Source organism: Leptidea sinapis, chromosome 18 (assembly GCF_905404315.1).
Source record: "Leptidea sinapis chromosome 18, ilLepSina1.1, whole genome shotgun sequence".
NCBI lineage: Eukaryota > Metazoa > Arthropoda > Insecta > Lepidoptera > Pieridae > Leptidea > Leptidea sinapis.
The window spans coordinates 3,560,232-3,704,410 of record NC_066282.1 but is presented as its reverse complement, the minus strand read 5'-3'; the positions used below and the strand labels follow the sequence as shown (position 1 = coordinate 3,704,410).

At 35.5% G+C, this 144,179-nt stretch overlaps 6 protein-coding genes across 25 annotated transcripts in view; 4 read left to right on the top strand and 2 right to left on the bottom strand.

Annotated features, from left to right (window-relative positions):
- LOC126969465 (ribonuclease Z, mitochondrial) overlaps window positions 1–25,780 on the top strand; it is a 52,557-nt gene extending 26,777 nt beyond the window's left edge. For 3 of the 19 annotated variants that reach the window (XM_050814903.1, XM_050814896.1, XM_050814893.1), the window contains 16 exons: window positions 685–771; window positions 1,180–1,284; window positions 4,743–4,799; window positions 5,648–5,743; window positions 7,536–7,661; window positions 9,624–9,719; window positions 11,909–11,974; window positions 12,142–12,207; window positions 13,838–13,903; window positions 14,819–15,055; window positions 15,660–15,734; window positions 16,391–16,477; window positions 20,357–20,461; window positions 21,553–21,663; window positions 25,280–25,393; window positions 25,654–25,780. In XM_050814903.1, coding sequence (XP_050670860.1) covers window positions 685–771; window positions 1,180–1,284; window positions 4,743–4,799; window positions 5,648–5,743; window positions 7,536–7,661; window positions 9,624–9,719; window positions 11,909–11,974; window positions 12,142–12,207; window positions 13,838–13,903; window positions 14,819–15,055; window positions 15,660–15,734; window positions 16,391–16,477; window positions 20,357–20,461; window positions 21,553–21,663; window positions 25,280–25,393; window positions 25,654–25,697 — 1,538 coding nt within the window. In that variant the 3' untranslated portion in view covers window positions 25,698–25,780. Of the gene's footprint in view, window positions 1–684; window positions 772–1,179; window positions 1,285–4,742; window positions 4,800–5,647; window positions 5,744–7,535; window positions 7,662–9,623; window positions 9,720–11,908; window positions 11,975–12,141; window positions 12,208–13,837; window positions 13,904–14,818; window positions 15,056–15,659; window positions 15,735–16,390; window positions 16,478–20,356; window positions 20,462–21,552; window positions 21,664–22,752; window positions 22,862–25,279; window positions 25,398–25,653 lie in introns of those variants that run through there. The other 16 variants (XR_007730400.1, XR_007730401.1, XM_050814895.1 and 13 more) reach the window with 16 other exon arrangements.
- LOC126969492 (26S proteasome non-ATPase regulatory subunit 4) lies at window positions 25,603–27,007 on the bottom strand. The gene has a single exon (XM_050814958.1). It carries the CDS (start codon window positions 26,851–26,853, stop codon window positions 25,783–25,785), a length of 1,071 nt encoding a protein of 356 aa, XP_050670915.1. The 5' UTR covers window positions 26,854–27,007; the 3' UTR covers window positions 25,603–25,782.
- A 1,631-nt stretch (window positions 27,008–28,638) lies between these two features.
- On the top strand, window positions 28,639–29,579 carry LOC126969512 (putative ATP synthase subunit f, mitochondrial). Its single transcript, XM_050814981.1, has 4 exons — window positions 28,639–28,817; window positions 28,892–28,990; window positions 29,105–29,221; window positions 29,436–29,579. The coding sequence occupies exons 1-4, from the start codon at window positions 28,739–28,741 to the stop codon at window positions 29,462–29,464; spliced, it is 324 nt and encodes a 107-aa protein (XP_050670938.1). The 5' UTR covers window positions 28,639–28,738; the 3' UTR covers window positions 29,465–29,579.
- A 3,147-nt stretch (window positions 29,580–32,726) lies between these two features.
- On the bottom strand, window positions 32,727–34,916 carry LOC126969510 (mesencephalic astrocyte-derived neurotrophic factor homolog). The gene is made up of 2 exons (XM_050814978.1): window positions 34,222–34,916; window positions 32,727–32,905 (listed from the first exon to the last, which is right to left on the bottom strand). The coding sequence occupies exon 1, from the start codon at window positions 34,761–34,763 to the stop codon at window positions 34,242–34,244; it is 522 nt and encodes a 173-aa protein (XP_050670935.1). The 5' UTR covers window positions 34,764–34,916; the 3' UTR covers window positions 32,727–32,905; window positions 34,222–34,241.
- Window positions 34,917–36,239: 1,323 nt separating this feature from the next.
- Window positions 36,240–52,249, top strand: LOC126969472 (dynein axonemal assembly factor 5). The gene is made up of 12 exons (XM_050814918.1): window positions 36,240–37,036; window positions 37,645–37,828; window positions 38,428–38,645; window positions 39,651–39,808; window positions 41,805–42,008; window positions 42,408–42,558; window positions 43,380–43,541; window positions 44,260–44,451; window positions 45,855–46,006; window positions 47,727–47,919; window positions 50,893–51,084; window positions 51,892–52,249. Exons 1-12 carry the CDS (start codon window positions 36,400–36,402, stop codon window positions 52,020–52,022), a joined length of 2,574 nt encoding a protein of 857 aa, XP_050670875.1. The 5' UTR covers window positions 36,240–36,399; the 3' UTR covers window positions 52,023–52,249.
- Window positions 52,250–54,250: 2,001 nt separating this feature from the next.
- Window positions 54,251–137,924, top strand: LOC126969475 (poly(A)-specific ribonuclease PARN-like). 2 transcript variants are annotated; one of them, XM_050814925.1, is made up of 14 exons: window positions 54,251–54,410; window positions 54,487–54,837; window positions 55,498–55,630; window positions 57,583–57,738; window positions 61,642–61,774; window positions 64,092–64,213; window positions 68,222–68,340; window positions 69,275–69,514; window positions 71,383–71,469; window positions 74,562–74,707; window positions 76,601–76,680; window positions 135,483–135,514; window positions 136,452–136,552; window positions 137,666–137,924. In XM_050814925.1, exons 1-14 carry the CDS (start codon window positions 54,392–54,394, stop codon window positions 137,903–137,905), a joined length of 1,959 nt encoding a protein of 652 aa, XP_050670882.1. In that variant the 5' UTR covers window positions 54,251–54,391; the 3' UTR covers window positions 137,906–137,924. The 2 variants fall into 2 exon arrangements, with proteins under 2 accessions (XP_050670882.1, XP_050670881.1); XM_050814924.1 differs by having other exon boundaries at window positions 136,452–136,564.
- The last annotated feature ends 6,255 nt before the right edge of the window (window positions 137,925–144,179 follow it).

The following is a 144,179-nucleotide window of genomic DNA, read 5'->3' as shown; positions in this document are numbered from 1 at the left end:
TGCCAATTGAGTTTTTATTTTAACTGAGACTAGATTATGTGGGGGTCCGTCTGCGTGTTCTACCACATATATCAAAAGGCATTTATTTTCTCAAAATTGATTTCTTTAGAATTATTTTTGATGTCATTTCACCTATACCACCGCTTCGGAAAGAAATGGCGCTCTGATCATTATATTGGGGACTTACTGTTCAGAGCAATTATTCAGATGAATACCAGCAGTCGCACTTAAAAACGGGACCTCTTTAGATTTTTGTGTCTTGCACATCCACTTTGTGGAATCATCAACCGACTGCTGTTTTCCTGAACCGATACGACTTAGGGACTTCAAGTTTAGAACATAGTCTCACCCAAAAGGCCGGTAACGCATCTCTTGACCTCTGGTATTGCGGATGTCACCAGGCTCACACATCTTACGCCTTGCAGAAGATTCACCATCCTTCTTTTTTTAATAGTCTCACCCAAAAGGCCGGTAACGCATCTCTTGACCTCTGGTATTGCGGATGTCACCAGGCTCACACATCTTACGCCTTGCAGAAGATTCACCATCCTTCTTTTTTTAATTAAATCATCGTGTTATTCATTAATCAAGTTGATCCGTAGATCTTTATTACTTCTCTCCTGCAGTTTTTTAGTAAATTTGCGCCTGCTCCAATTTTAATAGAAATAATAAGTTTATTTTCAGAGGTAACTTACAAAAGAGAACCTAAAGTTCGAAGAGCAATGTCGTTGTCAACTCCTAAAGCAAAATACAGAGAAAGCAATGCTTCGAGTGAGTATATAATGTTATAAAATATTCGGACTAATGAACTTCGAAGTTATCAAACTAATTACTTCAAAATTTGGCATACTTGCTCAAAATCATGTCACAATAATACTTATCTACCTCTAACTAAAATTTGCGCGGACAACCAAGTAGATTGTCCATCAGCAACTTGCTTTTTTCAACACTCAAAGTAGTTACTGCTGAGAAACTGGCAAACGAAAGGTCTTCAATCTCATTCACTCGCCGCCCCACACATAGATACTGTTTCTCTTTCCCTCCATAGCTTTTTTCGCCGAATTCGTTATAAGTGGAACAAACATAAAACGTTTCGTCAAATTGTATGGCCATTAGTTTTGACTTTATTAAAGTTGTTAAGATTTGCAATAAATTAATAGGATATATAATTTTTGATAGTGCTACGACAAGAGTCCAAGGGTATGTCCATTAACGGCGTAGTGAAGCCCGGATTCCGCAGCAAATCTTCATCACCTGCGAAGCTGTCTGAAAACTCTGCAAACAGTTAGTTACCTAATACTTCTAATTATTTTCATGAGTATTCATCTTTATTATTTCTTCCATAATACTGGAACGTCGAGTTCGCGAAAATTCAATAGGTACTTACTGGCGTAAAGGAACTTTGACCTTGACATACCTGCTGTTTCTGTAAACAGTTGTTTACAAAAACGCGTTTTTCTTGTTACTATCTATACTCTGTTCGACTTGATTCTAGAATGATTATTACCGGTGTATATATAAGACCGTGCATTATTCATTGATTCATTCAGTAACTGAGCGTGAGCGATAAGGTAAACAGTCTGAGCGATAACTTTTCAAGCTATACTAGAGGATTACCTATATTACTGACTGCTTCGGCGTAAAAAAAATACTGGCTTTTACCTAACCTTTTTTTATGGAATAGCAGGACAAACGAGCGTACGGGTCACCTGGTGTTAAGTGATCTTCGCCGCCCACATTCTCTTGCAACACCAGAGGAATCACAAGAGCGTTGCCGGCCTTTAAGGAAGGCGTACGCGCTTTTTTTGAAGGAACCCATGTCGTATCGTCCCGCAAAAGGAAGCTCATTCCACAGCTTTGTAGTACGAGGAAGAAAGCTCCTTGAAAACCGCACTGTGGAGGACCGCCACACATCCAGATGGTGGGGATGATATCCTAACTTGTGGCGTGTCGTGCGAAGGTGGATTTTTTTTTTTATGGAATAGGAGGACAAACGAGCGTACGGGCTACCTGGTGTTAAGTGATCACCGCCGCCCACACTCTCCTGCAACACCAGAGGAATCACAAGAGCGTTGCCGGCCTTTAAGGAAGGTGTACGCGCTTTTCTTGAAGGTACCCATGTCGTATCGTCCCGGAAACACCGCACAAGGAAGCTCATTCCACAGCTTCGTGGTACGAGGAAGAAAGCTCCTTGAAAACCGCACTGTGGAGGACCGCCACACATCCAGATGGTGGGGATGATATCGTAACTTGTGGCGTGTCGTGCGAAGGTGAAATTCGGCGGCAGGAATCAGGTTAAACAGCTTCGGAACACTCCCCGTGATAAATGCGGTAGAAGACACACAATGAAGCGACTTCTCTACGCAACGCCAATTGATCAAGCCGTTCACAGAGTACTGGGTCCCCGACAATTCGAGCTGCTCTGCGTTGCACGCGGTCAAATGGATCGAGCTGATACTGGGGTGCGCCAGACCAGAGATGACAGCAATACTCCATGTGTGGCCGGACCTGCGCTTTGTAGAGCGCTAGAATGTGGGCCGGCTTGAAGTATTGCCGTGCTCTATTTATGACGCCCAGTTTCTTCGAAGCCAGTTTGGCTTTGCCCTCCAGATGGCCACGGAATTGGCAATCGCTCCAGATTTCGAGACCCAGTATTCCGATAAGGGAAGTGTTGTCGAAGAGCGGTGATGGAAAAATGGCAAATGGGGTATTTTAAGTGGTAAACGCGCAAACCCATATCGCAACCTTCTCGAGAGAGGACTCGATAGAAGACACAACTTTCTCATCGCACTGGTCGACGATTTCCCGAGAGAGACCTGCATGGCCCGTGTATACGGCATCACCAGTGCTATCGTCTGCATAGCAATGTATGTTGGAGGTGTCCAACATATCATTCCCCCTTGCTTTCAATAGCCGCCGCCCATCTATGTGTTAGGTATACCAGAAGATCGCCAGTGGACCGACCATGGCGAAAGCCGTACTGCCGGTCGTTGATCAACTGGTGACCCTCAAGGTATACCAAGAACTGGCGGTTAATTATGCTCTCCATGATTTTGGAGAGTAGGGAGGTAATAGCAATAGGCGTGTAGTTTGCCGGATTCGAACTGTCTCCTTTTTTTTGGATCGGATGGACAAGGGCTGACTTCCATGAGTCAGGGACTACGCCTTTTGAATAAGAGTGCCGGAATAAACGCGTTAGCACCGGCGTCAACTCAGGGGCACACGTTCTAAGCACGATTGGAGATCCATCCAGCCCGCTCGACTTCCTGACGTCTAACGAAAACAGAGCTCGCAGAACAGTTTTCTGTCTGAACTGTACTTCAGGCATGGAGCTCTGACACCGCGGGATGGTTGGCGGTGTTTTTCCGTTGTCGTCAAGAGTCGGGTTGGAGGCAAAAAGAGTGCACAGGAGATCGGCTTTCTCTTTTGCCGTATGGGCCGGGGTGTCATTCCTCATGTGCAACGGCGGCATGGACGGCTGGTTAAAGTTACCAAGAGCAGCTTTCGACAACGACCAGAACTTGCGTGTTCCGGTCGGATAGCTGGAATGCTGCTCGCCAATTTTGACGACGTGCTTCGATTTCACACGGGCGATTTGCCCTTTAAAAAATCTGGAGACACGGTTATATTTCTTCTTCAGAACTTTGCAGTTCGGATCCTTTGAGCACAGCGCCGCTAGCCAAGTTCGATACGCCTGTTTTATGCAGTCAGATGCTGCTTTAACTGACGTATCGAACCAGGGCTGTGATCTGCCACCGATCGGTACTACAGAGCTTGGTATAAAAATATCCATGCCCTGCAGTATCACATCGGCTACTGCAACAGTGCTGGCACTAGGATCATCCGAAGGGAAACAAACCCTGCCCCAAGGGTAGGATGCAAAAAAGGAACGCATCCTATCCCAATCTGCTGACTTGTAGTGCCAAACGCGGCGGGTCGCTGGTGGTCTGCGACGTTGGCGTCGGATAGGCACTACACTCCTGACCAGGCAATGGTCGGACGTTCCGAGAGGGGCGTCGACAGAGACCTGGTAACTATCGGGATGTGTAGTCAGCAGAAGATCTAATAAGGACGGCATGTAGCTATCCACATCCGGGAACCGCGTTGGCTACTCAACCAATTGGGACAGACCATACGCCAATGCAAAACTATGCACAGATCGCCCTGCGTAGTCTGTAGTACGTGATCCAAGCCATTCCGCATTGTGCCCGTTGAAATCACCCAAGACTACGATTTCAGCGGAGGGGATCTGAGTAAGCACGTCATCAAATGCCGCTTGAACGCAGCCCATGAGGTGATCCGTTGCAGTAGTGATAAGTGATAATACATTGTATGCAACTTATGTAGGCACAATGTTTTCGGTTTGGCTCCAGAGCAACAGTCATCTGATAATAAGTGACTGCCGCCCGTACTCTCAAAATACATCACATGTGTAGTCGGTACGCTCATGGGGTACAATTTCTTTTAGGACCGCTAAAATCATATTGACACTTTACTATGCGAAACATGCAGGTTTTGCCATGCCGGCTTAAGGCTTAGCGCTGCGAAACGAAAAGTATACTTATAATATTTTTGAATTCATTAATTTCGCATGTTATTTATTCACCCCAACGGTAAAGTACTGTTGTTATAAGTTAATCTGTGTACCTATGTGAAGATTTATCTGTTTTAAAGCTGACGCAAAAGGTCGAGGTTTTTAAAATCGTATGTTGCTATATTGACATTCTTCATTTTATTATTAGGTACCCGAAGCAATAGTGTATCACATTCTCCAAACAGGAATGTTGACCTCAAAGCACGTAAGTTGACCGTTTTGGTTTCATAAGTCATTACCACAGAGTAGGTAAGTATATTTTATACAGAGATCCGTCTATGCTGGCCAATCGATAATATTTCTTTTTAACCGACTTCAATCAAAGGAGGAGGTTATCAATCCGTCGAAGCAATACACCATCAGTAGATATAACATGGTTTACGAACAAAAAAACATCACAAAACTTTTAACATTTAATTAGAAAAATGAGTTAAAGAGCGTGGGGTAAGTACGGGGAGAGGATAATTTTCCCATTCTTTAGGTCACAGGGGACATGTTAAAGGGCTGTTGATTGCGCTCATGTAATTTTTATTATTAATTTAGTATGACTTGTTAATATATTACCTAACCATTTTAAATTATCGCTCAGGTTTTTTTTAAAAGTTGTATATTATATAAGAAGTAGAAGCCAAGAATTTATGAGTGGCGGTTTCGCTAATGTTTTCCAAAAAAATTCAACAACAATCAATGTTAACGTTATCGGCGTTCATGCCAAGATTGAAGGCGTCGATATATCCACCTTTATAATTTAATAGTAGTAAATGACACAATTCACTATGTATTGTCACCTGATGATCAGTCATAATCGCCATCCGTCATCAGGAATCACAGGCGTGGCTGGCTTCAAGTGGATTTACGAGCTTTTTTGGTAGATGCTCCTCGTATCGTTATGTTTGCAGATTAATTATTCATATATGAACTACTCTAAAAGCAATTGGTTTGATGCAATTACAATAAGTCTAAAGTAATTCAGTGTGCTTTGATCGACTCCTAGTACTCGGATAAACTAATTTATGATTTGATCACTGAAATTAGCCAATAATTATATTCTAGAAGTGACCAGTAAGCGGGAAACGTCACCAACTTCAAAAATATCCAAAGACAAGTGTAAAGCCGCTTTGACTCCAGTACAACAACACGTAGTCGACAGTAAGTCCTTAGAATGTCATCATTTGTTACATTATGCGGCCCTGGGTTCAAGTCATTTTCAGATTTTGGGAGTTGATTGACTAGACCAGGGGTGCTCAAGCTTGAACTGCTGGCGATCTACCTCAAAATTGTTAGACTACTATCGATCGGCTCTGAGAGGCTTCAAGTATGTGTGATGAAGCATTGTTGTCTAGGTAGAGTGTCACGATGACATAGATATTAGTTTTACGCAAAATATGCATTTTTTTAGTCAAGGTAAGTGTAGGTCTGTTCTTAAATGTCAATGAAAAAACTCATAATTATTATTCAAAATTGCGAGTTTAATGGTTCTTACAAAACAAACGCGTTCTAAAGTTCTAAGCTTAACTAAATAGTGACTTTGGATGTGGAAGCGTGACACTGCATGTCCTGAGCATAATTTTCATAAGATGGTACGTAATTACCGATTTTAGTTTATTATACCGGATTTTTTTCTCGAGATCGACGGTTTGAGCACCCCTGGACTCTAGTCGAACGACCTTTAAATTTATCACGTGTCTATAGGTTACGTCACGATGTTCTCATAATATAATATAATATTATTATTAATAAAGGTAAGTTTATTTATGGACGTACTGGGTATTTCTACTTTAGTAAAATATAGAGTTGTAGAGTTCGTATTACTTTAAATGTGTTGTTTTTCGCAATTTAATAAAAAGTTGTCTTAAATCATTATATCAAGGTACTGATTTTAGCGTAATATAATTAATAAATTGATGTAAAATAAGTTTTAGTAAAGCCCTTGGTGGTTGTGAATTTTGGCCTATCATAAAACAGGAGCTAAAGTGTGAGTACCTATCTATGTAAGAAATAAATGTGTGAGTGTGGCGACATCCGTTCTCTCTGAATAGCGACAACATGCTATCTCCACTGCTTTTCTTAATATGTAAATTAATTCAAAATACTAAGACTCGTTGGTATCTGAGTTTTGAGATCGAACCAGCACCTGATAAGAGCCAGAGGCTCTTGCTCCGGTTCAGTCATTACAACCTCAATATCTGTGTCCTAGCTCTGAAATGTAGATAACTTTATAATAATATCTGATGGGTCCGTCGGTGGAGAGGTAAGTATGATAGGATTCATGGTGTCGTTTATGGGATAGGTAATGATGAATTTATCACCGATGTTCATACACTAAACCACCAGAGGAATCACGCAAGCGCTGCCGTTGTATGAGACCGGCGGGCGTCTTGATTTAAAGGTCAACCCATGTTTTCGTCCCGGAAAAACCGCGATGGGAAGCTCATTCTTAAGTTTGACTGTGGTGTAAGATGGTGGTTTATCTTTGTGACTTGTGTTGCGATGGTGGAATTCCGTATTAGTGGAACATACAAACAAGTCGCACTTAACCTTCTTTTCACCTGAATGACCTCCAAATGTTTGCGGCACGCGGTAGTGTGTAGAACATCCTACTGGCGTTGATTTACACAGGCTTAGCGCGAACTGCGTGTAGGAATGTCGACATCGCATCTAGGAATAAACCTTCGATCGATCTTTTTTGTTTGTAGCTTAGCTGATCTCAAATCTACAAGACACGCGTAAACTTCTGTGACTTTCTAAAATATTTTTATTGAAAAGTTCTACCTATTAAATTTTTTGCCTTATTTAAAAAAAAAACAAAAATAAATATTCAAAATATCTAAAAGATTTACGTTTAATTTAGGAATAGTGCGATTAACGAATAATGTATTTCAATATAATATAGATATTAACAATGCTACCGAATTTTAGAATACTTATATTAATTTTGCAGCTCGCTCTAAAACTATTAACAACGCGACACTTGCGACGGCTCCCAATGAAGATCCCAATGAACATAAGAACAGCAAAACCATCAAGAGTCAAAAATCAAACGAACCACCTAGCTTGATTAGTACAGGTGAGTTCACTTGAAAAAAAATGTAACAGAATTAAGAAAACAAAAAAACTCAAAATTACGTTGAATCGTAGTCATCAAATGCTTAGGTACCTACTAATATTCTTTTTATTAAACTTACTGCATGGGAATTTTTGGGGACCAAAAACCGATTTAGCTTCATCTCTGGCAAAACGTATTTTACAAATTTCACACCCCTCATTTTCAAGGTTTCTTCTTCTCTTTCTTCGCGTGCATCATCGACTCGTTTACTGTTTTGTGTCAATATTTCTTATGTATTTCAAACCTATTAACCATTTACATATCCGCGCAGAGCTAGGTCACACACTACTAATAAACTTATCTCAGTTCCAAGTGATTCAAATTTAAATATATTTATTCAAAATAGGTTGTGACATCACTTACTGAAAGTCAAAAACTTTTTTTTCTTTTGAACATTTTCTGGGATCTTGTTGCAGAAGCATATATATCGCCCACAAAAGACTAACTAACTAGACTTAGCCGAGTAGTAGGCATCATAAGTTTGTCTATTCCTGGTGTTAACATTATGGTTATGACAGTTTCTGGCAAATTCACTTAAGTGCCTATGAACATACATTACATTATCAAGAATATATTGAGAAGCAACAGTCAAGATGTTAATTTCTTTGAATTTTGCTCTCAATGATTCTTTAGGACCTAGGTTATAAATAGCGTGAATTACCCTCTTCTGCAGTACAAATATTGTATTAATATCGGCAGCGTTGCCCCATAGCAATATACCATAGAACATAATACTATCGAAATAACTAAAGTATACTAGTCGCGCCGTATCTATGTCAGTTAATTGTCTAATCTTTTTGACCGCGTATGATGCAGAACTAAGTCTGTTCGCCAATCCAACAAAACATTTGCATTTACATTTTTGACATTTGGTACGGTAAATTTAATGTATTTAGTTTTCTTGCTATTTAACAATAGGTTATCAGCGCTAAACCAGTACACGATGTCAGATAGAATATCGTTCACTTCATCATACATAGCTTGGTTTCTTTTCACTTTGAAAATCAGTGAAGTGTCGTCCGCAAACAATACTACCTTATGTTTTTTCTCTATAAGATTAGGAAGATCATTTATATAAATAAGGAAGAGGAACGGTCCAAGAATAGACCCTTGTGGTACCCCCATACTGAGAGGAGTCCCAGGATTACAATGAAAAATAAATATTATATCATCAATCCATGCCTTTTCTTTGATCCCTAGCAAGAATATTCGATAATTCGTATTTTTGACATATTTTGTACCAGTTGACTTAACTGGACCTGTGTCAAGTTGTCCGGTGTAGTAGAGTCACTATTCCTAATTTTGGTGTAAAATAGAAGCATATATTTGCGCTACTGTTGTCGGTTTCAAAAGGGTGGGTGCCAGACATTATATCTGTCGAACACAGGCGTCGGCGTCGTATTGATTAACACGCATTAGGTACACGTTTTATGATGCGGTTCAGCTCAGTTTCGATATTACACTGTCATTGTTAATCAAGGCTTAGAGTGCCTGGAATGCTTTGGTTTAAGGGCCTGTAATGCCACTTAACATTACCTTCTGATGCTCCTGTCGCTTACTTCCATAAAAAATGTCGATATCCAACATTGTATGTAGGGGTTGCCAACTGCGCACTAAAATATATAGTTGCATTCTACTTCATATAGACTGTACGGTTATGTGATCTTTTAATGCGTAAAAGTAGCATCTCTTTGGGAAGACCAATTCTTCAACCACTTGAGATAAGTCAGATCACTGCAAAATATATTATAAGATTCATGAAAAGACTCAATCTTAGCAGTGAGCTATATCTAACAGTCGCTCTCAAAATTGATCTACTCTGAACTGTACTAAAACCATGTAGACTGTAGGTATGTTTCATAATTTATAACACTAATAGAGTACCCCTTGACATCAAACAATTTTTCTTTTTGATTTGTTCAGATGTGTCACAAGGTTACGGACGACCGTTAGTTACACCGATTAAACAAAAACTGACTATAAGAAGAGAACCCCGAACAACAGTTAACGTCGCTGCAGGTGAGAATATTTTTTACAGCACTTGATAATAAAGTGCATTTAATACATTGTGCCAAAATTAATCCACTACTTACCATACAACGGAACATGCTCTGAGCTGAAATAGGTTCCTACTTTAAAGCGCGATCTAACATTGTATGACACTCAATTGTAAAAACCAAGTTATCGAACTAGTATCGGACACCAGCTGTGCAAAGCCACGCTTTACCGTGGTTCATCATCATCACTATACTGTGACACATTATAAAGAAAATACATAATGTTAGAATTTTGTCATCTAGCTGTGAGATACGACAACGTAGAATAGAAATATTCTCCATTAATAATGATCTTTGACTTCAGCAAGTGAAAACAAGATTTAGCAATATTTTAATTTGTCTGCCTAGTATATCATAGTATCTATGGAATTACGCATTTTAATTATTGGAATTATGTTACCATGAGATATTCGATCATTTCTATAGAGATTTTTAGGCGACTCGATGTCGGCAGGACAAGGCCCGGCCTTCAGCTCTTATAATGTCCGAACTTCCAGCCAAGCTTGGGTATTTCAAGCCTTGTGACTAGGCGCAGGGCCTTGCTGGAAAGACCAATGCGCTTTTTTAAAAACTTTTGAACACAGATCTAAGACAGTCTCTTGATATACTTTCGCTGAAATCTTCATTCCTTTTTCACAAAAATTAAGCTTTGGGACTCCTTGAAATATACAAACGTTCATACATAGTTCGGATATTAAAATGCCAAAAGCAGGTTATTGATTAAAATATAACGCTCGACTCATGCTCAGCTTCTGAAGTACTTTTAACCGCAGTTTATCTATTCGATAGAGCTATTGGTTCGATAACTGACAAAAGTGTGTTTCTGTTAACTTAACTTAACTGTTAAGTTAACTTAACTGACCAATTTGTGCCGTTTAACTGTTCCATAACTTTATTCGACGTTTCATTTCAGTTTTAGGTTATAATATAAATAATAAAGTACCTACCTCTGTGTTTCAAATATATTAGCAGTATTGTTATTCGTGAAAGTTAAATATTTTTTTATTATTCGGATTACGGCATAATGGTTTTTCCGAGTAGTTCCTCAGAATCTGATTTGGAATTACTGGAGTTTATTTCTAATATATCTGTACCAAGAAACTTAAGACGTAGGAGGAATCCTTTTGAAATGCATACGGAACAAGAATTTAAATTAAGGTATCGCTATGATAAGAATACTGTGCTTCATATTAGTAATGTGATTAGCCCTGTTCTAGCTCCCGTTATGTACCGCCAATACACATTATCTGTTTTAGAACAAATATTCATCTTATTTCATCATCTGATTTTATGCTACAGGTACTTTCCAAGTAGTAATTGGTGATGATTTCATAAAGTAAGCAAGGAAATAGCTAAGCTGGGTAGGATTTATATAAGTATGCCAAATTATGAAGATACTAGGCATGTTAAACCACAATTTTTTAAAATTTCACGATTGGCCTCCACGGTAGTGCCGTCCGTCTTTTTGTTGTCAATAATGAATAGAAATTCTTTGGCTACTTCGATGAGAAGCACCTTCTATCTTTCGATGAAGTTTTTGCTACGTTTGATGGATTCCATCTTTTAATTACAGAAAAAAAAACAAGAAACAAAATATTATATTGAATGTTAAACGAAATGCCACACTACGAAGTTCGAAATACGAATAACGAAACGAAAACAATTGAATTTCGAAAACAATAGTTTCATATTGACATCTTTTTTTTAAATTAACACCCAACGCTATTGTACATACAGCCACTGATAAATAAAAAGTAAATGAATATTATTAATTTAAACTTACCATTTAAAACAGAGCCCTCTAGTGGCACAATAAGGAACCAGTTATCGATTGCATAACTATTGATCGATGCGATCGGTATTCAGAAACGAAGTGACAGTTAACCGACGCTTATCATATACATAACTTTAACGGACCAATAGCTAATAAAAGTTTATCAGAGAGCTTCAGAAACCGGACATCAGTCATTTGGGATTAGGCTTGAATATAGAAATTAACGATGGCTTGCGTGCGACAAAATTACAAAAACAACACTATTTTTTACTAAGTAGTCGAGTCACCTAGGAAGTTTTCATATCGTGCTGTTGCTTCTGGAGTCCTTCGGTTTGCAAGATAAATTTATTTATTATTATTTTTTCTGAAATTAACAGCTGCCATCGTCGAAAAATCCCAAAACCGAGTCGACAGATCCCGATCACCTTTAAAATCCTGGAAAGGTAAAGCTGTTTCTAAGGATTCTTAATTAGATTGTTATTTTGCGATGCGCAATTTTATATCCGAGTCTAAGAAATATTATTTTAATACTTACATTCTATATCTGTACATGTACAAATCTAGGCTTTGCAATTTTCATTTGATCTTTTATGATGTCACTCTGTAACAGCTGTCAACGAGGACATCTCGCCAAACCGCATCAACAGATCACGTTCACCCCTGAGATCCTGGAAAGGTAAAATTGTACATTGTTATTTTCTTTATGCCTGTGTTCATAGATAATTAATACGTCGAGATAAAGCGTTTTGCTTATGAGGCCAGGTTTATTACTTCAATGTGACCGATACGTCCTACGTCCTTGAGTGTGCGTGCGCTATGATACGAATTGATGAAAAATTTTAATAAAAATGGGGATATTGTCCCTTGAACTCTAGTATTATAAATTTTCTGGTCTGTTTGCATCCAGTTTCATCTTTTCATGCATTGGTGGAAATTAATTTTGATTAATTGGTATCATAACGCAATAAATATGCAACACGCATTTTGATTGCAAGATTCGTCCCGTGCAGTTGCAGCACATTTAATTTTTGCAGTATACGTCATCTAACATTGCAATGCTACTGCAAAACTCTGGCCTTAGCTGCGATTTGAGTCTATTTAACGTCTGAATAATATTACTTTTAAAAATATATGTTATTTACCTTACCTCTATATCCTCATCATAAAATTAGATTATATTTTGAGAACGGTTTCTTCGTCTTGAATATAAGAGAAAACGAGATGGTGGGTCACTTGATGGTATTGGTTGCCGCTGCAGGTGCTGTCTTGCAACACCAGACGAATTATAACTAAGTTGCTGGTCTTGAAAGGCTTCAACTTGAAGCAAGAAGTGTTACATTAACGCTCGTACACGAAGGATTTCATAATATCGCACAATATAATATAACACGTTGTACTTTTAAAATACTGTGTATGTAATCTTTTTTTGCTTCGCATCTTCACTGGAATTCACCATCTTGATTTTGTATTATTTTTTGGTGTTATAGCGGCATAATTATATGCCCACTGTAAAAAATTCAGCTGTTTTGCTATTTCGGTTTATGAGTGCCAACATCCTGACAGTTGGATTGCAGTCTTAGTAGTAGACTTCCCGCTGTGTACGGCACCGTAAAACGTCTTGGAAATCGCAGCTAAAAAGCCCATTATGCTCATGTAATTCCACTTATGTTCCTGTACCCCAAGGTGGGGTAGAGAACATCCGCAGTACATCGCCATCCCGGTGAGTCCGGAGCATCTCTTGATTTCACTCTCGGTCTTTCCGATTTCCTTAGCTTCGTCAGTGAAAGTTCACCGCTGCGTTTGGTTTGGACAGGTGCGTTTTCGTTTTCCTTGAGGATTCCAGTTTAAGCCTTGCCTTGGTGTATGGTTGGTATCCTTTCGGAATACCAGTCTAGATCTCGCCTCAGTATATGGCTGCAATCCCTTCGGAATGCCAGTCTTGGGCTGACCTCGCTATATGAATATAATCCCTTCGGAATATGTGGCCTGTCCTCCATTTGCGGGGCATAATATGACGTACGATCGGAAATGAGTATACTTCATGAAGGAGTTACCAAAGATGATCATTAAATTTATTTGGGCCAAAAATTACAATCATATTGAGAAGCCATCGGTTAATAGACCGTACAGTTGCTGTGAGTTGGACTAAGAAATTTGACTTAGGTCACCGAGTGATTCCTCTGGTGTTGCAAAGTCATGTGACTCACCAGGTGACCCAAAATACGATTTGTTGCTATAACTCAGAAGAAAATATATTTAGCACCACTACCATAATAAGAACTTTAATTAATATTATGTTCTTCAAGCGCAAAACAGACAGCCTCCTCCTTCATCTGCTGCAAACAAACAGGATTTAATTCGAAGCACATTATGTGAGTGGTTTTGTTTCTAACTTCTATTCTTAATACTCCCTGATAATCCGATAAGTTTATATTTTTTACAGTTTTCTAAGTGAAATTTTCAGGCGATTAGAGCTCATTTGTGGGTATTGAATGAAACAACTGTCGGTCTCTATGTAAAGCTTGTTCAGGTAAAGTGGGCTCGAGTCGACTGACGAAGCGCAATCAGTCAGACCAAAATTTATCAGAGACATTAATATACACAATTAAAATTATGCATACCATTCATGCTACTATACGAATATGAAAGAGATGTTGTATTCAGTATTACGAACCTTGCTGTGATGAAGTGTTCACCTTTGACGTGTGACTGTTGGCACGCACCATTGTATTTGGTTTCCACGAATTTTGTTAAATACGAATCGGTGGAAATTAATTTACTGTATTGTGACTGTCTGAATTTTTGTCTAAATCGTCTGAAATTTTATCTACGGTAGATAGTATGAAAAGACTGCTTCCATGTTTTATATGCGTTCACTGATAGAGAGGATGTTTGAAATCATATTAACTGCACTATTTATAATGCAAATGTGGATTGAAGTTTTGGTCGTTCAAACGAGGCGTAAGTAGATACATTTCGCATTCTGATCGGATTGTTCCGAAAAGAGCTGAAATACAAAAAGCACTAGAAGTCAGATATGTTTGTCGGCAGTTGGCATAGTGGCAAATAGTTGTCCGTTTCATTCTGTGGTTGGTTACCCTTCTGGAAAATAGTAGATGGATGTGTATCCACATTCGCTCCATAAATCTGCGAAGTCAAACTGCTCTCATGCGGCTCTACACGACCAATCCACATCAAACTTGTTAACAACGAAATCTTTCAACAGATACTACATGAGGCCAAGTATTAATTAAATACATGTTTAGCAAGACATATTTCTCTTTCAGTAATAGACATAGCGATTGGCATACTTCTTAATACTCTATTTTGGAAAGCACACTATCTGGTCTCGTGTGTGCCGCCCTTACAATGGCAGATTATGATGACAGTAATTGCAGTTACTTATTTGTTTTGGACAGCCAATAAGACAGGCGAGCCTAAATTTAAGACCCCTGGACTAGCTTTCAATACCAAAAAGGAACTAAGAAATATTGAGCAGAACGGCGGTGCTACTAATAATTATTGTAAGTTTCATAAAATCTATATTTTTATAAACATATTGCGGTGTGGAAGATCATTATGTAAGACATTAATGGCTGGGTATCTTGCCATTTCATAGTCAAATTTCGTGTTTTGTTTGAGTAGATACCGGAATGACTATGATTTACAGTTAGTCCTACAGGTAGCAGCGTCAGCTCAATGTGGCCTACCTGCATGGTAGGCGATATAACATAGGTCTATTTTTTATTATTATTATCATTTATTCCAATCTATCAATCTTAAAGATATACAGCAATATGTAAGATTTTATTTAATTAAAGGGCTTGCTCGAAAGCCGTACAGTGACTGCTCCTAAAGCATTGATCTATGGAACATAAGTTTTTATCTAAGAAGGAGTAGTTATTTATATTTTCGTTAGATTTAAATTTTATCAGAATAATAAAGGATTTTTTATTAATTCACATTCCATCATGGGTTTAGCGAGTCCACTAGTGTTTTACAAAAAAACTATCCAAACCTGTTTCACTGTGGATCAAGAATTCCGCTTTTACTTTGTTATTCAGATTAAACAAACTTAATATTTTTAAATTTCGGTGTAATAAGAGACTTATTTTAAATATCATTTAGTGTTCAAGCCCCAGCTGTCGACGAGGAGTGAATCGGTATCTAGGAGACAGGTCTCTGCAGATAGAAAAGCACACGGTGAATATCAATCATACTATAATAAATTATACAACAGACGAAAAGCGTTAGTGTCACATTATGTGTCTAAGCATGTACCTATTACTCTTTGACTCATAGTTGTCGAAGTAAGAAGACTGAAGTTTTAGACTCATGGTATCCTTTGGAGCGGGAAATTCATGCGGCCGTTGTCACGGGCACGGTCAAATACAATATATCCATTTTGTACTACTGAATCTTTCAACATTAGTTAAAACACGCCGAGTTACTAGTCCAACTTACTTTTGCGAGATTCTTTGCACAGATGAACTTAAGCTAGATGGGAAACACATCGGCGCGGCGGCTTTTTATGCCAGCAATAATGTGCGAGCTTAATTTGTGTTTCGATTTGAAGGCGCTGCAGCCAATGGAATTATAGAGCTACGGAGACAACATCTTATGTAAAAATGATAATGATGAGCGATATAGTGATGCCGTTAGAATTTTGGGTTTTATCAAGAATCCTGAGCGGCACTGCATTGTAATGAGCATGACCATTGACCAGGTGAACATCTTGCCCCTACCGACTCAATTGTTAAATGGCGTCAAGTGATAACTGTGTACATCTACTTACATCTTTTTAGTACTGTATGTTACATCATGTGCACATTGTTAAACGTTGTATTGATTTGTTAAAGGCAACAGTTTCTCCGCAACCAAAGTGCAGGCAAACGGCAGAACATCCTCAGCATTTAAACCCAACACTGCCAGCAAGCTAGTTAATCGTTAGTTTTTCTATTACCACTTATTATAAATTAAGTCTTTCACCATTATTTTGTCAAATTATTTATTATCTCCAAAATATAAGCGACGAAGGTTTCCACTCTTGTAAGCTTAAATGTAAAATCGTCGTCACATTTTATTGCTGTCGCCGCAGTTTTTTGAGCGATGGCCGATATGAAAAATTCATTACCGGCCTGCCAGGGCAATACAGTCCCCTTTTACGCCTATGCCTACATTTCGTAAAAATAATATTTATTTTTTCTGAATGATTTATATTTAATTTCAATGATGGCCAGATATATATATACTTCTTCGTGATCTCTTTATGTACTTTTGATTTGCATAGTTTATTTTTGGCTTTTTATTTTGTTAATTACTTTTTCAATACAAACTATACACGAAACACACCCACAACATATAACACAACACAAAACACTCACGCTACCTTCCAAACACCAACTGTTTTATCACATTTAAATATTCACTTCACCTGTTATATCTCTCATAAATACTTAACCGAACTAGTAAATTTAAGTAAATTACATATTATATATTATACTACATCTGGACTATCTTGGCAAACGTTCAGTATGGATATTTTTCCAAATCTTATGATTGATAACCATGACAATGGCTAATTCGGAAATTCTTAGAGAACTCGATACGCCCGATGACTTTTGCCATATTGCACATAGTCCTGACTGTTGTAGAACTCTTGTTAACACTAAATTTGATATTAAAATTCTGACCTTTAATATCAGAAGTATCCAACGTAATTTCGATAGCTTTTTGGTGACCCTGTCTAGATTTAGTATGCTCTTTAACGTTATAGTATTGACCGAATGCTGGATACATGAGGACTCTACCATACCCCAAATAGAGGGATACAATTTTTTTAGAACTAATAAATACATAAATACAGCAGGAGGCGTAGTTGCTTATGTAAATGAACGTTGGTCACCGCAAGTTGATGAGCCCGTTTTTGAAGATGCAAATTGCTTAAAAATTACTTTAAAAAATCAACTTGTCGTACTAGCCCTATATCGATCGCCGTCATTTATAAATACATCGCCTTTTCTAGATTCTCTAGCTACAGTAATCCAAGATATTAAAGATGCTCGTTGTGTAATTGTTGCTGGGGATATTAATATTTATATTTGCTCTAATGATGATAGTCAAATGGCTACTTGCGCGAAATATCTGTGTTAGCAGAGCTACACCTTCAGCCTATCGTAAATAAACCTACACGAATTAATTCGTGCCTAGATCACATTCACGTAACTTCTAAGTACCACTCGGAGTCAGTTATTTACAAATCAGATATTAAAGATCATGATATTGTAATTGCCGGAATAGTAACTAAAGATACCAAATAACATAAAACTTGCAGACTCACAAAGAATTATAATCTAGAGCGCATTGTAGAAGAATTAAGACAGGCTGACTGGACAGAAGTCTATAATAGCATTGATATAAACAAAGCTATCAAAGTTTTGATACTATTCTAACAAACATTCTAAGCAAACATTTAGAAGAGAAACGAATAAGTCGATCCAGAATTACTTTCAAGCCTTGGATGACGCCTGGTCTAATTAGGTGTGCTAGGCACAAAGATCGCTTACATTTACACTTACGTAATAATCCCAACAATAACACGGTCAGACTCATTTACACACGTTACCGAAATTTTTACTATGATCTTTTGCGAAAACTAAAACACAAACATGAGTCATTTGAATTGGAAAAAAACAAACACGACCCTAAAAAGCTCTGGAAGAGTATAAGAACAATTTCCCACACCAGAAGTTTCACTCGCTAGTAAGATAATACTCGAAAATACTCCAGCGCAATCATTTTTCTTAGTACCCACTGATGAACGAGAAATTGAATCCTTGATAAGTAACTCTAATCTTGACAGTGCTCCTGGACTGGATGGAATATCAAACCGCCTTTTGAATATTAGCAAAAAATATATTACTCCCCCCCTGACGAGCATATGCAATCTAAGTTTATCTCACGGCATTTTTCCTACTGCCTGGAAAATGGCTGCAATTGTTCCTATTCATAAGTCGTGTAACAAATTGAATCCTACGAACTATAGACCGATTTCTTTATTAGGATCATTCTCAAAAATTTTGGAAAAACTAGTACACAAGGATTGACAAGTTCTCTTGACGCACATAAAATAATATCTGACAGACAATTCGGGTTTCGCACTAAAAAATCAACGGAAAACGCTGTAGACTTAGTAACAAAAATTATTTCTTCCAAACTAGATAAGCAGCAAGCATGTATCGGTGTATTTTTAGACATCGCGAAGGCTTTTGATACAGTCTGTATTCCTATACTTTTACGAAAACTTGAGCTCCTAGGTATTCGAGGTACCTGAACTGGTTCAAAAGCTATTTAATGTGCCGAACTCAGTGTGTTATAGTGGATCATAAGAAAAGCAATCCAAGTACAATAGATTTTGGCGTCCCTAAAGGAAGTATATTAGGCCCCACGTTATTCCTTTTGTATATAAATGACATCAAAACTAAAATATCCAGCTCTGACGTCATCTGTTATGCCGATGATACAGCTCTTTTACTTTACGGGAAAAACTGGGATACTGCACTACACACAGCGGAACAAGGAATGAGGAATATTGCAACTTGGCTACAAAATAATCTTCTCACCTTAAATCTCACTAAAACACAGTACATCTGTTTCCATAAAACGATAACTTCATCACCTTCCCACATTTTTGATATTAAAGTCCACACATGTCCTGTTGCTCTATCTGGCCCTTGCTCTTGCAATAGTATAAGTAGAACTACTCATATAGAATACTTAGGAGTCGTCATGGACGAAAACTTAAACTTTAAGCAACATCTTAATACAACAGCGAAAAGAGTCCGCAAGCTGATCTATATTTTTAAGAACTTACGCGCATCGGCATCTTTAAATCTGCTAAAAACCATTTATTTTGCAATCGGTCAATCTGTATTATCTTATTGTATCACCGTATGGGGAAGGGCGGCTACTTCACACATGATACTCTTAGAAAGAGCACAGAGAGCTGTCCTTAAAGTGATTTTTAAAAAACCTATTAGATACCCAACACATAAACTATATAAAGACTTAGAACTTCTTTCTGTCCGAGGTATATTTATCTTGCGTGTTATGACAAGCATGCATAAGGAGGTCTTGAATTTGCCTAATTATAAAAACCTACTAGATAGCCGTTCGTACAAGATTCCAACACCAATAATAAATACAACATTTGCAAGTAGATTTAGCCCATTCTTACATACATATATATACAACAAGGTAAATTTAAAATGTGGTTGGTTACACACACTCTCTTATGCAGACATGGAAGCTATTCTTAAAGTGATAGCTTAGCATTCATATAATGTTAATACTTTGTAACATGATTAATCAGATACTCACACTCACTCACACCCACCCTCACACACACACACACACACACATACACACACACACGTGTACACACACACATATACAGAGTGCACTTTTTGACCTTTCGGTTCATATTGTTAACCTTAGGATGTAAATTGGTTGCCTACAGGACAGGCTACGCCTAGTGTAGGGACCAAATATAATGTAATATTATGTGATAAAGTGTCTGTATATAATAAATAAATAAATAAAAAAAATAAAAAAATATTTCACAGATTTATACATAATGCATAATTTGGGGTTTTTGAATCTTCCCCAATGGTCCGAGAAATATTAAATATGTTAGTTATTGACGTCTGATAAATACTCAATAACATACTAATAATCTACGTGGTAAATATATATATTATACAATAATGTGGCATTATTTTTATAGAATGTAACTATTACTTTTTTTTTACTAATAATGATTTCAGAATTGGTGAGGTCAGGTGAACCGTCTCGGGAGTCCTTGGGGAGTCAACTGAGGGGCACGATCATGAAAGAGATCAAGCCGCAAAATTTTATTGGAAGGCCAAACTGTACGACTAACTTTTTCATGAATTATTAGAGACTTTTCCCAATTTACTTTTGCTTCGAATATTAATTAATAATAAGTATTACTTACTGATGATATAATAGTAGAGCAAGAGCCCGTGAACCCGAGACCTACGTTATTTATAAAAGCTGAAAGTTTGTCAGCGCATGCTCCCAACACAGGTAAGAACGATGGACCATTATGGAGTTTGGATTACAGTGGCTTTGGCAGGTAAACGGTACTAAAGGTGTTTAAAATACCGATCTAAATATATCAAATAATAAAGTGTTATTTTTCGGTATTACCTGCAGAATATTATTAAAAATCACGTTATTCATTGCCAGACACTTAACATCGTTGCAAGCGCTTACCAGACACCCTTAATGTTTATGAAATTATAATTTTACCGACGTCATAGTATAAAAGCTGATTTTTATATTTAATACTTGGGTAATAAGTAGATAATATTTCCTCATCGGCAAGACACTTGGAAACTTTCAACTTTTATAAAATAACTTAAGTCTCGGGTTCACGGGCTCTATTGTTACTATAGTGTTATCGTCAGCGAGGTCGTAGCAATCATTGTATATACTTACTTACATGTACATAATCTAACAAAAGCCTACTACTCGGCTAAGTCGAGTTAGTAAGTCTTTTGTGGGGCGATGTAGATATATGCCCTTACAACAAGATCCCAGAAAATGTTCAAAACAAAAGTATTACTTACGTTATTCAAAAGAATTTAAAAAACGTTTGTGTGGTAAGGGTTACTATAACATAAATGACTTTCTTAATGATACCACAAATTATATATATAAAATATTAAAATAATAAGTTTAATTGTACAATGTTACTTTGTAAACATATTTTGTGATAAAAAAAAGCCCGCTGAGTTTGTTGCGCCCGTTCTTCTCAGGCCTGAGGCATTCATTTTGGAATGGGTGGTAGTTTTTTGACTTTCAATAAGTTATGTCACATCCTATTTTGAATAAAAATATTTAAATTTGAATAAATAAATACTTACTTAACTTTCTCTTGTGTTTCCTCAGAAATCCTGAAATTATTAGAAATTGAGATAAATTCTTATGTTGACAGTTTCCAATCAAAGCAGTAAAGCGTTCAAGCCACAGTTGGAGGATATAAAGAGTTCGTTCTTACTCCTCAACAAGAAGTTCGATAGAAATCTCAAGGGAACTAACAATAATGGTATGTTCCTACTGCCACTATTAAACCAATTTGGGGAATTCGGATTGTCTTAACCCGTTGATTACCTTATTCGCGGGTTTGCCCATTATTAGAAGATCATTACGCAGAGCTGCTGGAATTGTCGGGGACCCAGTGCTCTCTGAACGGCTGGATCACATGGAGAGACGTCGCTTCATTGTGTGCCTTCTATCTCATTTATCATGACATGATTTATCGATGATTCCTGCCGCCGAATTTCACCTTCGCACGACATGCCACAAATTAGGATATCGTCCCCCACTATCTGGATGTCTGGCGTTACTCCACAGTGCGGTTTTCAAGGAACTTTCTTCCACATAAAACAAAGCTGTGGAATGAGCTTCCTTGTGCGGTGTTTCCGGGACGATACGACAGGCCGGAAACGCTCCTGTGATTCCTCAGGTGTTGCAAGAGAATGTGGGCGGCGGTGATTACTTAACACCAGGTGACCGTACCTCCGTACGCTCGTTTGTCCTCCTTTCCCATAAAAATAATCCATTGTAGGTACCATGAGAATTTAAAAGCCGTTGGATATTGATGATTTAAAATAAGGATACGGACGTTAGGCATTATTTATAGAAAAAACTATTTTTTACCCGCGATTACGTCCGCTCTTAGTAGTTCACGCTATGTGGGAAAGATGCAAAACATATCAATGAATATCTAAATTTCGTCAATCAAAATCGAAAAATATATCAATCGCTCAAAGATTGGCCTCGAATTAGATGTATGTACCTTGATAGGATACCTAGATAATGGTTCCGGATCTTTCACTAGTCAGACTATGGAACCTATGTATGTACCCATACATTATGCGTGTGAAATAAAAAATTGTCAACGTAATAGTTTTAAATTAGACCTCAGCCACCCGAAGAACCTTGACAAACAATATCCATACGGTGTTAATGATAATTTTGCCATTTTGGATTTTAAAAATGATTGCAAAATCTTTCTTTACTATCCTGTGAAACTTATAAACGACTCCATATTGTTGAAATTATAGTTTTTAACGACGGCTTTTTTGATTTCCATTGTCAACAGTTAAATTTAGTATAATTTCTATTATTTTAGTGAAAAGTGGGCCGGTTCTGCATTCATTTGCATTCGGAAGAGTCACAGATTATATGTCTCAGTAAGATCGGAACGTGAAAGGAAAAAACATGGCCCATATTCACTCAAGGTAATAGAAATTTGTATTGTATAAACTTCTTGGAAATTTCTGGCATAACCAAATGTTTTTGATGCACCCATGACCGTGTAGAAAATACTTAGGTACCTACTAATAGTAATACTGTGTATGTGAAGTTGCTGTGCTGTGTAAATTGCTTAGAAGCCAATACGTAATAAACAGAAATAAATACAAATGTCTGTATATTAGCAACGAGTAGCCCTATCGATCGATTTCCGTCAGTGATTGGTTCAGTGTGCACTATGCATTCACATTTGTGGAAACTGAGAAGAAAGTACGGATTACACCTTAAAGCCTCTGTTTGAAAATCCCTCCAGTCAAGTCAGTGTATCTACATATCCAATTAAAATAACGATTGGCAAGACACCGACGACCATCCTGCGATGTCTGTGATCTATGCATGACATACAAGAGAAAACTGTTTGGTGAGCTCCGATTTTCTTGGAAGTGAATAAATCAATTGGATCGTAGATGTTCACCATAGATTAATGACCGAGACAGTAGGGCCATTCTGCCATAGCACATCGACTGGCGAGTGGTTCCTATACCTATGGGCATACGAACTGGCAGTATATTTATGGGCGGTGGCTATGAAATTTAAAGCCTGAAGGGCCAAATACCTAGTCAAAAGGGGATTCGAGGCTGTAGTATATTGACTAAAAAATAATTGGAACCAATGCTTCCGATTACTTTTTATGATTGTATTCGGGTATTAATGGCACGGCATGCTCTAATAAAAACATGGCTGCGCAAGAAAACGGAAGAAGCTCATCTCCCTAACTGAATGGAAAAACTGTGAAGGATGCAGGCAAATAAAGAATGCATTTTCGGTGACATCATATAGGTTTTCCGCAACCTGGACAGACTACATGGCCGAGAAGAGAATACCTGATAGAGAGGTATTGGAAATGCGGTTACTGGAAACTTGCCTTCTAGGGTCTCTCAGGAAAACACGGAGTGTTTGAAATCCTTTTCAATCAAGGCTCTTGTGAATCATGTCTAGAATCTTGTAAATCCTCTGACTAAACAGCATTCGTCAAATCAATCAAGCCTATCTGGACTTATGGAATCCACCTTTGGGTACAGCAAGTCACTCCAATATTGAGATACTCCAAAGATCTCAAAACTCAATATCGAAAAGCATCGTAAAAGCGCCATGGTTACTAACGATGAGGTCCACTAGTATGCAAAGATTTCTCTGGTCAATCAAGAGATCAAGGCAACTCAAGAAAAATATAAACATCGTTTAGAAGTCCACCCGAACAAGCTTCACGTCTCCTTCCCTGATAGAACCTGCTTAGGTATAGTATAAGCTACTGATTGCAGACAGTTACTAAATAAAGAATAAAAAAAATCGTCTAATCACTGCTTCTCTAAAATAGGAGTACCCCTTAGTGCTTTAAACCTTTAATACTGTAGGTATCTGTATCTAATGGATGCTAGGCCAGGACTCATAAGAAACAAACTGTTATGTTCCTTTATGCACTTTTTAGACAAATGTAATGTATAGTTCCATCAGGGATCAACTTGGAGCGAACTTAGTTTCCATCCTTGGATTGTGTTTCGGCCACACAGATGTCATCCGCGTGTTAGCGTATCAGTCGCGGGAGTTAGAGTAAACGTGTTCTGTGGTCGCGAGTCATCTTTTGGAGTATAAATATCTTAACGTGTTGTAATGGCTCAAAATTGGTCCAAACTTCAAAAAGTGGGCCTTGCTTTAGCAGTTTGAGGCTTTATAATTTTAGGATAAATTAGTTTCAATAGATTATCACTTCAGTTTAGGTTCAGGTTGAAATAAACATTTGTTTTTAGAACAGATATATCCTAAAAATGCAAATATATATTATATGGATCATACAGAAATAGTTGTTTTAATACTTTCATTTGTATTTATTATAGACATGGTCTTCCGGCGACATATTATTCTCAAATACTTCCACACTCACATCCTGTTACAGTGCTAGATGTAATCCATCAGTTAAATTCATTCAGAACATTGATGTAATCTGCACTCTCCGACAGTGGATGGAATCCCGCCGCACCGGAACACAATTAGTTGTCGATGCAGGTCATATCAATATGTCAATGACATCTGCCGTCTACATGGATGGCATTAAGCAAGTCACCCCTGATGGGACGCTGGATTACATTGTAGACTGATGTAAAGGCTTTATAGTAGTCGTAGTAGAAAAAATCATGTAAATTTTTTCCAAAACTAGTTTCCTTTAAAAAGTGTTTGTTTGTAGGTGTGGAGTGTAGCCAGTTTTCAGACATTTAGGTACTGAAACTAATAAATTGCTCTAAAGTTAATTATAATATTATAATGACTAGTGATCTATTAATAACATGTACACATTTACATATTTTTTGTAATTTAATATAATTTTATATTTTAATTTTCTCTTACAGGTTATTACAAAAATGATATATCAAAACCAAGACCATTAGATGAAGAAGCCAGGAGACTACAACTTTTAGAAGCAATGGATAAATTTAAAAGTAGACGGTTCCTTCAAGATTCTAGTAGGTTATTGGTGACCAAATTCACATAAATTGAACACATAATGTAACATTTTTTTTATTCAAGAAATAGGTTTATAAAAACAATTTTAAATTATCAATCAAATATTTTACACTAGCACCAATACTACTAAAGCTGCTTTTGTTTTGAAGAATTGGGAAGAAACTCAACACTCCCAGTCATAATGTATAATTCTAAATAAAATAAAACATAGTTACACCTCTTTATTGGCTATAATAAACAATACATTCTTTTATTACAGGATTTGACAAAATAGAAGGACTAAATTGGATATCATGGAAATAGTATCCTGTTGTGGTAGTACTTGTCTTAAATTATTGTTGTAACCAAGTTTACGAGCATAATGACAATAAAAAATGTAAATTTTACTTTACTTTTCTTTTGACCCTGAACCATCTTTCTTTTCATTTTTATCATCCTTGTCTTTCTTGATAGTAGACATTGCATTTCGAATAGCTTCACTCTGAGGATCAACCCCTGGGAGATTTTCTAGAACACTCTGGAGAAATGCAGGATCATTCATAACCTCAGCATACTCTTCGGACACATCCATGCTTTCCTCCGCTGCTGGAGCATCTTGTTGCATGCTCATCTGCATAGCAAGTGCAATCTGTTCATCCTCTGAAAGTTCCATTGGCTCACGGCCAGCTGGTACAGCAGCAGCACCTGTAGTAGGTGTTTCACCAGTTTTATTAGCATCACCTTCAGTACTAGCTTGTTGACGTCTAGATTCCTCTTCTTGACGTTGTCTTTGTTCTTCCATAGAGACTCTGAGTGCAAGAGCCAATTCTGGGTCTTCATTGGGATCAACACCAAATTCAAATGGTGACAAGCCAGAACCAGAGGGACCAGCACCATCTCCTCCAATTACAGGACTTGAGATCAAAGCCTCAGACAGGACAACACAACCTCCAGCTGGTACAGACACAAGATGGCTTCCACCGCTTGTGTTATCCTTACCATTGAGTGTATTCACAAATGATGTTAACAAAGGATTATTATCAGCATCTTCACCAAAGGATACAACATCACAATTAACTTTTTCTTTCTTAAGCCTCTTAGCAAGTTTTACAAGCTCTTTTTCATCTGAGTTTATTGGAGAACCTACAAATACTATGATACGCATCTTGTGGTTCTTTCCCTGACGATGTTTGAGGGCTAAATGAGCAATTCTAATACCAGTTAAAATATTAATGTTTCCTTTCGGTTGAACACGATGGAGCTTGGATAGTATCCGTCCGACATCGCTGGTCAAAGTAGCTAGTACTTCAACATTAGCAAGAGTCATTAAACCAACGTTATTCTCCGGGTTTGATCGTGTTTTAGTATGACAAACAAGGTTTACGGCGTCCTGCTGAGCCTGGAGTCTTGTAGGCAAAAAATCTCCATTTCTCATGTAATCACTGTTATCCACACATATCATAGTACTCTCCAAAACCATGTTTGTTTTTCAGGTATTCAACAAAATTAAGGATTGTGGATGAATTGTATTATTATCAACGGTTGAATAAAATACAACTCACGATATTCAATTGGAACTTCCTTTGACTTCACTTTTCTCCAAATCCACTCTTAATTTGACAAGTATGAACTATGAAGTAGGTAGAAGTGTCACAGTGATTTTTGCTGTATAATTTTACAGATAAAAAATTTACAATGAACTATAAAGCACAGAGTACTTTGTTCTATCACCATGCTATGAATCAGTGTTGTCACGGACATATTCTTTCGGATCCGGATATGGATATTGGTAAAATATAATATCGGTTTCGGTTTCGGTTACGGATATTAATTTTTTAAGGAACTGTAAAATGAAATACAAATAATATTATATTCTACTTTAATTTTACCGTGTAGGTTTCGCAATCTGTCATACAAGTAATCCTTTCTTACAGCTACTCGTTTTGAAGTGTTATATACATATATACCTATATAATATATAGGTAACTATTTAAATGCAAAATCAAAATTAACGTTCGTAATTTGTTATATATGTATATAAATCAACATCATTGATAACTGTTTTTTACACTCCTGTAAAGGGGTCAGCTGTTGGGGATTTGTCAGTTTTTGTGGGTTATCTTTTTCTAGCAACAACAATAATTCTTCATACTTATCACTGTGTTGAGATTTAAGGTGAAGTTTGAGTGAAGTAGTGCCACCTCCTTTGCGTGAAAATTGTTTCCCACACTGTTTACATTTTGCAAAATTTACATTCACTTCATCAAAAAATGACCAAATTAAATTAGATTTAGGACGCATTTTTCCAGTCACTGACAATTTATTTACTAATTCACAATAAACCAGACCTTTAATAAGTAATCGTAAAATGAATTATATCGTACGTAACGTAATCCCACAATAACCTCTAATCTCTAGATTTTAGACTCTAAAGTTACGACTACACGGGCGCGCGGTAGTCTGCCGGTCGGGCAAAAAAAAACTTGTCACAACGTGTCATATTTACTATAAAGTACCTATAATCCGTACGAATTAGATGTGCACAACGCGCTGTGTCGTCATAAGGTAGCGGGAGAGGTGTCGTATTCCAGCGGAGTGCACAGTTAATTCGTACGAGTGTAGTATTTAGTTAGACTCCGCCCTATCCGAAACTATCCAAAACTTTTATTTCGGTTTCGGTTACGGATATTTTTTATTTCGGATATCCGATAGTTTCGGTTACGGATATGGATATCCATAACAACATTGCTATGAATCACACGATGTCACAGTTGGACCTTCACCTATTGGATAAAATGTAAGCTTTAGTATTGGTTTATAAATTTCTAATTTGTAAATAATTTCATAATAAATGTTAGTAATCGGCAAATGGAATTTAAAGACTGTATAATAGTTAATATATATCTGTAATTGAATCCAGAAATATATTCGCCAAGAATCAACAGCAGTCGTTTTATATTCATTACAGAAGCCCTAAGTCTCATAATGAGCAATGCCTTTTTAATCCTACCCTAAGCACACATCATTTTATTTCAAGTTAACCCGGACTTTGCCACAGTCTATGAAGCCTGACTGATATTTTTCGGACTTTTTTGCCGTTATGCAAAAAATGTCGTAAATAGATTTTTTTCAGTGTGGCACCCAAAATATCGAACTTTTTCACAGTACCATCAAGTGTCGTAGAAAGTTATAATATGGCTGAATGCGACTGCGTTAGTTAATCTATGTAGTATGTCATAGAGTATGTAAATATGACACCTGTCATTTGACAAGTTCAAATTTCGTTGTTCGATTTTATGGAGCCTGCAAGCTAACATCGTAGTAATTGCCATTTTTTCTTCCATAAAATCCAGATAAGGGTCAATATGGCTATCGGAGACTATCCGAAAGAATACAATCCAGCGGTGCACGGACCGTACGATCCCGCTCGTTATTATGGAAAAGGTATTTACTAAACTAAAAATTTTATACTTGGTTGGGTTGTAATATGATTATGTAATTTGTTTTTTTTATTTCAGCTGATACTCCGCTCGCTCAGGTAAAATTGAGTGAGCTTGGTGCATGGTTTGGTCGCCGCAATAAGACTCCGTCAGCTGTTACGGGAGCTATCAGCAGAGGTACATTGAGTTTTTAGGTTAACTTTTTCTAATGTATTTTAAAATACAATAATCAATGATTTGATATTCTTACCTTTACTTGTTGCTATATTATAATTCAGATTATATTTCCAGCTTGGTGGAGGTGGCAACACAAATATGTACAGCCTAAAAGAGTTGGAATGGCTCCATTCTTCCAGTTGCTGGTTGCAAACATGATCTTCTTCTACTCTATCAACTATGGAAAAATTAGTAAGTTTCTTCATAAATAAAATAGAAGTGAATCTGAAAAGAAACTTAAAACTTTTTCATTGTGCTGAGAGCCAAATCTCAGAAAGGGGTTATGAAGAAAAGTTTAAAAACACAAATATCAGCCTATCTTACCATGTAACATAAGAGTATAACTATATTATATTTTAATCATGTCCACTATATCTATTACTAAAGATTTTCATTTTATTTTCAGAGCACCACAGGAACTACAAATACCACTAATCAAAAAGAACATACAGCAAAATTACACTTCTCAAATCTTAATATTAAAGAGTGTAAACTAAATTATTTAATAGGCATTTTTGTTCAATAATCAATAAAATATAGTATCAGGTAATTTGTTTTTATTTTGAATGAATATCAGACTTTCTATTTAGAACAGCAAATATCTTACAAGCATATTAACTGGTTTTTGAAGTATTATTACATGAATAAAAAATGACAGTTTAGAGTATGCAGTTGTATTCTTAAGGTAAAATATGATGCTAGTGTTTGTGGTATAGGTATCTTTTACACATAACAGTAACTTTATTTATCTGGTTCCTTTTAAACCTTTTGGGATTGTAAGTTATGAACTGTTTCTAGCATTATTGTTGTGTCATAGAAGGCGAAAATATATGATGCCTAGTTATTACAGACTCAAAAGTCAAATTTACTGACTACTATTTCCATCTGAATTTACAATTATTGCACTTAACAAGTGTACCAACCATCTTCTAGATCTTTCCATTTTCTTGACCTTGTATAACATTATATCATCACTCTTTAAAACATAGATATAGCCGGCAGATAGTACTGTAGCTCTAACACTGAAACTAGATTGGCAACACACTCAAGAGGGACATCATTACTAGACATTGATTGGGATCTCAGGAAAAGTTTAAACCTAAGTGGGCCTGATAGTGAACAGCCATTATTCATTGCAGATCTAAAGACCATTGGTTTATTATTAGAATTAGTCAAATGAGACTCAAGGACATCCAAATCGGCGCACACAGCCATGCAGAATTTGGTGTAAAAGCCCCTCTCGCAATCGTCGACAAGGAAACACGGCAGTGAACTATCGACTCGCCTTGTGGGCTCGTGCCTTTTCGTATTTTACTAGTCGCACTTTATAGTTGTTTACCAAAGGAGAAAACAACTATTGTAAAGGCGAGTGTGTTTTTTGACTCCAGAGCGAAGCATACTACAGTAGAACCCTCAGCGCCGCGAGCGTCTTCCGTAGTACTTCAATCGAAATAAGTGCAATTATTGAACAAATATTTTTTTTGTTACAAAGTTAGGAACAATAAAATATAACATAAATAGTCATGTCAGCTGCATAAGTCAGTCATATCAACATAAACATCCTCAGAAGCGCATTCTTCACTTCATGCTCATGAAGTAAAATAGTAATTTTGCAGTTTAATGAAACCATGATCAAAGTGAAACTTTTCTATATAAGATCTATATTTATAAAATTCTCGTGTTACAATGCTGCCATACTCTTCCAAAACGGCTTGATCGATGCGTATATGTTACATATTTGGTAGGTCTAAAAAGTAGAGAGTAGGTCTTTTTTATTGCAATTTGTTTTTATAAATTTATATGGCAATACAACGTTGGCCGGTTCAGCTAGTAACATTTAAATATCAGCATAATAATTTATAATCAAAGAAAAAAAATACTTTTCGCCTTCTCCTATTAATTCATTAAATAAAAAAAAACCTTGGTCGGGTGTGGGGTTTTGAACCCTCGCTCTCTCTCGTGAACCATAAATCTGGCGCCATAAACTACTCTGCTAACCTGGCTTGAAAGCAATCGTTGAAATTAATGATTGAACTTCACAACAACTGCAAGCCCGGCTGTAATGCGATTGATGGACCATGTGGCGACGTAATAAGTTTCACTTTAATAAGCAGCTCGTTTAAGAAGTTTTAATAATAAACACATTGCAGTGGAGGTTCAGATATTGGCCTTTCTTTTATCACCCATCAACAAACAAGTACTACTATTTAAGTTTGTATGACACTTTTATGGTAGGTATGTGCACACCACACCCATGACCCATCACATCTAAATTTACGTATTTATTGAACACATTTATTTTTAAATAACAACGTAGGTATGAAGGACCAAACCTTAGGTACACTTTAATACATTCAAATTCTCTGGCTTTAAACATGGTAGGTTTTATATTTGTTTGAAGTATATGTACAATCATGTATTTTCTGAGCTTTTATTCTCTGTGCCTGCCTGCAGAACTAGGTCCCAAAAATAAGGACTCTTAAAATTCTGCCTAGAGATTTTATTAAAAAAGGATCTCTTAAGGTAGATCAACATCAAATGGTCAATTAATGTGCCACTTCAGAGATATAAAAAATAAAAAATGAAGGAAGTTTGTAGATTAATGTAAATGACAATGAAATTATTATATCAGTGAATACAACAGCTACAATGAAACAAACACTCAATCGTCAGCAGTGTTAGCAGTAGCTAGGTAGTTTGTGATTTGTCCAAAGCATTTAACTGTGTCCACCATCAAACTTTTCTCCTAAAACAAAAGCATTATGGAGTAAAAAATTCAGCCCTAAATCTGTTAAAATCATAACTAAGCGAAAGAGTTCAGATAGTCGATGTAAATTGCAAACAGGAAACCTGTAGGAGTAGGTGTTCCGCAGGGTTCTATTCTCGGCCCTTTCTTGTTTCTTATACATATTAACGATTTACCGTTTGTGGTAGATGTTAACCATGAGATTGTATTGTTTGCTGATGACTGGCTTTATTTATTTTTAAAGTGAAGAGGCAAGCTGATATAAACGCCTACTGTTGAGTACACAGCTGAATATTTAAGTGGGATAAGGTTATGCTTATTTTAAAGCAATAGCACAATATTGTATATTTTATCAAAATGAGCACAAAAAAGGAATACTGGGAGAGTTTCTTGTGCCGCTTCTTCTCTTTCAGAAAGCCATTTGATTCCGAAGCGGTAGTAGTATCTAGTATATTAGAAATGACATCAAAAATTTTAAAGGAATCAATTTTGAGAAAATTAAGTGCCTTTTAAGGAGAGTAAAACATTCCATACCAATATTTTAGCCCAAAATTTCATGAAACCTGAACCAACACATATTCTAAGGAAAAAGTAGGTACTATAGGTAACAACACAAAGTATATCCTCAAAAAACCAAATTGTGTCGCATAGGTTAGTCAAGGAATGTTTCCTGTTACTCTCTTACCACTACACTGTCCTAAAAGGCCGACAATACTTCTGTGATTTCAAAGTTGTTACAAGGAAACTATCAAGAGTATTAAACACCCTTAAAATGCAGAACATTACAGTAATCATAACAGGGACCAGTTTCACTACACTATCATGTTAGCAGGCACATTGCAATGTTGAGCTGTGTGTCAATCTTACAGATTGACATGCAGCATACACTATGATTCTGCTACATATTATGAAACTTGTCTTAAATTTTTTTGGATAACAGAAACAGAAAGCTTATAAACAAATCATCAATAAAAATATTTATTAAATACTTATTTTACAATAATTTACTTCACTTGCATACAACATTCACTAAAACACTCAAATCACTTCTAATGTTCGCTCAACATCAACTCGCAGTTTGATGATGAGTCATGATGATGTATCACAAGTTGCTGCTTGCTGGTATTATGCTGAAACAAGAACGAATTGTCATGTAATGTTATTAGGTAACTAAGGTAATAAGAGTTTATGATTTAATATATATAATATCACAAAGGCCATATAAATTATTAATTTGATGATACTATTTGAGAGTATTAAATCAAATCTAATCAATTTAGCAAACTAAAGGTTTGAAAACCAACCCGTCAGTGGCTAAGCTGCCATAAAGCGTGTGGTGCCCATGCCCGTCTTAAGCCGCCGCGCTTTACCAACGCCAAGGTCAACGGGCCTGTGTTACAATGAAGTTTATTGCTTTTGAAGTGTTTCGGCTTGTTTATAAAAACAAACCTCAATACTTTTGTTATTAAACAAGCTAGCCATTTCGATTATTACTAATGAATGTAGTAATTTCTTATAACTAAAACATACTTCAAAGTTACTAATTAGTAACAGAATAATTACTAAAACATCATAGATAATACAAAAATGAATTTTTAAATAGACTGGTACAGATAATTTTTACTGCTGACCGCATTTTGACTGTTTGTCGTTACACAGATAAAGTTTTAAAATTAAATATTTTTACTTTTATAGTCTGTTAAATTACCTTTCTTGTGGTAAATCATGTAGCTTGTGTTACTCTGTGTATATTTAATGAAATAATATCTGCTACCATTGAGTACCAAGCAGACATAATATGTCTGATTGGCACCTCGGGTTGTATTCTATTTAGTGTTTCGCACCTGCCACCACATCTTGTTTTGTATATATCACAAAATTTGTATTTACAGTTACAAGACCTCAAGACAAACCCAAAGCTAATGTTACAATAATATTATACTTAAGTACTTATAAAGAGTTCAACCTAGCCAGATTAGTAATTATGAAAACAGCAGCAAGAAAGAAGTTAGTTATGATTTAGCAAAACACTCTTTGAAGGTTTTTGGGATTTGAAGGGATTGAGATTTTTTATAAAGTTGTTAAGTGACATAGAGATTTTACTGTACTTGTTTAATGCAAGTATTTGAGTAATGTGGTCTTAATAAGAGAAAATGAAATGTGTTGAAAACACAAGCTATGTTACAAGTATTCTACATGTTGTGTTTAAAAAACTCAGTTGTTAGTGTGCTGGGTTGGGTTTGAGGCATTACAGTAGCAGAATATAATATATTTATTACATAGTTTTTGTATATCATGGAATATCATTATTTGTAAATACTTTGATAGACATCATTAAGAAAGTGGTGGATCTTATATACTTATCTCCTAAGAACTAAGGCATACTCAATGTGTGGTCAATTGTTACATTAATAACTACTTTGTTTATGATAATGATGCAACATACCTTTATAAACTATTTCACTATTACAACTCAGATCTACCCATATATTTCGGTTTCAGTTCTTCTATCCTCTTAATGAAGTCTGTCTTTTCAATACAACCGTCACAGGTCTCATCCCAATCATTAAGAATCTTCTTTAAATCTCTAACCTTCAATTTCTTTAAATCTACATTCTTAATATCAATCTGTTTATCGAAACGTAAATCACAGATTTGAGCATCTTTTTTCTTGAGTTTTTCACAAATTTTGTCGCTTGGCATAGACCAGCTAAGAGGCTTTGAAAGTTCACCAAGAATGCCGGTAGCAGATTCCTCTAAGCCACCCAGGTAATAACAAAATCTGTTTTCCTTGTTCTTTGACCCTTTACAGAACTTTTTAAACTCTGCCTCTATGAGTTTTGGGTCGTTTTTAACATTGTCTGTCAATGTGGCTGCAAATTTATCTACAGTTTTAATACAAACTTCGCATTCGCCTTCTCTCAGTGCCAAGGCATTTTGAAATACCGTTAGCAGAAAAAGTAAAGGGATAACACCAAATTTATACATTTTTAATATTGCTTGAATACCAACTATGAAGTTTTAATTTATAATAAATGTTATTAAAATGAACAACCAACCAACTTCAAAAACTAAAATGAAATAGTAAAACTTATAACGTTCACTTCATCGACATCACAAAAAGGAAAATGTTGTGTGTTGACAGAAAAAACTTGGCGTGCTGTGATTGGTGCACGTATATGTACTAGACCTATTTTATTACCCGTTTCATTTTACGTATTTGCAAATATCGAATATGTCTGATAATTAGTTACATAAAAAACATATTTACTTGGAAATAAATACGACAAGTGATGATTGATTAATCACTTTTTGATAACAAATTCTTCTTCGTAATTATTATCGTCAAACGTAAAATTATTCCACCACCCTAAAAAATTTGGCAATATTATATTTTGGATAAGTTGGTATTTTTGTCAAATATTCACGTCTCAATATAAATTAAACAATTTTATTTTTATTTAAATTAAACAATTTAAGCTTAATGTTTTCTATATTATGAAAATTTTTGAATGTTATTTCAACATAGTTCAGCAAGTACTTTGACTTGGCTAACGACATGACCGACGAGACGTTGGCTAGACCATCACAGCCCGGATATTCCTTACGGCGGTCTAATAGCGTAGTGGCTCGATCAATATATCAAAAGGTTCTAGCTGCTTAGCGAGAACGCTAAGCGGTTGGTTCAAAGATCAAATACAGATGCCTCTGTCTGCGGCCTTGCCACCGATAGCTCAGCTCTTGGACATGACTCCGCTGCCGGTTGCACTCTAAGTTTATGATATTTTGTTTTTGTGTCTATCTAATAATATAATACATAGTTTTTATACATATTTTACAAACTTAGATTTATGAAAGAAAACAAATACATCTGAATAGAAATAACAAATAACACAATACCTATATTTTCTGATTCTGTATATAGATTCTATATATATATATATATATATATATATATATAGTAGACTGACTGTAGTATATTAAAAGGGATTTTATGAAATTATTTTTGTTATGTTATGATCCTATAATAAATAAATAATTATCATTTCATGCTTTTCATTATTATGTTTAATTCATTTACATTCCCAATCGTCGGGTATATTGGGTATGTGACATCATGTGAGGGGTAATTTTTGTCATAATAATAATATGACAACACCTAAGACTAAACTCCTCTCAAAACCATTGCTAGTAGTAGTAGTAGTAGTAGTAGTAGTAGTAGTAGTAGTAGTAGTAGTAGTAGTAGTAGTAGTAGTAGTAGTAGTAGTAGTAGTAGTAGTAGTAAAAGGTACACCCGGGGACTACTTCTATAGTGTTAATATTATATGATTGTAACAAAATAATAAATTTTATACTATGGGTGAAATATTAGCTCTGCTTATGTTGCTTGATCGTAGTGCTTAAATTCTCTTTGGTGTTGCTCGATAAAGTGTGGTGTTCTGTGGTGTGTTGTCATAGTTACGGAGTTGTTTACATAATTGTTTTGAAATGAAATGTTGTATCGATATTTACTACCTATATTAAATAATACCATTAATCAATGGTATTATTAGATGGTAGAACGTAAAAGTTATTAACTATATTACTTAAGTAATATTTTTTGATTTTGCGCAGTGTACGTAAAATGACGGAGCTAAAGCCAAAGTTACAAGAAAACCCGAGAGGGGCTTTAGAAGCATACATAACAGCACTACAAAGCGAGTCTAAAATGGCTCGAAAACAAGGCTTGCTACGTATAAACGAAGAAATTTTCCATAATCCGGTCAACGCGGAATGTGACCTTGCAGTTGTTTTTCCAGAAATTTACGCGTATATTCTAAAAAGCTTCTCAGATGTCTCAGAAGCATGTAGAGGAACTGCTATATTGATAATTTCCAATTTCATAAAACGTTTACCTCTTAACGACTATTATTTAACATACATCTTCCCTATCATTGTTCGTCGTATAGGATGCCCAGAAATAGTAGAAGAATCGGAAGAAATTCGCTTAGATCTAATACAATTGGTTCATGATATTATTCAAAAATATAGAGGCACTCACCTTTTAAATTCTTTTATGAATAGCTTTACTAGTATTCTAACAAAGACCAGTATGGATCCATACCCTAAAGTTAAATTGGAAGCATGTGAATGTATTATATTATTGTCTAATGTATTACAAAGAGACTTTCATTTTCAAGCAGAAAGTTATATTAAACCTGTACTAACAAATTATGCTCATCAACACTTCAGAGTAAGAGTAGCATCAATTAAAGCTATAGGTAAGTTAGTTTGTCTTTTTCATTAATTTCTAAGTAATAACATATTTTTTTCTAAGTGCTGTATGCTGTTTCGCCCAGTGTTAGGACTGTTCTTCTTCTTCTTGGTGACACTCTTGACAGAGCACTTGTGGTCGTCACCAAGTGAAATTTTTAGGGCGATTGTGATTTGCCCCATGAGCATTTGCCACTTTTGCTGCTGGCCGACAACCTGGTACACTCATTCAATGGACTGCCCAGAGCAGACTTAATGGGTGGTCTTTCTTGCCCTCTGGTGTCCTGCATGACAAGGAGCTCTATGGACTCACTCTTGCGCCAGGAGATGTGTCCAAAGAACATAAGAATGTGACTCTGTACTAACACCAGAAGGTGTTGTTTTATGCCGTTGGAGAGTTAGGACTGTTCAAGTTCATAAAATAATAGTATAGTAGTATACTGGTAGTAGTGGCACCTTAAAGTGGTTTTGGTAAAGGTTTGATGTGTGTTATATTTGACAGATTATAAAATTATGTAGCCTTCCTGTTAGCCAAAATTCAGGAGCCATACATAACATATTATATGAACAGCTGTTACTATCTAAAATAATGATAGCACTTTATTAATGTTTGCAGGAGCAATAGTTATGGCAGGAAATGCTAAATGTTTTGAGTTGTCCATCACACCGATGGCTGAGAAACTTTTTGATGAGAATAGCCAGGTGCGGATGCAGGTCACGCAAGAGGTGGGCAACTGGATGCTCAATTATAGAGACAGATATTCATTCTGGCATCGCATGATACCACTTCTGTTGACCAGGTAATTTCTTAAATGATATTTATCTCAATGATTATTCAAACTCACATAAGAAGATTTGAAAAATCGAAAATTGATTATTTCAAACAAAAATTTAGTACTATGAACGAAAATTTTCCAAAGTTAGATAATATGTTCTAAACAGTGAAGTAAAATTTCATGGTAAATAAATTTTTGAATGTGACAATTTCTTATGTCGAGCTAGTTCCATACTTGAATATTATATTGGAATACAATTTACGTCATTTTATAGAGATATTAATTTTTTAAAATCTAAAACAGCATTTTTGAGAAAATCAAATTGAAATAATTACTAAATAAATTAATCCTACAAAATTCACCATATTACTGCACTTATATTAAGTAACGAAATTACATTTTACTTTCGCCATATGAAGCCTCTTAATGATATTATAACTATATTGTAAGGATACACTTTTGATGAATTCAAATACTTTAAGAAGTATTTGCTTTAGTCAACACCACTTTTTTTTAATAAAAAAGCCTTCACAGAACTTTAAAAGAAATATAAAAAAGAGTAGGTACAATTATGTATTCCTTCATAAGCAGACATTTTGTTACATCTCTTCTTCTCTTAATAGTCTCAGTGACGTTATGGCTAATATCAGAGAAGCAGCAACAAAACTTTGGTCTGACATTGGCTTACAATACATGGAGGAGAATGAAGAAGACATAAAGAAGAAGACTGATTTCCTCAAGGACGTCCCATCACATTATCCAGATGTTAAGAGGCCCAACCTTGGCTGCAGGATGTTGGTGCAGAGCAATATTGGCAAAATTGTACCTGCCATTGGGAGAGGTCACTATCTTTAAATTATATTACCTAAAAAGATTATATTTTAGTTTACTTTACGAGAAAATATTTAGAAAAATAAACATTTTTACTGTCATATCTCAATATAATCCTGATAATATTGTGCTCATAGGCACCTTAGTAAATTTTCTAGAAACTGTGATAATCGTAATGTTAATACCAGGAACCTACATGAACTTGTTTTGCCTACTTGGTTAAGTCGAGTTAGTAAGTCTTGTTGGGCGAATTAAAAAGAATTGTTAAAAATATATATATGGTAAAAGTTAGCATACCATAATACAAGTGACTTTCATAATGATACCACATATGGGGCAACCACCCTCAGACTATTTAATAATAAATTATATTATGCGAAATTATATAGTGGCGAAATTATATAAAAATTAATAAGATTTTAATTACGTCTTGGCAACCACAACACAACCCGGCCGATGTATCGCGTCGTGTATATGTTAATACTTCACATTAAAATTTAAATTTTTTTTTAAAAACCAACAAATTGCTACCATTCAGAGTAATCAAAAGAAAATTAATGTCGAATACATCTAAGTGCATTTGCTTAGCCAAGTTGTTGAAATTGAATGAAATGAAATGAAATTTTATTTGCAAAATACAATTATTTGCCAAGTCGTTGAAGGTCCAGCTCGCCTACAGTGGGTAGGTATCTATTTTATATAAATTTATTCCTGGCTCCCGGAATATAAAACTGCATGGTTTCTGCGCTGAGTAATTCGGGACAGTCGAGCAAATGTCTTGCTGTATTTATTTAAGTTAACGAGATTGGGTATTAGCTTGCGGGTATAATTACATATGAAATCGGTTACTTATTTAGCAAAGTTTTTTTTTTAAATTAAGACCGATAAATATCAATAAACAAAATGGGAATATCTTATTTTTTAACGAATATTGCACAAATAAGAACTAGCGTAATAAGTTGTGCGACATCATTAATATCTATAGACAAACTAATAATAAATGATACTAAATTAGAGATGGAGGGTTGGCAAGCGGATTCCAGGCTGCGTTGTGCCCAGCTCTTGTGCTGGCTGTTACTGTGCGCGGAAGAGGGCTCAACACAACACGCCAACACCATCGTGAGGACGCTGCACCGCGGAGCTTCTGACGATGACCAGAGAATCACCACTGAGGTACTTACACATAATATCTCCTGAAAATCAAGTAGAATATAGTCCTCTCGGATAAACTTTGGGTACGAGTTTACCTACCACTTTTAAATGAAGTAATTTTGGACTATTTTTCCAACCGTGGGCCAAAATAGATCCAAAGATTTAAGGATATTAACCTCAAAAACAGTAATTTATAAAGTGATTTGGAATAATTAAAATCTATAAGTAAATGTCCACGCAACTGCCTCATAAGGTTGCTGATTCTTATCGATCCTTATTTAAAAGAATAAGATTTAATACAATAGCTAAGAATAATTGAACACGAATATTACCTACGAGTGACTAGTAGAGAAGTTAGAAGGAGACTAATTTAAGACTTATCGTAGGTTGGCAATAGCAATCTAGTAACATCGGCTAGTCGGCATTTAATGAAATAGCTGAAAAACAACAAGCCCAGTCGCTAGACGGCTGAAAGTGGCTAAGCTATTTCGTTAAAGTGAATATTGGTCAATCTATAATGATTGGCTCGGGTGGGTTATGTTAATATATAAGATATAGGTATGTAAGTTATTTTAGTCAACACAAAAGAACATTATATTTATCGAATCCGGCATTAACTTATAGGGTTAGATAGTGGTAAAGAATCCCGCGAGCGAATACTGCAGGACTGGCGGTTCATTGGCTACATACTTTCCTATTAACCTAACCGCACCAACCTATAAAAAAGAAGTTTGGAGTCAAATTGGAGGTTTTCGAGCACTGTCGATCGATTGCGCTGTTCGTCCGATCCGTTCTTCGATATCTGTTATGGCTGCGGAAATGGCTCTGTGACTACGAGGCTATTTACTATTTAGCTTATCTCTAATTAGTGATTAGATCTAATTACCTTTCAAGTCGAACCTCGGCTCATTGTAATTAACAATTCTCACGACTAACCCCTTAATGAGGGTATAGTTTGTAGGTTGGTTCAAATAAAAGGAACTGTATTTGTGACGAATGATATTTATTATTTATTTAAATATATTATATTATATTGTGGCGAATATTGTGCACATACAACCGTAAACCCGTTTTGTATTCATCTTGCATTGTAATACCACCTTCTCAGAATTTTATTCAGAAACTTGAAATAATTTATTTGTGGTGTTCTTCCATTATGAACATTATATTCAATGCGATCCTGGTTTATTATCAGAATCAAGATTGCTTATTAAATAATAGCTACTCGGTTTGCAGCCAACACATTATTCTCCAGATTGGGATGGAATTTTCTCAAATATGACTCATAATGTCTTAAGGCGCGGTCATACCTCAATATCCACAAAAATTGGTTTCTTAGAGAGTCGATTACAACATAACGCAATGAAAATAGTGCGACGCAAAAAATACACACAAAGAAAATTTTGAACCGAATAGAATATTTATATATAATTTGATATATCCAATAAAACATTTGGAAGTTGCTTCCCTAAAGTAAACGTTGGAGTCAAAAATCTCCTAATGTTCAGCTATAAAATTCTTTTTTTAAAGAATTTAATAGAATTAGTACATTTCTAAAACTTAAACCGATTTTTTTTTCAATTTAAATTTTGAATAAACAAAAGAAAATCAGTAAAATAAATGCCCATTTGCAGCTTAGCCACATGATCAACACAAATATTGTAGGGTTGGTTGTAGCGTTTACAATCCTCGTCAGTCCGCGCCTTAAATAAGTTAATGAAGCAGAACGCTGCAGTGGATCATGCATGAATGTAAAATGAAAATAACTTGAAATATAAAAATATATATAATTGTTGTTAATTTTTTCTTATTCTTTTTCATAAAAGGTATCTTCGATTTGGTCATTTTGCAACTCTATTAAAGTCTTTTTAAACTCTATTAAAGTTTGAAGGTGAAATTCGCGTTGGTGATTTGCAAATTAAGTCTCGTATTTAAATAACGATTAAAGCTGCTGTGATTATGTCATAGAACCTTTTAATAAAATATATTGCATATTATTAACAAAAATAATTTTCAGATTAAACGTGCCGCGGAACTATTTGGATACTTCATACCTCCTACTACCTGGTGGCCGCTGCTAGAGGCCGAGGTAGACTCGTGGTGTGCACTGCTTGTGATAGCCAATATCATCAAAGGATCCCAGCCCGAGTTGGTGAAGGGGAAGTTGATGAAGGAGTTGTGTAGAGAAATGGCCGATCCTAATCGATGCAGACTGAGAAAGGTTGGTCTCGATCTAGAACCATAATGGCAAAACTAGTTTAGCTACAGAGTGTTTTACTTGGAATCTTCCGAAGGACTGTTAAGCTGCATCATTTTTGTGTGGGATAAGATAAGGGCTGACAATGCGACCCTTATTAGATCTATTGTGGTCTATCTATGTTGCAGTATCTTTCGCAGATCTACTGTTATATGATGCCTATAATATCCCTGGCGAGTGTCGGCTCTTTAGTTACGAAAACATACGTACGTGCGGATTCATCGAGGTGAATATAGTCGGTTGTCCATCCCCTATTTTCTAACTATATACAGGAGAGAACCTTTAAAATTTTATATATTAATCCACTAACCGACAATTGACCAGCTCGTAATAGTAGAAGATAATTTAATGTTTATTCTACAGCCCAAATATCAGAAGAACTTACTATACGTATGTGAGTCGCTTATGGATCTGTGCAAGTCTGACTGCACGGAGGTTGCAGAACAGCTGTTCATAATCAACTTTAGCGTGTACGCCATGCCCGTCGATGACAACATACAATTTATGGCAATATGTAAGTTTTCCTTAAATTATTCAAATTTTGCTTTTCAAGATCAAATCTTGGACGCACAGAACTCTTTTCGATTCTATGGCCTTACTGAATGGGTAACACGACAATGGGAACATCCCTATTTCTTTCTATGGTAATGGAGTTTGATCACTTATCATATTATGGTGTTCTGCTAATTCTAAAGGACTTGCAATATTGTCTAGTCGGAAAAGATCAACCATTATAATTTCTGTACTACATTTACTAAACATTTGTATATAACTTGGTTTTAACCACTACATTTTAAATCCAAAACGTTCTCGAATATTTTTGCGATTTATCCAACGCATTTGACTGCTTAGGTTACTATAATATAGATTGGAATATAAGAATTACATTTATTCTTGCAAACTTTTTATATTCAATTCTATTATCTTGAAGTATTTAGATGATAAAATACAAAAATCGCTGTTTGTTGGTATTCTAGGTTCCATATAATATTGGTGTGCTTTTGGGGTTAATTTCAGGCCCGTTATGATGTTGTTATGGTCAATGAAAATTTATAAAAAATACCTTTGCGTGGCACTGTAAAAAGTGTGTTTGAAAGGTAGAACAATAAACGCTGACGTTTTTGGCAGTTTATTACAATGTGAAGATTTTTGTTCTTCTCAATGTAAACTTCCTACACTGAGTTGATGGTATAATAATAATAATAATAATAATAAATGCAAAAGATTTTGTGATGATATATTAATGATGTGGAATAATTTGATTGTATTTGAAAATTATCATAGGTTTCACGAAACCTCCAATTATCAATGAAACTAGGCTGAATAACTTTGCAGCTAATCTGGACAAGTTGCGTCACATAGAGCAGTGCGGGTCGCTCACGGCGCTGTACGAGCGACACATAGCGCGCGTGCTAGCGGACATCACGAGCGACGCGTTGACGTGGAGTCTGCTCACTCCTGACCGATGTCTGCTGGAGTGCGTGCTGCTATATTCTGGTGAGTTGTAGTCATTTAGGTTTTTTTTTATAAAAATAAGGGACGAGACGAGCAGAACGTTCTGCTGATGGCCATTACAAAGCAGTGCAATGCAGGATTCTTGAAAAACCCCAAAAAATCTGAGCGGAACTACAACTGCGTTCGTCTCCTTGAGACATAAGATAAGTCTCATTTGCCCAGTAATTTCACTAGCTACGGCGCCCTTCAGACCAAAACAGGGCAATGCTTACACATTACTGCTTCACGGCAGAAATAGACCCATAATCCAACCGGCATCCTGTGCAAAGTAGCCTCCCACTGGTAAAGTAAGAAAGGTAGTCTTTTGACATCGTGTACTGTGTTCACCAGAACGATTCATGAGTACTTCTGGTCAAGTGGCTTAGTATAGTCACAGCGCTGGGCCGTTTCCCGAGAGTTGCGGCTTCCAATCTCGCATCGTTCATAAATTTTGGTATAAAATTAAATTCTTATATAATAATTATGTTACGTCAATATCGAATTGAACGTCGAGAATTACCCAACAGAGCATTATAAACCTTTTATTAGCCCAGGTACACAATATATACCTAAAGATATAATGTGAATTTTAAGTTTACATTTAATGTTTTGTCTTTTTATGCTTAAGACGTGACCTTCGATCTAGTTATTTGTCCACCCCATGATGGGTTGGTGTATTTACGGCCTGGTATTATGTTATCATATTTTTTAATAACGACAGGCTCAGCAATGGGTGCTCAGCTCCACCTGATAGCTCCATTGTTACGCGAGTGTCTGGCGGTGCCCAAAGTAGACCCGGAAGTGAAACTCAAAATATTCACCGCTCTGTCTACAGTGCTAATTCAGCGACAGAAAAACTTCAGCCAATGTGAACCGGACAAGCTGGAAGCTTTTCTCAACATTGTAATTAAAGGTATACGGGACTGAATGTGATTTTTCGCATCTTATATGAAAATGCAAGATTTTTTTCCATTGCCGACTCGTGGTCACACCGTGTGACTACAAGTATTTTTTTTTCCTCATAGTCACACCAAGGGTTTTACTACAAACTGTTAGTAATTTATATAAGTGATGTGTTAATTTCTATTCTCATGATCTCGACATTCTCGATAGCTTAGATAACGAATGACAGTGGACGGAAAATGTTTTTATCCTCGTCTTCACACTACGAGTTTTGCTACACTTTTATATCTTAACGTTATTGGTGTGATAAATACAATCTGTCAAAATAGGCACTTATATCAATTACCAACAGGGTGTTGTAAAACGCTTGGTGTGACGACGAGGAAAAAAATTACTCGTAGTCACACTGGTGTGAACACGAGTCGGGAATGTTTTTTTCAATGCTTATTAACATTTAAATATGGACATATGTTCCATTTTGTAAGATGACTTTTTGCCATAGTGTAAGTAGTGATAGGATCCTGTTGATATAGAAATTTTAGATTTTGATTAAATAAACGCAACAACTAGTTTTGGCAGCCTTCTCTCGATGCTAACATGACAATGCCTAAAGAATTCTGAAGAGACTGAAAAAGGTGGAAATCTGACTTTCTGATCTTAATTACTTTATTAGATTCACTCATTTTAACAGAAACAGATAAAATGAAAAGCAGATGGAACAAAATTATTGTATAAATTTCTTTTTTTTTTTTATTTAAAGGAGGACAGCGAGCGTACAGGGTACCTGGTGTTAAGTGATCACCACCAACCACCAACACCTTGTAACACCAGAGAAATGACAGGAGCGTTGCCGGCCTTTAATTCCTTACGTGGTGGTAGTAGGTGTACATGCTTTTTTTGAAGGTACCCGTGTCGTATCGTCCCGGAAACAACGCATAAGGAAGCTCTTTCCACAGCTTTGTAGGACGTGGAAAAGAGCTCCTTGAAAACTGCACAGTGGGGGACCTGTTTTAGTTTTAAGACCTTTATATTAATACTTCGGGCGAAAGTCATCAATTTTAGGGTCAAAAAACTATGGTTTGTGCATCGGTAACTAAACATTTGAATTTATTAAAGTAAAGGTTTACAAACTAAACTAAGTTCATCATTATCAGCAATACTACTGGAACTGTCTTTATGTTGATTATTAATTGGTATTACTTTGTAGTATATATTGTTTAAGTGTTCCACGAATTTCTTCAGTTAACATTATCAGAGGCATTTTGTTGTTGGAGTTGTGTTATGTTGGCTGCACGACTAGCGTCCACCGGATGACTTTGCGGGCAGCTAGTTGATAAATAATATTATTATATAATTTTTCTATGAATACGATAATCGCTCTTATAGAGAGTAATAAAATGAAACTTATCGCAGAGGTAATCATGCCGAATTTGGTGTGGTCGGCGGGTCGCACGTCTGAAGCGATTCGCACAGCCGCGGTCGCGTGTCTGTGCTCGGCCTTACAGGACAACCCGCAAGGGCAGCCCCCTCTAGGGGCTGGCGGCGATGGGGACAACAATAACAAGGTATTGTTTAGTATTGTAGTAACAAGTAATAAAACGTAGCTTGTCACCTGTCACTGTCATCCTTTATTTATTGAGAATAGACCAGACCGGTTACGCATGCTTAACGTCACTTAGTCCAGTTTATTGGAAATTTAATTTATGTAAGTGATATTTCAAGCGTGTGGTGTCGCACCAGAGTAGCATCATCCCATCTCCTCCTGTGGGTGGCGTAAGAGGCGACTAAGGGATACAAACAACGGAGGATGGGCAGCAGCTTCTACTGCGATCACCAACCCGCCTGCCAAGCTTATGGCAAAACCCCCCAAGTGATATTTAATAATAACATACTGAAATACACTCCATTTCAATGATCGGTACAAATATTACAGCGTTTCCTAAACCAATGTGTCTACGGTTCCTTTAAGTTAATAATTATGTAATTTTATACTTCGAAATCCAATGAAGCAGTTTTGACTTAACAACAGCTTGCAATGCTTTGGCCGTGCATGTCCAAGATCCAAGCAAAATGGATACCTGAAAATCCTGAGCGACTGGTTTATCTTGAGCTCTGTTCCATGGCCCTACCAGTAAAAATAGCCATTACGATCGCTGAGGAGAAGACGAATCAGATGAGCTTGTTACTAAGCCTTACCCTGTGTTTGGTGGTTATGTAGGTAAATAGCTGGTTATTACTATAAGGATTTAATTACTCTTATAACAGTGTATTGAGAAATATTCTGTCTATACAAAACATACTACATCCTCCTTCCTACACGACAAATGGGTGAACCTGTGTTACTTCTTTCATAAACATATGCACACTGCATTACTAACGTGGTCTTGTGGACCTAAATATTTACATTTTACATAATAGGAAAATCCTTTAAGATAATAAATATTGTTTATCAGAAACGTTAGCAGGCCTGGTACAACTGACTGTACAAAGTATGTGACAGACTAAGAAAAAAAAACAAATAGCTGTCTGCAATATTTTTACAATCAACAGTAAAAAATAAATCATTTCGCTAGATCCAGAGTTGCCTCAAAGTGACATTACTTTATTTAATTAAACTTAGATTATTAGAATTTTATATTATATTATAAATTAACTTATATTGTAGGATGAAATGTTTAGGAATATGTGTATCGAGCTGTTTATGCCGCGAATCTGCTGCTAATTGTTATATAGAGATAAAGGTGTAGTGTGGGATCTGAATGCTTACTGTTTCATAACTAATATAATTCACATATATAAGTAATAAAAGTAATGGCTTTTATTACCAATGAAACACGATATTTTTTTTATTAAATATTAAAGTAGTTGTCTTTCAATACTTGTAACAGAAATGAATGTTGAATTGAATCGTAAATAATTTGAGCATAATACGTACATATATAGTAAAGTTAGTTTCGCTTAGGTATATGCATTTTAAAACATTAATGCGTTAAAACTTATTTTGGCATTCTAAACAGACACTTAGATTATATTTATTGATTTAGAATTTTTGTTATACCTACCTATGCTTGTTTTTAAATTACCTTACACTATAATTCATTAATCATAAACTCTTTTTTAAGTTTAACATTATTTAAAAAGGATATACACTATGAATTAAAAATAGGTGGCTGTATTTTTTTTCTTCATTCGATGAGCCACCTGGCATGTTGGTACTACTGTAATTAAAACCAAGTGTAGTTAAGCACATTAAGCTTAACAAGGTCTGCATTTCTCTGAATATAGGTGGTGAACCTGTTCCCTACCAAGGAGTCACTGGAGCCCTTCTTGGACGAGATGGTTCCACATCTAGTAGGTCTGGTGGATGACAACTCCACTCTGACGCGACAACACGCGCTGCGGTCCATCTGCTGCCTGGCAACACTCGCCAAGCAGCGAGACTGTCTCACTACTGATGTACTACATAAACTTTATTTTGGTATGTCGCTCATCTGGAATCATCGATATATAATTGATGATCTTTATTTATTTATTATTGTTTGTTTTTGATAAACAATTTGCCTTAATATTGTAATTGCATCGCCCGGATGGAATGGAATAATTCCACAAAAAATTACACCTACAAATATATACACGCCTATATATATATATACTATGAACCTAAATAAATATAACACAGTGTTAGAGTTAATTTAGTTTAATTTTGTTTCGTTATTTTATGACCACACACTCATTAAAGTTTTCCTTACATACACCGTAAATATGAAAAGATTGCTAACCGTAGGTGTCTAAACACCTACGGTAAGCAATCTTTTCATATTCCAAAGCTCAACTACGACTAGTTATATATTACCACAGTGCCTACCTTACAAAAAAACCAATGCACACCCCTGGCGTCAATTATATAATATATATAATACACTAGATGAAACGATAGACGTTGTTCTGTTCATAATAAATAAAATACTGTTTTTTTATTTTATTTCATAACATAAAATATTAAATCGTAAAATATGCTCTCTGTTGTTATAATGAAATTGTTACCATCAGTGTCAAACCATGCGTCAATAAATAATTCACTCATAGAAAATATGTCCATACAAAACAAATATTGGAAATAAAAATAATTATGGATCCCAATCGAAATAAAATCTAGCCTATCTCTCAAGTTGGACTAAACTGCACTCCATGAAGTAATCCCCATTAAAATCCGTTCATTAGTTTAGTAGTTCACTGGAAACAAACATCGGGACACTGGATTTATATACACACCGGCACAATTAGCGGAACACAAAAAAAGCAGGATTTTAAAATCTTTTACTTGAGGACCTGGCCAGTTATGATATTTTTTTAATTTATTGTCAAATTTGAAAATAGAAAATTAGGTGACATACACTTTTTTCATTCATTTGTTTTATTTTCCCGAACAATGCGTTTTGTCAACTTGTTCGAGTAATAACTACGTAATTGTAATTTTTTTGAAAAATTGCACTTAATGATTTTTTATAAATTTGTTATTCTATAGGCAATTTTGTTTATTAAAAGCTCTTTACTATGCCTGACTTAACATCACTGGAAATCATTAGGGCTGATGAAATGAGAAGAAATGGCCATACCTACAGATCGATTGCCTCAAGGCTTCGTCGACCAGTATCAACGATTCATCGCAGCATCCAGCGGTACAGATCGTCTAATTCTCTTGTGAGGAGGAGGGGTCAAGAAAAAGATGTACATCGAGGCGAGATGACAGATTTTTACAACTTGGAGTTCGTAGGAATACGCGATTAACGGCTGTACAAGCTCGAAATGAACTGGAAGACGTTCGAGGAGTACGAGTAAGTGAGCGTACAGTTCGCAGGAGATTTGAAGAAGTTGGTTTAGGGTCGTATATACCTGCCAAAGGCCCAAAACTTGAGAGACGTCACCGCGTAAACTGATTAAGCTATGCGCGAGAACATCGTCATTGGGATTTGAAGGAATGGCAGCAGGTTCTCTTTACTGATGAGTGCGGAGGTCTTTTAAAACAGATCGATGGGAGACAGCGAATATGGAGACGCAAAGGAGAACGCCACATACAGTCTAATTTTGAACACACAGTGGCTTATGGTGGCGGCTCGATTATGGTATGGGGAGGGATATGTTTGGGAGCTCGCACGGAGTTAGTGATAGTCACGGGAGGGACCATGACAGCAGATCGATACATCAGAGACATTTTAGAAGAACATGTTGTACCATTTGCCCCATTTATTGGTGACGACTTTATTCTAATGCAAGATAATGCTCGTGCTCATAGTGCACAATCGGTACAGGCATATCTGAGCCACGTAGGTATACCGGTGATGCAGTGGCCAGCAAATTCCCCCGATATGAATCCGATAGAGCATGTCTGGGACTTGCTAAAAAGAAGGGCGACGGCATGTGAATACTCCTGAATGTCTACACATATAACACTGATGGCAATGTGAACTTTGCACTTTAGGTACATAGTCCTTTGGCTATGGGTACCACAACGGCGCCTATTTCTTCGGTGAAGCAGTAATGTGTAAGCGTTATTATGTCTCGGTGTGTAGGGCGCCGTAGCTAGAGAAATTAATAGGCAAATGAGACTTAACATCTTATGTCTCAAGGTGATGAACGCAGTTGTAGTGCCGCTCAGAATTTTTGGGTTTTTCAAGAATCCTGAGCATTACTGCATTGTAATGAGCATATCAGTTACCATGAGCTGAACGTCCTGCTCGGTTCATCCTTTACTTTATCCATCGGTAATACTGTTACGACTTATTTATTCTTGTTTGTTTTATCAGTAGGTACAGATCCCTCAGTGCAGACATGCACTGTCCGCTTTGGTATTGTATTCAAATTGAAATATTTTTATTTGAAATAGGATGTGACATCACTTATCAAAAACTACCACCCATTCCAAAACGAATGCCTCAGACTTGATTAGAATGGGCGCAACAGACTCAGCGGGCTTTCTTTTTTTCCATCAAAAGATATGTTACAAAGTAATATTGTACAATTAAACTTATTATTTAATAGCCTGAGGGCGGTCGCTCCATTCCCAATCTGTGGTATCATTAAGAAAGTCATTTATGTTATAGTAACCTTTACCACACAAACGTATGTTCATTATTCCTCTCACACCTTACTTATTACTCATAACACAGCCAACGCACACATACATCATATTTCTTAGTATACACACTTCTTAGATATATCTTAGTAATTATAATGTTTGATTGTCTGTATAACTATAACAAAAATAATGTAATAAGTATTAATAAGCTATGGACGAGTGGAGTCTTCTAACACAGGCGCTATAGTGCTTAAAAGGAGGCTCCAATCATGAGTTTTGATATATGTACATACTTGATAAAGAAAATAAACTTTTTGTATTTGTATGCACTCTATAAAATCGAAAATAATTTAATTAAACCTTGCTTGTGTCCAGTGGTTCTCAAACGTTTGGACGACAGCAACGACCACGTGCGATCGTTCGCTATACACACGCTCTGTACACTGTTTACTTGCCGCCCTAACGACTACGACATTGCCACGTTCTGCGCGCACGTCGACGCCCTCTACAGCGCCATGCTCATACACCTAGACGATGCTGACGAGGCCTTCCGCAAGGAGATGTTGGGTACAGCTATTTCGTTACGTTACTAAATGTCCAAAAATGATACATCGGATCCTTCCTCAGCTTTAGTCATGCTAATTAATGTTAGAATGATTAATTCAAAGTGATTGGTCAATATTAAGTATCTTATTAGGATAACTGTTTACTTAAATACTTTTATTTTTAAAATATGTGAATGTTTATTCCTTAAATCAAGGCATATAATGGAATTTTGTAAAGGCCTCGGATTTTTTTTATGCAATAGGGTCATCTGATGTAAAGTGATCACCGCCGCCCACATTCACTTCCAACACCATAGGAATCAAAGGGAGTGTACGTGTTTTTTTTGAAAATTTCCATGTCGTATCGTCTTGGAAACATCGTACAAGGAAGCTTGATATTAAGATGGAATTCAGCGGTAGGAATCCGCCGCTACACAGCTCTTCGGAACACTGCTATAAATGCGGCTGGATCTCATGCGGTGTCATTGGTCAACCAGAGTTAGTCTCTCGTAGGTACCTTTACGTGTGTTGCTTATTTGCAATGACTCCACATCATAATTTAAACTGATTGGTCTATGAACATTTAAGCTGTGACAATCTCCATAAACATTTTGTGTATTATCTGTTTAATAGAGATAATTTATCTCTCAAATATTAAACAGCTTCTATTTTTCTTTTTTTTGTTTTCATAAAAAAAATTATTGACAGGGGCTATCACAGAATATTAGCACTAGTTCGATTTTATTATCCTGGCAACTCGAATTTTAGGCCTACTTCCATAATAGGTACTTATTTAATTGTTTTTTTTTAAACACATTTTAAATTTCAGATGCACTGATATCACTTAGCGATATTGATCCTCGTACACTGATGAAGAAAGTCCAAGTGAATGTTCATCTATATAGAAATAAGGCGGCTTACGAGAAGCTGTCTAAACATTTGGAGAAGATTATTAAGTGATTTAGTTATTAGTATTGACTCAACGAGCACCTAGGCCGCGATCTGAACTGAGTCGTTGGATTGCGATTAAAACATATCTCAGGGGAATTATACATATTGTATTGCGAATAGTATGCTTTTATTTGTTAAATGTCATTGATTAGGTATTAAACCACACATGTATTTTAATTTATTCTCGTTAAAGAATGATTTAGTTTATTTGTGCAATAAATGTTTTGTTATTATAATTTGTTTTATTGCCGATGATGAACACGTTATAATTAGTTCACGCTTATTAAATTTGTAACCAAAATTTATGACCGTACGGGACTCGAACCTATGGCTTCTCGGATTCCGTCCGAGCGCCCTTACCATTCACTCACAAATATTGTCTATGGTACCGAACTTCGTCGGTATATCAGAAAACAAAATAGAGTAGGGTTACTACAGAAACTTCGTTTAAATTTCGTTTGTTTACCAAGTTTCGTTTTGGAGAAAGAAAGTAGACCCCCTGTCTCCGAGCAAAGTTGTAGCTTAGCGACGAACTAGAGCCGAGAAAACAACGAGGAATAAGCGAGTTGCGACGCCTTTCACGGCAAATAAAATGATGCAGGTTTTAAAAATTGCGATGCAAATGCAAAAAACTAATGGAAGAAGATTGGGAGCGGGACGTCAGATTTCATAATATTTGCGAACAGGAGTTTATATTAAATTTACAAGATTATTCTAGCGATTCTATGGATTTGGGGTGTACTCCTTTAAGAGAATATTTAGTAACGTTTCTACCTAAAAAACTAAACCCAATTTATATGTTACATTAGTACCGATAATACGTTTATAATTTCTATCGACAATTTTTATATCCTGACAGACCTAGGAATGTCAGTTTGACATATGTCGCAGAGATCAAGCTCTGTGTTTTTTGTAATATAGATCAACTTAAAGTTCTAACAAAGTAACAATATAGTCTATTACACATAATTTTGTGTGTTGACTGTTCTTTAGGGGTGTTTTCCGATATGCACTGCGAGCACTGTACAGTGTGACGTCAATTTAGTATACTGTGAAGCCATTCCTTTATAGCCAGTTATACTGGTTACTATTTAAAACGGAACGTAATCCAGCATACTGTCAGCGCATACTAATGAGTGTATTAAAGTTTTCTAGTTCATTAAAAAAAACTGTTGTTGGAGTACTGTCAAATTAAAAATATTTGGGACTGTAGGTATTTTTTATATAACGTTAGGCACTCGAGTGGTTTTGACTGATCACGTGATCAAAGTACTGCGAGTACCTTACCTCGAAAACGCCAGTGCTCACAGTAGAATATGGCGGTGATTTATGACGACATATATTTCCCTAGGGTTCTGCGGCAGTATACTGGCAGTCCAAAACGGAACTAATTTTTCTACAGTGATGCAGTGCTCGCAGTGCATATCGGAACATACCCTAAGTGTTATTTATTTTCCAATTGTAGTACTAGAGCACATTATGCGCCACAATGCTCAACGTTGAGTGTTTCAACTACATCAACGTTGCAATGGCTTGATCGAATCATTTAATGAAGCAGACATCATAAATGTTTTCGTGGAAATGAACATATTTATCAAAATGAAGAAGATATGTTATTTTTTAATTAGATTTATTACTCTATGAATATTTGTTTTCAACACTGAATTTAGTACACACGCACTCTGCTGGTGCATTTTAAAACTAATTCATGTTTCAATTTCTTCACATTTCTCTCTTGCTACCTTGACTGTGTCCTTTCATCTGTCCCATTCGGACAAGCGAATCTTGTCTGGGAACTTGTCAATAATATTGTAAGTATGGTACTAAATAAAATGAAAATTAATTTATTTAATGAAAAAATATTCATCTTATTAAATTACTTCCGCTTTTTGCATATCAATCTTATATAAATAATTCCGTTAGTGTATTATTTAAGCACTTTTTATAGCACACTTAGGCTTGTTGATTGACACACGACTAAGGAGAAAAGTGTGCTTACATTATCTTTAAGCACACTTTTGCCGTTTCGTTATCACTCTGCGAATGATATGTCCATAATCCATATGTATAGAACGTCATTGAATTAAGCATCAGCACAATTTGGCATTGTGCGGCACTGAGACGCATTATGCTCTATAATTGGAAAACTACCCTACTCTTTGGTAGGCTGCAAATTTACTTGTTGGTGTTAATAGTGTTTAAATTCTCTTTGGTGATAAGAATAAAGTAAAGACGAAAGAGTGGTAAACCGCATTTTGTAGTGTAAATGGGTTTTATTGTTGTGTTGGTTGTTTGTTATTGTAAATAAATAAAAATTATAACTGAATTATCTTCCACAAATAGAAGAATAATTCATTAAATCGTATTTTCTTTAAAATATGGAAGTAACTCGTAAAAGTATGTTTTATATATATTTTAATTCAACACAAATGTTTACTTAATACTGTTGAGTTTAATACTTAATTTGTTACAGATTTCAACGAGGCTTTGCCTCTAGTTGGAGCTAGTATAAAAAAGGCAGACTTCCTAGTAATAGATGCAGAGTTTACGGGACTTATTAATGGTAGAGATGTATCTATATTCGATTCTCCACAAGAATACTATGCCACACTTTACAACGGCTCCACTGAATTTCTTCTAATTCAATATGGATTATGTGCATTTTACTGGGATGAGAAAGAGAGGAAGTATATGAATGATGCTTACAACTTTTACCTGTTTCCTGGGAGCCAAAGGGGGTTGGAGAAAATGTTTTTGTGTCAAAGTTCCAGCTTAGATTTCCTTGCAACACAGGGATTTGATTTTAATAAGCTATTTAGAGAAGGTAATGTTCTATAAATCAATAATCACATATAAAGCTTTTGTTTCTAATGAAGTTTGCTAAAATGGTCTTGAATTTTTATTTAAGAAAAAGGAAGAATAATGAAAGTATTGGTAAACGATCATAGAGGCATACACTCTCTAGAAACATTGGAGAAATCGTACAAGAACAATACCCTAGCTATTTTATTAACAAACACAAAATACAGTTATTCCAAATTTAAAACTTTTTGTCTTTATCTTACATTTGTTACTACAGAATTACATTAGACAGTAATGAGAAATAATTTTAAGCATGGAGTAACTTTTCATTGTGTTTATTAATAAGGCAGCTATATAGGGCTAATATGTGGGCTGTTTTTATATCAAAAAAATGATGCTTCACTTCTGAATAGTAGGTGTGAATGAATTCAATTTTGTCTATCATTGTTATTAATTTGGAATAAACAATAAGAAGGATTTATTATATTAGATTATGTTTTAATATAATTTTTAATCATAACAATCTTTTCAACTCTGTATTCTGCATCAGGTGAAAGTCCTTAACATGTTGCTTTTCTCAGAACAAAATGTTTGAACAAATTCTTATTTTTTTAATTAAGTACCAATAATAATACACTTATTCTAATATACCATGTTAAGCATCTTTTAACTCTGTTTCCAGGCATATCATACATGACAGAACCTTTAGAAACTCGTCTCAGAGAGAGTTTATTAGAGAAACAAAAGTTATACTCTAATGACAAAGGAACAGTACTAATTCCAGATGAAAATAAACAGCAAATTGAAGACATTTGGTATGAATTCTTATACATTGTTAATCCTGCTAAGGACTTCCTATAGGTTCTGCTTTTCTTACAAATTTTAATGATTATACTGTCACTTCAGTCACATTAATTTAGTTTAACCTTTCCTAATCGGCAGTTCCCCATATATATATAAATTTGTGATGGGTCAACATATTTAGTGTGAATGAAACTAGACTGTTCATTTTCTTTCATCCACTAGTAGATGGACTAGTTCAAATCATGGACCATAGTTCACCTTCGACAGTATTGTAGACACTAGACAAGACAGTCTTTTACAAGTTTATGTTGTGATGCGGAACAACTGAATCGATTGTATGGGTGTCTCGTGACCGCCTAGGTTTAGAATTGACTGTGTTAATTCGTAATAATGACATTATTTTATTCTGAATAAATAAGTAATATTAAAACTTAATTGTTGTAATAATGTAAAATTAATAAGTATTCTACTAGCTAAATTAAATAAAAGCATTGTTACAAAAATACAAATTCATTTTTTGGCATTAGTAATAGATCATCTGATTTTTTGTCCATGATGAGATACTCTGTTAAAAGGCCGGCAGTGAAAAGTTATGGTGAAAATTAGTTCATAATTTAGATTCTGTTTTAAATGGGCGACAAACAATCTCCTTGTTTACGTCTGTCATAGTCTATGAATTGAACTAGTCAATTTGAAATATGTGAATTGTCAACACATCATCGACTAGTTGATTGAACTGGTTCGTGCATTCAACACCCGTTGCTAATATTCAGTTATAATTCAGATAATTCAGTTATAATTTTTATTTATTTACAATAACAAACAACCAACACAACAATAAAACCCATTTACACTACAAAATGTGGTTTATCACTCTATCGTCTTTACTTTATTCTTATCACCAAAGAGAATTTAAACACTATTAACACAAACAAGTACATTGCAGTCTACCAAAGAGTAAGGTAGTTTTCCAATTTCAGAGCATAATGCGACTCAGTGCCGCACAATGCCGAATTGTGCTGATGCTTAGTTCAATTCGGATAGCATATAAAAGATTCGGCCTAGTATCGTTAATTTGCTCCTAATAATTGAAGGATTCCGTTACTTTGTCATGGATCCCATAATCAGAAGCTAACCAAACTACTTTTGAAGTATATGGGCGACAAACAAACTCCTTGTTTACGTCTGTGAGATACTCTGTAAAAAGGCCGGCAGTGACAAGTTATGGTGAAAATTAGTTCATAATTTAGATTCTGTTTTAAATGGGCGACAAACAAACTCCTTGTTTACGTCTGTCATAGTCTATGAATTGAACTAGTCCATTTGAAATATGTGAATTGTCAACACATTGTCGACTAGTTGATTGAACTGATTCATGCATTCAACACCCGTTGTTAATATAAATAAATAAATAAAATACATTTAAGCAGTTGTTTTTGCTGAATTATTTTTGTAAAAATTTTAGTTATGTCAAATAACGTGTTTGTAAAATATTATGTACTAACTGCTGCCTTGATCTTCTCTGTGAACACTATAAATCCGCAAAAATACTATGCCTGTATCTATTCAATTGCTTATTTCCGGACATACAAACAGACAGAAATTTCATAAAGTCCTTATGTGGATTTGGACAAGTTTATGGAACACACTTTAAAAAAAAAATTTTTTTTATAAGAATTTTATTACAATAATATGTACAAATTTTCTGGTTTTAATAGGATAAACCATCATCCATAATGTGGGTGTGGCAATGGTCTTGAATTTTGTGCCAAACTAATGTGGAGGTTTTCTTTTGAGTGTTGGGCTGGTGTACTGTGTTAGTGCCCAGCCTTCCACCATCTTTTTAATCTTCACACTTAGTGTGAACTCTTTGGACAAATGCCTCCTCAATCTCCATCTTTTTGTGGGCCTACCTTACTCCTTAGTGTGCCTTAATATACCCTTATTGAAATTAATATTGCAGTGAAAAAGTAAGAATGTTCCTGAAAGAAAGTCAAGACACAGAAATGGAGATAGACCGGTGTAATGCATTCATCAGAAGACTGCTATTTCAAGAATTGGGAATTAGGTTTAAGGATGAGGTGATTCTCGAAACGAAAGTATTGGAAAATAAAAACAGGTTTGCACACTATCATCATTTGCCTATCATGTTCGCTAACTGTTGTCAGTTTTACAACTATTTGGGACATGATTAATGTTTTCTATATTAATATTGTAAGAGGATAGATTTGATTGTTCGGGATAAACTCAAAAAATTGCCCTGTACTTTCAGGGCATAAAAAGAATAGGGGAGTCCCAGGCCCATGGGTGTCGTAAGAGCCGACTAAGGGCTTTTTAGAAGTGGGAGAGTCACAGTGTCGTCTTAAGACGTCAGTACAATCGGGCCAGACTCGTCCGGGTTAATTACCACACTCGCACAGAATACCGGCGTGAAGTAGCGGCCTAGTGCCGCTATGTTTCGCATAGGTTAGTGTCTAGGACAGGAGGCTGTCTTCTCTCTGGCTCCGTGTAGATTTTGAAGACCACGTCCGTATCTATGCGTGTCTCTACAGGTCCTATAGTGGTAACGCAGAAACCGATCATCTTATGGAGTGCGTTCAAGCGGCAATTGACGACGTGCTTGCACAGATCCCCTCCGCTGAAATCGTAGTCTTGGGTGATTTCAACGGGCACAATGCCGAATGGCTTGGATAACGTACCACAGACTACGCAGGGCGATATGTTCATAATTTTATATTGGCGTATGGTCTGTCCCAATTGTATGAGTCGCCAACGCGGCTCCCGGATTTGCATAGCCACATGCCGTCCTTATTAGATCTTCTGCTGAGTACACATCCCGATGGTTACCAGGTCTCTGTTGACGACCCTCTCGGAACGTCCGACCATTGCCTGATATGATACTAGTGCCTGCTCCGTTGCAGTAGCCGATGTGATACTACTGGGCATGGATATTTTTATACCAAGCTCTGTAGTACCGATCGGTGGCAGATCACAGCCCTGGTTCGATGCGTCAGTTAAAGCAGCACGTGACTGCAAAAAACAGGCGTATCGAACTTGGGTTGCGGCACTGGGCTCAAAGGATCCAAACTGCAAAGTTCTGCAGAGGAAATATAACCGTGCCTCCAGATTCTTGCCGTGCCTCTCGTCTCTCCAGCGGCAAATCGCCCGTGCGAAATCGAAAGCACGTCGTCAAAATCGGCGAGCAGCTTTCCAGTTACCCGACCGGAACACGCAAGTTCTGGTCGTTGTCGAAAGCTGCTCTTGGTAACTTCAACCAGCCCTCTCTGCCGCCGTTGCACACGAGGAATGACACCCTGGCCCATACGGCAAAAGTGAAAGCCGATCTCCTGTGCGCTCTTTTTGCCTCCAACTCGACTCTTGACGACAACGGAAAAACACCGCCTACCATCCCGCGGTGTCAGAGCTCTATGCCTGAAGTACAGTTCAGACAGAAAACTGTTAGGCGAGCTCCGTTTTCGTTGGACGTGAGGAAGTCGAGCGGGCCGGATGGCATTTCTCCAATCGTGCTTAGAACGTGTGCCCCTGAGTTGACCTCGGTGCTAACCCGTTTATTCCGGCACTCATATACACAAGGCGTAGTCCCTGACTCATGGAAGTCAGCCCTTGTCCATCCGATCCAAAAAAAATATGTGAACCGGTAAACTATAGCTATTACCGCCCTGCTCTCCAAATTCATGGAGATCATAATAACCGCCAGCTCTAGATATACCTAGAAGGTTACCAGTTGATCAACGACCCACAGTACGGCTTTCACCATGGTCGATCGGCAGGTGATCTTCTGGTATACCTAACACATAGATGGGCGGCGGCTATCGAAAGCAAGGGGGAAGGCCTGGCAGTTAGTCTGGATATAGCAAAGGCCTTTGATCGTGGCATGGCACAAGGCGCTTCTCGCAAAACTTCCATCATTTGGGCTTCCCGAGAGCTTATGCAAGTGGACATCCAGCTTCCTCACTGGACGAAGCATTCAGGTCGTTATCGACGGTCATTGCTCGAATCCCAAGCCCGTGAACGATGGAGGGTGTGTGCTATCTCCCACACTGTTTCTTCTGCATATCAATGATATGTTGGACACCTCCAACATACATTGCTATGCAGACGACAGCACTGGTGATGCTGTATACACGGGCCATGCAGGTCTCTCTCGGGAAATCGTCGAGCAGTGCCGGGAGAAACTGTCTTCTATCGAGTCCTCTCTTGAGAAACTTGGCGTCATAAATAGAGCACGGCAATACTCCAAGCCGGCCCACATTCTAGCGCTGTACAAAGCGCAGGTCCGGCCACAGCAATACTCCATGTATTGCTGTCATGTCTGGTCTGGCGCACCCCAGTATCAGCTCGATCCATTTGACCGCGTTCAACGCAGAGCAGCTCGAATTGTCGGGGATCTGGTGCTCTGTGAACGGCTGGATCACTTGGCGTTGCGTAGAGACATCGCTTCATTGTATGTCCTCTACCGCATTTAGCACGAGGAGTGTTCCGAAGAGCTGTTTCACCTGATTCCTGCCGTCGAATTCCATCTTCGCACGACACGCCACAAGTTAGGATATCATCCCCACCATCTGGATGTGTTGCGGTCGTCCACAGTGCGGTTTTCAAGGAACTTTCTTCCACGTACTACAAAGCTGTGGAATGAACTTCCTTGTGCGGTGTTTCTGGGACGATGCGATAACCTTCAAAAAAAGCGCGTACACCTTCCTTCAAGGCCGGCAACACTCCTGTTATTCCTCTGGTGTTGCAAGAGAATGTGGGCGGCGGTGATGACTTAACACCAGGTGACTCGTAGGCTCGTTTGTCCTCCTTCCATAAAAAAATGTAATAAATTCTAAACTATTATTACTTAACTATTTATAGTACATGAAATGTCGAATTATTTGCCCAAAGTAGTCATTATTGTGCAGTAACAAATTGATGACAATATACTATCATGAATTCATTTGGTAATTGGTGTGGTGATATTTTTTTTTATTATTGGTTGTTGGGCCACCAAGACCATAAGCAGAATTGTTGGAGGAATGCCATTAGAGTGGAGCATTCAAAGCCTCCTCTGTATAATATGTGGTAATGTTTCAATTGTTTAACCACTGGTGTTTGTAGCATCTCTGTAATTACTGTTACCAGTAATCCATATCTATGGCCATTAGCTATTATACCACAATGAGATATTCCACGGAATATATCATGGATGTATCATAATGTATGGATGTATGGATAAGTATCTATATTAGTCCAAATTCAAATACCTTATCTACCATCCATATTTGTGATGTTAATCTACAGTGTCATAAACAAGACAACATATAAACAATGAAAGTCAAATTATGAAATTAATAGCAAGGTCTGTTTAACCTTAAAAGTCAGCAACACTTGTGATTCCTTTGGTGTACAAAAAAGAATGGGTGGCAGTCGCTAGTTACCCACATATGGTTTCTTCTTCTTTTCTTATAAAGAAACATAAGAATTTTATATGCCAACATAACTTAAATAAAAGATCTCAAATTATCAATTTATTGAGAAACTCTCCATGGGAGCCTTCTTTGCAGCATGCCAGCTATGTACTGGTATCACAGTGCATGTTTCTGCCATAAAAGCAGTAATTGTGTCTCGGTTTGAAGGGTGCTGTAGCTAATGACATTACAGAGCTAGTAATGCTACATTTCAAAGTGATGATCCTAATTGCAATGCGGCTCAGAATTCTGGGGAGCGGCAGTGCATTGTGACGGTTAGGGCATAGCAGGAGAATGTCTTGCTCAAATCTTCCTATAAAAAAAACCGAAGACTAGAACAATCTAGAAAGCTTCTTTGCTCTGAGCTGTGCCCTTTCGCCAGCTCTGGGGAGCAGCCCAAATTACCTTTCCACAGGTTCTGCCTGTCAACAGCAGTAACTGTGGTTATGGAGATCCAGGCATGAAAAAGTCGATCTATACTGATGGGTTTCACGTGCGATATATTTTTGGTTTTATTTTTATCAGAATAATAAATTCATGACATGATTTACCAGGGTCTTAAAAGTAACGCGGCTAGTCGCTGGGGACGATAAGAAATGCCATGATACGAAGAGGAAGGAGAAGGAGTGGGAGGAGTTTGATCAAGCCATTGGATTCTCCAAAATTGCTCGTATGATCAGTCAGTCGGTGAGACTTGTATTTTTTCTAATTAAAAAAAATAACAGCTTCCCAAGGAGTAGGTCTCAAAATGAACATGGACAAGACGAAGATTATGTCTAATGCCCATGTCCCACCTACTCCCGTAACAGTTGGGAACTGTACTCTTGAAATTGTTGACGAGTACGTCTTACCTTGTTGAGGTTGAGTAAAAGATGTTTAAATATTATGAACAATGAGATTAATAAGATATTCAATAAAATAAAAGTATAGGATACGGCAATTGGCCATGTTAACTAAAACACTAATCAAAGTGATTGACGTCACGGCTCAGTATTCAACATTCTATTCTATTCTTCCTACTATGGCTCCTGTGGAAGGTATACCATAAGTTTGCCATTGTCCCGTTAAGGTAGACCACCAAGCTTAGAGTATTAGTTTACTAATTTCAATGGAGTACACAACATTGTGGTTTGACGTTTTAGATGTCATATTACGCGTCTTCGTGGATTTATAAGCTACGAGGGGCGGTCAAAAAGTTCGCGGAATGGCGGGGTTGGCGGGGGTGAGGTCGCTCCTCCAGGTAGCCGCTACTTGAGTAACTCATAATTACTATATATGCCAATTTCTAGCCTAATTGGGTCATTAGCTTTCGAGTTACAAACGAGTGAACAAGTAAATCGGGAACAAACTAGCCACTATGGAGAAAATTGAACATCGCGCCGTCGTAAAGTTCCTCACCAAACAAGGAAAAACGCCTCAAACTATTTTGCAAGAGATGTTAGCTGTTTACGGAGACTCTGCTCCTGGTAAAACCATGATTTACAAATGGCACGGCCTTTTCAAGCAAGGAAGGGAGTCAATTGAAGATGATCCTCGACCTGGACGGCCCATTGAGGCCACTACGCCGGAAATCATTGAAAAAGTTGAAAAACTTGTATTGGAAGACGGAAGGTTGAAGAAGAAACAACTTGCAGCATCAGTTGGACTATCAGAAACCACAATTTTAAATATTCTTCATCAACATCTTGGCATGAGTAAAGTGTGTTCAAGGTGGGTCCCGAGAATGCTCACGCCGCTGCAAAAACGTGAGCGCGTCAACTGTTCCCGCGAGTATTTGGACCGCTGTGGAGAAGTTAGGGAAGAAATTATGGCCCGAATTGTAACCGGTGATGAAACTTGGGTTCACCACTATGAGCCTGAGTCAAAGCAGGAGTCGATGCAGTGGCACAAAAAAGGCACACCACCCCCAAAAAAATTTAAAGTGTCGCAATCGGCCGGAAAGATCATGGCGACTATTTTTTGGGATACTGAAGGTATTCTTTTGATCGATTATAAAGAACGTGGTGTTTCTATAACGGGAGAGTACTACGCTTCCCTATTGGACCGATTAAAAGAAGCTATTAAAGAAAAAAGAAGAGGAAAACTGACAAAAGGTGTACTCCTTTTGCACGACAACGCGCCCGTTCACACGAGTCATGTTGCGACGGCTGCCATTCATCGATGCGGTTTTGAACAACTACGCCATCCACCCTACAGTCCAGACCTGGCCCCTAGCGATTTTTATTTATTCCCAAAGATGAAGAAAGAGCTGCGTGGAAAAAAATTTAGAGACGATGATGAAGTCAAGTCGGCGATTTCGGCGTATTTTGACGCCCAAGACAAAACCTATTTTTTCGACGGTATTAATAAGTTATATGCCAGATCCCAAAAATGTATTCGTGTTAAGGGGGAATATATTGAAAAGGAAAAATAACATAATGTATCATTTCATCTTTTTTCCCAGTCATTCCGCGAACTTTTTGACCTCCCCTCGTATAACGTCATAACCACATGACACTTGACTTGACCACTTGACACATAACATGACACTTAGGGCGTAATCAAAGTAGATTAAAAAATAAGAAAAAATATATTCTAGGCATATTCAGTCTAATAACCTACAGGGAGGTTAACATTTTTATTAATAACTTGCTGTGCTATTTTAATTATACTTACCCACTACATCTAATATATAAAATTCTCGTGTCATGGTGTTAAACTTTGAACTCCTCCGAAACGGCTTCACTGATTCTCATGAAATTTTGAGTGCATATTGGGTAGGTCTGAGAATCGGACAACATTTCAGTTCATCCCCCTAAATGTTAAGGGTGGTCCACACGAAATTATTTATTATTATTTTTTAATTTGTTTGATTATGAATCAGCATTAAAAAATACATACAACTTCAAATTTTCTCCCATCTACGATCAACAGTTACTTTTGTATCGCGATTTTAATATCGGCAATACAACGTTTGCTGGGTCAGCTAGTATTCAATATAAAAGTGATATGTATTTATATGCAGGAGAAGCTGGTGATCGGTCACAACATGCTGCTAGATTTAATACACACGTTGAACCACTTCTTCCAACCGCTGCCGGCGGACTATGACTCCTTCAAGGAGTTCGCGCACTGTATGTTCCCAAGGTACGTTTTATTAAAAATATTTATACCATAGACGATTTGACAGCTCGATAATGAATGACCAATTTTCGTTTGTCAATGTGTGCGTTAGCTAGTGTTTTGCCAAAACACTAAAGAGATAAATGCCAAGCGTGGCTGACTGTTTACGATATTTTAATCAAAATCAGTATCTCGATTAAAAATGTTCTTCTTTCTGTTATGCGTTTTTTGTCTATACGCTAAAAGTATATTTTAAATCAATCGTACTTAAACAATATAACACTGATTTTGTAGGATTTTTTTTTGATCCGCAAGGCTTGGTTTTTATAATATTTTTATAGTATTACAAATAAAATTTGTAACCAAAATACAAGTCCCGTTTTTATAAGGTTTTAATGCGGTCACTAAACAAAACCATACTGCGATGCTCTATGAAATAATTAATTAAGTAGCCTAAAAAAAGTAACGTAAATAATTTTAAAGTTTAAAAAATAAAAATTTATACTTAAATATATTTGAAAACAAACGAGACAATTTTTTTGCTCGAGGAATAGGCCCACCACGAAATGTGATGTATAGTAATGAAATATATATTGATATATTCCTTATAATCTCTAGATTACAACGGCACATTTAGTTAGAAATGATCTAACCGAAATATTGAGAAATACGACAAAAATATGAACGTCAATATAACGTAAAAATTATAAAGATATATTAATAATATTAAGATATTTTGAGAAAACACAAACGGCCATAATTAATTTGGGGCTATCTCCGATCAAAATAAACAGAGCCTGTAGGAAGAGTAAGGATACAGCTGATAAAAGATGGTTTACAATGATGCACAGAACAGAAATGTTCATCACACAAGTATATTAATAGTCCCAGGCGTGTGTACACACCAGTACTTCAGTGTTGCAATCAGGGCACTAACCATAACCACTAAACCAGAAAGCTTACCAAAAATACTTAACAACCATCACTATAATTTCACAGAGTTTTACCAGTGGGAGGCTCCTTTGCACAGGAAGCCGGCTAGATTATGGGTACCACAACGTCGCCTATTTCTGCCGTGAAGCAGTAATGTGTAAACATTACTGTGTTTCGGTCTGAAAGGCGCCGTAGCTAGTGAAATTACTGGGCAAATGAGACTTAACATCTTATGTCTCCAGGTGACGAGCGCAATTGTAGTGTCGCTCAGAATTTTTTGGTTTTTCAAGAATCCTGAGCGGCACTGCATTGTACTGGGTGGGGCGTATAAATTATAATCAGCTGAGCGTCCTGCGTCTCGTCCCTTATTTTCATAAAAAAAAAGTCGTGTCTTAAAATAAGTATTTCATATAAATACTATTGAGGTAAGGTTTTGTACACTGTTTAACATAGGAAAAAGCCGGAATTCTTCAATTTTGTGTTTTCTGGAGGCCCAGTTCTCTGGCTATCTCATATACTAAATATTTTCGCACATTACGCTGAAATCTCTAATAATAAGATAAATGACTCTCTGGAGTGTAATATGCTGGTAGATGCGCTATTAAAATCTATGAAATAAACCAAATAGTTATACACAAATAAAATTTGAAAAACAAAACTTTATGAATGATGCGGGATTCGAACCCACAACCTCCGCCGTTCGATAACCGCCTCGTTATAATATTGTGTTTGCTTTGTTCAACTTTCAGGTTGTGGCTTCATCTACAGGATCTACTTTACAGTTGATAACCTGCTCAACCCCAATATTTGCATATAAGGAAATTGACTTGAGATGTCGCTCTTGTAAAATCTAAACAATTTGTTATGTTTTTAAAGTGATAACCCTCACTTGTAGGATTAATACACAAATAAAATTTGAAAAACAAAACTTTATGAACGATGCGGGATTCGAACCCACGACCTCCGGCGTTCCGTGCCGGTGCTCAAACCACTGAGCTAACCGTTCGAGTACCGCCTCGTTATAAAATTCAATAGTAGTCAAATAGTTATAGTAATGCAAAATAAACTTTCACACAACTCTGAAGAAACGGAAAATACAGAATTCTGTTTTGACAACATTAAAATCAAAATGACAGATGCACAGTTCACAGACTAGATATAGACTTTGTCTATGTTACTTTATTCCATTGCAAGGAAACGTAACGGTAACATTAAAGTATGTATTTGTTGCTAAATTAGTTTGACCTCTAAAAAAAAATAATTAAAATGAGGTTCATGGATCCAATAGATATATTTTACTTTTCAAAAGCCGATGATCACTGTTACCATCACGTTTTGCAGTAATATATTTATTTTCTCACATGAATGTTACAAATGTTTCATTATACGCATTTATTTGCCATGGTGAACATAACAGGATACAGGAAATATTGTATCAAGTGTTGTCTTTTTATAATAATTTTATGATCCCGGTTAGATTTTACAATAAGATATTTCGTCTTGATAATAATATATTAGTTACAATTTTAGTAGCATAATACGAATAATAAACATCACCATAAGAAGTGGGCCCAGAAAAAATTGTCTCCTTTTATGAACGATGCGGGACTTGAACCTGCGACCTCTCGCGTTCCGTGCGAGCCCTCTCCCACTAAGCCCACCGTACGAGTAACGTAAAGTTCATAGATCTTGATATGTCTTTTAACTACTCTCAGGTTGTGGCTTCATCTACAGGATCTACTTTAAACCTGATCTTATGAGCGTGAATGTTTAAATTATAAAATACTAATAATATCTTCTAATATATAAAATTCTCGTGTCATGGTGTTAAACTTTGAATTCCTCCGAAACGGCTTGACCGATTCGCATGAAATTTTGAGTGCATTGGGTAGGTCTGAGAATCGGACAACATCTATTTTTCATCCCCCTAAATGTTAAGGGTGGTCCACACGAATTTTTTTTTTATTTTTTTTGTCATTTTTTTTTAATTTGTTTGATTATGATTTAGCATTAAAAATACATACAACTTCAAATTTTCACCCATCTACGTATATATATAATAGAATAGAATAGAATAAAAATTTATTGATAACAAAAACCACCACCACACAATTATTAAAATGATACCACCCAAATAAGTAATAATTTCTTAGAACTAACAAATAAAACAAATTAAATAATACAATTTATAGCTTAAAACGAAAAAGGTACTGTGCGGCAGTGAATGTCACCAAATGGAGCTAACTCAGTAAAAAGCTGCAATAGCGTGGTGCCAATGTAGCACTGGTTTTCAGTAGCCCCAACATTATTGAGTCTGGGAGTAGCAGCGACTAGTAATTTTTAAATTATAATTATGAATATAAATAAATAAATGCAGTATAGATCTAATTTTTTAATTTAACTCTTAAAAAATATATATAAATAAATAAATAAAAAAAAATTAACGTTAAAAGAAGATCATTTAGATCTTAACGACGGAAAAATCATAAAAAATGAGATTATTAATAATAAATAAGTTTTAATATATATTATGGTTACTATAAATGTTAATATTATAATATTAAATTTAAAAGAGGTACAAGCAGTTAAACAGGTTTATAAATATCATTAAGTAGGTAATTTTAGTTTTTATTTTGAAATTTTGAATGGTATATATACAATATATATATATACTATATCTATTTATGAAAAAGGAAGACAAACGAGCATACGGGTCACCTGGTGTTAACACACCGCCGCCCACATTCTCTTGCAACACCAGAGGAATCACAGCAGCGTTGCCGGCGTTTTTTTTTAAGGTACCCATGTCGTATCGTCCCGGAAACAACGCACAAGGAAGCACATTCCACAACCTTGTAGTACGTGGAAGAAAGCTCCTTGAAAACCGCACGGTGGAGACTTACCAAACATCCAGATGTTATAAATAAAATGAGACGCAACAAAATATAGAAAATTGAACAGCATTTTTTTATGTAAAAGAAGAGAGAAAGAGAGAAACGATCGTACGCGTCATGGTGTTAAGTGATCACCGCCGCCCACATACCAATGTGGTTTAGGTGTTTCCAAACCATTGGAAATAATAAAACATTTATTGTTCAGGATATTGGACACCAAGTACATGTCAAGTCTGCCGCCGTTCAAGGACAAAATGAACTCGAGCGTGCTACAACATCTGCTGTTTACTTTGTCTGAACCACCGTTCTCGCTGCCGGAAATTGGTGAGTATTTTTTTTATGGAAATAAGCGACGAGACGAGAAGCACGTTCGGCTGATAGCTGACCCGGCACTTGACATAATGTCAGTTATATTCATCCGATTAAAAATATTTAAATTTGAATATAGAAAAATGATGAGATTTTCCTGGTACTTTTTTTTTACAGCGGATTAATATTGTGGACATATACCGTCGTAGTGGTGGTCTGCCGAGCATCGAGTTAGTCGAGGCAGGCGCATATATAGTAGTTTGTGTAATCTGAGTAAATATTTTATGTGTTCCTAAAAGTGACGGTATGTGGGAGAAAGTACCTTAAAAACCATACTGAGGAGGAACGCCACACATGCAGGTGGTGGGGATGATATCCTTAATTGTGGCGTAGGTGGAAGGATAAACGAATACGAAGTTTTAATCTGATATATGTGTCGCAAGTGGCCCCTTGTATTTTGTGAAACAGGGCCTTCATTACAGATTTAAATACAGATTATTTGAGTTTTAAAATTAATTGAGGAACAAACATAAACTTGTTATGCCTACTACTCGGTTGGGTCGAGTTAGTAAGTCTTTTGTTGGGCGATGTATATGCTTCTACAATATGATCCCAGAAAATGTACAGAACAAATGTGTTACGAAATTTAAAATAATTGTTAAAAAACGTTTGTGTGGGAAAGGTTATTATAGCATAAACGATTTTCTTAATGACACCGCGGACTGGGAATAAAGCCAACACCCTCAGGCTCTTTAATTATAAATGGTTATTGTACGATATTACATTGTAATCCATATTTTATATTAAAAAAAAAAAGCCCGCTGAGTTTCTTGCGCCCATTCTTCTCAGGTCTGAGGCAGTCTCTTTTGAATGGGTGGTAGATTTTGACGTTCAATAAGTGATTTTAAATCCTATTTTGAATGAAAATATTTCAATTTGAATTATATAGAATCACTGGAAGGGCGCGGGTACAGACGGACTGATGACAAGCAACACGAAGCAGGATACGATGCTTACGTCACGGGCCTGTGCTTCCTAGCCATGCACGCGCATTTGACGCGCATGCGCGGCGAGGAGCAAACCCGTGTCACACAGGACAGTGCTCTACTCAAACCCTTCGTCAACAAGGTGTTCCTGTCCAAAACGGCCCATCAGGACTCTCCCTACATCAACCTGGCTGGCGTCGACCGTAAGTTTTCAATTTTCAATTAACATAAAATATCATAAAGGCATAAAAGGCATTTATTTTCTCAAAATTGAATCCTTTAGAACTCTTTTTGATATCATTTTTGAAAACTACTACCGCTTCGGAAACAAATGGCGCTCTGAGAGAGAAGAATCGGCGCAAGAAACTCTCCCAGCATTCTTTTTTTGCGCTCTTTTCAATAAAAATATACAATATTGTACAGTCATTTCTATCGCTATAAAATAATCACAATCTAGTCCCAGGCTGTCCGATCATTTAGATATTCAGTAGTGGAGTATTGGATTTACGACAGAGCCATTTTTTTTAAAATATTTAAATTTATATTTAGATAATGCCTGAACAGTGGCTGGGACTTTATTATAGAAGTGTGTACATTTACCCTTAAAGCTATTATGTATCTTATGAAGCCTGCTAGAATTAGTTACAAGCAATCCCTTAATTCTAGTGTTATAATAATGAAAATCACTATTAAGAGCAAAAAGGTGACGATTTTTGTGAACGTATATTCAATTTTCATAAATGTACTGACAATGAACTTTCATAATATTTATTTCTTTAAATTTTTCTTTGAGAGACTGTCTATAACCAAGTTGATATAAAGCACGAACAGCTCTCTTTTGCAGAGCAAACACTATATCAATGTCAGCAGCATGACCCCATACTAATATACCGTACGTCATGATGCTGTGAAAATAGCACGTAGGTTTAAATACAATAACAAGCACTTACTGCCATACAAATAAACTTGGTATAAAGTTATACCTTAGATTAAACCAAGAGTATGCAAAATGTTTACAAATAGACATTTCATAATAATAATAAACTTTATTTAAGGTATCATGACTCATATTTGCTAGTAATACAGTGAACTTAGTTGCTACTTATACTAAACCTATTACTAATTAAGATCCAGACGCGTGTCATTGCTTATGCTATTCCGTTAGAAATACTGCAGCAATGACCCACATATCTGCAGTCCAACCTGCTCGCCATCATCTTCAGAATGCTGTTAGTACTGCCCCGCACTCTGCTCATGAGGGATCCACATCTTTTGCGCATTGTCGCGTAAAAACAGTCGACCCGTGCTTCTGCGAACATCCCTGATGCGCTACAAAATCGGGGCAGCCCTATCAGCATTCTGAAACTATTGTTATATTGAACACAAAGAGCGTTGTAGGATTTTTGACACTGTTCGAGCAACGCACGAACCTGCGATTCATCATGTCGTCCCTGAGGTCCGTGGCGTCCCTGAGGTCGGAAGTCAATATATGACCAAGATATTTAAGGCGACACCAAATGCCAGCGACCTTGAGCGATATGAGTTCACGGCTGCCGGCCCTCCATCTATGTAACAAAGCCAATATTTTCAACATTCTTGGGTAGAAAACAGTTTATATGCTTACAATCCTCGTTATTCACTACTAATTTGAATAAATGAACCTACACAAAAAGTACCAGCTATAAGAATAACTTTTCTGAGAGAAATACAAAAAAATGCGTCACGTCATGCCAAAAAACTTGTTTAACTTCAAAGAAAAGTGGTAGTTCAAAAAGGCTCGGCAGTGTTAACTATAACCAACAGCAAGCATTAGCAACCTACAAATAAGACTTAAGGATATGTGTAACAGGATTAAGTAGTGTTCATAGCTCGAAATGCTATACTCTCACCACAAAACTTGTCTAAAAACACCATGTTTGCGTGTTTGCTGCTTACTCTTCGCCTTAAACATAGATACCCCCTTAACGTTGTACTATTGAACATTACAATTGGTACTTTATTTGGTGTTTGTTGGTACCCTGGCCTCAAAGACCATCACTACACTACTAAACTGTGATACTGCATTCTACAGCGACTCCGTCACGGGAGCACGTGTTCCACCTAACCTTTCCTAAGGAGTGGCAGCGGAATGACATCAACCATCTATTTAGTGCGTATGGTGAGTGACAACATTATTATTTATTTATTTCATAAGATCAATTTATTTTAAAATAATAAAAAATAATCATATAAGAAGAATGGCGAGAATGGACCCACATAATTTAAAAATTAAGTTAACATCGTACAAGTACAAGATTATATTATTTATAAACATAAGTTTATAAGATGTTTATACAAAAATTATTGAGGCGCTTAAGATATGGGAGTCAAAAGATAATATAAATTACTATAATTTATTAAAGAATAAGTCATCTTGCACTATCGGAACGTTTTGCTCAATTGATTATAGACATCTACATTTTTTGACATGACAAGTCATTTTTATATGGATGGTCCGACACCAACAAACTCTATACCTACTCAAATCAATAATTCACAAGTAATTCACAAAAGGAATGCTGAAATGGTTTGGACACGTGGTGCGAATGAGTGAAGTAAGAATGACGCATCAAATATATAAGGCAAGTGTGTGTGGGCAAGTCGGTCGCGGGAGACCTCGTAGAACATTCGACGACCAAATTGGGGACGTTTTGAAAAAAGGAGAGGTCCGAAGCACCCGCAACCGGCGAGCATGTATGAAAAGAGTAATGAATGTAGAGGAAGCGAGTGAGGTTTGTAATGATAGAAGCAAATGGCATTCTATTGTCTCTGCCTACCCCGACGGGAACAAGGCGTGAGTGTGTGTGTGTATGTAATTCACAATAATTGTGAATTACAATAAGATTATTATCGTTTTTAATACTAAAATCAGTAGGTATCTTTAAAAGATTCGATACCTGCTTGAAAAAAGAATGAATTGTGAATCCTCAGCTGCTGGTCAACCTTCCACATAAATATTATATTATCTTTAAGCACACAGTAATTAGGCATAGGCATAAGATACAAATTATTGATTGAACAAAAGATAATGTGTTATGTTTTTAAAGTGATAACCCTCACTTCTAGGATTAACACACAAATAAAATTTGAACTATCCGAACGCCACGGAACGCCGGAGGTCGTGGGTTCGAATCCCGCATCGTTCATAAAATTTTGTTTTTCAAATTTTATTTGTGTGTTAATCCTAGAAGTGAGGGTTATCACTTTAAAAAACATAACAACTTGTTTAGATTTACAAGAGCGACATCTCAAGTCAATTTCCTAATATGCAAATATTGGGGTTGAGCAGGTTATCAACTGTAAATATCCTGTAGATGAAGCCACAACCTAAGAGTTGAACAAAGCAAACAGAATTTTATAACGAGGCGGTAATCGAACGGTTAGCTCAGTGGCTTAGAGCACCGGCACGGAACGCCGGAGGTCGTGGGTTCGAATCCCGCATCGATTATAAAATTTTGTTTTTCAAATTTTATTTGTTCAATGGATATTGATTAATAATTTTAGGTTATATTTTACTTTTAGGTATATCTTTTTTCTCCCACTTTTTTAGACCTACTTACGATTTGCTTTTATCTTAGTTTTATATTTGACATAATATATATTTTTTAATAATGTAAGAACTGAAATTAAATTGAACATCATTGAATTGTATTAGACTATATTAATTTTATAATTTTTATTTCTATAATTTAATTATTTTCTTTTTTAATTGTAATTGTGACATAATATATCAACTTTTCTTTTTTATCTGATTTTTTAATTTAATTAAAATCAAAGTATAATGTAATTTAAGTTAGGACTGTTTGTAGATTTATGGGTAAAATGCCTGAAAATAAATGTTTTATTATTATTATTAAAACACAGTAAAGGGAGAGGAAAAAAAATGTACGCATAATATTACGTTTTCTGTGTGTATGTGTTTGGGTGAGTGTGTTGTTATTATGAGTTTTTTTAAGTAATTGTTGCCATTATTTATATATTATATATTAATGCCATTATTGTTTAATAATATATATTAATATCTATCTCTATTATTAATGACGTCACATTTAAAGGCATAAAAGGCATACATTTTCTCAAAATTGATTTCTTTAGAATTCTTTTTGATGTCATTTCTAATATACTAGATACTAATACCGCTTCGGAAACAAATGGCGCTCTGAGAGAGAAGAAGCGGCGCAAGAAACTCTCCCGGCATGCTTTTTTTGCGCTCTTTTTAATCAAATATACAATATTGTATTGTCATTGATATTGCTTTAAAATAATCATAAATGGTCCTACTGAAAGAGGATAACACTCCACCACTCCATTGGCGTCTTGGTCGCATATCAAGGTTGTTCCCGGGTCCTGATGGCGTAGCCCGTGTAGCTGACATTTCAACGGCAAGAGGTGTTGTTCGTCGCGCTTTAAATAGAATATGTCTCTTGCCCAATACTCAAGCAAGGGATTCTTGAAACAGTTTAAGCTTTCCAGGGCCGGGAATATGTTACCGCCTGTGATTCATATTTTATAGTTCACTCTACGAAATGATACGATCCATGTGTCGCGGAACCAGTTCTTCGGCTCTCGAAGTCCGAGCATTCGTTCATTCCGTAAACCTTCAAGCACGCCGTACTTGTTATTACACCTAATATTGTATTTAATAATGTGTCAGGGTTTTTAATATATACATTTAAGTTCACAAATATTTTATTTATGTTCAAGTTTTTTTTTCTGAACACCATGGTTCAAACCTTTTGGATTTTATTTTAATTCGCCCTGTGCTTCCAAGGGGTATAAAAAGGATAGGGAAGTCTGTGCCTGCTCCAGTGAGCCTGGCCCAAGGGTCTCGTAAGAGGCGACCACAACGGCGCGTTTTTTCCTGCCGTGAAGCAGTAATGTGTAAGCGTTATTGTGTTTCGGTCTGAAGGGCGCCGTAGCTAGTGAAATTACTGGGCTCATTTGCCCAGTAATTGACTGACATCTTATGTCTCAATCAAAGCGGTTCAGTTACCATCAGCTGAAAGTGTACTAGTCCCGCCACAACGCGCTCAGGTTAATCGGTTCTTCGCTTCGAAATTTAGTTTGATTCAGGCAGTGCGATGCTGGAAACAGCTTGCAGGATTTGTTTTTCTTCGAGACTCATCCCGCATCCACATTTTTTTGCATTGTTTTCCTGAAATACAGGTACGTAACTATAGAATTACAGTAATGACCTAACTTCACTTGTAGGTCAAATAACAGTGCAATTTCTGGACGAAACTTCTGCATTGGTGGCACTGTCGCGGCGGGAGCTCGCACGAACTGTGAGCAAGGCTTTCGTGAACCACAAAAGAATCACGCTTCTACCGTTCATGAAGTACAAATATATAAGCAAGGTAATTAAAAACTATTTGTTGATAAAATGTTCTTGCGTATGTGGTCGCTCGTTATTAATACAAGATTTTTGTTTGATTTATTTATTTATTTAGATTTACCAGTGGTAGATACAATAATATGTGTGTTGCTAGTGATGACTTCCACCTTCGCACGACACGCCAGAAATTAGGATATCATCCCCACCATCTGGTTGTGTGGCGGTCCTCCACAGTGCGGTTTTCAAGGAGCTTTCTTCCTCGTAATACTAAGCTGTGGAATGAGCTGCCTTGTGCGGTGTTTCCGGGACGATACGACATGGGTACCTTCAAAAAAAGCGCGTACACCTTCCTTAAAGGCCGGCAACGCTCTTGTGATTCCTCTGGTGTTGCAAGAGAATGTGGGCGGCGGTGATCACTTAACACCAGGTGACCTCGCTCGTTTGTCCTCCTATTCCATAAAAAAAATAAAACGGTACGACGTCGTGGTCGCTAACTATGGGCCTTATGAGAAAGCTCATGGTTGCTCAGAGGGCTATGCTCGGAGATTCCCTGCGAGATCGAATCAGAAATGAGAAGATCCGTAGGAAAACCAAAGTTACCGACATAGTCTAAATGATGCGAAACAGAAGTTTCAGTGGGCAGGGCACATAGTTCGACGGACAGATGGCCGTTGGGGCAGTAAAGTCCTCGAATGGCGACCACGTACCGGAAGACGCAGGACGACCTACAAGATGGTCCGACGATCTGGTCAAGATCGCCGGAATACGTTGGATGAGGGCAGCGCAGGACCTATCGTCATGGAAATCTTTGGAGGAAGTCTTTGTCCAGCAGTGGACGTCTTCCGGCTGATGATGATGATCTAGTATCTTCTTCAATAACATTTTTCTAATTAAATATTTTTTTAATATTAATGTGCTATAATGTAATTCTACAATAATCTGTTTATAATAATAAATAAATATAATAAAAATATTTGTGTTATTTCTTATGAAATTGTTTTGATTGTCATCCTGTTAGGGTAGGAGTTTACCAGTGGGAGGCACCTATGCACCGGATGCCGACTAGATTGTGGGTGCTACCCACAATCTAGTCAACGGCGCCTATTTCTACCGTGAAGCAGTAATGTGTAAGCATTACTGTGTTTCGGTCTGAAGGGCGCTGTAGCTAGTGAAATTACTGGGCAAATGAGATTTGACATCTTATGTCTTAAGGTGATTAGCCTAGTCGTGTGGTGCCTGTCAGAATTTTTTTGTTTTTCAATAATCCTGAGCGGCACTACATTGTAATGGGCAGGGCGTATCTATTACCATCAGCTGCACGTGGCACATTTTTATAAAAAAAAAACAAAAGTGGACAATCCAAAAGTGCACAATCATTTGTATAAGTGTACACAGGTACGTAGATGCACTCGTTCTCTTGTATTACCTGAAGAAGGTGGAAAGTGGTGGTCTTTTAAGGTGTCACTACTGTCAAAGTGGTTTAACTTCTTGCGTGCATACATAAGTAACACTCACACACACACTTTTTTTATATATTTACTAGCTGACCCAGCAAACGTAGTATTGCCGATATTAAAATCGCGATGCAAAAGTAACTGTTGATCGTAGATGGGTGAAAATTTGAAGTTGTATGTATTTTTAATGCTGACTCATAATCAAACAAATTTAAAAAAATATTTCAAAAAAAATTTGGCGTGGACCACCCTTAACATTTAGGCGGATGAAAAATAGATGTTGTCCGATTCTCAGACCTACCCAATATGCACTCAAAATTTCATGAGAATCGGTCAAGCCGTATCGAAGGAGTTTAACTACAAACACCGCGACATGAGAATTTTATAATATATTAGATGTATTTATTTTGAGAAGTTATTTCAAATGTTATAACGTTAAAATGATGATATTTGTCTGACAGGTACAAAAGCAGTTCCAGATGGACGCGAAACCGAACGACGCTCTGCCAGAGGAGACCTCTCAAAAAGATAATGAAAAACTGTGCGTAGTTTTAATATTTATCTTTTTATATGTGATATGGCATGTTATTCGATATTATGTCCTACATGTTTAATTTAAGTGAAAATAAATATTTAATATTAATGCGCTCGGCTCTGTAGCAAAATGGCACGAGATCCGATGAGATGCAATCGTCGAGGGTGAAAAAAGATTTGCTCAAGTCTTGAAATTCCATCCCCAAATACCTTTTGGCCTATTTTAGACAAATCAACCTTCAAGTTACATAACTATTGGTAAAATAGTCACTTAGATATCCCGTAACTGGAGAATATAAGTGAAGGGATAGTACGTTGTTCTTTCGTTCTTTTTCATTTGCCGTAGTTCGTTATGTGCTGACCCAGACTTAGGCGTTTCGCTGAACGATTTTGGTCACACTTATACAGCTCTGCTTCTATCAGCCGCGTACGGCGTTGTAGAATGAGAATAATAACTTTAAATCACGTCTGCACTCTAATCTTTGCGTGTATAATGTTTACGTCAAATCAATGCAGGAACAATACAGGCCGCAACTTGTCGACAAGGAGTCGCGAACATCCCTATAAAGAGCTGTTCCGCCGCATTCGACGGCGAACAGTGCTGTACGCGGCGGAACAGCGCCGAACGCTCTCTATAGCATTCGCATAATAATACACATTTATACTCATTTTATGCTGGTTTGCCGCAAAGCAGAATGGACGCGGAAAGCTGAATCGACGCGTACACGTCTCCATACAAAATTGTGGTTTTCTATGGACAAAAGCTGAAAAGAGCTGAATAAGTGCGCGTAGTCCCTTAGCCGTTGACAGACAATCAGGGCCAATTCACCACCGTACCCCCGGTTCGATCCTCGCCCGCCACGTTCCAATGTTTTCGGTTTTCGAATTCATATGTTTTTCATTCTCTTGCATAAAAAAATAACGTGATGGAACCACAAATACATCGATATATCGCGCTATCGTCCAATCGTATATCGTAATCGTACAAGCCAAAGCCGATTATTAAAAAATATTTTTATAGTTATTCATGCAACTGTTGTGTAATAAGGGGCTAGTATCACTTATGTGATACTATTATCACATTCGGTTTCGCCTCGGTGTGATAAACCCACATTCGTGTTTTGATACCTTAGTATCAACAGTTGCATACAACACTTTATCTACACCCATAATATGAATCCTCTATAAATGATTCTGAAACAGTTTGCTTACTGCTAACATTAAGCCAGTCCTAATAACCAGAACATCCAAACGAATGTTGTAATGTTGTACTGAATTTCATTACAACAATCGTTTGGATGATGTAATGGTTATTAGGACATTGGGTGTTTTAATGTTGGCAATAAGCTAACTGTATTAGAATCTTTAATAGAGGATTTAAAGCATGGGTGTAGATAAAACTAGTTACACGACCGTTTTATAAAGCGTTATTTTTTCACCTAGCAGTATTTCGTTATTCATTGTTATTGTGTATATGCATATTGCCTTCTCCATATTTTTATGCATATACGTCCGCGTGAATTTTCAAAGATCTCTTTAGGAATAAGAAATGTCTCAATTCTAATTATTATTCTGTAGTATATAAGTAGTTTTAAGATCTAGCATTTAAGTGTAAGCAGTAATGTGTTCTGCGAAAATTTTACGTTTTTGGGTTGACTGGGTTTAAGGAAGAAAACTAGTTTTTAAATGGTGCTAGTTTTGAGAAGTAGGGAAATAATGCTGACGTTTTGATGATAGAAATACTATTTTTTTATTTTGTTTTCTATTACATAAAAACACTATTTTTGATGTTGTTTTATATTATGTTTTCCATCGCATCTAGTTTTGAATATATGCATGTTGCGTATAATTTTTGTTATTCAGCTTAAATACCTTGTGTTTAGATTTTACCATGGAATAGTTAAAACAAGTGTAAGTGCCCTTGAACACTTTTGTAAATTATTAATTTTGTAACTTATCTTTACGATAAGCACACTTAAAGTATTCGCAATAGATGTCATATTCGCATGCAATTATTATTAGTAAATATATTTTTAATTATGATCAAGACGTCAAGTCACAGAAAGTAGCTAATAGCGACTAAGCCAATTTTGCGGGCCTCCGCATAGTTGTAACAAGAGCGATTGCTGTGTGGCATTTCCACTTGTATTTTCTTTTCTGTGATTTTTACTCATAATGTGACTCCAACGGAGCCCAGTGTACGAATTTTAGATTTTTATAAATAAATTTTTATTTTTTTAAATTTATTGTTTTATTTAAATCACTCATGTGGTTGGAGGCATATTATGGTCAGAATATTTCTTTTCTATCTATTCTATACTTTAAAAAAAAACAATATTTTAATCACCCTTACGTGGGCGATACTCCCCTATGATTTCTGAACGGCTACGACGCGACGTGGGACAAGTAGGTGTCAGTTCTAGATTTTTCTAAAAGAATATTATAGAAAATTTATTTATTTCGGTTAATTATGTATTTTTTATTTATTTTTTATTATTGAAGTGAAACTTCTTTAGAATCGTTGTGATTTCAAACCGGATGCAACGGAAAAAACGACAGATAAGAGACACAAATACAAAAATTTGTAGCCGGAAGCCGGCAAAGAATGAGACAAAAATATGCATACTATTTTATTTTTATGTATGACGCGAGTAGGTATGTACCTTAATATATTCTTATGTCATACGCACGACTTATAACTGCATAGACACCAGGAGAACATAAATATGGTAGCGGTGTTAGTATAATGTCTTTCATAGCGGTTGAGATCATGTGTCATCCTAGCAACATGTACCAGGACTTCATATGCAGTTTAGAGGTTCATGCACAATGCAGGCTTCACTTCTGACATATGTACTTTGTACACACGCAATTTTTTTATTACGGTTAAGTATTTCTGTCACCATTCACCTGCACGCTGTACCCATATAATTACGTAGGTCACACTAAAAGTTTTGCGTAAGTTAAAAAAAACAACGTGTTATAACCAAAATATTATGTTTATTGCTTTTCAAAATACTCTCCTTTACATTTTAAACATTTTTTCATGCGATCGAACCATTTTTTTTAAAACAGGACGACCACCGATCTGAAGGCATGTATTCTACGTGCTGATTGAACGCTATCACTGCCTCTTCGGAATTGGAAAAAGTGAAATCTCTCATCAAATCTTGGATTGGGGAAAATACAGACATCATATCGGTCGGGGCTATTTACAGGATGAGAGACGAGTTGTACTTTTTCGGAAAATTACTTAAATTTGTTTCTAAAAATGATTTAGTTTTGTTTGCCGTGTGTGAAGAAGCTTTGTCATTATCTAGGAGAACGTGGTTTTTTGGTTGTCTTTCGCGAACTTTTTTAACACCTTGGGTAAACAAATGGTAGTATACCACTCGGCACTAATACCGGCTTTACCAACAATTCTCGCCTGCCTCACTTTTGTTGGCTTGTTCTCATTTTAAAACACCCCTTCACAAGATCGCTGATTGATTGATTTTTCGGGTTCAAAACAATAAATCCACTCCTGTGACAATGTCATTTACAGCATTAGAATGTCCGTGGTCGTACTTCATTAGCATCTGTCAGAACCATTCCACGCGAGACCGCTTCTGCTCCGCTGTCAATTCATGAGGGATCCAATGACAACAAAGTTTCCGAACTTTCAATTCTTCGTGTAAAATTTTCTGAATTTGGCTCATACCAAACCCCAATAGTCCTCGTATTGTCTCATAGGTAATCCGCGGGTTCCTTCAATTAATTAACTAAGCCGCTTAACAGTAGCCACATTATTTTCGCTGACGGCAGTTGAAGGCCGCCCTTCACGAAATTTCGTCATGTATAGAAATCCGACCTCTCTCAAATTCAGCAAACCATCGCCTCACGGTGCTCAAGCAAGGTGCTTCCCTCGCAAAAGCATTTTGAAGACGAGCGGCACAGTCTTGCGGAGAGAGAGAACTTTTAAAATCATAAAAATCACACTGATCTTTTCGACTTAATTCCATTTTCGTTACGTAGAACTTTGATGTGTGATAAAATGTGATAAAACAATTGACAAATGATTTTCCGCCCATTGTTTTTTGTATCACTAAAAAGGTTGCAACGTTTCAAATAATATATATTCGAAATTCAAATGGTTTCGATAACCTTGAAGTGCAACACTTTTAGTGTGCCCCATGTACAATATCATTTAAATATTCCTTAAATAACAGTAAACTTTATGAACAGAACGTCGTCAGCAAATTAAACTAATTTCTTTTCTTATTATCTGGACGGAAAACACTGCAATAGACCATTCCACGGTTATTTAGCATATTACTACTACGACGCAATATCTGATGTTGAAATAATAACAAAGTCAAAAATATTTTGTTGATATAAAATCAAAAGATTGCTCGTCAACGTCAATCACTAAAAATGCAATCTAGATACGTCTTAATAACACAAATTTTAAACATATATATACATAACACTAACTGTTATAACACAACATATGTGTTTTTACATACAATCCAACTGTGCTGTTCAACACGTCATGCGTCTAGAAAAGCGTATAGACGTCTACACCCTCCATCGTGATTGAGGCTGAACAGCTTTATTATACTTTTCCAGGGCTGATTCTGATTCTTTGATATTCTACGGCGCTTATGTAAATTTTTTTTGGAATATTTTGCCCACTTGCTATTCTTTTACGTGGCATTGGGGTGAAAGAGATAACCATGAGAATTTTAATAGTTAAACCAATATATATAACGTTCCATCTGACAATAGCTCTCTTATAAGCTCTGAAATAGATATTTCATTCGTATGCAACTGTTATCACATAAGGCCAAAAGTGTGGTTAGCAAATATCTGTACGATAGGCACACTCAATTAATTCAAATTAATTAATTATAAGCATAAATAACGCTATTAATTCAAATCATGTAATCAGTAAGTAATATGATCATCATCATATCATCACATCAGTCGGTGTCCCTGCGACGTCCAATCAGAAATGAGGAGATGAAAGTTCAAATGATTGCGAAACTGAAGTGGCAGTGGGCAGGGCACATAGTTCGACAGACTACGTTGGATGAGGATAGTGCAGGAACAATCATCGTGGAAATCTTTGGGGGAGGCCTTCGTCCAGCAGTGGACGTCTTCCGGCTGATGATGATCATGATAAATAAAGTGCATCATATAAATTATATTTAGTGTTGCAACAATAAGTTTCTCTACATTTTTTTTACCACAGAAACGTCAGCCTTTTAGAAAAGTGTACGCCCTTTTATGAAGGTATACACTAATCAAGCTAATATTTATAGATCGAAAATCCATTTCTTTTGTCATGACTAATCCCCTCATACATAACGCATAAATCGTCCATATATCTGAGAAACATTGACAATATGTCAAGCGAACCCTTAGTTACTGTTATCATATCACGCCGAGAACCAATCACGTAAATCTCGTTGTGCGCATGACAAAGTAACTGACAAAGCACAACCTAATATCGACCTTAATTCAACACTAATAACACTCTTTATTTTATACAGTGATAGTTTACTGTATCGTGACTTAATTGTGTGAATTTTTGGCGCGAATAATCAACGGTCTAAAGTATGACAAGAATGCTTCTATGTTTTATATGTTTACTGATTACAAGGTAATTTTCTCGCGTTAAATCTTTGCTGACGTGACACAGAAAACTTTCATTTTACCGCCAAATCGTAAAACAAATACCGAATGTATAATATACAGAACTAGCTGACCCGACAGACGTTGTTCTGTTCATAATAAAAAAAAAACCTCTTGCGGATGGAATTTTGGAAAATCCGATCTTAGCTGACCTCTACTCGGTGAAAAGAATATTCCTACCAAATTTCAAGTCTTTAGCTCTAATAGTTCCAGAGATATCGTGATGAGTGACTATAATTTAATTATAAAGGTATATATAATAATAATGTACAAGTTTTAATAGTTTGGCCGACTGACGCGGCAGTTTTGGTCCTATACAAAAGCGATATGTTAGAGTTCGAATCGTTAGATCATAAAAAAATTAAAATATTTTGCGATGTTGGACGTTCTTGTATTAAATGATAAGTCTGACTTTCTTTTTATGAAAATAAGGGATAATACGAGCAGGACGGTCAGCTGATGGTAATTGATGCGCCTTGCTCCTCTAGAATGCAGTGCCGCTCAGGATTCTTGAAAAACCCAAAAATTTGGAGCGGCACCACAATTGCGCTCGACACCTTGAGTCATAAGATGTTAAGTCTCATTTGCCCAATAATTTCACAAGCTACGGCGCCCTTCGAATCGAAACAGTAATGCTTACACATTACTGCTTCACGGCAGAAATAGGCGCCGTTGTGGTACCCATCATCTAGCCGGCATCCTGTGCAAAGGAGCCACCCACTGGTAAACGGTAACTCGCAAGGAGACACAGAATCTATGATGGGATATTCCTTAGATCTATTTTACTTGATTCCTGCACTACATCCTTACACACCATAAATTTCAATTACAAACCTCTTTAAATTGATGGGCGGCGTTCAACTAAAGTTTGGTTTTCAAAATATTTACACTTGTCGTACCTTTATATACATACATTATTAAATTACTATTACTTTATTATTTCTTCAGTGAGTTTATGTTTGTTTAAGTTAGCAATAAAAATTCACTGGATCATTTTCCATTTTTGTCTACTGTTTTTATTCTAAAAATCCTACACGAATAGTATTTTAATAAATCTAGAGTAACATCTCTAACCCCATAGTGGTAAGATTTTTAATTGATGTTTCATGATGGACGCAGTCGAATGCCTTTGTTAAATCTTAGAATATTTTATATTTTCGACTCGGCATGAGTTTAGTAGGATTTCCCTGTTCTATTCTTTGTTAATGGCAACGTTGATAGTATATTTTAAGCTTTGATTCAGATATAGTTTTTATTAATTATCCTTTTATTTTTGTTCAATTTGGTGCACATTGTGTTCATCTCTTCTAACGAGATACCTGCTTTAATGAAAATTTTAACTTATACAACTTAACTTTTATTAGTTAATTTCGCAGCTAAAGCGCTGAAATAGTTGCAATTTATTATTAATTTTCGTATATTCGTCTTTTTTGTTATTCTTGGCACACTAATACAATCACTCCATTGTCCTGTACATTTAGAATTAAAAACAAATGTTTATACTTTTTATATACAAACTCTTAAATGATCCTTTTAAAAATAGTTCATATATACCCTACACCTAGGTTGCAGGAGTCTTTCACTTACACATTTATTACACAAATAGTTAACATAACACTAATTACTCTGGAAAAGAACATAAACACTCACAAAACACATACATTTAACAAAATAAACAGTAATAGGGCACACATATTTTCATTTGATACAATGTCACAAAATCTTTTACAGTCATACAAAATACACCCAAAACTAATATTTTATATACACAACAACCATACAGCGAGTATTATTCTGTCTGCAAAATATTTTTATGACATATATATTGGTGACACATTACAAACACTGAACGAAATATACAACATTGAAATATCCAACTCAGTTGAATGTGATTGCTCCAGTCTCTCTCATCACATTGCTGTAAAGAAAAGTGACTTTACCATATTTTCACAGAACATCAGGAGTATTTATCGTAATTTTCATGACTTTGAGATAATGTTATCTACTCTAAATTTTGAGCCCGATGTATTAATTTTAATAGAGTGCAGATTAAGCTCTAATAAACCCATTCCCCAACTTAATAATTATAACTCCTATATAACTACACGTCTAATGAACCAAAATGATGGGGTAACGGTATATGTAAAAAAGTCACTTAAACCAATAATCTAAGAAATACAGCTTCCTCAAGCATCTTGTTTGCAGATTAATGTTCTAGATAATGTTGTCCTTGGTATCTACCGTTCTCCCTCATATACAAACATTGATAGCTTCATTGAATCACTCAGCACACACTTAGATACAATACCACAACCACAAAATAATTTAATAAAAGCTGGAGATATTAACATCAATATTCGGCCTAAAGAATTTGAACCATTTCATGAAAATAAAAACCGTATATTCTATCTTAATACGTTGTCGACCTACGGTATACTACCAGGTCATACATTACCTACTAGAGAACGGAACTGCCTGGATCACTTTATGTTGAAAATCAATAGAAAAAAAACGTCAACTTCTATTGCTATTTTGCAAACAACAATCACTGATCACTACACAACCTTTTATCAATATCCAAAATAAAAAATGATGAATCTGTTAATAAATTTACAACTACAGTACACTATGAAAAAGCCCTAAGGTATTTACAAGAAAAAAATACCTCTGACTTAATATTCTGTGACGATCCTAATTTACATACCGACCTTTTAATTCAGAAACTAGTTGACGCCATTAATACCAACTCTACTACTACTATAATTCCAAATAGTAAACGTGTAATCAAGCCATGGATTACCCCGGGAATACTTCGATGTATCAAAAATCGTAACAAGCTACAAAAACATTCTAGGAAACATTCTAGGAAGAATTATGTGGATAATACAATTTTAAAATTAACTTATTGTCGATATAGGAATTATTGCAATAATCTCATTAAAAAATTAAAAAGGAAATATGAGAGTGAACTTCTAACTAAATCATTAAAAAACACAAAGTTACTATGGAAAAATGTAAAATATATAACTTACAAAAATAAAGAAAAAAATCAGAATAAATAAAATAGAAATACAGAATTATTAACTATTAAAAAGACTCCAGATCAATCAGTGAATTTTGTAAATGAGTACTTTGTGAACATTGGCAAAGACTTAGCTCAGCAAATTCAGCCTAAAGCAAAAACCTTCCCTGTCGTACGGCCCAATACATCTCCACAAATAAATTCTTTTGTACTATTAGATACTGATCCAGTGGAAGTGGAAAGAATTTTGAATGGCTTAAAATCAGATAGCGCCCTAGGATGGGACAATATCACGACTAGATTTCTAAAGTATACTAGCAGTGAAGTTGTTCCCATCATTACTCACTTGGCTAACCTCTGTTTCAAAACGGGCATCTTTCCAGCAGCATTGAAACAGTCCATTATTATTCCGGTACACAAGGGTGGGAGCAGAGATGATGTTAATAATTACAGTCCTATCTCGATCTTACCCGCCATATCTAAAGTCCTAGAAAAAATAATTAATGCAAGGTTCGTAAATTTTCTAGATAAATTTAAAATTTTGTCGTCTACACAGTTTGGGTTTAGACATGGAGTTTTCACCGAGGATGCAGTTACAGCACTTAGCTCGCTTATAACTAAGAAGGTAGCAAGTGTCTGACTGTATTTACACATTTAAAAAAAGCCTTCGATACTGTTTCTGTCCCAACCCGATACTGTTTGTGACCAAGTTACAAAAAATTGGAATACGAGGAACCCCTCTAAAATTATTCAAAGACTACCTATGTAATAGAAAACAGAGGGTCAAGATAGCATCCTATACTAGTAGTGTCGAAGATGTGTCATTTGGCGTACCTCAGGGAAGCGTGTTAAGCCCAACATTATTCTTGATATATATTAATGACCTCTGTAACCTCCAAGTCACAAACGCAAAAATCTTCTCCTATGCCGATGATACTGCAGTTGTCTTTCATGGGAAGACTTGGTCTGAAGCAAAGGATAGTGCTGAGAAGGGCATGTCACAAATTTATGATTGGCTTAAAGACAATCTTCTTAGCTTAAACACAGCTAAGACTAATTGTATATATTTAAGCATATCCAATCGTTCACAACCAAATTAAAATTTTAATATCAAAATACATTCTTGTGAAAAACTGTTAAATAACTGCGCATGTCCAATTATTGAAAAAGTCTCACATACAAAATATCTTGGTGTCATTATTGATCAAAAGCTTAACTGGTACCAACACATTGAGCACGTCACTGGAAGAATTAGAAAACTGGGATGGATATTCAAAACACTCAGACATGTCGCTTTAAAATCAATAGTCAATGAATCAGGCACCAGCAGAAATATTTCAAATGAAATTTATATTGCACTAGCGCAATCTGTGCTAGTTTATTGTATCCCCGTGTGGGGCGGCGCTGCTATATCCAAATTTATTGAATTGGAACGTGGACAAAGGAGCCTAATAAAAAACATGTATTTCAAAAAGACACGATATCCCACTGAAAGACTATATAATATCAGTAACCTTTTGTCTGTTAGAAAATTATATTTTATTGCTATAGTTCTAAAAACATTTAAAACTCTTCCATATGATGCAAGCATTTTATTAAAAAGGATTATGGATATTATTGCAAAAATTCCTGCAACAAAAACCGGATTTTGCAAATCGCCAGTACAGCAAGCTCTCAGCAATGCTTTATAATAGGGTTAACAAGGAAATATATATCCATTCAAAACCACTTTATGAATGTAAAAAAATGCTAGTAAGTTGGATAAATTCACTCACTTATACAGAAACTGAAGAACTTTGAACACAATCATAATATTAATTTAACATTCATTCATTTGATCACAAACACACATTGACTCACACACACTTCATAATACCTCTCACACCTTACTTATCACTCACAACACACCCAATGCACACACCTTATTTCTTACTATACATACTTTTTAGATATACTTCTTAGTAGTAAGAGTTTGATTGTCTGTAAATAATTTAATAAATATTAATAAGCTATGGAAGAGCGGAGTTTTCTAACACAGGCGCTATAGTGCCTAAAAGGAGGCTCCAATCATGAATATTGATTAATGTACATACTTGCTAAAGAAAATAAACATTTTGTTTTTGTATAAACATTTGTATACTCAAATTGTTTCAGTCTTTTTCATATCAACGAAAAGCAATGATTTTTTAGTATTTTATTTTATTACCGCGAGTGTTACAAATTTAAATTAAACATTTAAATAAAATAATTAAAATTTACATTTCTATTATTATTGTCAACCCGACGTTTCGTGATCTTTTCACGGGGACTGTCCAGCACAGTTATTTACTGTGTTATCCATATTTTTTTAATTTATTTAATGGCATGGGCTTATGGGCTTATAGTCTCGACCATACGTAGTCTGTGTAGCGATATTGCCATGTTCATGAGGAAAACGTTCTACGAATACTTCGTTAGTCAAAGCCTTTGCCCCTCTCTCGCGGACATTACAAGCCTATATCTGTTAGAACTGTGAACTTCATTAGAAGTTAAATCGGTTCAAATGCGACGCAACTGAACGTTAGAGTGACCATGAAGTATTTCTGTACTGGATAAAAAATAAACTTTTAGTATTTAGAAATGAATACTGAAAGCTGCGATCGCAATAAATTTATAAGTGTGAGTAGTAGTTCACACATAGGTGGAAAGCTGGCAGGCGATTCTTCTGTGGCAATTTGTAGGGACAAGACGAATGCGAGGGACTCATTACAGCCGAATAGTGGAATCGCACTCGAATGATATACAGTGCTTAATAAGAAACAAACAATTTTAATTTTAGCAAATAAATTACAACAATCTTAATATATTATATAAATTACGTGACACATTGTTTGTCCGCGATGAACTCCTAAACTAATGACGGATTTAAATGGGGATTACTTCATGGAATGTAGTTTAGTCCAACTTGAGAGATAGGATTGTTTTTATTTCGATTTGGGACCCTTAATTACTTTTATTTCCAATATTTGTTTTGTATGGACATATTTTCTGTGAGAGAATTTATTGACGCACGGTTTGACAGTTCTGCTGTGAAACAATTTCATTATAACAACAAGGAGCTACGAGGATGTTACGAAATGATTCTTGATGTTATGAAATATTGTTGACAAATCCATAAAAACAGTATATTATTTATTATGTACAGAACAACGTCTGTCGGATTAGCTAGTATTGTATAAATTTTTGAATTTATTGCAAAGAGCTATTTGACATTGTTAAATCAAATGAAAATTGACACCTATTTTGTAAACAGTAACGTCTTGTAACTATTGGATAACCAATTTTTACCTTTTATTTACTATTAAACTTTAATTAAGGAATAAATTACTTAAACCAAGCTAGTAATTGATTTATATTCGTGCGTTAGAGTAATCACTGGGGCTTTGTCGGCCTTTTAGAAAGGCGTACTTTTAGGACTGGGCGCTATTTTTGAAGGTGCCCGACACCGCGTTATGGTCGGCGGTGTATTTCCGTCGATTTGCTATCGGTGGATACTACAGAGTTTGGTATAAGAATATCTATGCCCTTTTTGCTACGGCACAGGCACTGGGATCATCCGAAGGGAAACAGACCTTGCCTCAACAAACCTTGGGTAGGATGCAAAAAAAATGCATCCCATCCCAATCTGCTGACTTGTAGTGCCAAACCTGGTGACCCGTTGGTGTTCTTTGACATTGGCCGTTGGATAGGCACTACACTCCTGATCAGGAAATGGTTGGGCTTTCCGAGAGGGTAGTTTTAGCAATTTGCGAGAATGTGTAATGTAAAAATGTTTCCTTTAATGTACTTGTTTAATGTGTACGATATGTTCGTTAATGTGACCAGGTTTGGTTGCAGGTCTCCGGTGTCTTAAGTGGCTTAACATCTGCCCAGGAAGCGTTTTGCTGATGTCTATTTTACAGCATAAACGTATTTCATCCGTCATTAAATAACTGGTTTTCGCTATATAGTATGAAACCATTGATCCACTTACACCTAAAACTAAATACTTTAAAAACAGTATTTAATCTAAATATAATAGCCATAAAGAAAGTATTGTCTATGTAACATAAACGGATAACAAATACGACAGAAATATGCCATATTTTACATTGAATCTCATTATGATTTCATGCGAGTACAATATTTACCATAATGCGGGGAGAAACACCTCAATAGCGCGCATTAGAACTCCTTTGATAGTATTGATGACATAATAATAGGACGCGGCATCGTTTAAACAGTTTCGTATATCATGGTTACTATTCTTCATAGGGTTGCCACATGAAGCTTCTGGAAAATCTGATAACTCAAATAAAATTTGATAACCAAAATTTTATGAACGATGCGGGATTCGAACCCGGTTCCGTGCCGGTGCTCTAACGTACTGAGCTAACCGTTTGAGTATCGCCTCGTTATAAAATTCTGTTTGCTTTGTTCAACTCTCAGGTTGTGGCTTCATCTACAGGGTCCACTTTACAGTTGATAACCTGCTCAACCCCAATATTTGCATATTAGGAAATTGACTTGAGATGTCGCTCTTGTAAATCTAAACAATATGTTATGTTTTTAAAGTGATAACCCTCACTTCTAGGATTAATACTTACACAAATAAAATTTGAAAAACAAAATTTTATGAACGATGCGGAATTCGAATCCATGAATTCCGGCGTTCGAGTACCGCCTCGTTATAAAATTCTGTTTGCTTTGTTCAACTCTCAGGTTGTCTGATAACTACTTTAATTCAAAAACTATATGCGAAGATCTAAATTGTAAGCTAAACTATTCCTTTGAAATTGCAGGAGACTATGGGCTATCAGTTATGATAAGGTGACTCAAAGGCCCTCTGCGCTCCTATTTGAATAAAGATTGGCTGTATATAATATGTAGGTAGAATATAGCTGGTTTTTGGCTTTGATAAATATAGCCTGAAAGACATGGACAGCATACGACATTTAGTTAACCTTTTTTCAGTAGTGTAAGCAATACAACGCACCCACATGATTACAAAACTTTTTACGGTTTTTATTTCTATATTTGAGGGAATATGATAAACACATGACTACTTTAATACCAGAGCATGGACTGCATACTGTTAACGTTTTTACAGATTACAGAACTTGACGGCTGTTCTTTGTGTAGTGAAGGGTTTATAATACACGTTAATTCTGATGTATTTCAATAATGTATGGAATACATAACACATTTAACAGTTTCCTTTCGGTATGGAGGGTACATATTACTGAGCATTCACCTTTTTGTGGAAGGTACATATACGCAAATGCGTTGCAGACCAATTTATTGTTTGGATCTAATCTTCAGTATTAATATGAGTAAAGAATAAATAAATAATGTAAGTGGTACCCCTAACCGTCGGTAGGTTGGACAATAGCGCGTGGTACGACCCCGCGACCTCGCGTGCGAGCTTCCGCCATCTTGAATTTTAATGCGGACGCTATTTGCATACGCTCGACACGTGCGATGATATTCTGTTCTCATTTAGCGGGCAATGAGCGAGATTTCAGTATTGTTCAGCAATTTAAATACTTGAAATGATGCATAATTAAGCGTAAATAATGTAACAGCGTTAACTAACGCAGGTGATACGACACTTATTTGTACTATATAACTTTCATGTCATTTTGATAATTTTTTAGAAAATTCCAAAGTTGTCTAGGTCTGGTGTGATTTGATGATTCTATCAAACAGTACGGAGTTGTAGACCCTTTTTAACCGACTTCAAAAAGGAGGAGGTTATCAATTCGATCGGTATTTTTTTTATGTATGTACACCGATTACTCTGAGATTTATGATCCGATTTACGTAATTCTTCTTTTTTTTGATGCGAAAGAGATGCCATTTGGTCCCATAAACATTTAACATAGTTTGGCCCAGTAGTTTTAATTTTATGAACATTTATATGAAAATTTTAGTCTACCTGGACGACATAATTGTTTTCTGTGTACGGTTTTTTTTGTAGATTTCATTCAGGTTGATTATATTTCATTACCTTAATACCAATCAAATATAGGAAGCACATACAAATAATAGTACATATTTTATTAATATTAAAGGTAAAGGTGTATTAAATTAAATTTTTAGTTATTTGATACTTTTCAGTTTTTAAACGTAGTTTTTTTTAACATACATTTTACCTCAATTATACAACTCGATCGAATATATGCAATATGAATTTATTACAGAGTACAGGGTTGGTTTCTCCTAGATGGGTTATCATATTTTAATAGGGAATATGTACTCTTATAATAAATTTTACAATCAGATGTACCATATTTTACCAATATAAGATGAACCACATTTCTCATTCGTTGTCGAGATATATAAATTAAATTAAATAAAAATATTCGAAAAACGCTGGTATGTATTTCACTTTAGATAATTTTAATTCACATATACCCTAGGGTTACCCTTCGTATGGAATTCAGACTTATATGTAACATTTGCGTACGTAAATCATTAATTTTATCTGTTAGAATCGCAGTAGCAGTTTGTCTTCTATTAAAGCTTCACTCGCCTACGTGCACTCTATTCATATTTGATTTTAGATAGCAAATATACAATATCGTTGAGACACACCACTGAATCAGGTCTAGATAGTTAGCCTCGTAATATTTAAGGATTATAAACCCTTAAACCTTGTTTATTGGAGTTTGAACACACAATACGTGACGATGAAAGGCGCAACGAGTTCGTACATAAATAAAGTGTACAGTTAAAGTTGAAACAATTGCGCACGCGCCCGATCAGCTCGTAAACATTCGGGCTTCATCGCCATCGCTCGTGCCGATGCTATCTCTAGGAGTTACGTCCGCCCTTGCCTAGACTAACTGCTGCACAGATAGTGACCCGATTTTGGATACTTTAAAAGGGTTTCACCTAATCAATGTTCGTCAGCGTTGATAGTTTTGCGGGCTTCAATTTTCTACAACTCAGTTGGCTTCGTTAAAACAAATTTATATCGAGGAATCTGCTTTATTGAGAAACAGTTTCGTTTTGCAATAACAGCACTTATCATGATATAGTTCGTAGAACGCTTCGCTGCAGTGTTCCGCAAGGTTCCGTACTTGCTCCTTTACTGTTTCTTATCTACATTCGATCTTAATGACGTTGATATTGTATTAATAGTTGAAGCAGTATCAGAATATTATTGTAATAATTATTATAGAGCCGTGATAGCTTATTCAGATTTCTCTCAAGTTAAGAAAATAGTATACTCTAGAGTACGACCGTGATGTAAGCAACCGATAGGGATAAAAGAAGTGAAGCATATGAGGATAATAGCTGATCGTTCTTGGATCTGTTTCTACGTTTATCGGAACTAGATTCCTTATTCTAATTACCACATTTCTTTTAATTAACTGTTAAGCCTGTTATAACGAAAACACAAATTCCTATCCGGTAAAGTAGCAGCGTGTTCTGCTTAACAAAGGTTAAAGTGGGAACAATAAAGCAGGTCCTATAAAACTATTGATCGATCGCTGGTTAACGTCTGGGTAACAATAGGAGGCAATTTGATTCGTGTTGGATAACGCTTCTGTGAACTTACCGGTTTTATAGTTCTGAATATTGCTGTTGTTTTAACTTTCAAAATACCAAAATGCATAATCCTTTACGTACAAGAGAACTTAAAATTAATTTGGATGTTATACTGAAATTATTATATATTGTTTTTACTTTTGTATGTGTGTCTATGATTATTGATAAATTATGAGTATTATGTGTAATTATTCATTTTAAATATTCTTACTACGGAGAGAAAAATATAAATGCCTTTTAAAAGTAATGTTTAGTTTCATCATTTTCAAGGTTATCTATAAAATTTTTGGTCTGTGGCTCGCACGCGCTACTAACTGGGTCGACATTCTCGCCTCCGTTGTACATGCGCAGATAGCTCTCAACAGTTGCACTAGACATCAGACTGTGATGTTTAGACGGAGCTTTGCGTTATTTACAATACTGATATTTGACTTCAATCATCGCCAGTATCACTTCGTTAAGGTCAGATTAATTAGGATCAGATAGAAACGGAATGTGGCTGTAATGCTGACATTACTGTGACCTTTTCATGTCATTGTCACTTTTTTAGAACTTGAGTTATATATAAATCCCCTGGCCAATAACGATCCTTTTGGCTTTCTACACGACCTACCAATTCAGAAGCGAATGAAGTATTAGCGAAGACAGGTAAACGATTACGGTATCAACGAAAGACAGCGCGATATCTTAAAACTGGCACTGCCCTATCTGAATTTATTTATTAAACATCCCACCAACTGCAAAGTGCTTAAGCTTTTGAACAGTTATTTAAACAACTGTTCAAAAAGCCAGACAAGGAAAAAATGGATGAGCACTATGATAGGAATGACGTATATTGTACCATGGACCCATTGATTGCTCAATCGCCAAAACTTTCTTGTCAGATAAATTATCAAGCCTTTATAACTTTAGAACATTGTGCGCTATATTGTATGAGTCCCAAGGAAATTTCTTCAATGTACAATCAAACATTTTAGTAAGTTTATTCCATAAAAAACGACAAAAATATCTACGTCCCACAAAAATATTCAGCTCTGTCTGAACGTAGGTACACCTGCTGCACACATCGCTAAGGCCGCTAAAGGGCTCGTGACGAGGCTTCGCTTGTGTGAAATACTGCCTCGATATATGACTCATTAGTCAATGTTGGATCGTGATTTTAAGTAAAAGCCTATTTAGTTCGTAGGTTCAATCTAGACTCGATAATAACTATGCACGACTGTATTCGACTGTAACAATTAATGGATTACTGTTGCTTTTAGCTGGAGATTTAGTGTGATGTGTAGAGATTTATGCAATGGGCTTTACGTGCTCTGATACCGAAACTTTCTTGTTTGCTATTATATAATATTATTCAGCCTTTCGTGTATTTATTAGTTTTAACGATAAAAATATGTAAAATAAAAATATAATCAAGAAAATTCTCTGTAGTAGAGTATTTCAAAATATCTAGATGACAAACATGTTTGGGATCAAAGTTGTTAACTTTAGTTAGCCTTATAATAAGTTGAATGACAATGAATAAATATTTATTATACCAACATTTTTAAAAGTGAATTACGTAATTAACTTAGTTTAAAATATATAAAAGCTATTTTGTGGCCTACTTACAGAATAAACATTTGAATTTGAACTCTAGCAACATATTGAAACGTATTTGGAGTTAATTTTTGTTTTGAATTGCTTAAAGGCTACCATGACTTCAATGTAGTTAAAATCTGGCGAAGTTGTCTTAATTACTTTGCAAAGGCGCATGGCCGGTGGCTAGCTATAGGCTATTCAACAAGTTCAAAAGCGTGTAATTATACGTAACTCAAAATCTATTGATATTTTAGGAAAGAGATCCTTAAAGAGGAGGAAATTTTCAATGAAGAGTCCCGGCTCCGGGAACTCTATCTCTATTATTCATAATTTTAATTCATCGCCGAAAACAGGAGACGCGGAGACCTATTATAAACACTTCGAACAACAATAGATTCTATTGTTGATCGAAGTACATACGCGATCGCAAAGTAGGCTTACTGTCCTAATTTACTTTGGTTCGACGGCCTTCTTTAAAATTTGTTTCACAGGACGAATATTTTTCATATTATATGTGTATTCCGTCTTCGTGATATTGTGCTCTCTTCATTGGAGTAATTTTTGACGTGTTAGTATCGTCTTATAGCCGTCGTTTGATTTGCTATATTTTTACTTTCTATTCAAAGATACCTAGTAATTAAAATAATTTGTGTAACGATGAAGTTATATCTTAATATATATAAATTACGTGACACGTTGTTTGTCCGCGATGGACTCCTAAACTTATGAACGGATTTTAACGGGGATTACTTCATGGAGTGCAGTTTGGTCCAACTTGAGAGATAGGATAGTTTTTATTTCGATTTGGGACCCATAATTATTATTTTTTCAATATATTTTGTTTTGTATAGACATATTTTCTATGAGAGAATTTAGTGACGCACTGTTTGACAGTTCCGCTGTGAAACAATTTCATTATAACAACAGGGAGCATTTTTTACGAAATAATTCTTGATGTTTTCAAATATTATTGGCAAATTCCTATCACAGTATTTTTTTATTATCTACAGAACAACGTCTGTCGGGTGAGCTAGTATTTTTATAATTGTTCATATAATGCTTGCAATACCATTATTCATTTAAAGTGTTTATGGGTTGATGTATCTACTGTATACATCAACTCTTTTTATTTACTTACTCGTGTAATTCATTGAGTATTTTTGTTGCATCACTTTACATATATTGTAATTAAAAGAGTGGCAATGAGGTTATTGCCACTTATTTTCACTAAAGTACTTTTTATTACACGTTTTTTATTAGCTTCACCTGTATGTATGTTTGTTTGTAACCGACTCATTTGGGCGCTATTTTGACTCACTTTAAACGGCCTTATTTCGTTCAAACTTCGTAGATTTATTGAGGGCCGATAACAATACATTAATTTGATAAAATGATTCCATTTGTCAATTTACAAAATATTTTTGTTTTAATTTATATAATTTACATCTATCGTCTATGAGGCAGGAATTGATGTTATTTTTAAATTTCAAAATAAATTTTCTATTTTTTAGTTTGGTTTTCTATAAAAAGCGTTTTTTAGGTTTTTTTTAACTACTATTTATTTGGAAATGGTTTTGTAAATGGTTTATGTTATTTTGTCGTAATGGATTTGACTGTCAGTATTGGAGCCATTGTAATATGATTCATTCACTGACACAACGAAATATGCTATTTTGATTTTTTTGCAGTAACTAGTATTGAAATTATGTAATTATTGTTTGGACTTATGGACTTATTTATAAATTTCAATCTTGTAATCTTTTATGATCCAGATCGGTCGAACAAAATATAATTAAAAAAATATCTTTGACTTAAATTAATAAATTAATGTTGATTTAGTTTGAGTAGAACTTCTCTAATTGGAAACGCATATTAACCGCTGCTCTCTCTTTCCGATTCTAAAAATCTCGGGAGACTTAAAGATTTTTAGTATTATTGTAATAGTTTGTAAGTCCTTGTTTAGTTGTAACGATACTTTGAGCCGGTAGTAGAGATACTGCGATACTATCGACACCTCGTTACCAAGCCCAGCGACTGATGTAGATCGCAGTATCAATTTAGTAATTGTATCCGTGTTCCCTAGATGGTTGTCTTACTCTGGCCATGTGTATTCTAACCTTTCCTTTTTTCTTACATCAAAAAGTTGTTTTTTATCTCATCTATTCAAAAAGAGCTACCTAATTACTTCCCTGTAAATGGACGACGCTTTTTGATCCCTAGGAATTGAAAGAGTTGAGAAAAAGAAAACAAATCTGGAATGTGTATATTGTCAGTTAAAGCTTCAATGACCAAAGAGATAACAGACATTGAATGAAGAAGTAGCAGTCTGTATGATAAGGAAACCGAGCGCGAGGCAAATTAAAAAAATAGTTTGTCAGAGAAATTTAAAAAGCACATGGATTTATTCCTAGTTCCGACTTTGTTCGCAATTGTTTACTCCAACACGGATTTTACACGGTTTTACAAAAAAAAATTATATCTTTCTCAATTACTATGAAGTATTAAGAATCAGTGTATTATATTTAACTCTAGAGAATGCTAAAATGTGATACAAAGTCAGTTTTTTACCCTACATCCCTTGGAGAATACAAGATAGCATACTATGATAATTTCATTCTTTAGATAATGAAAATAAATATATATAAACCTACAAATAATTATTTATTCTGCTTTTCGAATCTATATCTGAACAGGTATCGATAATTATGGCTTCATAAAAGTTCTATTACAATGAATCGATTATTTCAATATAAACAATTATCATTGTATCACGTGTGGAGATTTTTAAAATGACGATTATTAGGATTAAGTTCGTTGAGTCGGTCTACTCTATGTCCGATAAAGAGCCTTGTGAGAATTTGAGTCCATTGTTTATTCTACCTTTGTGCTATTATTACCTTTACATACTACATAGCTACAATCAATACAAACGTGTTCGCTAACTGTGGGTATTATGAGGATATGAGGAACGATCATGGTCGCTCAGAGGGCAATGGAGAGGGCTATGCTCGGAGTTTCACCAATTCTGCCTATGTGCTTCGACATCGGCTCAGCAATAACTCTTTTGAGAGACTTGGAGTGTCTTTTAAAGCCGCTGGTATTTATATGCTTAGATACCACCTCATTGGGCCATTGTTCGTTTGTATGTTTTTTCTTCCTATAATAAAAAGTTCTGTTTAAAAATATACTTACGGCCGATCCCAATTTTCAGTCTATCTCTTACTTGAGATAAAAATCGTAACTATCGTTGAATTTTCTGTCCCGATAAACTTATCTACGATAACTCCTTACCTTATCCGTACACGCTGTCTACCAATGGGACGACGTATAGCTTACCATCGATAGAAGTTTGTATGGAAATTGCAATTCACGCTTCCCAATATGAGGCGATAAGAATGACTCTTGAATGACGATGATATCGGGTATATTGGGACAGCTTCAGATTAATTACTGACAGTACAAGGTAGTTATTTATCTCTATCTGTAGATAGTATATTGGGTACGGCCGTTAATATATAGATCGGTATTCGTTATAAAATGACATAGTTTAATATAATATTTATGATCTGTCATTATTGCTTTGTGTAACATAACCTAAGATACACAAAAAGACCTAGTTTAGTCAATGAAAGATGAAAACTTGCGGTTGTAAAATTTGTAACACGTTTGATTGCACGAAAGCATTTTGAACACATTACGAAAGTTACGCACAGACATATTGTGTGATGCGGACTGACATGATAGCTGTATAAGTGTCGTGTCGAGTTGAATTAACACTAGAGATAACATCCGAGTCTCGGGAGCGGCCGAGTGGAAATAAATCGAGGCTTATGTTGCCTTTGATCTGATAAATATTATCGTAATTAAATTATTTCCGGGAGAGCGGGCTGGCGTTTTAAATTGGCTACGATCGTGGTATGGTGTGTGCTTACGTTTATTATTATTTTAATCAACTTCAAAAAAAAAAGAGGTTATTATTACCTGTTTTGTCTCATGTAGGAATTGGTGATGGTTTCTTTCGCATTAGTGTTAAATAAAATCCAACGTTGTAAATTTTATGTTTAACATGACAACAACTTAAACTTAACCATGAACTTCCTTGTACGGTGTTTCCGGGACGATACGGCATGGGTACCTTCAAAAAAAGCGCGTTCACCTTCATTAAAGGCCGGCAACGCTCCTGTGATTCCTCTGGTGTTGCAAGAGAACGTGGGCGGTGATCACTTAACACCAGGTGACCCGTAGGTACGCTCATTTGTCCTCCTTTTCCATAAAAAAAATTCGAAATGTTGGAGAGAAGATTTAATTTTAGATTAGAACTACCTGACCCAGCAAACATTGTTTTGCCGATATTAAAATCGCGGTAACTGCTGATCGTAGATGGGTGAAAATTTGAAGTTGTATGTATTTTTTAATGCTGAGTCATATTCAAACAAATTTAAAAAAAAATGTCAAAAAAAATTCGTGTGGACCACCCTTAACATTTAGGCGGATGAAAAATAGATGTTGTCCGATTCTCAGACCTACCCAATATGCACTCAATATTTCATGAGAATCGGCCAAGCCGTTTCGGAGGAGTTCGGTCCCGCACACTGTGACACGAGAATTTTATATATTAGATTTAAAAAATGTTTGAAGGTTTATTGATACGTATAGTTAAGGTAATCGGCTATAGCCTACGATGTACTCGAACTATAGAAATATTAATAAGAAGGTTATAGAAATGTTGTAATAATTGCGGGAACTAATGAATCTACCTAACCGCTGACTAATGCACACATTGGCAAATCAAAATTCGTCACCACTGATCTCTACTATGTACCAATGGACTGACGGCTGTCAAAGTGCTTTTGTGCCTGTTTGATATACGCAATTTCGGCGCTGTTGGCCATGTAGCGACAGTCTGCGGAACTAAAACAAGTGATGACAACCTCAGCAAACATCGATAGATGGTGGGAAACTTTTTACAAAAAAAAATGTGTACTTTATTACGTTGATTCTTGAGGTAGTACGATTATAAATAACACGGATAATGAACGAAATTAATTCAAAATGCAAAAATACTTCAGAGTATTGTACGTTCCTTCGCAGTCTTTATTTACAGTCTACTACTCTATTTACAGTCAAAATTAGTTCTCAGGACGCTCGCGAGTGGCGCTTTAAATAGTCACAAAAAATTTGCTGTCAAACATATGAAACAGCCTGTCCAGTAGTATTTATGCAGGTCAGTGTACGTCACGCATTATAGGGCTCTCAGTTTGTCTGTCAACTCTACGTAATATCTAATGTCTTTCTCTCTCGTATCTCTGCCATATCCACATTACTTTATACAAAGACAAATATTTGCAACAAGAACTGCGAAGCATATAAAGGACTTGTTATAATCAAGTCACCCGCGCGAATACGAACAGTTGCGAGGAATTTCTCAAAACGTCCGCTGGATGCGGTGAGACAAAGGCTTGAAAAGGTACCCAGTGACGCGATACTAATGGCGCCCCCCGGGCGTGCCTGCGTCTGTTGTAGGCCTAGAGATGGTGGGAATGTTTTATTTGCGCGACAGAATTTGCAAAATGTTAAACTTATCTTTGCATATAAATGCGATGTCAGACAGACAGAAGTGCCGTTTATTCTGTAGAATATACACTATACAGTGCGTGACGGAGCGATGGCTTAAGCCATAGACGTACAACATACTAAGGTATAGACAAATAGCTAACCACGCGTGTCATTAGCTCCTTAGTATTTTGAATATTAAACCAGTGGGAGGCTCACAGGATGCCGGCTAGATTATAGGTACCATAACGGCGCCTTTTTCTGCCGTGAAGCAGTATTTAAATAAATATGAATCAAGAATCCTGAGCGGCACTGCATTGTAATGGGCATGGCGTATCAATTACCATCAGCTGAACGTCTTGATCGTCTCGTCCCTTATTTTCATAACAAATGTTGACCGAAATCTACTAGTGTGTATTCTTTAAATTTATTAAAACATATTATTGCTTTATTCTCAGGTTTAACTTTATGCTAAGTTTATTATTATATTATTTATTTGGAAGGCCATTAAAGTCTTATTCATAATGGCTTATTGGATATTTAGAACGTCGTTTATATACGCTTGTAATAAAAAAAAAGTATTCATACTCATTATTACGCATTATGGCCTTCGTCGATCAGCTGTTTCGTATTTGACGTTTGATTTTAGATGTCACCTTATAATATTAAGCTGGGGTCACATATGACTTAACGCCTAACGTTTTTTAATGTACATTGTGTTATCATAATAATTTGATTGACAAAAGTAAAGAAAAAGGTAGTCTAATATTTTTCATTTCATTTTACTTAGGAGAACTTTAAAAATAAGTTCATTATTAAGTTGTAGAAGAATATGCAATTATTATTTTTTACTTTTTAGTCCATACTACCTTCCTTAATGGCCGGCAACGCTCCTGTAATTCCTCTGGTGTTGCAAGAGATTGTGGGCGGCGGTGATCACTTAACAACAGGTGACCCGTACGCTCGTTTGTCCTCCTATTCCATAAAAAAAATACTATATTATTTTGGTTAAGTTTTTTTCAAGTCTTAAAACCCACAAGAAGGCAATAAATCATTGAATAAAATGGCACCCATATACTTTAGTGAAATGTAGAGAGAAAAAAATACTTTGAGGTTTCATATAAAATGCGAAGAAACTTTTTCTCCACCCCTTATATTATTTTTACCTCTTGCTTTTATTCCTGTGCTTATTTGAAAAAAAAAATAGTAATGTTTAAAATGATATATTATAAAAAAAAATATGTAATTATAGGCGTCTGTCTAAATAATTGAAAGCCGGCACCTGCTTCCCTTTATATGCTCTAATAATATAAAAACTATTATGTATACGACATTTCTAATACTAAATATGCGGTTTAGCCTTACAAGGAAAATATTTTAAAGATGCTTTATAAAATGAGTAATACGTTCCTAGAATACATATATACTGTTTGGTTTAATGACATTCAGTTGGTCGTGAAAAACGCGATGTTGTCATCACGGACTAGTAAAAAAAGAAGGACTCCGCGCCGTGATATTAGCAAGTGAAGCACCTTTATGCTAGTGTGTGTGCGGTTACGGGGTATGCCAGATACATAATTTTTTCTTCCTTAAATAATCATATATCCACAAATACTTTTATAGTATTGTTTTTACACTTATTTACAACGCACGACGGCAGTTTTAAAATATTCTATTGCGACGTAAACTGATCTGTCACAGACGATGGCAAATCTCATAATGGCGGCCGATCGGCTTATATTAGTGTAAGTGTATGCGTGGGACTGTGTATGTACACGTTTACCGGCTTGTTTTGGTGCCTCACTGTTATGTAAGGTGACACGGAGTCCTTCTTATTTTACTCCTCCGTTGCTGTCATTGAATGTGCAATAGTCAGAAACAGGGTCTCACTGACGGAAGGAGCGGGGGCGGTGTGTTAATTACACACCCCGCGTATAATTAGTGTGTTCATGTCTTAAATTAGTCATATTTTGTTTAAACTTTATAAGAAAAACAGCTTTCGTATATTTTTTTAATAAACGTACTTCTTATTCTTTGTTAACATTCGTGTTATCTCTAATCTAAAATTATGGCGATACTATTGAGAGTGTATGTCTGTCTGCATTTAGATTATTTCTAGAGAACGTACTATCTCTTACCGTTAACGGCCGTTCCCAATATACTATCTACAGATACTACTAAATTACTACCTTCTACTGTCAGTAATCCAAATATACCTGATAAGTCATTCTTATCGCCTTATATTGGGACGCGTAAATTGCAATTTCTATACAAACTTCTATCGCTGGTGAGCTATACGTCGTCCCATTGATAGACAGCGTGTACGGATAAGGTGAGTTCCATCGATAAGTTGCCTTATATTGGGACAGAAAAGTCAACGATAGTTACGATTTTTATCTCAAGTAGGCCACAACCGGAGATAGACTGAATATTGGGAACGGCCGTAAGACAACTTGTGAGCGAGCATTGGCGATAGTAATGACTTGACCTTTTGAGATTTTGGATTTCGATGCACCCTAGGTGCATACGTACAAAAGCACGATCATTGATGTACTAAATGGGTGGGAGTGATCACCTTATCACCTATCCGCATGCTTGTACGTTGATGATACATATCATGTGATCTATAACACATTTTGCCCCGGATGTGTCAATCAAGGTAATTGGCCGTTGACCGCTATTAGCTAATGAGATATTGAGATACCATCTTGTCGGCGTACGCGCAAAGAGAATATCGATTGAAACGGGTAATATGGGTGCACAGTGCTTGAGGTAGCGATTTTGAACCGAATATTTTTCTCGATACAAAATAATTAAACGATATGATTGAAAATATAAAATTTATCTCACGCTGCCTCAAACTGATTCTCTCGATACGAAACCCTTAAAAAATTACACGCAAAAGTTCTAAACAGTTCTAATTTGAAATATTTAAGAAACATCAGCCATATAAAATTATTGTTCAATATTTGGCAGCTTTGCCCAACCAAAATATAATGTTTCTCCATTTTTATTTGCGTTTCCATCTATTGAATTTTGATATGGTTAACAATTCGGGAATCCCTTAAATAATATTCTGTAATGATACTGTAGTTTTGAAGAGGTGACCACTTTTACTTACTCAAGTGAATTGCTTGAATTCGGAGGATTTCGTCATGCCATAGGACATCACATTTTGATATTGGGCAATTTACAACCGAACATTTCGCAAGTAGCGTTTTTAAGCTACTTTGTTTCTACAATAATTCTTTATTTACCGGCTACAGTACAGCTTATAGTTAAACTTAGTGTTTTCAAAAGGCCGGGAATCTCTCTTGACCTCTTTAACGGTCGATTTCTAGTACTGGAAATTTTCTTGGTGCCCGATTTTCTTCCATCAGTTGAGCGAGGTGCTTGCATGTTTGCTCCATCTAATATAAAACAAAATTAAAACGTGTAAGCTTATTATTTGAATCAACCCTGACTATTTCAAGTTAGTAACTAAGAGATCAGTAATCATGCACTATTCAAGAGCCAACACTACAACAAAAATTGTATGATAATTATTAAACTGTTACCTGTTGTTACTTAAAAAATATAATCGTGTTGATCTCGCTCCGCCCGCCAATATGTACTATACCTAATCTTTTGATGACATTTCGCGGGCGTCGAGACGAGAAGTATTTGCGATCTACTCGATGTCTGTGTCGCGATAGGGATGTGTGAAGCGATATCAGATAGAACTTACTAGTGTTGCCACACGGGAAATTGAAACTACCGAGTTTTTTTTTAATTAGATTTTTCTATATTTTATTTTGCATTATAATTTTGGCCAATAAGCCCTTGTTTAATTTAAAAATTAGCTTATCATAGGCTAATAAAAAGAAAAATACATTATTTGACTCAAGTGAGGCAAATAATAGTAAAAATAAATCAATGTGAGCTTAAATTAAATATAAATTATGATTTGACAATTTATACGTCTAGATAGAGTCTCTTTAAAAAAACAGTTTAGGTTGAATACTTCAGTGTGCGTGACAACCTACGTCTTACACTTGCGATTTGTATGACACTTTGTGTTAGTGTCCGTGCATTGCTCAAAATAGAGGTTAACACTAAACTTAATTTTTTTTCGACGTTTTCACAGCTATCAAAATCTATCTAGACGTATAAATTATCTAAGAAATTATGTATATTAAATTTAGGAACACTTATATTTGCTTCAGCTAGATTCTTTAATTAATTTTCTGCCTTGTTTTCATTAGCCTAAATACCTAATAAAAAATGTCAGTCTTTAAAAACTTTATCATTTGGATAATATTTAAATATATCATGAAAAAGATATTAAAAGCTATTTTCCAATTATAATAAACAAAACACTAGAAATAGTTTGAAATAAAAATCTGACATCCCTAAATGCATCCTTAATAATGTAAAAGAATTTTTGCATCAAAGCAATTCTTCTGGGCGGTCGAACCGTTCAACGCTGAGTCGAGCGGCAAGAATTGTGAACGCATCAGACAAGTGACATTTTAATGTCACGTTTAGTTTGACAATTTCACTCTGGGGACTGTATTCAACTGTGTGTCAGCTGTCAAGACGAATTCATTTCTTCAATGTCGTCTCCCTTATTCCGTTAGATACACAGTATCCACAGTAATATACTTGGTTCTAGTCAGGGGTAGGACAGACGCTTTAAAGTGACGTTTTCAGAAGACTGTAGTTGTCCCGAAAATGAAACCCTTGTCAGCTGTTACTCGCTATGAAACCTTTCAACTTTTCTTTATTTGTGTGTCACTGCCCACTGGTCATAAAATGGCGGCTATTTCTAGCGTTTGCGCATGTATGTAGCTCTCGTGTTCCATTTTGAATATTTACACAACTAAATCTATCCTTTATGTTCTATGTTGTGACAAAATTGAATAACTAACTCTACGCGCAATTTCAACATTTATTATAATAAAAATTGCAAAACCTACATTAAAAAGTAGAGTTAGTTATTTAATTGCGTCACAACATTAAAAATGAATTTTATAATTTCGAGCTTATATATAGTTATTTTCGGGGCCAATCTCTAGATGGCGCTAGTTTTCAAATAGACAGCTCATAATGCGTAGAGAGGGATCTCTTTTCCCTATATATTATTATACTCTTTGGTTCTAGTATAGCAGATTAAAATATAGAAGCCGGTAATGCATTTTTTTAATGAAAATAAGGGACAAGCAGGCCGTTCAGAAGATTGTAATTGATACGCCCTGCCCATTACAATGCAGTGCCCCTGAAAAAAATTCTAAGCGGCACTACAACTGCGCTCGTCGCTTCCCATAATCTATCCAGCATCCGGTGCAAAGGAGCCTCCATATGGTGAAATGCATGCTTCTTGAGTTTTGAGCATGCCACCTAAAATTTTGTAGCACCTTATTATATTTAATTATTAATAGGCTAAACAATTTTGTTATTATATAATTTAAAAGATGTACTTCAAGTTTCTTATCGGTTCTTCTCCAATTTTTTTATAACAATAAGGGACGATACGAGCAGGACGTTCAAATGATGGTTATTGACACGCCCTGCCCATGCGTCTATTCTGCTCTGCGGCCTGTTGTAGCACTGGCACAGATGTCCACGCGATGCGTGCACGATTTATACCGCTAAATCTTAATTTTTTTGCAATGACAGATCATTAAATTGAATTAGTGCGTTGTCTTATTATCAAGACTATCCAAAAAAGACATTAAAAGATGTAATCGTAATTATTGCCGAGAAATTAAACGTTTTTCATATTAAAGCCATAAAAGGCAATTTCCTAATATGCAAATACTGGGGCTAAGCAGGTTATCAACTGTAAAGTAGATCCTGTAGATGAAGCCACAACCTGAGAGTTGGACAAAGCATACAAGATTTGACTCCAATATACTTTAAACCACTTTACCAACAATCAGTTAGGATAATGAAGTTCAGTTACATTTTTTCCTCCATTAAAGTGGTATTTGTGTCAAATCCGCAAAATTCACGATCTAGTGAAATAATTTTACTAAATACTCTACACCTTATAAAAATGTTCAGCACGTTACGTCAACGTGGTTTGGTCAAAGTTTAGGAACTAAATAAGTTTTTTCCTTTTGCGAGCTTTTCATCCAGGTGGGGGAAAAAAAATCTTATACGTGAGATAAGGAGGACATTGCCACCCGCGATTGGTACTCTCGACTTCGGCTCGGGTGTCAATATTCCGCGGGTGAGAATGACCTACTTTTCTCCTTAGGTGGGTAATATACTATTATGTAATGAACTTGTTTATGTTGTGTCGGCGATCTAAATTACATTAAAATAATATAAAGTGTAGATTTGTGGTATCTTTCCCGATGTAGCAACACTGAACTCCGAGTCCGTCCCAGTATGGAGTGTAATGTATATAGGATGAATTATTTACGATGTGTTGTTGTTTGAGCGATCAATAGACTGCGCCTTATATTGTATGAGAAAGGTTGGCATGATAACTTTGTAGTCTATGGTTATTATAGTCGCAATGCATTGACCTATGCATTAACGTACTAAAAACAAGAAGAGTCGATTAATACACGGTCATCTGGCACGAGACTCCATACGAGACGAGACTCAGTCTCGTGCCAGATTTTGGCGAGACAACACGTCCTGAGGATGCCTCGTGTTGAACAAATATTGGTGGAATTAACTCTAAAGAAAACTTAAATCATTTGTATAATTATGGATTTCCGCAAAGTAACGCCAACTTCAATATTTTTTTTAATATACGGTCGGCAAAAATGTCCGTGCAGCGTTGTAAATACGTCTCCATTAACTTATACCAAAGAATAATTATTATAGTAACTTATACAGATAACATTAAAACATTCATTCAAATTACCTAGTAGGAGAATTCTATATGGACTGAATAAAGGATCTAAACCATTCGGAAATTCACTGGAACACTCAAAAAAATCATCAAAATGGTCCAGCCGTTTAGGAGGTACTTCATTTGTGAATTAAAACCATCCTCGAATCCACTTGAACACACACAGAAAATTTCATTCAAATCGGTCCAGCCGTTTAGGAAGAGTTCACTGTCAACACACGTACAGAAGAAATATATATATAAAGATAAGCTCATTAAATTAGTTACTGGTTGCAGTTTTTCCGAACCGATATGATTGAGCGACCATCAAGTTTAAAGCATACTCCCAACTTGGAGGCCGGCCGCCCATGAAGGGTTCCGTAGCAGCAACTAACATAATGTAAAAGTTATATAGAAAGGATATTAAATAATTTAAATGGAAAAGGCAAAAAATCTTTGCTCAAAATCATACAGTGCATATGAGCTCTCATCATTTATACGTTATTTGTATTTAAAAAAACTACTTACTAGATCTCGTTCAAACCAATTATCGGTGGAAGTTTTCCATTGAATTGTACAAAATTTTTGAGTTTCAGTTGTAAGTATGGGTACCCCAAAATTTATTGTTGTTTGTTCGTGTATTTGTGTGAAAATGTTAGTTCACGGAATACATCTACTTAACAAGTTTCAACAGTATATTTCTAATAGTTTTGCAAAAAAGTGGCTGAGACATATACGGACAGACAGAAATGACGAATCTATAAGGTACAAATTATTTAAGTTTTCTTTAGTGTTAATTCCGCCAATATTTGTCTTTAAAACAATTCGACACGTGTTTCGCCTCTACACGAGGCATCCTCAGGACGTGTTGTCTCGCCAAAATCTGGCACGAGACTGAATCAAATGAGCCGGAAGCCGCTCTTTTATACCCTCGCCCCATGAAATGACGCGCTGTGATTGGTCGGCTGTTGTGACGTATTACCCCCGGAAGAGACACGTAACAAAGGTGATGGGACTAAATTTGTTTGTTCATTCAACAATGTAAACATATTGTTATTTTTGTGTTTTATTATTTCTAATTGCTCTAACACATTTAAGCGAAATCCTTTTTCACATGTATGCAAAATATTAAAATTATTATTGTTTCCGAGTGAGTGACCTGTATCAATTAAATGTTTCGCGAAGTTTGATTTTTCGGGATGATTATTCGTAAATGCGGCAATATGTTCCTTTAATCTAATTTCGAAATTTCGACCTGTTTGACCTATATATACCCCGTTACAAGTGTCACAACTTAGTTTATAAACGCCGGATTTTTCGGAATTATTTAATCGATCTTTGCCATTACATATTCGACTGACATTGTGATTCGTTCGGAAGGACACATTAATATTGTTTTTCCTAAATATTTTAGCTATTTTATCATTATTGTTTTAAAGACAAATATTGGCGGAATTAACACTAAAGAAAACTTAAATAATTTGTATAATTATGGATTTCCGCAAAGTAACGCCTTATTCAATAAATTTTCTGAATCTATAAGGGTTTCGTTTGTTGCCATCTGGCTACGGAACCCTAAAAATAACAATTGGAACGGGACTGAAACACAAATCCAACAATTTGTTCGCTATCATTAACTTTCCGCGAGCATTGTTCAGATTTACTGCGAACAATAACTCAATAGCATAAGCGAGGTGTACAAGAGAGTCGTGATCATACGAAATAGGCTTATATGAATTAGGAAGCCCTCTCCCTATAAGTCTCTCGTTATTGAATGTCCTAACTTTAGTCCCAGTGCCCACGCGGGAATTGCGCGCTTATTTGGTCCGTACATCAATGCCTTTATTGTCTAAGATCTGCATTTTGGCTGTATTAGCCATCTATGGCACTTTTAAGAGTGGGCAGGAGGTCTGCAAAACCGTATGAGTGTAAATGGGCTTAACGGCTTCATATTTATTGATTGTGGCCAGGATGTCTTGAAGAAAGGTTTGTTGGTCATGGATATTCAATCGTTCAATTCCATGTTAAAGAATGCCTATTATTTTTGTTAAAATGGCTATTACCGAAAAACATATTCAAGTATATGTCAAAGAATGTCTATCTATAATTATCTTCAATATTAATGTAAAAGTTTAAGTATAATTTATGCTTAAAAAGTAGTTTTTGAGTATCTTAATCACCATGTATATACTATATTCCCAGTTCTAAAAGATATTTTCACGTGCCCTAGCTCTTGTTACGCCGAAGATCTACAGTTTTAATTTACGCTCATTGTATAGGATACATATACAAAATATATCGTTATTAAAAACCAAAGTTGTGTGTTATAATTTGTTGGACACTTTATAGGTGTCAAAACTTGTGTCAGAAGTTCCAGCCACTGACCAGCAAATTTTTGTGCCAATTTGAAGCGCCACTCGCGAGCGTCCAGAGAACAAAATTTGACGTATAATACAAATGGCCGCGAAGGAACGTACAATTTTCACATGTTATTTATACTTCACGAATCAACGTAATAAAGTACACATTTTTTTTTTGTAAATAGTCTCCCACCATCTATCGATGTTTGCTGAGGTTGTCATGACTAGTTTTGTACAGCGGACTCTCGCTACATGGCCAACAGCGCCAAAATGGCGAATATCAAATAGGCACAAAAGCACTTTGACAGCTGCCAGTCCAGTGGTATATAGTAGAGGTCAGTGAGGTCCAGCTCTTCCATATCTATATTCATCAAGTAGGTACCTACTTAGCACTAACTAAGAATTACTATGTAAGAATGTAAGGATGGGTATCAAAATGGATATATTTTATCTATATAATATTATATTACTCATGCATTTTTATATATAATTTTATTAAATACTTGTGTAGCTAGTGGGGATGTACTTTAATGCGTGTATCTGCATCACTACGTGATGTATATTTTCTTTTCAGATTTATAAATTTATTAAGTTCTGAGCTTTGTTTGTTAGATATAGATATACGATATTTTTTTTTTTTATTTATTTATACATAATCCACAGCTCTTAAAAATATTTAATTAATACATATAAATGTGATCTGACAGTCTAAAGGGATTAACATTTTAAAGGCCTTAATTTTAAGCAATCGACACAGTAAAACACCATGAATGTATTCGGATATTTGCTAGTCAGTATACAATTATATATATATATGTGCGCATGTGTGTGGGTGTATGTGTGTGTGTGTTTGTGTGTGTATTCGTTTTAATGTGATAAAAACACAGGCTTTAAACTATGAAAAGATACCTAACTAACATGAAATGAACTATCTTAATAAAATCATAAAATTATGTTTCAACTAATATTCTTAATATCTCATTTTTGAATTTGAGTTTATTGAGGTGGAAAATATCAACCGAACTAAACTTATTATTATAGGTTTTATGTAATCGAGTTATTATAGAATGTTGTGCGTAATTTGAGGACACCAGAGGAATAGGAAATAAGCATTTGTCCCTAGAGCGGCTTTTTGGAGTACGAAAATTTAAAGTTTTAGTGGTAAGTTCCTGACAGTCTACATAACCGTGACAAAGCCCATGTAAAAGAGATAATTCAAGAAGGATACGTCTGTTTTCAAGACTAATGAGTTGATGGTGCTTACAAGATTCTTCATAACCTTTATTGTAACTGTGAGTCCTAAAGTTAAGGTGATTCACATATTTTCTCTGAATGCTTTCTAATTTCTAAATATAGACAGAATATTGCGGGTTCCATATAACACTACAATATTCAAGAATGCTTCTAATATATGAGTTATACAAAACCTTGATGCAATCTAAGTCAGAAAAGGGGCTACTTACGCGCAAGATGAAGCCTAAACTTTTATATGACTTACATACAATTGTATCTATTTGTTCTCCAAATATTAGCTCTTCATCCAGAAGTACTCCTAAATCTTTGACTACTTGTTTTTTATCAATTTGGTGATGATTAATTTGGTAACTAAATTCTGTTGGAAACTTTCTTCTCGTGAAAGAGACATAGATGCATTTTTCATGGTTGACATATATGCGGTTACAATTATAATAGCAAGTAAGTCTATCTAAATCGGCTTGCAGTTTGGAACAGTCCAAATTATCTTTGATTGTCATAAAGATTTTAGTATCATCGGCGTACATCAGGAACTTTGCATAGTGAAAACATTTACTTATATCATAAAGATAGCAAGCATATAAAAGGGGACCCAGAATTGAGCCTTGAGGGACACCCGATGGTATGATTTCAAAGTTTGAGCAGTAGCCTCCTACTACTACAGCTTGGGAACGATTTTGTAAGTACGATTCCATCCATCTCAAAAGGTTACCCCGAATACCCAATTCATAAAGCTTATGCAAGAGAATAACATGGTCCACTCGATCGAATGCCTTCTCAAAGTCTGTGTAGATCACATCAATCTGAGACCCACCATCCATACTTGACACAACATAGTCCATAAAACAGCCTAAATTAGTAGTTGTAGATCGCCCCTTCATAAAACCATGTTGCTCTTCAGGAATTAGTGTACTCAGCGCAGGATAAATATGCGTATGAACAACTCTTTCCATTAACTTACTGAAAACATTAAGTATCGATATGGGACGGTAATTTTCTATAGGTACCCTTGACCCTTTTTGGTGAACTGGCACAATATGAGCAGTTTTCCAGATGTTCGGAAAATATCCCTCATGTAGGCATCTATTAAACAGCAATGTGATATGGTATGTAAGGCTATTGACCGTGTGAGTAAAATAAATTGGATGTATGTTATCAGTGAAGTGATGAACAATGATTTTTCTTATTTCTTTCTCTGTAACAACTATTGATTGAATAATACTTGATTGCGGACAGTTATCAATACTATTATCAAAGATATAGCTTGGTAATGGTTGATTAAAATTTTTGGTAAAGAAATTATTAAATGCTGTACATATATCAACCGGGTTAATGATTTGAGAAGTACCAAGGGTCATTTGTAGAGGATAGGAAGAAACATTTTTTCGTTTGGACTTTACATAGCTCCAAAACATCTTAGAGTTGGTTTTAATCTTATTTTGTGCAAAGTTGATATACGTTTTATAAAATTTATCTTGTACGCGTTTTTGTCTTTTCCTCAGCTCAGAAAACTCTGCGTAATCGTTAGGATTTCGGTGCTTTATCCAATTGGCGTGTATCTTATTTTTCTCTTTAATTAAATTTATAAGTGTTTTAGAATACCATATTGGATAAGTACTAATACTAGAGCGAGTTTTTGGCACATATGTTTCTATAGTATCGTTGATAATTTTATAGAACTTTGACTGACATTTTGCAAATCGATATCCTCAACCACAAAAGACCAATCGGTTTGCATTAAATAATCATTAATTTTTAAATAATCTGCTTTTCTATATCGAAATTTAATTTAATTTTAATTTAAATATTATAATTATTTTTTCACACATTACTGCTAAAATAGCTTGCACGGAAAAAAAATTAGGAAGTTCATAATATCAGCGTTAGGAAAATACGTCCTAACGTTTGCTGAGAACTTTCCTTTTTGCGAATCGCGCTGCTGCCTCGTTTTCTAGTTATTAAATAATCCTTACATGTTTTAAAGCATTAATATCTCTGTCTTTATTGTTTTTTAACATTTGTATTGTTATTTTTTCTTTTCTTTATTTAATGTTAATTGTTCATATCTATTGTAATTGTAAAAAATTTGGTGGCAGTTTTTCGTAAAAAAAAATATTATTATTATTAACAATGTGCGTGCGTGACTATTTGTGTGTGTGTACATGTGTAATAATAAGGCTTATTACATATTTAGGAGGAAGGTTCTAACAATATCATCAATATGTTAATGTTTTTAAAATATAATAATAATGTCCTACACAAATTATCTTGCTCCAAACTAGTCAAAGTCTGTATTATGGGAGCAACACACATATATATGTACCTATATATATGCCCTACCAGTGGGAGGCTCCTTTGCACAGGATGCCGGATAGATTATGGGTACCACAACGGCGCCTATTTCTGCCGTGAAGCAGTATAAACTTTACTGTGTTTCGGTCTGAAGAGCGCCGTAGCTAGTGAAATTACTGGGCAAGTGAGACTTAACATCTTATGTCTCAAGGTGACGAGCGCAATTGTAGTGCCACTCAGAATATTTGGGCTTTTCATGAATCCTGAGCGGTACTGCATTGTAATGGGCAGGGCGAATCAATTACCATCAGCTGAACGTCCTGCTCGTCTCGTCCCGTATTTTCTTTAAAAGAACATAAAAAACACATCACTTTCTTACATAAGAAACCTGACCGTTTTAGCATTACAAGTATCTTCTGTTATATATATGGGTGCTGTTGACTGCCGAACAGTTTGTTCAATACGAAATTGGATAGCCTCCGTGTTAGGACTGGTAACATCATGTAACATCAGGCTTCGAGGTGTTTGTCGTGGTTGGCTTTACTATCAGTAAATACTGAATATATATAACCATGTAACAGTCTGTGGCATTAATAGGGAAGTACACAGCATTTTCGAGGTACTTTGAGGAAACTGTTAGTCGAGCGGTACATCTTGGGTTTAATTTTCTCGTTCTCGGTTGTGTTTCTTACCTCAAAACTTTTGACTGGGTGAACCGATTTTGATATATTTGATTTTTTCAGATCTGACAGTGGAATCCATGAGAAAACCATAAAAGTTTTAAATTTTGCTATACATACGTATAGCAAAGTGGATGATAAATTTACAAATAACTCAATGGCGCGCCAACCGATTTCGATGATTCTTTTTTAATTGGAAAGGATATACTTCAAAGATAGTTTGGTTAGGTTCTGATCACGAAATCCATGACAAAGTAACGGAACACTGTCTGTAATCAAAGTACTTACGTTCATTGCTGCATTGAAAAATTTAGTATATTTACACATATTTAGACAATTTGTTAGTGTACTTCAAGTTCACTAAAAATCATAAAATAAAAAAAAATTAACAAAAAAACAACCGCCTTCAAAAACACTATTCCAAAACAATATATATAATTTGCAATAAAAAGTATAAAAATAATTGCGTATTTTTATACGCTTTATATTAGCTTAACCTGTATGTTTGTAACCGACTTCGTTGGGCGCGATTTTGACCCACTTAAAACGGCTAGATTTCGTTCAAACTTTGTAGATTTATCGAGGACCGATGACATTACACTAATTCGATAAAATTATTCAAATTTTCAATTTGCAAAATATGATTATTGTTAATTTATGTAATTTTCATCTATAGTCGATAAGGCAGGAATTGATGTTAAAGTACTTAAAAAAAGCGTGGGGTGCTTTTTAAGATATTAATAAAATAATAATTCTTCTACACCCCACGCTTTTTTTTACAATAAAATATATTTTTTTTACACTATTTTCAATTTAAATTTATTTTCTATTTTTTAGTTGAATTTTATATAAAGCGTGCTTTATAGTTTTTTTTAACTATTATTTATTTTTCATTTTTTAGTTAAATTTTCTATAAAAGCGTATTTTTAAAACTATTAAGTACTTTAACAATCTAATTAATTAATGTTATTCTAGTTACGATTATTGTAATTTTTGTCGGTGTCATCCATGATAGGTTTGTTACTACATAAATAGTTATAGGTGAGATGTGCTTGAGTCGTGAGGAGGCGAGAGGCGAGAGCGGGTTGCGGCGGAAGGACACCGATTCCAAAAATTACAATAATCGTAACTAGAATAACATTAATTAATTAGATTGTATTAAAATACGCAATTATTTTTATACTTTTTAGTACACATTATATCTATTGTTTTGGAATAGTGTTTTTGAAGGCGGTTGTTTTTTTGTTATTTTTTTTAAGACAATAAGGGACGAGACGATTAGGACGTTTAACTGATTGTAATTGATACGCCCTACCCATTACAATGCAGTACCGCTCGGGATTCTTGAAAAACCCAATAACTCTGAGCGGCACTACTACTGCGCTCGTCACCTTGAGACATAAGATGTTAAGTCTCATTTGTCCAGTAATTTCACTAGCTACGGCGCCCTTCAGGCCGAAACACAGTAATGCTTACATACTATTTCACGGCAGAAATAGGCGCCGTTGTGGTACCCATAATCTAGCCGGCATCCTGTGCAAAGGTGCCTCCCACTGGTATATGGGTGGCAAGCAAAGGCCGCTACTTAAACTGTACTTACTTAGTATAAGGCTATCTTAAAATAGCTCAGTTTTTTTCTATAATATAAATAGGTAGGTAATCGTAAGTCAATATTCATTCGTTATAAACCTACATTAGTTAAAGTTAGTAATGTAGGTATACGATGAAAGACCACGACATACCTAGTCAAACCTACTTAGTATAAAAATTAACTATCATGAATGGTAATTTCATAATAATAACTAGCTGACCCAGCAAACGTTGTATTGCCGATATTAAAATCGCGATACAAAAGTAACTGTTGATCGTAGATGGGTGAAAATTAGAAGTTGTATGTATTTTTTAATGCTGACTCATAATCAAACAAATTTGAAAAAAATGTCAAAAAAATAAAAAATAAATTTCGTGGAGCACCATTCACATTTAGGGGGATGAAAAATAGATGTTGTCCGATTCTCAGACCTAAAATTTCTTGAGAATTGGTCAAGCCGTTTCGGAGGAGTTCAAAGTTTAACACCATGACACGAGAATTTTATATATTAGAGATAATCACGTTAAATTAGATTGTTTAAGAAACTTAAATTTGGATCGCAATGACCTTTAATATGCTTTGCTTTTTTATGTTTCTCCATGTTTAAACGATCGGTCGGTCGGGTCGGTGAAATAGGTGTCGAAAAAAGCTCGCGCGTGCGTTACTGCTCGTGAGGCCCTACTGGCTGGCCTTCTCTGTAGAGGCCAGAGTACTTATGATTTCGATACCTACACGGGGAGTGAGATAGGCCTGCCAGCTGTGACAAGGGCGGGGAAGCCGACAAAAATTCATTAAATTCGTGTGACTTAGTTTATGGATCAAATTCTAATATTTTTATTCAAAATACTACTACCCATTCCAAACGAATGCCTCAGACCTGAGAAGAATGGGCGCAACAAACTCAGAGGGCTTTTTTTTACAGAAAAAATATTTTTACAAAGTAATATTGTACAATTAAACTTATTATTTAATAGCCTAAGGGCGGTCGCTCCATTCCCAATCTGTGGTATCATTAACAAAGTCATTTATGTTATAGTACCTTTAGCACACTATAACTCGACTTAGCCGAGTAGTAGGCATTATAAGTTTACGTCTGTTCCTGTTAACATTATGGTTATTACAGTTTCTAGCAAATTCACTTATGTGCCTATGAACATACATTACATTATCAAGAATATATCGAGAAGCAACAGTCAAGCTGTTAATTTCTTTGAATTTTGCTCTTAATGATTCTTTAGGACCAAGGTTATAAATAGCGCGAATAGCCCTCTTCTGCACCACAAATATTGAATTTAATATCGGCAGCTATGTTGTGAGAAAGCGCGGCTTGCACGCTCACTAGAGCGTGGGGTGCATCGGCGGTGATGACGAACACGGTAGCACTGAAATAACTGTGTCCATATTGGCGTTCACGTGTGCATAATATGTAGGTTCCTACAATATCCACTATGTAATCACCAGTGGGCTCCAATGCGCAGGATGCCAGCTATATTATGGGTACCACAACGGCGTCTATTTCTGTCGTGAAGCAGTAATGCGTTAACATTATTGTGTTTCGGTCTAAAAGGCGCTAGATAGTTAAATTACTGGGCAAATGAGACTTTACATCTTGTATCTCAAGGGCAATTGTAGAGCCGCTCAAATTTTTTGGGTTTTTCAAGAATCCTGAGCGGCACTTCATTGTATTGCGTATCAATTACCATCAGCTGAACGTCCTGCTCGTCACTTCCCTAATTCTCCTAAAAAAAAAGTATATACCGCTATTCCAGTGTATTGTTTATGCAATTACAAAAATGTCGTTATTATTAGCCAGGGCGATTACACGAACAGGAGTAATAACATTTCATTATACTCCCAATGAGTAAATATTAATTTGTCATATTCCCTAATACAGAATACCTGCAGGCTGATAATGATGAACGCAATAGTTAATTGTAATGGGCTGTTTTATAACTCTTTAGCAAATTCTTGGTTTTTGCGACGATATTTTCATATCGCTTATCCTATTAGTCACATAGTTGTTAAATATTTAATGGGAGTCATCGTCGAACAATTAAGACCAACAATTATAGCCCCCCTCCCTGACCCCTTGTTTTAAAATACTAGCTGTGCCCGCGGCTTCGATCACGCACATAAAGGTGCATTTGTATCAGTCATGAATGAGGAACAAATATAAATTTTGGTATGCCTACAACTAGTTTAAGTCGAGTACGTAAGTATTGTTGGGTGATGTATGCTTTTACGACATGATCCCAAAAAAATTTAAAAAACAAATGTATTACAAAACTGATATTAAACTGTTTAAATTGCAGGAGATAAAAATATAATGATGAAATATACTGATGACAGAACGAGTATATTCAGAATAATTTATTAATCGTCACACCGTAACTTAAACATTATATTCGAACAAACACATTCACTAACACCACACCACCTAATAACCATTTGAGTTACACAATATGGATACGATTTCTTCTTTTCTTTCTATTTAATATATTAATAATAATTACTATAAGTTTTTCTTAATTTTTTATGTGTTTTTTTTTCCTTTTTGTCTTAAACTACAAAATTTTTCACATACTATTGAACGGCGCCTATATCTGCCGTGAAGCAGTAATGTGAACATCTTATGTCTCAAGTTGACGAGCGCAATTGTAGTGCCAATCGCATTTTTTGGGGTTTTTCAAGAATACCTCTCAGGATTCTTGAAAAACCGCATTGTAATCGGCAGGGCTTATCAATTACCATCAGCTGAACGTCCTGCTCGTCTGGTCCCGGTCTGTCTGCACCATCTGGATGTGTGGCGGTCCTCCATTGTGCGCTTTTCAAGGGGCTTTCTTACACGTACTACAAAACTGTGGAATGAGCTTCCTTGTGCGGAGTTTCCGGGACGATACGACATGGGTACCTTCAATAAAAGCGCGTACACGTCCTTAAAGGCCGGCAACGCTCCTGTGATTCCTCTGGTGTTGCAAGAGAATTGAAGTGATTCATCCCAACACAGGCGATAATAGCTTAACGGGAGACACCTGCACCTAGTTTTTAAGTACTTTTTGTTGAAGAAATAAACAATTTATTATTTATTATCTTTTAACACCAGGTGACCATTACGCTCGTTTGTCCTCCTTTTTCCTTAAAAACGATATATATGTTCAAATTCAAATTCAAGTCAAAGTCAAAATGAAAACCGGACTGTTATAATATCTCCTGATTTGTATACTAAGCTGTTAAGTGGAACTGGACACCCACTTGATATTGTTTTTTACTTTATAGCGGGTGCTTCATCAGGGCCTTTATTGCCTGAGGCAATTACCGCATTATAGCCTCCTTTGTACCGAGACTTAGAAATGGCATTGTAACTTTTGAAATTACTGGATTGCAATCTCAATGTTACGATAGTGCGGTTGCAGTGCGGCGGATATCGAATTTCGAAGAGCATTAGGAGTGTAATTGTTACGGCTTTCAATTGATCTAAGTTGTATGAAAGCGTTATTTAAACAGCACTTACTGAATCTGGTTAGTTGGAATCTGGTTACTGAGGCGAATTATCTGTCTGTCTTTGTATATCACTTACTGTATTTGTTCGGCTCAAATTTGACAAATTCAAAGTCAAATAAACTTTATTCTATTCTAAACTAAGCGCTTTTGAATTGTCACTACAAATATTTCTTATAAATTACTGAATCTGCCATATGTTCGGAAAAAGTTGAGCTCGTGAGAAGAACATTCAATAAACTCAACCGCTACTCTTTTCAATCAAATAGATTATTTTACAGTGGTTGTAATATACATAACAAGTCGTGTTAAAATTAAATAAATTATTTCATAAAAAGTAATCTCCATCCCTTAGGGTTAGTAATTCTATTTTTAAAACCTTTAGAGAGAAGGGTTTACTTTGGAATCTTTTAAAGAATTTTGTACCTGACACAGAAATCTCAGAATTGGTTTCTTAAATCGTCAAATATTAATTCAACTTCAAAAAAAAAACATAATTACTACTGTCAATAATGTGTTTTAAACCAAGAATGATTTATTAGAAATCGCTCAACTACGTCTAATCTACTATCATTCTTAAATGACACAACATTTAACATGGATTCTGGGGGTCAAGTAGACTCTATCTTCACAGATTTTCGCAAGGCAATCGATCGAATTGACTATAAAATACTACTCCAGAATTTTTTTTCGGCAGGAATTCATGGTAATTTATGTAGGTGGTTTACCTCGTACATTGAGAACAGATCACAGGCTGTGGTTCTCAACGGATACTCATCAGAATGGAACTTCGTGCCCTCTGGGGTCCCTCAAGGATCCTTGTTGGCTCCATTGCTATTTAATCTCTTCATTAACGATATCGCTGCTTGTTTTCAACATTCCAAATTCCTACTTTATGCAGATGATATGAAAATATTTAAACAAATTCGTGACGTTGATGACTGTCTTTTATTACAACAAGACATGCACAGGTTTGAAAAATACTGTAGCATCAACAAACTAGACCTGAACGTTCCGAAATGTTACGCTATAACATTTACCCGTAAGCATAATTTTATTAAATTTCAATATTCACCTAATGGTCATCCACTCAAAATTGTAAACATGATACGTGATCTAGGCGTAATTCACGACTTTAAGCATTCATATGATAAACACATTGAATCCATCGCTAATAGAGCCAACCAGTAAGAGATCCTGTTCCCAATCCTCATGTATCAAGGTTATAAAAACGTTGTATTGTACATATGTTCGTAGCATACTCGAGCATTGTACACAAATTTGGAACCCTCAGTATGATATATATATTAACAGATTAGAATCAATCCAGCGCAGATTTGTTAAATACCTTGAATATAAGTGCAAGACATACTAAAATGATTATGAGTCAAGATGCAAGAGATATTAATTATTACCACTCCATGAGAGACGCAAAATACCTGATATTCTATTCTTAACAAAAATAGCACAATGTCGCATTGACGCTCCCCATCTTCTCTCGAATATAAATTTAAATATTCCCAGAATCTCCGCAAGACATCCAAAATATTTAAATATACTCATTGTGTGACAAATTACAAACAAAACTCATTCTTCTCGAGAGCATCTCACTACATAAATAATCTTAAAGGCTTTCCTGATTATGTACCTGTTTAATTCATCCACAAATTCTATCAGATCAAAATTGACTAAAAACTGGTTTAATGTGTTTCCCTAACTGTTTATATAAACATAATTGAACGTAGTGTTTAAATTCTCTTTGAACATAATAAATGTAATACCTCTGTAATTATTAACATATTTTATATAATACTTGTTTAAAAAAAGGATGTAAGTACCTGTATTATCGCTATGTGTTATTAGAAACAATATGCGAAAACTATTAAATGGTGTAAAATGTTCACACTGTTGTATAGTAATTAAGTTGTAATACTGTTGTAATACTAAGTTTTCCAAATAAATAAAATAAAATAAGAATATCTGTTTGAAAGACAATGATATTTAAAAGTATAGATAGGTTACGTAAGTAGACAACATTCGGTGTTTCAAAATGATACACTAACGCACACATGAATAATTTAACATTGCAAATTACACGTCAAAGAAGGATAGTAAATGCAATTATCGCAAGCGAAAAAGAGATAAATCAAATTTTCTAATTGCTTCGTATTTGTATAGAAAAAATACAGTTAATACATCAGATATGGTTTTTTTACCGTACACCGTGATTTATGCCTAAATTACGATTCATTCATGGGTTCATGTAGTAAAAGCTATAAAGTAGTAAAACTGCATTGAAATTAGGTAGATAATGTGACATTGATTTTAAAAAAAAATAATCTAATATTAATTATAATATATAGCCACATTGATGATATCAATTATTTATACATAAAATAATAAAAAACATACAGACACCAAAACAAAACCAAACAGTAAGGGTCCCGTTTTTACAATTTCACTAACGACGGCTCCCAAAAAGTTTTAAGATTACAATTATTATTTTTTGTATCTTATATTATTTATTAATGTCTTTTTGTTGAGGGTTTATTACAATAAGGTAATGGGAGAAGAAGAAAATGATCCATTGATTCTTCTGCAGTTAGCATGGGATATACTTAAAGGGACAGTGTTACTGAAAAAACTCCTACGTTAACAAATAGCACTCACTGTCTACATCCGCTACCTACCCTAAAACTTGTTTTAGTAGTTTCATAGTTCAGCTACCTATATGCACTTGTTTATTAGAAATTATTACATTTCATATTACATTCACTGCAACAGCGACCTTTTTATATCATTTCCTAAAATATCCCTCGATCATCCCGCAACAGACAGCATCAATATTTCGTCATTTCTGTACGTTAATCTATGATCGGCTTGGCGGTGATCGGCGTTGTCATGGCGACATATTTATTTTGTTAGATAAATAATGAAATCAAATAAAATGTTATAATTCATGATTTCTTAACTGTGGTATGTAATTCTATGATTTTTTTTACTTTCGTAATTAATGCATCTTCCCATAACACACGCACGGCATTTTAATGTTGCACCTATATCAAATTGTAAGCAATTCTGTCAACGCTCGCGTGTGTACCGTTTTCGTATCGAGAGAGCGACTACGACCAAAGGAACCAATTGACTCCATTTAGGCGATTAATTTTCGGCGCGGTAGTGACATATCTACCTCTTTTAATACTATAATATCATTGTAGAAAGGTAGTTAACATTATTAAGTCACTAACAGTTATAATATTATAATAATTTTAGAATTGAGTAAGTTATTAACCATGGACTTTTTGAAAAATTTTATGGAATATACATATTACAAATACATATGTTTTTAATCCAAATATGGTATAAAATCTCTGAACGTCAAAATCTACTAGCCATCCAAAAAAATCATGCCACATACCTTCTCAGGTAAGAAAGGGCGTAAGAAACTCATTGGACTTCTTAGTTTTAAAAAAAATCGTACAATAAAATTAATTGTTAAACACCCTGAGGGCGGTCGCTCCAATCCCAATCTGTGGTATCATTAAGAAAGTCATTTATGTTATATCAATACATTACATTCACCATTCTTCTATTGTAAATAATATACCTACACTAGATTGCAAGTTGATTCAGATAAATTTAGTTATTTTACTCTATAATCCAACTTCTATTGAACACCCAACCAGTAAGTTTTTCGCAACGCGATATACTAAATACGTTCCGATAAGATAGTAGGCAGTTCCGACAGTGCCTACTGAAGGCTAGTAGAATACGTTCAATTTCTATATCAAAATTTATTTGTCAAGGTTATACGACCACAGCAAAAAATATACAATGACTATGTAAATCGTTCTTAAATATGTCCATCGCAATTTGACTTCTTTGGCACTTCTCGGGTAGGCAAGCTTATGACAGTTAGAACTGACAACTGTAGCTGTCACGAATTAAACCAACGAAAGAAATTATACCTACATTATGATTTATGAGTAATTATTATGACGTATCTCGTTCGCTTAGTGTCCGAGTTTCAACCTTATTGCGCTCTCATAAGAGTTTTGACATCGCACATGATGTGATTCATGATTGTGAGATATAAAATATGACATTTCCGGAAATAAAAATATATTGTTTAGTAATCAACAATAACAGCGCCATTCTTTTAGTTGTTGTGTTTCGTGTATCACAGACGTCAATTATTAAGCTAATTACATTAGTTATTTGTTTTGTGTTCATTTGTTTATTGTTAATTATATTTAGCGTTTGTATTGGGAAAAAAAGAAGTTGCTGTGTGTTTTGTGTTTAAAATTGGTAACAAGAAAGGAATTAAAATATAATGGAGAAATTCCAGTGACGCGATTGTGGCGAAAAAACGATTTGTTTACAGAAATTAGGTACCTACGTAGCCTTTTGCACAATTTTCGTTCGCAGATAAAATAATAATTGTTTCTCTTAATTGACCAATACCAAGTATTAGTTTAACTCAACAAAAAGGTAAAACTATGAGATATTTCAATACCAAGTATTACGAAAAATACACTTGGCTAGCTGGATGCCGCCATTCCAATTTATTGTTCTACTTGACCTGCTGTTTATTTTCTACAACGAAGACTGTGTGGAAATGATATTGGTTACGGTGACTTGAATAATTTGACGAATCTTGCTAAAAACACGATCAATCTGACAGAACGGCAGATAAATGTTGGCAAGTGAACTTATATTTCTCCTTATAACAGGAACTAAATTTTTAAATATTAATCGCAACTACGACTAGTTAGGCTTAGAAGCCGCGCTGGAAAACCAATGCACGCCCCTGCACATAGGCCTTACCAGTAGGCATTTACCAGTGGGAAGCTCCGTTGCACAGGACGCCGGCTAGATTATGGGTTTCCACAACGGCGCCTATTTCTGCCGTGAGGCAGTAATGTGTAAACATTACTGTGTTTCGGTCTGAAAGGCGCCGTAGCTCTTAAAATTACTAGGCAAATGAGACTTAACATCTTATGTTTCAAGTTGACGAGCGCAATCCTGAGCGGCACTGCATTGTAATGGACAGGGCGTATCAATTACAATCAGATGAACGCCTTGCTCGTCTCGTCCCGTATTTTGTATATACACATTTTTAACAATTCTTTTTAAATTTCGTAACACTTTTCATATTCCTTACATATTCCTTTTTATTAGAAGACAGTGGATTCAATGACGGATATTGTAAAAGTCTGAATTTTTTTATTTTTCACACACCATCATCAATCGAATAAAATAACAAATATCCAGGCTTGAAAAAAGGTAAGGTTGAAACTTGCTTGCAACTAATTCTAGTAGGCTTCATAAGATACATAATAGCTTTAAGAATAAATGTATACACTTCTATAATAAAGTCCCCGCCACTGTTCAGGCATTATCTATAAATAAATTTAAATGTTTTATAAAAAAATGGCTCTGTCGTAAATCCTATTACTCCACTGCTGAATATCTAAATGATCGGACAGCCTGGGACTACATTGTGATTATTTTATAGCGATAGAAATGACTGTACAATATTGTATGTTTTTATTGAAAAGAGCGCAAAAAAAAGAGTGCTGGGAGAGTTTCTTGCGCCGCTTCTTCTCGCTCAGAGCGCCATTTGTTTCCGAAGCGGTAGAAGTATCTAGTAGTTATTAGAAATGACATCAAAAAGAATTCTAAAGGAATCAATTTTGAGAAAATAAATGCCTTTTATGCCTTTCAAATAGCGATATTACCGTGTAACTCCAGCAAGATTAAAATATTAATATTCCTTTTGACTTACCTTCATCAAACCAGTATGCATAATAAAAAACCTCTCCCAAATACGGCATCGCGGCGTCGCATAACAGAAGTATAGATAAGACTATTTATTTATATATATCCACTATAATAATTGGCTACATTTCCTTTAATATATCCAACAGCTGTTGAAATTCATTAACGTATTAAATTTATTAAAGTAATCCTACGACGAATCAATATCTAATGATGTCCTACGTTTGTTGGCTTTTCCAGGTGTCCTGCGCAGGGTTAAAAAACCTTACGATGAATTTATTTGCTTGTCTTGTGAATTTAATGGCTTTTTATATTATGTTCTATGATAGTAATGTATGCTTAGTTCATTGTATATGTGTGGTAAGCGATTATTTCAATTTCCAGCTTTCGTTTCCTTGCTAGGCGTTGTTAAAAAAAATTCATTTCATATGAATCATCGACGTAATTAACATAAACGAGTGAGCCCTATATCAACGGACAATAATAGAATAAGTAAACTTAAATGTATGATCTATTGAATATATTGATGTACTAGCTGACACGGACGTTGTATTGCCATATAAATTTCTTTTTTGAGTAAGACCGTTGGACATACTTTTTTTTTTACTAGAATAAAAGAATTTTTCTAAAATAAACGTAACCTAAGCTACTCCGTATAAGATCAGCTTCCTGCCAATAAAAGTCCCGTCAGAATAGGTCCAGCTATTTGGGAGATTAGCCGGAACAAACAGACAGACAGACGAAAATTGTAAAAAATGTTTTTTTGGTGTATATACCTACCATATACATTTAGTAAAAAACGGTTATTTCACAAACATACCCACCAATATTATTTATATGTATAGAATGAAGCCTCAGTAATAAATAATGATACGAGTAAAATTTGTTAAAAACTTTATGAACGATGCGGGATTCGAACTTTTCGGTTCCGTCCGAAATAAATATTGTCTGTCCTTGTATAATTGGTGAGTAACCAGAAGTGAGTGTCGTTTTAAAAATAACAAATTGTAATAAATAATGAATTTTCGGATTTATTTACGCACTGTTGCCATGGGAAATTTTGTAACAGATTCCTTACGAGTCTCGATGTCGGCGCGTTGTTGAGAGCGGGCTATGACTTCTTCAACTGAACGTAATATTTAGTCGAAAGGGTTCAGATCTGGGCAAGGCGAGGGCCAGTCAACTCTTACACACTCTGGAACTTAGGCTTTCAGCCAAGCTTGGGTAGTGCGTGCTGTATGGCCAGGTGTAGTTTTGTTTTAAAGTGAAGCAGTATTGTGTAAACATAACTGTGTTTCGGTCTGAAGGGCGCCGAAGCTAGTGAAATTACTGTGCAAACGAGACCTGACATCTTACGTCTCAAGGTGACGAGCGCAATTGTAGTGCCGCTTAGAATTTTTGGGTTTTTCAAGAATCCTGAGCCGCACTGCATCGTAATGGGCAGTGCGTAATACCTCGCAAAATACCTTTATTTATTTACGGTGTGTGTGGATGATGCAGTTACTTATTGAAATGATTTGTAAAACGAATAATATGTAAATCTTGATTTAAATGAGTGGCAATGAGTTTCTTGCTACTTCTTCTTATTAGCGGTAGCGGTAGATTCAATAAGAATTATTTTTTTGACATTCATATGTGTCATTTCATGAATAAGGGTTTCTGATTTGATTTGATTATACTTTATGATTTTTTCATCATTGGTTATTTCAGTCTTTTCACCCGCGTATCGGGATAGCAGACATTTTGTTTGAGTCACTCTCTTTAACTGCAAGGATTGAGTTAGGGCATGGCCTGTATATCGAAGATAAGCACCAACTTCAGATTTGATGATACACGAAAGAGCCCTAGCAGGAATCTTCATTCATCTTCTTCTCGCAAATTTTATTTTGTGTCCTTTAAGGATTTTGACAAATTATGACTTGAAATTTAGTTGTAACAACACGCGGCCGCCCCGACATTTTATGTTCTTCGACACGTTGGTATATCTATCGATAGTTCGATATACGAATATACAACTGTTACCTAGCTTTTGAAGTGTTTTCAAAGAGGCTATTTACCCACTTAGTATAAAAAAAATTATTGCAAATCTGTTTTCTTCAAACACCCATATCTTTATTGTGATTTATTACTATCCTGGATAGAATTATGTGAAATGCCGGGAAATTATCGAGGTTTCTACATAATAATCGCGTTGAAAATTAGGAGTTTTATAGGTTCTAACAATATGGCCATACTATATAAGTAACGTTAAATAAACATAGTTTGCGAAACATACGCATTTTTATCGTTAAAAACTACGCACTTATAAAAGCTTTTAGTTATCACTTCACGGAGACTTACAAAATTACGACTACCATTCTACAATTAACTTACAGACACTTAGTTTTGTATTTTATGAACGCTCTTACATTGGCGAACAGTAAATTCAATTAAAGTTCCGAAAGCTCTAGAAAGAGATATAAAAAATAGCGGCGAGCGAGCTTCGATCGTGACTCGATGGTTCCGTACACTGGACAGGTGCATGCGAACACAGACTACACCGGACACAATTAGTGTTTGCCACCAATTAAACTGGGTCTGGCGCTTGACATAAGATAAACTTTAAGTTGCTTCCCTTGGTTCAATTGGTACTGACTTATAGTTAGCCTTTGAAAGCTTAGCGTCGTTTTTGTCTCCAAAACTCAACTGATTAAGTAGTTACTCATTTCAAAGAAGCGCATGGAGTTAAATTTTAATAATCAAACCTGTAAATCATCGAAACAAAATATTATTAATGAAATAATGCCATATTGTTATATTTTACAGTCTTTCAAGGGGTTTCCACAGGGTTCAATTGTAGGCCCATCATTTTGCCTCTTTGTTGAGTTGGTGCACTGAAAAAAGATCAATAATATTTTCCGAGTTTTATTGCGATATTCTCAGAATAATTAATAATGATAATAATAAAATAATAAACATTAAAACACAATTCGACTATGATATGAAAATGACTCTAGCTATGAAAATTTAACGGCAAATTATTTGAGTTGTCATAAATCCTTTCCGTAAGACGTTTGCTCGCCCGTTGATAATTCTCAACCCTCCCTTGCTACACGTAGTGTTGCCGATCGAGTTAATTGAGAAATAAATGTAAACGGTGATTTTCTACCTCATTGAATTTTAGAGATACATATGCGGACGTGAGGGAGAAATGCTCTTTTTGTTATTTTAAGCATCATCATCAACATCAATTTCAGCTGAGCATATACAGATAATATCCTTTATTACGCAATTATGATTCTAATACTTTCAGTGAACATATTAAAGTATCCTCAACCTGCTGGGTTGGACTTTTTTTTCTTGGAGGAGGATTATTGTAAAAAAAATCATCAATTCTGAAAGTGGGGTTTATTTTTAAGACTGTCATGTATAGCTAAGAAGTAAAAGGAGCCATTTAGAGCAAGTTGAAATAAGTCAGATTCTAGTCTAGTAAAATGTCTGAGTTATAAGTGGTTCAATTGTAAACTTATTTACGAGATTCTTTTATTTAGTGGTATATTCATGAATGATGTAAAATTGCAAATTTTAAGGTGTAATAACTAATTATATTGGCTGGTAGGAATAATTAATTTCTAAACACCGACAGGGCAATATATTTTTATCTGTATATAAATATATTATTCAATTAGTCAATTAGGCAGTACCTCGTTATGAACCTAAATTAATATAGCACTAGTGTTAAAGTTAATTTACTACCTACGGCAAGACTGCCTAGTCTACAGATTGCATATACGAAGCTAGCAGCGTTTCATACAACTTATGTCGTACTGTCGGACTAAGCTCAACTACGACTAGTTGCCTACTTTCTAGAAAACCAATGCACGCCCCTGCTTGAAACATATATGTAAGATACAGTTGTTAGGCCTTAATTAAGTTAAAATTAATAACTTAATTCAAAACATCTCTATTTGCAGTGCATCTTTGATTTATATGCAGGGGTGATTATGGTTGAAAAAAGTGAGCTTCACGCTCGGTCGTTCAACTATAGATAACTAACTCTATACAATAAAATATTCTACATGCTTATTGGTAATACCCACACACAATGCATATTTAACAGAAAATTATTAATATTTATAATGGAAAAGTTAGAGAACGTTCCTTTGGATAATTCTAATGCAAACTTACAATTATAATAATATTATGTCCGACCACCTTTGCCAAACAAAAAGTTTGTATGCTAAAACATACAACTCGTATGTTGTTTTTTTTTAGGAATAGTTTTATGCAATGAAGTGCTAATACAAGGATGGTCGTATAACTCCGTAAATGAATGTCATTAGAAGTAATAGCTCTTTATACAGCGGTCATTAGAGAGGTATTTATAATTTGGCCGCCATATACGGCCGTCCCGACGCTATAAGTGCTCATTAAGGGGTGATTATCAATATTTTTTGCATCAGTATCGACGTAATTACTAATTATCAAATAAAGTGTTAATAACGTTGTAAGGAAATCAGGCAATAATGTCGTTGCAGCTGTTATTGTAGAACAAAGTAAACATGTAAATTGATAATGATATAATCATGTGTATGCATCGTTAATGCTGAAACGCGTCGGGTTTCTTAATATGAAATTCTTTGTGGATTCTTCGAAAAGCAATAGTTGTGTCGTAACAATTATGTTCGCGATAAAAACCGCGACGTGAATTAGAATTTAGTTTTCGCAATTACAGCTAGCTATATGCGAGCATGATAATTCAGTCAATTTGAATAATATATTCGAACGCGTCAAGGTGATGTTTGGGTGTTTTTGTAGCTGCATTCTGTTTGAGGGGGGAGTTTTTTACTCGTGTCTGAACGATATTTTGGCGTTGTTCGAATTTTTATATGGTATTTGGAGTCTTCGTCATTTGCTGCTAATAAGCTCAAGATGATAAATTGATGTGAAGAATGGTTTTTGCACCTATTCATCAGATGGAGCTGTCAAGTTTAATCATGTTATCTGTTACATACGGCGCTTGTATTATGGAATAAATAAATTACTCGGTGAATTGTACTTTGTAAATACTACCCAATGCATTTCACATTGTCACAAGCTAATGTTTATAAATTATAGTAATTATTGCGACAATTAAATCCATAAAAGTCGTTGGTACTAGAATCAACATATTACACAATTGGTATTTTTTACTACTTACCACTTCACTGGCATTGTATAGCATCTGCCCTAAGATGCAATTTTTTTTATAACCCCTGCGCGTTAGAATATTGACGGTTATTGAAAAAGTTAGAGGCCTGGAGCCCAAGTCCCAATGACGTCACAAAGATGGCGGTCTGTAGATAGGGATCAACTTGGGAAGACTCAATGCGATGGTATTAGATTATTTGTTCTGGAAGTGCAAGATTTCTTCGCTAATTGAGATTGAACATTGTACGTATTAAGAGTTTTTTTTATATTTACGGGGGCAAAAGGGTAAGTGGACCTGATTCAAATGAAAACCGGCAGCCCTTGTATGCATTGCCATCTTTGAATGTGGTAGTATGCTACAAGCAGAGGATCCCTAAGTCGTATCGGTACAGGAATAGTATAGCCGGCAAATGGTTCCACAAAGTGGCTGGGCGAGGAAAAAAGTTTCTTGCGAAACGCGTTGCTTTGGATAGACAAGTGTCGGTGTCGAATGCTATCGCGGTGCTTGTCAGAATTTTTGATTTTCTGGCTGGTGCAACATAGCGGTACAATATTTCGCTTTTACCGGGTGTAATTACGGACACGTGAGACATTTTAGGAGAACCAAAGGTACCGACATAGCCCAAATATTAGCGAAACTGAAGTCGCAGTGGTCAGGGCGCATAGTTCGGTGGACAGATGGCCGTTGGGGCAGTAAAGTCCTCGAATGGCGACCACGTACTCGAAGACGCAGTGAAAGTAAGATGGACCGACGATCAGGTCAAGATCGCCGGAATACGTTGGATGAGGGCAGCGCAGGACCGATCGTCGTTGAAATCTTTAGGGGAGGCCTTTGTCCAGCACTGGACGTCTTCCGGTTGATACATTTTATCGTTAGGTGCCAGGGTGAGAGGCGCAGTGTCATTACACTACGCGACGTCTCGTTCTGTAATGTGTTACCACTCAAGTCATATGCGCAAATGTGAACAATAGGGTCTTACTGGCGGAGGGTGCGAGGGGGAGCATATCATTCTTTGCGTTCGTCGCGCATTCGAATACCAGTGTACTGAACTGAACACCTGCGCATTAGCTTCATTCACCGTTAAAGATAATGCTTGTAGAATAATAATTACAATATCTCGCCCATTCAAGGTGTGAATTATACCCCGTAGAAAACTTATGAATTAATTGTTTATTTTCAAAAGCTCAATGGTCCTTCAATCATTGGCCTGAGAGGATAGTTAATTAAAATTTATGAGATGTCCGAATCATTAAATTGATTAGCTGTCCGACGTCCGTTCTTTGTTAGCATATGATCTCATTTATTGTCTTTATTTACTTTTATATGTTTCAATTTGAAATGTCCGTAGAACTTTAGACAGAGCCTTACGTCGAATGCAAGTTTTTGTAATTTTTTTATTTTAGTCAGCACAATACTGTTTCGTTTCAAGAATATTATGTTGATTTTTTGGCAAATGGTATAGCCGGAAGTTATCATGCTGTATGTGGAGTTGTGGAAGAAGTCTTTTTTTAATGATATCTGATCATTTATACCGTAATGTAGTAGTTAGCTGAGATAAGCCTGCTAGCATTTTTTTATTTTAATTTATTTATTTACTGTCCAATTAGCATGGCAGTGCCACTTACACTAATTAGACGTAACACACAAAAGAAAAAAATACAAACAAAAATTAAGAATAATTGAATGAATTATACAATTTCAATACTCTCCGCTTGCCTTAGTAGTTCAGAGACTAGGGAAGTCCACCCATCATTTTATGCTCGTGAACGAATGCTACTCGTGGTGGCTGGATGATCTTGTTACCAGAAGGTCTGCTTGATGTGTTTTTTATTATTATTATTGCCTTTAAAGTTAAAGTTTTACATACTTATTTTATTTTATGAAATGCTCACATAATGCCTCTAATTATTTACGGTATGTGTGGAATGATGCATCTACTATACTCAACAACTCTTGTGTTTATAAGTATTAATTTACTTTTTTTTTGACTTACTCGTGTAAGCCTTTCAGTTTTTGACATTTGAGTATTTTTGTTGCGTCACTTTGCATATATTGTAATTGAAATGATTTGTAAAACAATTAAAATGTAAATCTTGACTTAAAAGAGTGGCAATGAGTTTCTTGCTACTTCTCATTAGCTCAACCCTATACGAAGTAGCGGTAAATTCAATAAGAAACATTTTTTTTTTTCGACATTCATAAGTGTCATTTCCGTGACCTATATGAATAAAGTGTTTTTGAATTTGAATTGAATGGATCCCATTGAGCATACTTGTCTAAGAGTGCGTTGAAAGATGTCAATTAAAGAAGAATTAAGAAGAGTGTATCTTCATATAACCCCAAAAGGCATTATCGTTAGGTCGATTAACATGGAAGAAATCTCTTATTAACATGGAAGAAATTTTCTTCCATTCAGAAAATTAAATTATTGCTACGTGTAAATGTAAAACATAACCTTGATACATCTTAATATATATAAATTACGTGACACGTTGTTTGTCCGCGATGGACTCCTAAACTAATGAACGGATTTAAATGGGGATTACTTCATGGAGTGCAGGTTGGTCCAACTTGAGAGATAGGATAGTTTTTATTTCGATTTGGGACCCATAATTATTTTTATTTTCAATATTTGTTTTGTATGGACATATTTACTATGAAAGAATTTTATGACGCACAGTTTGACAGTTCTGCTGTGAAACAATTTCATTATAACAACAGGACCATTTTTTACGAAATAATTCTAGATGTTTTGAAATATTATTGGCAAATTCCTATAAAACAGAATTTTTTTTATTATCTACAGAACAACGTCTGTCAGGTCAGCTAGTTGATATATAAACGGTAACGGCAAATTTCTACAGCAGACATAGTACGGTCAATGTTAGTTGACGTTTTGCGCTATTTATTTATAACCTTGGTCCTAAAGAATTATTGAGAGCAACATTCAAAGATATTAACATCTTGACTGTTGCAATTCAATATATTCTTGACAATGTAATGTATGTTCATAGGCACATAAGTGAATTTGGTAGAAACTCTCATAACAATAATGTTAACACCAGGAACAGGCATAAGCTTATAATGCCTACTACTCGGCTGAGTCGAGTTAGTAAGTCTTTTGTGGGGCGATGTATATGCTTTTACAACAAGAACCCAGAAAATGTTCAAAACAAAAGTGTTACGTTATTCAAACGAATTGTTAAAAAACGTTTGTGTGGTAAAGGTTACTATAACATAAATTAATTTCTTAATGATACCTCGGATTGGGAATGGAGCGACCGCCCTCAGGCTATTAAATAATAAGTTTAATTGTACAATATTACTTTGTAAACATATTTTTAATCCCGCTAGGTTTGTTGCGCCCATTCTTCTCATGCCTGAGGCATTCATTTTGAAATGGGTTGTAGTTTTTTTTGACTTTCAATAAGTGATGTCACATCCTATTTTTAATAAAAATATTTGAATTTGAACTGTCATCGTTAGCTATATTGGCTATTGCAACCCGCTCCAACAACTCCTTCTATACTAGATCATCACGTCTGTCAAGTCCGTATTAATGTTAACTTACTCGATATTAATTTGTTGTTAGTGAATGGAAACGCGTAGTTTTTGCTGTTGCGAGTAGATTAACATGATACCGATGTGTTTAAATTAAAAGCGCAATTAAATTTTAATGCTTAATGCGTGGTTCTATTTCAAAGATTGCTGTATGCACTAATAGTTAGAGGCATGCCTTTTAAGTTCTGTCGTTTACATATTGACCGTCTATTTTGAATCTAGGACTTGTAAGTATTCAAATTTGTTCGAGCTTAGCCTCATTTTCTATCAAGCCATGTAAGAATATGATTCGTTTTGTCCGATGTAATTGTTCGCGAAATATTGTTTTTAATTACTGAGGGGGAGTTTCTAAGAGATGTGTTCCGTGATGAAGTGTGTGGACTGATTAATGTTTATATTTAAGATTTAAGTCCAGAATCCGTCTTCGCGGTAGATAACATCTTTGAGACAACTAATTCTCCAAGATCGTCATGTATATCGGGAGGTACATAATACAGATGCTACAAGCCACCTCGGAAATAGCCATTAACCTAATCTGCCGTTGGATTCTGCTTGTATTTGTCGACGAGCATGATGCAGAAAAAAAAAACTCTTCAACCGATGAGAGTGAAACCACCTCTATGAATTGGAATTTGAGATGCCTACGATCTTGACTACGAATAAATTCCACTGTTTGGTTTAACGCCCCAGAAAATACCTTGAAATCCGCACTTTCTTATTTATACATTCTTTCTTATTTCATCACTTTCTATAAAATATTGGACCGAAGGCCGACCGTTCTTACTTTACTTCATTCTCTCTATTCTATTCTCATTCGCGTCAATGTTCAAATTTGAAATAAAATATTATTCTTTACGTGGGTAACACTGAAAATGTTTAGAGTTGGCCAGTTAGAAACATTGCTAATGAAAACTTTTTTTGAATTTCAATTTTAGAACTCTTGGGTAACCTAATGTGGTATATTGCTTTCTTTATTCATTTGTCACTTGTTTTTTGTGAATTGGTGGCAATTCTAAAACTTTTGTTACACGTGAAAATGAACCTAATGCGAGAAAATTTTCGGTCAATGATTTATTATGACTTTCGTTATGGGCTTACTCAATAACAAAACTATGATAGGCTGCGATTAGCGTTTCTTAATGAAGCCCCGTCTCGTACCACTATTTACAATTGGTTTAACGAGATTAAGCGTGGACCTATCAATCTCAATGATGATCCGCGTGAGGGACGTCCTTTAACGGCGAATAAGATAAGATAACATCAGTGCTGTGCGACGCATGATAGAGGAAGATAAGAGAGTGACCTATCAGCAGATACGGACAAACCTAGTCGTTGGTATGGGTCAAGTTCAAAAAATATAACACGAACATTTAGGCGTCAGGAAGCTTTATACCAGATGGATTCCCCATACTTTGACCGACGACCAGAAACACCTTCACATGGTCTGGTGTCGCCAAATGTTAGATAAGTTCAACGGCGGTGACTCAAATGCTGTATTTGACATCGTCACAGGTGATAAAAGCTAGATATATTGCTACAAACCCAAAACCGAAAGACAATCAGCTCAGTGGGTGTTTCCTTTCGAGGATCGGCCAACTAAGGCAAAGAAAGGAAGAAGTCAATAAAAAAAGATGATTGCCTCATTCTTTGGTCGGAAAGCTCATTTCGCGACAGTTGTGCTAGAAGATGGAAAGACAGTTACTGCAGACTGCTATGTGAATCGCTGTTTGCCTGTTGTCTTGGAAAAAATTCGACAGCAGCGCCCTCGAAGCAGGATCCTCCTTCACCACGACAATGCTTCAGCGCACTCCGCAAAACGGATTGTTGAATATTTGACTATGTCAGGTGTCGAGATAATGAGTCATCCGCCATACAGTCCTGACCTAGCGCCCTGCGACTTTTATTTATTCCCAAGAAATAAAAATAAAATACGAGGTATTGGCTTTACGAGCCCTGAAGATGCGATGAAAGCGTACAAAAATACCATAGAAGAGACCCCTCAGGAAGAATGGGCCCACTGCTTTTCTCAGTGGTTCCATCGAATGTAACGATGTGTAGAGAGGAACGGAGATTACTTCGAAAAACAATAAAAGTATTGGCAACTTTCTACATTAAGCTGTTTTTTATTTTCTACTTCTTACATTTTCAGTGTTACCTAGGTATCCTTACGGCCAACCTTATAACAATGATTTATTATGTACGGATAAGAACTCCTTGTTACAGTATCTATGTACCGAGATTTATGTTAAAACAATATGTTTGTTATATACGTTTATTAAATTATTTCTATTTATTGATATATTATTATTGTGCATTTATTGAAGTAAAATACTCTCCATTTTCTGAGAATATTTCTTTAAATAATTATTCTCTCTCATCTTTACAGGAACAAACTAAGAGCAATGCAACCGACTAAAGGTATGTATGTAAATTAAGAAAAATAAAAATAACTAGTTGTGGGCCCTGATTTGCCCCAGTTGACGTATGTACTATATGTGTAAGAAATACAAAGTAGTCTTCTAGTCGCTATATGCCACAAAAACTTGCTACAAGATGTTGACTACTACAATGGAATCAATCGGTACCACCGCAATTGGCGCGGGCATGAAGATGTCGCCGCTCTCCTTCATTACCACATCCCATCGTTACTCTGTGTAGTTGGCGCAGTTGAGTTACTATTTGGATTTATTTATATATATATATATATATATACTACTCAATATCTTAGTACTTTGATGTCATCCTACTGAAGTCAATTTAATTCATTAAATTCAAGAGAACGTAACTAAAAGTAGATCATGAATATTGAAGTTAGTGCCATTTAAAAGTGTGAAATAAATTGGTCTCAGATAGTAATTTCATGTTCTACTTGACATCACCTGAAAGTATGGTTATGTGTAAAAACATTTAGTTTATATTTCGGGATTCATTAGTTAGTGTGAACACTTCTCAAATTTATAGTCATATAAATTTAGTATTTTCAACCAACGACCGTTTCAAATATGTGCATACAGAGAGTAAAATTTGATGAAGTTCAACTGATCAAAGGAACCCCTAAATGGCACGCCATTCGACAAATAATTAATTTCTAAATCGATTCATAGTTGATACGTTCTGTATATTATATACCCTTAGCCAAATCTCTAGTTTGACTTGAAGTTGCCGCACACAACTGTCTGCGCAGGTACGTTCCTACTTTTTGTTACTGCGCAACTTTCTGTAGCAACGTCGGAGCGAACTAGAACTTTGGCGAGCGGTATAACAAACATACACCGTATATTTTCTACCGAATTGTCAACAACCCCTTACTTCAACGTGAAAATGATGTGTTATTTTTATTTTTTATTTTGTAAAGGATTGGAGTCACCGGATTTATCGAAGATATCACGGACGAGATCAAATAGCTTGAGCTCACTGCCGAAGCAGACTTCTAGGAAAAGAAGTGGAGAGTTCCTAGTAAATACAGCAGTAATCTATATTACATAAGCCTTAGGGATTGTAAAAGTTTATTTTTAAGAATGGAATACTTTTTGAAAACTATTAGAAGTCTACTTTTGCGCGCACAAAAAAAATACTAGGATAGGATATCTTACATATAGATGTTATAGATAGATTAGATTGTTGTTTTACGGGCGTTCCCAATATTCAGTCTATCTCCGAATGTGGCCTACTTGAGATAAGAATCGTAACTATCGTTGACTTTTCTGTCCCAATAAACTTATTGCCGGTAACTTAACTTATCCGTACACGCTGTCTGTTAATGGGAGGACGTTATAGCTTACCAGCTATAGAAGTTTGTATGGTAATTGCAATTCACGCGTCCCAATATAAGGCGATAAGCATGACTTATCGGATATATTGGGACAGCTTCGCATTATTGACAGTAGAAGGTAATAATTTTTCTCTATCTGTAGATAGTTTATTGGGAATGACCGTTAAACGCTTAAGCTTTGATACGTTTCTTGAAGTATTCATTTTACTGTATCAAAATGAATTCTTCAAAATCCCGCTGACACCAGCGGTAGGCAGTTGGAACTGCTTTGCATTTCTTTTAATTGTCGTATAATAAAGTATGTACTTGTTTGGTAGTTTTTAAAAAGAACTTCTTTTGGCGTTTAAAATGATTGATTGTGCATGATAAATTTCCAGTTGGTATGGACAAACCTTTTGTTAGTTAAAAGAATTTGGAACACAACCCTGGGAGTTGCTTGATGCTAAATGATTACTGCTTTCTCCTGCATCACCAAAGATATTACAACGAAGTGGAGTTAATTTGAGGGTTATGTCATAATATTATAATATATGAGCCTCGTATTTAATGAAGTGTGAATCGTGTGCGAGTTTTTTAATACTTAATCCGTAATTAAGTGTATTTTATCACTGTCTTCACAATTGTTTTCAAAAGAGACAAAGTACGTTTGATCACGGACTACGTACTTGCACGCTTCCATTAATATAGATCTAAGAATGATTTAGATCTCACCAGAATTTTCAGAGCTTTGGAACCTTATTATCATTTTCATTGGTAAATTTCTATATAATTACTTAATTATATAAATTATTTCGAAGGTCGAAGAAGCGGAACCACCGCCAAAGAAATCCGAAAACACTCCCAATACAAAACCCGAAAGGACGAATGGACGGCGGAAAGCGTCGGAGAGTGAGAAAGAGATAAAAGATAAGAGAAAAGAAAACACTGGAAACGATTTATTGAAAGACAGGAAGAAAGAGAAAGTCGTGGTGGAGTTTGACAGCGGAACTAAAGGCCAGTGTGTGAAGGCTTTTGAGGAAAGCGACTGTTGGGATTAAATGTATTATATGATCGATATTGATGTTTTTATTTTCTTTTTTAAAAACATTAAAAATATGACGATAATTAGTATTGTATGTACTTATATCTTATATAATGATAATTAAATTAATGTTGATTAAAATTTTATTTCAATAGCTGTTAGGTAGGTACGTTGATAGCAAAATAAATAAATATAATATATACTGAACAGTTTCATTTAAAAGTTATGGTTATTTTCAAATGTTTTGCAGAATTTTTAACTGCTGTTTTTTTAATTATAAATAGTTTTGTGATGCGTCAAGACACAATATAATTTCTTTAGTTTTCGTTAGATAAAATTGCACAATAATTAAAATATTAAATAACAGTAAAACAAAGTTATTTCATTACTTTTAATACTAATTAATAATAATATAATGGAATGAGAGAATTCCGAATCAAATTAATGCAAAATTCAAATTTATTAAAATTAAATAAACAAATAATATATAAGACGAAACCTACAAACTCAGTTAAGTTTTCAATAAAATATGATTTATAATTATTATTATAAATAAAAATGTTTCTATAATAATTTCAAACAGTTGTGGGATTTCTAAAAACTTATTAGTAATTATTATTTTGTATACGAAAATATTAAAAATTATTACAACATGTTTATAAATAAAAGGTTAAAAAAAACTAAACTAACTTAATATATAACAGCAGAAACTTAGATTAAGGATTGGTATCCACTGCGCTCCGACTAGTCCAATCCTGTATCTACAGCAGGAATAGTCGCAAAGTGCGGCAACTAATACTTCGCCCAAGTGGGCGTACTCGAGCAAGTCTCGAACAATGTGTGATTTTGACGTGCCACATGTTCTGTTTAACTTTTCTAATAATTGAAACTATAATGCCGGGTTGCGTAGTAAAACTATGTAAAAATAATACTACAAGAAGTAAGGAAGACACTGGGATCACATATCATCAGTAACTATTTTCTATTTTTTTATTTCAATGTAAAATAACACGAAGCGTATGTTACATAATTTGAAAGTTGCCATTGAGTGTCAAGATACCACGCACACAAGCATCTAACAGTTGCCGTAATAAAAAGGTATTGTTGTTAGATAGTGCGGTATCTAGTTGGAGCGTAGCGGAGACCAATCCTTAATCTAAGAGCACAAAAGTATACACTAACCCCCTTATTCATAATAGTCTGCTAACTTAAAGCATTGCTAATTCTCACTCTGTCTTGAACTATTGACCTAAGTCAGAATGTGAAAAAACACTCCTGAGCGGCTGTTTAAAGTTAGCGGACCATTATGAATAAGGGGAAAAACGTGAACTCTACAAACTATGACGTAACGAAATGTTTCCACAACTCTCGCTCTTTCTGGTTCCCTTTGACTTGTCCTTGATCTTCAGTATTTTCTTTGGAGTGTAGTTGGTTGTCACCAGTACGTTTGGGATTTCCTAGGGCATTGCATATTAGAGGCACTTGCCACTGGGAAACCCCAGCTATACGGTGGCATACTGACGATAATACATCATATCTTCTATATATATATAAGAATAGAATGATAAAATTTTATATAAAATTGGATTGCTGTTCGTTAGTCTCGCTAAAACTCGAGAACAGCTGGACCGATTTGGCTAATTTTGATCTTGAATTATTTGTGGAAGTCCAGAGAAGGTTTAAAAGGTGAATAAATATGAAAATGCTCGGAATTAAATAAAAACAACAATTTCATTTTTCCTTTGATGTGTCCGCAGTTCAGAAATCAAATTGAAAGAATAGTTTAAAATGAATAACTAATTAGAATTTTCATATCTTTCCAACTTTCTCAGGAGGTATAAAATAAACTTAATTTTAGCTAACTATAGTTGGTAGATTACTTACAGTTGTTAACTATCTAACTATCACATTATTTTTATATAAATTGATAAAATATGGCGATATCTTCATTTAATATAAAGTTTTAAAAAATAAAGGCACACGGATGAAGTCGCGGGTATCTGCTAGTTATATATAAAATTTTCGTGTCACAATGTTAGTTACCTTACTCCTCCGAAACGGCTTTACTGATTTTTACCAAATTTTATATGCATATTAAGTAGGTCTGAGAATCGGCTACTATTTATTTTTCATCCCCCTAAATGTTAAGGGTGGGTCCACCCCAATTTTTTTTATTGTTTCGGACGATATATATTGTTTTTATTTTTTTTTATGATATAACATTAAAAAATACATACAACCCTAAATTTTTAACCCTCTACGATCAACCCCTATTTTTGTATCGCGATTTTTATATTATTCTGTTCCATCCACAAATCCGCTATGGGGTTGTAAGATGGCAATGGATTATTACCGACAATAATTGTAGTACGATAAATTTGGTAGGTCTGAGAATCGGTTGCATCTACTTTTTACACCCCAAAAATTTTTTTACTACTTTATATGGCAATACAACGTTTGCGGGGCCAGTTAGTATTATTATATTATAAGCCCAAATATTTATGATAGGATTAGGAGGAAAAGCTTATAAAGTAGTAAGCAGGGACCTACATATCAATTAGGCAGTGCCTTTCTCGTTAAGAACCTAAATAATTATAGCACTAGTGTTAAATTTGTTTTAGTTTAATTTGGTTTGAAATAACTAAATTTCTAACTATTATATTATTAGGTAGGTACGTCTTGTACCTAGAATGACACAAACTGAAATTGGTTGACCAAATGGTCCGGAAACTATATGCGAAACACAAACAACTTCAATATTTACATCTCAAAACCTAGTATCTACTGTCGGACTAAAGCTACTACGACTAGTTAAATCTAGAGTGCTCACCTTGGTTGAAAACCAATGCACGCCCCTAAGTAGTAGATGCAAATGTTCTTTTTAAATAATTGTTAACTATTACAAGTCATCATACGAAAAAACTAAAAATATTATAGTAAATAAAACAATACTTACATTTTAGATAATCTATACGTCTAAATAGAGTCTCTTGCTGTTAGACAACCGATAAAAACAGGCCAGGAATATTAGTTAAGTGTGCGTGACGAGCTACGTCTTACACTCGCGATTTGTATGACAGTTTGTGTTAGTGTGTGCCACTGACCTGTACTATATACCACTGGACTGGCGGCTGTCAAAGTGATTTTGTGCCTGTTTGATATTCGCTATTTTGGCGCTGTTGGCCATGTAGCAAGAGCCTGCGGTATTAAAAAAAATGTGTACTTTATTACGGTGATTCTTGAAGTATAAATAACACGAAAAACGAACGAAATTAATTCAAAATGCAAAACTACTTATTGTACGTTCCTTCGCAGCCATTTGTCAAAATTCTCTGTCAAAAGCTCTGGACGCTCGCAACGGGCGCTTCAAATAGGCACAAAAGATTTGCTGTCAAGCATATAGAACAGCCTGTCCAGTGGTATTTATACAGGTCTATATGGTATATAAGTTAGTTCTAAAGTATATTTTTTTGACGTTTTCACTGCTGTCAAAGTCTTTCTAGGCGTATAAATGATCTAAGACTTACATTAAAATAAGTGTTATCTAATTGCCTGTGAAATAAATTCTGTTACAAATAAAAATGTATTTATTTTATTATGACTCAAATTAGGCAAAAAATAGGTTGTTTTCTGACAGTAAATAAATATTCACAATAAAAATATCATTAATATTGTGAGCGTTGAACAATGCGCATACAAGATTTTATGACGATCGTCACTCGAACGGTTAGCTCAGTTGAAAGAGCACACGCACGGAACGCGAGAGGTCGTGGGTTCGAGTTATATATTAATAATATTCATGTAAAATTTTGTTTTCAAATTTTATATGAATATTATTTATCTTTTTTCGCGAATTACTCCAAATATTAATAACTTTTCAGTGTCCGCGATTTCGCCGATTTGAATGGAGCATTCTGACATGTTCATTCGAATTCGCTCTCAATATTTTACAACAAAAGTTGGTCATCTAGAATCACTATGTGAACCCGTTGTTACCAACGGAACTCGAACGTAAGATCGGTATGTACACTGCCATATATGACACGTCCATCCCATTATTTTCAGAGATATTTATTTCAAAACCATACCTTTATATGGGACAATACAAAAGTGACCTCGTCGACACCTTGTTATCCTAACTAGATCTTATCATTGGAATTATGACTAGCTTCGTGCTGATAAACTGGACTATCTTGGAATAGTTTGGATTCCTGAACTGCAATCATCTGATCCAAGCGAATGAAGACATTATTATAACCGAGTTGAGGTGAGAATTGTCTGAGAATTTTACGAATTTTTATAAATACACACATTTGACGGGGAGTAACTTTTGAATGTTACTTTTTTATTTTGTTGTAGCACAGAACCAAATGAACTAATGGATTATCGATTCAATTTCGCATTCCTTCCTTTTTTTTTAAATATTTTGACGTAACGATTCTAGGTTCAGTCATTTGCGTTACATAATCCAATACCCAACAAGGAAATATTACAATTAAAAAATCTCAACAAAATTTTGAAATAAATCGTTTTTCGTCTTGCATTTTTAAATTTTGACCTATAATATAAATAATGCAGAAGAAAGAATACCTGTTCTAAATTATAATTTACAATTATTTTGATTAAAATACATGATAACTCAAAAATGGTTGACTTTTGCATAAATAACTAACCAACTAACGGGAATACGCCGAATTATCCATAACCCTGTATGAGAATAATGAATAAATTTTTATTTCTTCAAATATTGTAAAATATAATGCTTTTCCAAAAAAGAGTTTTTTTTTTTTATTTCAAAATTCTTTATTAATAAATGATATTACAACGGAAATGTACAGCGATTTACGTTTGAACATGAAACATGAGAATGGCTAAACAACTTTGAGGCTAGGAAAAAGAAGGAACGCCTATTAAAGTTTTTACAAACATAATGACATAAATCTCGTTACGACAATGTATAACTGCTAGAATTACTAAAATAAATTGCGACAATAACATCTAATACGTATTATTTGAAAATAATTACTCTTGTTACAATATATATTCACAAATCTAAAAGTTATAATTTAATTATGTCTATCACAATGTACAACCAAATACAACCACAGCGCAGCGAGCCACCTCGCCTCCAAAGAAGAGTAACGTAGGTCTGCTTTTCTTGAATTCTTGAATACATTTCCGTCGAGTTGTCCTTGTATCTTCATGTGTTGATTGTGAATAACTCATCTTAACTTGGGACTTAGCAGGCCAGTAAGGAATAAGACACTAACTGAACCGACAAGACCCAAGCCAGGACAGTTTGTGTTTTGCTTGGATTCTGAAAAGATAACAATTGCCGGTCGATTCTAATTAACTATACGAATAACCCAACTTTTACCAATGTTTATTATTATTATCAAAAAAGGCGGAATAGGTAGAACCGCTGAGACTCATCACGAAGTCCCCTGCTTTGATTCTCGCCCGCCACCTACCAATGAGTTTCCGGTTTATGAAGTCGTGTAAGTATACTTATATTATTTGACGCTTTATCTATATATATAAAAATGAATTGCTGTTCGTTAGTCTCGCTAAAACTCGAGAACGGCTGGACCGATTTGGCCAATTTAGGTCTTGAATTATTTATGGAAGTCCAGGGAAGGTTTAAATGGTGAATAAATAGGAAAATGCTGCTAAATTAAATAAAAACAACAAAATTGTTTTTCCTTTAATGCGTCCATACATAATTTCTATGAGAGAATTTATTGACGCACGGTTTGACAGTTCTGCTGTGAAACAATTTCATTACGACAGCAGGATTCATATTTTACGAAGTAATTTTTGATGTTATGATATATTATTGACAAATTCATATAAAAACATTATTTTATTTATTATATACAGAACAACGTCTGTCGGGTCAGCTAGTACTTATATAAAAACTTTCGGAAACGCTCAGATTGACACACATGTTCGTCTTTCCCTCTCTTTCATAAAAAAGTATTTCGACCATGTTTCCGCATCACGTTGACGTCTGACATTCCACAACCGCGCGTTTTAAAAGAAATTTCTTGCCTCGCACAGCCACTTTGTGGAATCAATTACCCGATGCGGTTTTCCAGAACAGATACGACTTAGGGACCTTCAAGAAAAAAGCATACTCCCCCCTTAAAGGCTAGCAAAGCATTTCTTTTCACCTGATGTTGCGGATGTCCATGGGCGGTTGCCCTACCCCATCCCGTGAGCAAGTTGCCCGTTTGCCCCCGTTATTTAAAAAAATACATTTACTTCGAATCTAAGGCACAGAGCAAATC

Bases quoted from the DNA above. Each gene is read 5' to 3' on its own strand.
- LOC126969475 (XM_050814924.1), top strand. The intron at 61,775-64,091 runs GTGAGACTTGTA...ATTTATATGCAG, and splicing joins CTCGTATGATCAGTCAGTCG to GAGAAGCTGGTGATCGGTCA. The intron at 68,341-69,274 runs GTGAGTATTTTT...TGAATTATATAG, and splicing joins GTTCTCGCTGCCGGAAATTG to AATCACTGGAAGGGCGCGGG.
- LOC126969472 (XM_050814918.1), top strand. From the start codon at position 36,400: ATGACGGAGCTAAAGCCAAAGTTACAAGAAAACCCGAGAGGGGCTTTA. The intron at 42,009-42,407 runs GTTGGTCTCGAT...TTTATTCTACAG, and splicing joins ATCGATGCAGACTGAGAAAG to CCCAAATATCAGAAGAACTT. The intron at 42,559-43,379 runs GTAAGTTTTCCT...ATAACTTTGCAG, and splicing joins CATACAATTTATGGCAATAT to CTAATCTGGACAAGTTGCGT.
- LOC126969510 (XM_050814978.1), bottom strand. From the start codon at position 34,763: ATGTATAAATTTGGTGTTATCCCTTTACTTTTTCTGCTAACGGTATTT.
- LOC126969492 (XM_050814958.1), bottom strand. From the start codon at position 26,853: ATGGTTTTGGAGAGTACTATGATATGTGTGGATAACAGTGATTACATG.
- LOC126969512 (XM_050814981.1), top strand. From the start codon at position 28,739: ATGGCTATCGGAGACTATCCGAAAGAATACAATCCAGCGGTGCACGGA. The intron at 28,991-29,104 runs GTACATTGAGTT...TTATATTTCCAG, and splicing joins TACGGGAGCTATCAGCAGAG to CTTGGTGGAGGTGGCAACAC. The intron at 29,222-29,435 runs GTAAGTTTCTTC...TTTTATTTTCAG, and splicing joins TATCAACTATGGAAAAATTA to AGCACCACAGGAACTACAAA.